At 40.3% G+C, this 144,179-nt stretch overlaps 1 protein-coding gene across 10 annotated transcripts; it reads right to left on the bottom strand.

Moving 5' to 3' along the window:
- Positions 1–67,619: 67,619 nt before the first annotated feature.
- Positions 67,620–135,714, bottom strand: cip2a (cellular inhibitor of PP2A). 10 transcript variants are annotated; one of them, XM_072585363.1, is made up of 22 exons: positions 135,585–135,714; positions 132,825–132,928; positions 121,469–121,616; positions 118,657–118,766; positions 117,790–117,884; positions 113,779–113,875; positions 109,363–109,485; positions 107,181–107,326; positions 105,718–105,793; positions 102,704–102,931; positions 101,471–101,630; positions 98,642–98,783; positions 97,387–97,486; positions 94,023–94,141; positions 82,272–82,452; positions 80,822–80,896; positions 78,321–78,431; positions 77,756–77,952; positions 76,433–76,546; positions 76,206–76,288; positions 72,382–72,521; positions 67,620–68,755 (listed from the first exon to the last, which is right to left on the bottom strand). In XM_072585363.1, the coding sequence occupies exons 2-22, from the start codon at positions 132,924–132,926 to the stop codon at positions 68,585–68,587; spliced, it is 2,718 nt and encodes a 905-aa protein (XP_072441464.1). In that variant the 5' UTR covers positions 132,927–132,928; positions 135,585–135,714; the 3' UTR covers positions 67,620–68,584. The 10 variants fall into 10 exon arrangements, with proteins under 10 accessions (XP_072441464.1, XP_072441465.1, XP_072441466.1 ...); XM_072585364.1 differs by lacking the exon at positions 135,585–135,714 and adding an exon at positions 135,127–135,239; XM_072585365.1 differs by lacking the exon at positions 135,585–135,714 and adding an exon at positions 135,060–135,169.
- Between the last annotated feature and the right edge of the window lie 8,465 nt (positions 135,715–144,179).

Genomic DNA, 144,179 nt, shown 5'->3' with positions numbered 1-144,179 from the left:
AATACTATTTAAATGGAGAAAGATTGCAGAAAGCTATATTACAGAGGGATTTGGGAGTCCTTGTCCATGAACCACATAAATATTTAGCAGGTAATACAGAAGGCAAATGCAACATTAACCTTAACTTCCAAGAAAATAACGTATACAACTAGAGAGCTTTTGCTATATATTATCCAAGGCACCAGTTAGACCCACCTGGAATACTGTTAATCATTTGGGGTCCCTTATCTAAGGAAAGATATACTGACATTGGAGATAGCCCAGAGAAAGTTCATTATGTTGATACCACGTATGGAGAGACTACATTATGAGGAGATATTGAGTAGATTGGGCTTGTACTCATTAGAGTTTGGAAGAATGAGGTGTGACCTTATTGAAACATATAAGATCCTTAGGGAAATAACAGAATAGATGCAGAGAGATTGTTCCAACTTGTGAGAGAATTTAGGACCAGAGGGCGTAATGAGGTGCTGCCCAGTTAAGACAGAAATTATTAGGAATTTCTTCTTACAGAGTGCAATGGATCTTTGCTGAAAATGTGTTGCTGGAAAAGCGCAGCAGGTCAGGCAGCATCCAAGGAACAGGGGAATCGACATTTCGGGCATCAGCCCTTCTTCAGGCTTATGCCCGAAACGTCAATTCCCCTGTTCCTTGGATGCTGCCTGACCTGCTGCGCTTTTCCAGCAACCCATTTTCAGCTCTGATCTCCAGCATCCGCAGTCCTCACTTTCTCCTACAATGGATCTTTGGAATTCTTTGCCACAGAGAGCTGTCAAGTTTGGATCATTAAATAGTTTTGAGGTGCGATGGATAAATTTTTAATCAGTAAGGTAATTGAGGGTTATAAGGAGAAAGAAGGAAAGTGGAGTTGATGATTATGAGATTAGTCATGGTCTCATTGTATGGCTGAGCAGATGGGCTGAATGGTTTACTTCTGCTCCTATGTCGAATGATTTTATGGTGAACTGTCTAGGTCTCTGGTGAGACTGTACTTGGAGTGTTGTGTACAGTTCTGGTACCTTTGCTTAAGGAAGATATATAGAAGGAGTGTTCTAGAGGTCCACCAGCCTGATAGCTAGGATAGTGGGTCAGTCCTATGAGGAAAGATGGGATGAAACTGGAGACCAGAAGAATGATTATAGAAACATACTGACTTCTTATAGGGACAGACAGAGTGGATGGTTCCCTTGGCTGTGGGGGTAAGCAATTTAGAACTGAGATGAGGAGGAATTTCTTCACTTGGAAGGTATTCGCTACCTGGAAGGGCATTAAAGTAAGTTTAAAAGAGACATTGATAGATTTCTAATTACTAACAATGTCGAAGATATGGGTAGATTGTGAGAAAGTGATATGAAGGAAGATGATTAGCCATGATCTAGAATACCAGAGCAGGCTTGAGAAGCTGAATGACTTACTCCTGCTATTACCTTTCTATAAAGTCAGCAAGACGTCCAATTCTATTTACTTCTTTTCAGCAAAAAAGATTCATAATGTCTTTGTATTGACTCAGTTCACTAAACTATAAACTACACCCGGACATACGCAACGTTCATTCCTGATCAGAAATTATACATTGTTAATCATTTTTGTTTCTTAATTTCTTTAGTGAGAAGCAGAAATCTAATAGTCTTCCAAGAACCATCACAGATCAGAGCATTGAAGGGGGACAACATAAAAATAAATTGCTCATACAGTGATACAGTAGAACAATTCCGGATTACGTGGAAGAGAAACAAGAGTACACAATCATTCTGCCATCGCGTGGAAAATACATTTAATTGTTCTTCTATCATACATTGCACAGAACGTGCTAACATTACGATGAATGCTTCAACAAAATCCTCATCTTTAATAATCTACAATCTTCATTTAAACGATTCTGACATTTACTTCTGTCAGGTTGATTTTGAAATCCCACCTCCTTCAAAATCAGCAATTGGGAAAGGTACACGCATTAGAGTACAAGGTGTGTTTTATATCTACAATTCAAAAAATTGTAGTTTTTACCGCAGTTTTATCATTCCTCAGTTTTCAAATGTTTTCTAATTAACCTGTTCAGACATGTTACTGTGCAACTGTTGAGTGGGTGAGGTTTTAACCCTGGTTGCCTGGTTCTGAAAGGAGGAGAAAGTGAGGACTGCAGATGCTGGAGATCAGAGCTGAAAATGTGTTGCTGGAAAAGTGCAGCAGGACAGGCAGCATCCAAGGAACAGGAGAATCGACATTTCGGGCATGAGCCCTTCTTCAGGAATCAGAAGTAGAGAAAGAAACAGAGTTAACGTTTCAAGGTCGACATGACTCTTCTTCAGTGTTTGGAATTCTTTTCTCTGGAAAACAATGGAGACTGAATAATTGACTTTATTCGAGGCTGAATAATTGAGGTTATTATCAGATCAGGTATAATCTTATTGAATGTGGAGAAGAATCAATGTGCCAAATGGCTCCTATTTCTTAAGATTTTCTGGTTCAGAAGTAGAGATTGATTGTAAGGTTTATACATCACCAATAGCAATTGCAGTAACTCCAGTAACAATGTGTGTTTATGTAGCATCTTAAACAGCTCGAGCCATTTCAAAAGAGAACTTCCAAAGCAAATTTTACACATAGTAGGTATTAGGATAGATGAGCAAAAACATGATCAGAGTTTAGCTGTAAAGAAAAGTCTTAAAGGAAGAGAGGCATGTATGGAATTACAGAACTTCAGGCCTTCTTATCTAAAAGGTCAGAAAACAAGTTTGTAGTGTTAAAATCTGGGAATGCAGAAAGAGCCAGAATTAGAGGAACACAGATATCTTGAGTATGGTGGAGATTACATGGATAGAAAGATAAAGTTTTACAGGGATTTGAAAATAGGGCTGAGAATCTTAAAATTAAGAAAATTCTGCACTGGGAGCCAATAGAATTCAAAGGGCATGGGGAATGGGTGAAAGCAACAGGATCTATATTAGAACAACTGACTAAGGGATAAGGCAAAATTTACACAGGGGACAAGGTAAGAGGCTAATCAAGACAAACTTCAAAAAATCTTAAGAAATAGGAGCCATTTGGCACATTGATTCTTCTCCACATTCAATAAGATTATACCTGATCTGATAATAACCTCAATTATTCAGCCTTGAATAAAGTCAATTATTCAGTCTCCATTGTTTTCCAGAGAAAAACATTCCAACACTGAAGAAGAGTCATGTCGACCTTGAAACGTTAACTCTGTTTCTTTCCAAAGATGCTGCCAGACCTGCTGAGTTTCTTCAGCATTCATTGTGTTGATTCCAAACACTAACAGCCTTCTTGAGAGAAGAAATTCCTTTACACCTCCACCTTAATTTGAGACTTCCTTATTTTTAAACTGTACCCTTTAGTCCTTCATTCTCCCTTGACAGGAAACACCCTCCTAGCACATTGGAATATTTAAGCTGATAGGTAACAACTTTTTTTCACAGAATTACATCTAATAGACTCCACAAACAAAAGGAATACGATTAAGCCTTGTGCATTTTATGCATAATCTGGGAGCACAAAGAGCCTAGAGTTCCCCATTACTTTCTCTATAGCTATGACTTAGCCAAAAAAAGTTGATTTGCCAACCAATCTACACGCTTTTCTCTTGTCATAAAGGTTGAAGTATGTCATTCTTGTTTTTGCCCTGATCAGAGCAAGATAAAAAGTTTTGGTGAGATTTCTCTATTTTCAGAAATATTTAACTTTTAACTGTGTAACTAAGTGTACCATCCTCAACTCCTCAGATATTGAAGCAGTCCATGTCCTAATGCATAACATTCAGATTGGGCTGCTAAGAAAGATTTGAGTTGTACAAGTGTCAGGAAATCTCCGACAAGAGAGAATCTAACCATCTTCCCTTATTATTCAATGATATTACCATCACTGAATCCCCTACCATCAACATCCTGGGGGTTATCATTCATCAGAAACTGAACTGGATCAGCCGTATAAAGAATGCAGTGACAAGAGCCAAGAGCATATTGGGTGTGGAGTTGCATGTGGGCCAAACGAAGACAGGATGGCAGTTTTCTTTCCTAAAGAACCAAATGGGTTTTCCTGACAATCAGTAGTTGCAGCATGGTCATTAGACTCTTAATCCTAATCAAATCCCATCATCTGCTATGGTTGGGTTTGAACCCATGTCTCTGAGACATTATCTCTGGATTCATAGTCTAGTGACAATGCCACTAGGGTATTACTGTCCCAAGATGTATGGAAACAGTTCTAGGTGGACTGAAAAATCTCCTTCATTCCCACCCTTTTGCTACTTAGGACGGCACAGTGGTTCAGTAGTTAGCACTGTTGCCGCACTGCACCAGGGACCTAGGTTCAACTCCCACCTCAGGCAACTGTCTGTGTGGAGTTTGGACATTCTCCCCGTGTCTGCGTGGGTTTCCTTCCAGTACTCCAGTTTCCTCCCACAATCCAAAGATGAGCAGGTTAGTTGAATTGGCCATGCTAAATTGCCCACAGTATTCAGGTTTAGGTGTTTTAGTCTGGGTAAATGTAGAGTAGTAAGTGAATGGATCTGGGTAGGTTAGTCGTCAGAGGGTTGCTGTGGACTTGTTGGGCAGAGGGCCAGTTCCACACTGTAGGGATTCTATGGTTCATCTGTCATAGGTCAGTTTCCTTCCGAGCCCAGGACGATCCTGATTGGAGCTATACCATCATTTCTTCATTGACAAATTCCTGGATCTCCTTCTTAACAGCATTATGGGTGTGCCATCAACACCACATGGACTGCTCAAAGCCAGCTTCTCCAGTACAATTAGAGATGGGCAACACATGCTCACCTTGCCAATGGAACCCATCGATCAGCTTGCATTTTATATATCACCAAACAATCATTAAGAAGGTTAAATGGGGATTTGATGGAGGTGGCCAAAAACATGAGGAATCTAGATATGATGGATAGAGAGAAATTGTTTCCATTGGCAAATGGGTCAAGAACAAGATAATATAGATTTAAAATGTTGAGCAAAAAGTCACATAAGGAGTTCTTTTTGGCAGTGTGCCATCAATATTTCATATCCATTGTATGGATGGTGGTGTGGTGGAGACAGGTTTGCCTCTGGCTTTCAAAATGGCATTGTATGAGTGCCAGGAGGGAAAAAAAACTGCAGAACTATGGGAAAAGGATGATGATGTGGGACAAGTCGAATTGTTTTTAGAGGGAACTTGAATGGTTTAATGCACTAAAAGGTCTCCTTCGTTCCCACCTCTTGCTCGTTTCAGGCAGATAGACTGCTTACCAAATTACAAGCTCACCTGAAAATTCTTCCTACTGGGTCTTAAGGCATCAACTGATCCATGATACCAGCCCCTCTGATTTGCAGTTGCTAGCCTTTTATTTATCTGATACACACATAGTTGACAGTTCAAAATTTCTCACTGTGGATCATCAATAAGCCCTTGAAACTATTCAATGCAAACTGACAAGCAGACTGAAGTATAGAGGTCTAATAACATGTTACAATTGACTTTCAGCTCGGCCAACTGTCCAGTTAATTGAAAGGGCTCAGCCTTACCCTAATCAAGGGAGAGAGTTAATCTGCACATCACAGGAATTCTATCCTGATGACATTCAAGTGTCCTGGTTTAAAGATGGACAGCTAATCACCAATGGCATTAAGAATGGGACTCTCCACACTAACAGTGATGGCTCATTCTCCACCACAAGTTTCCTGAATCTTTCTGTATTTGAGCGGAATGAAAGTGGAATATATTCCTGTCAGGTGAACCACCCAACACTGTCTGTATCAACCACTGAAAAGATTTCTGTTTGTAACCAAGGTGAGAAAAATTTTCACTCATTGATTTGTTGGCAAAATCTCTGGACTTTGCAAACTGGCAGCAGTTTGAATTGTGCTTCTAATTTTCTTTTGACTTTTATGACTTGAGTAAAGTTACTACGTGAATGTGGTTCTGGTATCACTCCTTGAATTGTTCTCCACCTATATCAGCCTTCCGCGTCTAAAGATTGCCATTCTCACTGTCCACTTAGACAATTCACTTCCAACTGTACTTTCCAAATGCCACCAAACTAGTCTTTGCTACTTGATTTGCAGCAATATGTCTGCAGCTACTGATTCACTCAATTATACCCTCGCTCCTACCTTTCATATCCTAGTCGCCAACAATTACTTTCCCTCATCTGGAACCTGGTCACTAAAATCAAGCTAAACCTATCAACAGCTCTGTCCCATCTCTCTCTTTTACAAGCCAATGGGGCAAACTTCCACCAAAGTAATTCCCAGTGTGAGTCTTGAAATTGCATCTTTTTTTGAGTTTCCTACCCAACCTTCCTCTGACTGCCTCTGCGTTCATCTTGCAGACAAGATTCCCATCATCCTCTATTCCTCATAAAGTACTGAACACACAGCTTCCTCTCCTGAACCCCACTTCAGCCAATAGTGTTAATAATTCAGTGGTTCAGTGGTTAGCACTGCTGCCTCACAGTGCCAGGGACCCAGGTTCGATTCCAGCGTCAGACTACTGCCTGTGTGGAGTTTGCATATTCTCCCTGTTCTGTATGGATTTCCTCCAGATGCTCCGGTTTCCTCCCAACGGTCCAAAGATGTGCAGGTAAGGCGAATTGGCTGTGCTAAATTGCCAATAGTGTTCAGGGTTGTGAAGGTTAGGCGCATTAGTCAGGGGTAAATAGGGGGAAGGGGTTTGGGTGGGTTACTGTTCGACGGTTCAGTGTGGACTTGTTGGGTTGAAGAGCCTGTTTCCACACTGTATGGATTTTGTGATTCGCCCTCTTAATGTTCTGGCCCATTTTCCAGAAAGTCTCTCTCCACAAACTGAAAGCCCTGAGACCATTAACCTTGCAAATCAGAGCCGCACCATTTCCAGTGAACTGCCTTTTCCTCTGAAAACCTGTTAAGTTGTCAACCTCCTGAATCCATGCCCATTCCCAGCAAACTATGTTTGAAACCCAGAATCATTTATCTGACCCTTAATGCCCTACATCCCCACATTGTCATAGTATCGAAATGCCTCTGATCAGATTCAGAGGATTGACTGCAATAACTACTCCTCACATTTCCACATTATTACCCCTGTCAAGCAAAGCTGATCCTCCAGCTATTTCTTAACTACACCATCTCTTGGCAGCATCATAGGAAAGCAAACTGTTCATTTTCATTAAGCTGATGACACCTGGCTTTGTTCTACCCCCACTTTGCTTGACTCCTCGACTACCACTAAGTTATCAGACAACTTTGTCAACAGTCAATACTATGTGGCATGGATATAGGGATTGATTGGACAACTGATTTGTGATGCAGAGTTACACCAACAGGGCAGGTTCATTCGCTGCACCTTTTCAACCTCACCCCTCACCTGTGGAGTGATGACCCTAAGTTTGAACTACCACCAGTCTGCTCTCTCTAATGGGAGAGTGGCACTGTGGTGACTTTAGCTGTTGGGTATGCCAATTCAACATGCTATAAGAGCTCCTGCTCATGTTGAAGGAGGTTGCCAATATTCTCTTTATCTGTAGGAAACAACAGGGCCTACTTGGTCTAGTATGGTAGATAAAACCATTGTGTGGTCTCATCATAAGCATCTCTTCTAGTTAACAAAATTAGTTTATTGTAGGTTATGTTGATATGACAGACATTGTTACAGAGATTTGGAGGAGGAACTGGTGGAGATCTCACTCCTTCATGATCACAATCCGTTGTGTCTACAAGTTCAAATAACACTGTAGTGGGAGATGCTCATAGCACTCCTCAGTATTAACGTTTTCAGTCCCTTTCAGATTATGTAGAACATTTCTCTTCAAGCTTTTTACTTTTCATGATTAGTTTTTATACATTTGTGTGTATAATTACATTTACCAGTATCCTATTACTACCTCTCAAGGCTCTGAGTTTGCAAATGTTGGTATCTGGAGGTTGCACTATTCTCCCAGAATGCCACATTTTTGGATTTAAAAGATTGATAGTTTGCTGCATTGAAGACCCTTGTCTTAGATTCTCTCCTTGTTCAATTAAAGGTCCTCATGGATTTCACTTATGGAGGAATTTACAGAATCACTGAAATATTATGGCACAAGAGGAGACCATGCAGCCCATCATTCGTGCAGTGGCTCATCAAATTAGCAAAATTACCTACAGCAAATCTCCAGCTTTGTCCCTACACTCTTGCATATGACTTTTGTCCAAACAATCATCTGATACCCTCTTGGCTGACCACATTTAACCTTTCTCCACCATACTTCCAGGCAGTGTATTCCATACCCTAATTTCGCATTGAGTTTAAAGCTTTTCCTCACTTCATTCTTGCTTGCTTTACAGATCAGTTTAGATCTATGGCTTCTTGTTCTTGTTCCTTTTATGAGAGGGTACAATTTCTCCAAATCAAGTCTACCTAGTTCACTCATGACGTTGAAAATCTCCACCATATCTCCTCTTAGCCTTCTCTCCAAGGAGAAAAATTCCAACTTCTTCAATCTATCCTCAAAACTGAAGTTCCTCATTCCTGGAAACATTATTGTAAACCACTTCTGCATTCTTTCCAATGTGTCCCCATCCTTCCTATGTTGTGGCAACACTCCAGCTGAGCCCTAACAAATGCCTTATACAAGTTCAACATTACATTCTACTCTATATCCCTTTTAATAAAGCTGAGGATTCTGGATGCATTATTGACTGCTCTCTTGCCTGTTCTGCCACTTTCTATGATCTGTGCATATATACACCCATGTCCCTGTGCTCCTACAGCCCCTCCTTAGAATTGTCCACACATTTTATGTTGTCTTTCAATGCTTGTCTTACCAAAGTTTAATACCTCACACTTTTTGCATTGAACATCATCTGGCCCTATCCACCCACCATACCAACTTGTCAGTGTCCTTTTGGACCTTCACACTGTCCTCCTCACAGTTTATAATTCTTCCAAGCTGAGTGTCCTCTGCAATATTTGTTATTGTCCTCCACACAGCAAGATCCAGATCTGTAAGCTAATGAAAATTACCTGTTCAATTAATCTTCTATCTGCTTATTTCCTATTATAAATTCCTCAGATGCGCTTTCTACAGAAACTCTTTTTTAACATATTATTATCTTTTATTATCTCATTTTATGTTTCCAGCTATCTTGCCCTCGTACTGGACTTTCCATTATACATTTAGCCAGTCTTTGTTGCTATTTAAACCCCTGACTTGCCACCCACTTGTGTGCAATTATATAAACATTTTTTTGAAGTTTGATACTATCTTTAACCATTTTTTAGATAACCACAGATGGTGGGTTTTACCTGACTGCATGTGGTTAGGAAGTTTCCTCTTGCAGGAGAATGTACAACAAGGGATCACTGTTTCATCTATTTAAGCCAGAGTAAGAAAAATTTTTTTTTGCTCACAGAGGGTCACGGAACTCTCATCCTGAAAAGATGGTGGACAAAGAGTCCTTGATTATTTTTAAGGCAAAGATTCTTCTTAAGCAAGATCTTTGGGTCTTGTCTTGTCAGATCAGTCTTGTCTTATTGAGTTTCAGAGCAGCCTCTTGGGTCTGCGTGTCCTACTTTTGCTCCTAATCGTATGCTTGAATATCTGTAATTCCGTGTCTCAACTTCTGCTTCTCTTGCCTTTTTTTAAAGATTTTCCTTAAAAGTTATCTCTTTGACTCAGCTTTTGCACATCCACTCTAATATCTCCATTTAGTTACATTAGAACAAAATGGGTAAACTCTTAAGTTCTGTTTTACGGTATGTTACTCAACATAGTTTGTAATGCATGTCCTCCATAATTCTCAACAGGTTCTGCCAGTAACAGACGATTGTGGATATTACTAATAGTTAGCGGTTTAATTGCATTGATTGCGTGTGTGGTTGTTGCAGTACTTTGTACACGTTCAATTTCAAGTAAGTGGTCATGGTTCTCAGACTTAACTCTAACCTTATTTTAATCCTAAATTGTTTTGGAATGACGTGCTGTCGCTGGTAATCTGCTCGTCTAGGTCCTGCTGTAGGGTTACCTTCTGTTTTTGATCTCAATTCCCATGGCACTTGCTGAGACCTCTGCTACTTGTACCAAATTCAGTCCATTAAATCTGTTTCTATCACTATAGAGACTACTGAAACCTCTTGAGTATGTCCAGCAGTTCCTGTTTTCATTTCACGTTTCCAACAACTGCCATATTTTGGTCCTGTAAAGTATGACTATCTTCACTTAGTTCTATTCTTATTTGTCTGATCGTAGCCACAGAATCTCTTGCCTTTAAATCCCTTATGACATTGCCCTTTCCTATCTCTGTCCCTTCTTCAATCCACCTTCTTCAACCACTGATCTCACCTTTCCTCTGATCCTAGCCTCTTCATTTTCCCTTCGTTTTCTCACAATTGAAAGTTTTGTCTTCTGCTGCTAAACCCCAATGTTTATAATTTCTTTGATAAAGCCCTCCAATTTACACGTCCTCCTTTAAGGCCCTCGTTATTACTCATTTCCTTGAGTAAAATTTAATGGCCCCTTCTAATACTATTTCGTTTGAACAAGGATTCTTTCTTTTTACATTTCTGGCAAACATCTTGGAGCATTGTAACATTTTAGAGCATTGTTTCAATATTAAAGACGTTTGAATGACTTACTCAGCCACTTCAAAGGGCATTAATTATTCCTACTATCCAAAAGGCCCAGCTTTGTGCTTCAGACATGTTTAAATCAATGCATTTTGAGGTGGGTGAGGCAGCAGTTATATATGAACAAGGAACAAGAATAGGTCACTCAGCCCTTTGAGGCTTCTCCACCATTCAATAAGATTGTGGCTGATCTGAATTTAACCTCAACCGTACATTCTTGGGTATCCCTGATAATCTTTCCCCCCTGCTTGTTAATCAAAAGTCTATCAATTTCTGCCTTTAAAGTGTTTAAAGATTTTGCATCCATTACTTTTTTAGGAAGAGAATTCCAAAGACTCTCAACTATCTGAGAGAAAAATAAATGTCCTCATTTCTGTTTTAAATGAGCACTCCATCATTTTAAAACCATGACCCTATTTCTAAGATTCTCCCACATGTGCTCAGTTGGGTCAATGGACTGAGGAGTAGCAAATAGAGTTTAATTTGGAGAAACATGAGGTATTGCATTTTGGTAAAACAAACATGGGCAGGACTTACACAATTCAAAATAGATCTTGAGTAGTGTTGTAGAACAGAGAGACCTAGAGGTTCAGGTGCGTAATTCTCTGAAATCCACATCACATCTAGACAGGGTGGTTAAGAAAACATTTAGCACACTTGCCTTCGTTGCTCAGACCTTTGATAATAGGAGTTGGGATGTCATGTTTAGGTTGTACAGGGCATTAGTGATGGTTGTTTTGGAATACTGTGTCTAGTTCTGGTCGCCATTTTTTAGGAAAGATATTGTTAAGCTGAAGTGGGGTCAGAAAAGATTTAACAGAAATCTGTCAGACAGGGAGAGTTTGAGTTATAAGGAGTGGCTGGATAGGTTGGGACTTATTTCATCGGAGCATGGAGGTGACCTGATGGAGCTTTATAGGATCATGCAGGGTATAGATAAGGTGTCTTTTCCTAAGGGCGGGGGATTTCAAGATTAGGGACATATTTTAAGGTGAGAGAAGAAAGATTTAAAAAAGACACGAGGAGCACTTTCCTTTACCGCAGAGAGTGGTTTATGTGTGGAATGAACTTCCAGAAGAAGTGGTGGATATGGGTACAGTTACAATGTTTAAAAGACATTTAGATAAGTTCATGAATAAGAAAGGTTTGGAAGGATATGGGCCAAGTGCAGGCAGTTGGGAATAGTTTAGGTTGGGATTATGATAGGCATGGACCGGTAGGATTGAAGGGTCTGTTTCCATGCTTTTTGACTCCATGACTATGACTTTATAAGAGGAGACATGCTTTCAACATCCACTTGGTCAAGTCCTCTCAGGATCTCATCTGTATCAATTCAGTTGTCTCTGATTCTTCTAAACTCCCAAGAATATAGGTCTTGCATGTCTGACCTTTTCCCAAAAGGCAATCTGCTTAGAGGACCATCAGGGATCCTTCTCTAAATGAACAACTCCATGAATTATTCAAAATCTTTATACTTTTTGTAAAGAAAAGCTTGGGGCTTCTTTTAGAGGTTTGACTAACATCTATCCCTCGACCATTATCATTAAAACACAGAATTATCTAGTTGCCATCAGTTGCCTCCTAGCAGAACTTTTTCTTTAATTGTGAGATCTTATGGTGTAGTGGTAGTGTCTGAAAGTGGAAGAAGGTAGAAACATTTCTTCACCTAGAGAGTGGTGAGGCTGTGGAATTCGCTACCATGGAAACAGGTTGAGGCCAAAACATTGTGATTTCAAGAAGGACGTAACTATAGCTCTTATGGTTAAAGGGATCAAGGGATATGGGGAAAGGAAGGATTAGGGTATTGGTCTCAATGATCAACCACAATCATATTGAATAGTGGAGCAGGCTTGTGGGGTGGAATGGCCTTCTCCTTCAGTCTCATGCGAGGACTTGGCCATGAAAGGAGCTTTTATGACCTGGTTCAACAAGTTAACAGTGAGCCTGAGGATCCTTTTTCCACTTTCTCATTAGTGCCCAAAGGGTAAAAGGTTGGTGTGAAGTTATGTTTGAAAAGCAGTTATTTTATTGTGTGTTTACAGCATATCTGAAACTGAATATTTCTTTTTCTATGTTTGCTATTCAGTAAACATTACCATCGACATATTAAATTTGTCCTCCTTCTGTTTTGAAGCAAGCCTTACATATTGCAGTTGACTTTATTTTCCTGTTGCAATCTTCGATTTGTTTTGATTATTAAACTTCTCTAAAAGATTTCCCGTTTGTTTTACTGCAGAAAAAAATGCTTCATCGTCAAAGAAAGCAGACATGCCTGAAAGTGAACCACATGCAAGAGAGCAGCCACCCAATGATGATAATGTTGTTTATTCACTGCTTGGCCAATACCCTTGTGATATATGAACTGACAATGTTTTAAAAGGTTGTCTCTGGCATTAGTCAACAGGTTTCAAGGTTCCTATAGGTTTCTTGTAAGAGTGTTAACAAAGCTGTTCAACCATTTTGTGCAGTTCTACAAATTCCTAAAGGTGATGTCACCTAATAAAACTTCACTAATAGGCTATAGCATTGAGACTCCACAAATATATCAGTGAGGAGGAGAGACAGAGCACAGACCTAAGTCTCCAATTGAGCTGCAATGCTTTAAACCATCAAATTAAAAGTGGCAAAACCTTTCAGTTTTATAAAACAAAATATGTTGATTTAAAACATTGCAGCTCAATTGGAGACTTAGGTCTGTGCTCTGTCTCTCCTCCTCACTGTTATATTTGTGGAGTCTCAAAATTATAGAAATTGAGGAGCTGTCAATCCACTGTCATCCATTCCTCTTGACAATTCTATACATGTCATTGAATCCCATGTACATCTATATCATGTGGAATTACATTAAGCTCTAGACAATTATTACCTGAAAAAGTTTATTGCCATCCACAGTTTTGACCATATTGAATTGCGAATGTGACTGTTGGGGAAGCGCTGTCTGCTGCTGCTTTCCTTCCTGACTGTAGTAGCCCTTCCCCTACTGGAACGGCTGCTATCTGAGTTCTGAGGAAGCGTCACCAGACCCAAAACATTAACTCTGATTTATCCCCACAGATGTTGCCAGACCTGCTGTTTTGGTTTCTGATTTACAGTATCCACGGTTCTTTCGGTTTTTATTTGCTGCTATCTGCTCCTTCCTGCTCACTGGCATAGCCTATTTAATTGCCCCAGTTTCTGTCCTGTATTAGTACATGCAATATCCAGAACAACTCGCCACTCAGAGGATATCCTGGAATTCACTGGCATCTCTTACACAGCCGCCATCTTTAAAAGCCCATTGTGCACCAGGACAGGGACTATCAATTGTGATCTGCCAAGCATGATTGCCGACAATTGCCCCAGACATGACAGACGGGGGGCATTGATGCCCCGCTTTGGAAGTCCTGCTGGATGGGGTCCTTCCTCCTCCCCAGAGTAAACAGTAGAGACCACAACAGCAGGTCATGTCTGAGGTTGCCAGCCAAGTTAAAGCTATCCTAGCTTTGTGGAGGAATTCCCAGCATTGTAGGAAGAAGTTTGATGTCCTTCACCACACAATTAGCATAAATATCAACACCTTCTCTGCAATATCCTACACTCACTCTATTGCTGCTCCCACCTTCCACTACAGCTCATGCACTACCACTTTCACTATTGCCTGCAATATCTTCCTTGCTCATTCTTGCTCACACTAACCCCATGACAGCATGAACTCTGTATGCCCTCTTTGCTGTCTACTTACTCTCTCAGGGCACTTCTCCACCTGCACCGACAGTAATAATTGTAATACCCACTTTCATATCCCCCTAATGTGGAGAGGATCCTGACTCTGACCCACCCAAACAGGGCCATGACTTATATTAGAGGCTGCCCATGACTTACTGTGTCAGGAACCCTTGAGCATAGGCTATCCACCTTGTCTTGACAGAGGCCTGCTAACAATTATAACAAGCTTTATCACTCACAGGGCTATGGATATTTAGAAGTCCCTGCCACAGTCAGTTTTTAGCCTCTGTTATTAAGTATGTTCTAAACTGAGATCAACAAATTCCTACATGCTAAAAACATCAAGACTTACAGAAATAGTGCAGGAAAATTGTTTTAAAGTCAAGATCAGCCATGATTCCACTGAAAGGCAGAGCAGCCTCAAGGGGCCAAAAAGCCGAATCCTGCTCTCACTTCTTATGGTTCTATGTGAGCAGCCTCCATTTAATAGGCAGTGAACATTTGAAAAGAGCAAACTGCCTGGATCATGCAAGTTGCACACAATATTGGCAGGATGCTGTGTTGTGCTCAGAGGCTGTAGATAGTTTAACAGACAGGGATTCAATGCGGGAGTTGAATGAGCCAATATAAAATTCATGCAGAAGAGGTGGAAAGTAAACACAGCATTAGCTCAGTCTTGATCTGCAGGGGTGTAGGCAGGTAGTGATTCAAGCATTTGGCCAAAGTAAATTTCTAACATTTTATGACTATGCAATTAACTAATTATTTTCAAGACATCTATTAGCTCACCCCTTGGCCTTTCTCTTTTCTGAATAGTTAAAATCTTGCAATGCTGTTGAGATCATTAAAGGTGGCACGGTGACTCAGTGATCAGCACTGCTGCCTCATAGTGCCAGGGACCCAGGTTCAATTCTACCCTCAAGTGACTGTCTGTGTGGAGTTTGCACATTCTTCCTGAGTCTGCGTGGGTTCACACTGGGTGCTCCAGTTTCCTCCCACAGCCCAATGATGTGCAAGTTGGACGAATTGGCCTGTTAAATTGACCATAGTGTCCAGGGACGTGCAGGTGAGGTGCAATAGCCATAGGAAATATAGGATAGGGGGATAGTTCTGGGTGGGATGGTCTTTGGAGGGTTGGTGTGGATCTTTTGGGCCAAATGGCCTGTTTCCACACTGTAGGAATTCTATGATCTTTATTGCATCCTCCAGTTCATTTCTTATCTTTTACATTAAATGCCATATACAACCCATACTAATATTATATAACCCACTTTCAATACAGTTCAGCATAACTTCTGTGCTTTTCAGTTTTCGATCCCCCTTGAAATATACTATCTTCAATTCAGACAACTAATTTTAAGTCTTATATCCAGATTAATGAGTTAATGTCAGTCTCTGTACAATGGAGGGAATCACATTAAAAGGTCAAAGATAAGCGTATTTTCTCCAAACTTAAATATAAGGAATAAGACGTACACCGGAAGTCCCCAATTTATGAACATCTGACTTATGAGCGTTGGTACTTACGAATGCAATCCCTACATAACAGTGTCATTATAAAGATCCGATATTTGAATATTTTCTGTATTTCTGAATGGCTCCTTTATCATGTCATACATTGTGTTCTGACTTGCCTAGAAAATGGTCTTGTGAGTTGGCTCAAGAACAGAACCCATTCACAACCCAGGACTGTTTGTAATTGTATATATTTCCCTTGGGTCTCAAGACACATTGATCTAGAAATTCACTGTCTGTGTGCTAACAAGTCTGCTAAACTCCAACAGGGAACATAGACAGATTTTCAACCAATAGTGCACTTGTCACCGTAAAGGGAAGTGATAAAATACTGTTGGGTTTTACTGACAGCTCATATTAATTTTACGCTTTTGCATTTATGAATGAGGAGCCAAATATTGTTTGGGGACTCCAATGTAGGATTGGCTAACCAAAAATCAATGGAAGCAACTATTGTATAAAGTAATGGTTCTGGAAGAGTAAATATTGAGTTGCATTGAATTCCAACCCACCTCGGGCTTTGGGTGGAAAAACAAATAGTCTTCCATAAGATTCTGATGGATACCAAAAACAACACGCTTGGCTTGTGATAGTTGCAATTGTGCTTAAATTTTAAATGTTAATTTTACTGTTTGTTATTTCAATAAACTATACCTTCTTACCGTAAACAAGTGCCTCTTCGTGTTAAGACATATGGCTGTCCATGTTCTATCACTAATTATAGATAGACTCTTGCACTCAGCATAGAAAGTGCTGAGGGTAAGCAGAAGGTGAAACAATAACATTCAGCAGAGATATAAATTGGTTTCCAAATTATAATCACCCATTTTATGTTATCACCCAAAGTAGTAGCAACCATGCCCCATTTAATAAACTAAAGACAAATTAAAAGAGATTTGTTTGTGACATTAAGTTTGAAATGCAATTAACAAATTGAATCCAAAGATTTAAATAAGTGAAAATTTGAAGGTCATTATAATGGGTCAAATCTCATGATGTTTTGGCTAAATACAAGTTGAGTTAATTTTTTTTGGACAGAATCTTGCCATGAGACCCAGTAAGTTTTCTTTCTATTATCTTAACAAACTTACTGAAATAATTGCTGATGCTTGCCCAATGGTGTCGAATTTTCATCCCAGCTTACCATAAGCTGCTCCCAATCAACACAGCACTCAGCAGATATCCACCATAAGACCAACATTTACCAGTGCCACCTTTGAAAGCCCACAATACACCTGGAGAAGTGCTAACATTGGCAGTGGCACTGTTCCTTTGTGGATACTGCAGGGGGAGATCACCGAGAAGGGGAAAGTGCCAATGTGTTTCTCTAACAGGGTCCTGTAAGAGGTGGTGCTACAAAGAGCTGTCCTCTTCCTGGAGAACCATCAGAAGAGACCCATGCCACCCAACACAGCCTGGTCAGTGCCATATCAAGGCTGAAGAGAACAGGACTGCAATATCAAAGAGTGTAATTGATCTTCACTGCTCCTTCAGGGTAGGTGCTGCATCCTGCTTTCTGCTCCCTCACAGTCACTCATCTCAGTGACTGCATCCGCCTCTCACCAGAGCTCATGCTGACATTCCCTTCCATTACATTGAACAGCCTCTCTCATTCACACTCATTGCCCACTTTCTTCTCACACCAATAACCCTGCATCACCTTCAAGTTGTCTCCTCACTGTTGAATAAGAAACAATGGACAGTAAGAAGCAGGTTCCATTTTTTTTCATTTTTGTTAAAGCTAGTTCTGTGACTTTAATTATAGTTCTTTCAACCTGATGTATGACTGGGCTGGCACCATGGTTGTCAGCACTTTGAGCTGCCTGACCTTCCATTATGGCCTGTTAGTGGCTTTCTAGCCATTGCTGCAGCAACCCCTATGACATTCTCTGGTTGCCCTCTTCTCTGCCACTGCATCAAAACATACAGGGTGCATAATATCTGAAGTGAACTGCAAACAGAAGGCTGGTAAAGACCTGGTCAGCATGTTCCATTTGGCCTTCGTTTTTGACTTGGTGGATATGGACCAATAGGGAGGGCACTGTTGTGTGTCAATCACAGCTAGTCTCCACCCACCACACTGTCACCAATCCACTCTATGACATGGTCTCCCCTCCCTGCTATAGCAGCTTTACCCCTTGCCACAAGCACTTGGACTGGGAGCTGCGAGTCATCAGCCTGTATTTGCCCTTTGACCTCCTAATTTCTCCTTGACTCTTCTTCTTGATTTTCCCAATCTCACCATTGACCTTCCCTCAGGCACCATTGATCTCCCCTCTGTCAACCTTGATTTGCATTCACTAGAGATTGAACTCCCCCTGTATGGTCCAGCTCCTTTCCTCTGTCCTTCACTACCCTTCTTAGGGCTGCTATGACCTTACTTCCCTCCTTCCTTGGACAGTCATGCCCCAACTTTACTGGGCAACATCCACCCACTTTTTCTCAAACAGCAATATTCCAACCTCCCTGGATATCCACCATTCCTTGCAACAGCTCAGTCTCTTCTCACTTGGTACAACAAAGTTTCCTTACAAGAAAAGCAACTCTTACTGACTCTAAGTCCATCAAGAAGAGCACTTCACCTTCTGAGTGCCACCTTCAAACAGTCATAATCTGATGGCACAAGTTTCTCATTTTCTGTAGACCTGGTACAAGATGCAATTTAAACTGACAGTCTTGTGTTCCAGTCAGAATGCAAATGTAATAGAATAGGTTCTTGATGTTTATCAACAGAAATCATAATCCTTTAATCCATCACCAAACAGATTGCCAGCTTTTGCTCCATTGTGAGGAAGCTGACATTTTGCCTTATGCATAATGAGGTGTTCAGCCCTTGGTGTTCCACCCTTCATGTTACGAGTTGGCAGATTAGTGAGAGGGATGCATAGTGTTGTGACAGCCCATGTGCTTTTACATTCATGGGATCATAGAGTACAGAAGAGGCCCATTGATCCATCAAGACTGTACCACCAAAGCTCCACTAAATCTACACTAGTCCCAATTTTCAGCACTAAGCTCATAGCTTTGAATGGTATGATATTTCAAATGCTCACCATGTACTTTTCAAAGGTTGTAAGGTTTCCAATTTTACCAATCCAGCCAGTGCATTTCAGACCCCCACCACTCTCTGGGTGAAAAAACATTTTCCTCAAATACCCTCGAAACCTCCTGGGCCTTTCATCTTAAAATTGTAGCCCCTTTGGTTGTGCCCAGGACACTACCTTGAAGAAGATATACAGAGATGTCCTGGAGCTGAGATGACGCACTATCTCAGGAAGATAGTCAACAACAACTATCTTCTTTTGTGCCAGGCATAACTCCAATCACCAGAAGGGGTGATTCCCTTTGATTCCCATTGATTCCAGCTTTTCTAGGGCTCCTTGATGCCACAGTTAATTAAGATATGGAGGTGCTGGTATTGAACTGGGGTGAACAAAGTTAAAAGTCACATGATACCAGCTTATAGTCCAACAGATTTATTTGAAATCACAAGCTTTCCAAGTGTTGGCCCTTCATTCACCTGATGAAGGGGCAGCATCTGAAAATTTGGTGATTTCAAATAAATCTGTTGGCCAATAACCCAGTGTCATGTGACTTCTGACACTTAATTAAATACAGCCTTGGTATCAAGGGAAGTCACTCTCACCTCAACTCTGGAATTCAGCTTTTTTTGTCCATGTTTGAACCAACACTTTAATGAGGACAGGAACTGAATGGCCTTAGTAGAAACACAACTGAGCATCAGTGAGCAGGCTATTGCTGAGCAAGTACTGCTTGATAGCACTATTGATAACACTTTCCATCATTTTACTGATGATCGAGAGTAGACTGACATTGAAATAATTGACCACCGTGGATTTGACCTACTTTTTATGTACAAGAAATAACTGTGCAATTTTGCATATTATTGGGTAACTGCCAATGATGTAGTGGAACAGCTTGATTAGGGACTTGGCAAGTTCTGGAACAGAAGACAGAATACCATTATCAGAATATTTGGGGACGGGGGAGCTGTTGCTGCTGATGGCAGTGTCGGTGATGCAGTATTGTCAATGAACTAAGAACTAATCTGAATAGTCTGGACACATGCATTCACATCCTATCATGGAAGATAATGAAATTTGAGTGCAATTAATACATCTGGAACTAAAATTAATTAAAATTATGACTATAAAATGATTGTCAATTTTCATTAAAAGCATTTGGTTCGCTTTAAGAGGTGGAAAATCTGCTATCCTTATCTGGTCTGACCCACATGTGACTCCAGACCACAGCAATGTGATTTCCTAACTATCCCTCTGAAGTAGCCGAGGAAATCAATCAGAGCATGGGCAATTTACAATAGACAAAAAATGCTGGCCTTTTTTATGATGCCTATATTCTGTAAAAGAATAACAAGAATTATTGTTGGTGCCCACAGGGTTTCCAATATGCAGTGCATATAGCCACTTTTTTATATCATGTGGAGTGAATTAAATTAGCAGAAAACTGATATCTGTCATGTTGGCCACTTCTGGAGGAGGCCAAGGTGGATCGTTCACTTGGCACTTCGACTGAAGGAGTGAATGTTTTTGTCTTATCTTTTGCACTGATGTACTCTGCTCACCCATTGATAACGATGGGGATACTGGTGATGCCTCCTCCTCCACTGAGTTGTTTAATTTTTCACCACCATTCACAACTCGTTGTGGCAGCTCTGCAGAGCTTATGGTTGATCCATTGGTTTGGAATCATTTAGGTCTGTCAATCACTTGCTGCTTCTGCTGTTTGGCATGCGAGTAGTCCTGTTTGGTAGCTTCACCAGGTTGACAGTTCATTTTCAGATATGCCTGGTGCTGCTCCTGACATGCCCTTCTGCCCTCTCCATTGACATGGATTTAATCCCCTGTTTGATGGGTAATGACAGAATGGGGGAAATGTCAATTTGTGAGGTGCAGATTGTGTTTGAATACAGTTCTGTTGCTGCTGATCACACAGAGCACCTCATGGATACCCAGTCTTGAGTTGCTGGACCTGTTCCAAAGTTATCCCATTTAAATCGGGCAACATGGTGGAGTGTATTCTCAATATAAAGATGGGACGTTATCTCCACAAGGGCCATGTGGTGGTTCTTCTTACCAATACTGTTATGAACAGTTGCATCAACATCAGGCAGGTTGGTGAGGATGTGGTGAAGTATGTTTTTTCCTCTTGTTGGTTCCCTCACCACCTGCTGTAGATCCAGTCGAGCAGCTATGTCCTTTAGTACTTGACCAGCTCAGTCAGTAGAGGTGCTGTCATGCCAGACTTGGGGATGGATATTGAAAGATCCCCACTCAGAACAGATTTTACACCCTTGCTACCTTCAGTCCTTCCTCTTTTCTTTAGCTTTTGTAATAGTTTGAATTGAATTAATGAACCATTTCAGAGGGCAGTTAACAGTCAACTGTATTGCTGTGCATTAGAAGTTGCATCTCTTTGTACAAAACTAAAGTTACACGGGATTCAGGGTGGGCTGGCTAGATGGTTATCTTTTGCACTGATCACAGAAACAGAGGGTAGGGGTGGAAGATCAACTAGGAGAAAGTGAGGACTGCAGATGCTGGAGACCAGAGTTGAAAAGTGTGGTGTTGGAAAAGCGCAGCAGGCCAGGCAGCTCTGAGGAGCAGGAGAATCGACGTTTCGGGCATAAGCCCTTCTTCAGGAATGAGGGTGGTGTGCCAAGCGGGCTGAGATAAAAGGTGGGAGGGAGGGGGGGAATTTGGGGGAGGGGCACTGGGAATATGATAGGTGGAAGGAGGTGAGGGTGAGAGTGATAGGCCGGAGAGGGGGTGGGGGCGGAGAGGTTGGGAAGAAGATTGCAGGTCAAGAGGGCAGTGCTGAATCCGGGGGTTGGGACTGAGATAAGGTGGGGGAAGGGGAAATGAGGAAGTTGGAGAAATCTACATTCATCCATGGAGGGTTCCTAGGCGGAAGATGAGGCACTCTTCCTCCAGGTGTCTTGTGGCCAGGGTCTGGCGATGGATGAGGCCAAGGATCTGCATGTCCTTGGCAGAGTGGGAAGGGGAGTTAAAGTGTTAAGCCATGGGGCGGTTGTGTTGGTTGGGCGGGTGTCCCAAAGGTGTTCCCTGAAACGTTCCCTGAAACATGGTGGAAAGGTGTTTTTCAGAATGGAGACTGGTGATGTTCCACAGAGGTCATTCTTAGGTCCTCTGTTGTTTATAGTGTATAAAAAGTACGTGAAGGAAAATGTGGGTGGTCTGATTAATAAGTTTGCAGATAACACAAAGATTGGTGGAGTTGCTGATTGTGCTGAGGATTGTAAGAGGATACAACAGGATATGGCTGGATTGGCGATTTGGGCACAGAAATGGCAGATGGAGTTTAATTCAGACCTATGTGCAGTGATCAAATTTAGGTGTGAACTATATTGTAAATGGCAGAACCCTTAAGAACATTAACATGTACCACAGTTACCTAATACTGGCAACACAGGTAGTCAAGGTGATTAAGATGGCATATGGCATGCTTTATCAGCTGGGGCATGGAGTACAAGAGTTGGAAAACCAGGCTGCAGCTATATTAAACCCTTGTTAGGCTGCATTTGGAATATTGCGTGCAGTTTTGGTCACTACTTTATCAGAAGGATGTGGAAGCTCTGGCGAGAGTGCAGAGAAGGTTCACCAGGACGTTGTCTGGTCTTGAGGACATTGTTATGAGGAAAGGTTAAAAAGCCTGGGATTGTTTTCATTGGAGTGATAGTGGCTGAGAGGAGACCTGATAGAAGTCTACAAAATTATGAGGGGCATAGATGGGGTGGATAGGCAGAGGCTTTTTCCCAGGGCTGAAGTTTCAATTATAAGGGGGCTCAGGTTTAAGGTGAGAGGGGAAGAGTTTAAGGGAGATGTGAAAGGGATGTTTTTCACGCAGAGAGTAGTAGGAGCCCAGAACGCCATGCCAGAAGAGCTGGTGGAAGCAGGCACTTTGGTGACATTTAAGAGACATCTGGATGGTTGCATGAATAGGTAGGGAATAGAGGGATACAGACCAAATAAGGGCAGAAAGTTTGTTTTTCAGTTTAGTTAGGGCATGATGATTGGCACAGGCTTGAAGGGCCGAAGGGCCTGTTCCTTTGCAATATTTCTCTTTTGTTCTCTTTGTTCTTTGTTCATCCAGATTAGGTCAGATTTCTTTCCTGAAATGAGATCAGTTAGCCAGGAGAACGGTCACGACAACAAAAAAAAACTTCTGACTGACACTTACTGATCTGACTTGCCTTCTTCAGAGTTTCAAAATTGAATTCCCATAAATTTCATTTTCAAGTATTATTGGTTATGTCCCACTTGGCCAATCAACAATGTTTTCATGATTACAATAGACTTTTAACAGTAGATGTTTCAGATTCAGTTTCCAATATCTGCCAGATTTAAGATTATAACTCCTGGAGCAATACCTGAATTGTTTCTAGTGACAATAAGATCACGTCACCACCTCTCTTGTGTTTCACACTCAAATAAACTGTTGCTATAGATTTGGAGATGCCAGTGTTGGACTGGGGTGCTCAAAATTAAAAATCACACAACACCAGGTTAAAGTCCAACAGGTTTAATTGGAAGCACACTAGTTTTCGGAAGGCCACTCCTTCATCAGGTAATTGTGAAGGACACAATGTTAAGACATAGAATTTATAGCAAAAGTTTACAGTGTGATGTAACTGAAATTATACATTGAAAAATATCTTGATTGTTTGTTGAGTCTTTCATCTGTTCAAATACCATGATAGCTTCACTTCTTTCATGTGTAAATGACAAAACATATTTTTAAAAGTTGCATTCTCAGGTTAACTGTAACAATTGGTATTAGCTAGACAATATGTTGAAGGTGTTAGCCCCCGTGTTCTCTGTCTGTGTCATAATGTTCAGATTGATTCTAATCTGAAAAGTGAGATAACCAAGTCTTACACGAATATATGCAGTTTTTGAGCAAAGTACAATGTAACTCTGCAAGTACAAATTCACCCCATAAATATATACGTATATGTGTGCATGTGGGTCTTTGTGTCTGTGTGTGTGTGTGTGTGTGTATGTGTGCACGTATGTGTGTGTGCGCGTATGTGTGTATGTCTGACTGTCTGGGTTGGGGGTTTGTGAGTATGAGAGAGAGTATATATGTGTGCGTATGTGAGTGTAGAGTGTCTTAAGTGTCTGTAGAGTGTAGAGTGTCTGTGAGGGGGTGCATGTGTGAGTGTGGGAGTGTGTGTGTCTGTAGGAGTGTGTGTGTGTGTGTCACCCCAGGCACACACATGCACCCGCTCACAGACTTAAGACACTCTACACTCACATACGCACACATATATACTCTCGCTCACACTCACAAACCCCCAACCCAGACACACACAAACACACACACAAAGACTCACATGCACACATATACATATGTATTCATGGGGTGAATTTGTACTTGCAGAGTTACATTGTACTTTGCTCAAAAACTGCATGAATTCATGTAAGACTCGGTTATCTCACTTTTTAGATTAGAATCAATCCGAACATTATGGCACAGACTTTTTAAAAAACTTTTGTGATTTACCCATGAAAGAAGTGAACCTATCATGGTATTCAAACAGATGAAAGACTCAACAAACAAGGTATTTTTCAATGTATAATTTCAGTTGCATCACACTGTAAACTTTTGCTATACATTCGGTGTTTTAGATTTGTGTCTAAATCACACCCACCTGATGAAGGAGCGACGTTCCGAAAGCTAGTGTGCTTCCAATTAAACCTGTTGGACTATAACCTGGTGTTGTGTGATTTTTATCTTTGTTGCTATAGAGGTATGTTATACCTCCCAGTGTGAGTAAAACAGCTGCGTCAACCTGTGCTGTGATGGGCGTGGATTGTTCCAAAGGTGAATTATTTTGTAACTAGTTGCTCTTCAAGTTGGTTTAATGTTAAAGTTTAGTGAGTAATAGAAATGGACTAAAATGTAAAAGAAACTACAGGACAAAGTGGACTGAAAGAAGTCTGGAAAATGTAAGTAAGCTTGTTCTAAACATTACAAAATCTGTAACAAAGTTAAAGTTATGCTGTGACTTGACCTTTAGTGGTGGACTTTGATTTAATATGAAGGTTCATATGACAGCTATACAATTTGATTTAATGATTTTTGTCAAACCTGAAACTGTGCATGTCTGCTGTCGACAGGCACACAATTTCCTGAATTGTCATAGGTATAAGCAAGACTTCCTTTAATTTCGCTGACTGAGAAAAGACTGGGTGAAACCCAGTATGGGTTATGTGAGATGGGCTATGTGGCGTTGTGGCAGAATCAAACGAGAAATCTGTCAAGGTTTAGCTCAATGTCAGGAGTATCTGTGGAGGTGGGGGGTGGGTGTGTGTTTGGGTGGGGTGGTGAGAGGGTGGGGTTTTGGGCTATCCTCAGTCAACAGTACCCTGGCTTCATGTTGAACGGTGGTGGATTGCAGTGAATGATCATACTTGGCATGGGCACCTCATATGTCAAGGGCTGGGTAGAAAGGAGGTCGAGGCACATGTCGGAGGGTTGTCTGCAGATCTGGGGAAATGTGAAGCCTGTAGGATTCACAGAAAAGGCTGCCAGTAAACGCGTCTGGATGGTTGGGGATTCACTGACATCTTGAGGCAGAGTCTATAAGCTACTGACTGAGAAACTTCACTGCCACTTTCCATCATGCTGGAAAACAAAAGTATGTATTACGGATGAAAATGTCTATGATAACACTCAGAGTGTGCAGGGTAAGTAACATGACCCATGAGAGTACTAGCCTGTAGTACCCACTGATGTGAGTGCATTTAAAGGAACGATAATTGCACACAGACCCATGTACTGTGGGTTCCCATTTCCCTAGCCACCTTATGGCATTGCCCCTCGTCTGTGTTTTGCATCTCCCAATCACAAGCATCACTGAACAAGTCATTCACTCCAGCTCTTTTGGACACAGAGGCTGCGAAGGAGTAGAGATGTTGTATGCAGAGGGAGGGCCTAAAAGGGTACTGATCGCTAAAGCCCCTGGGTTATCCCGTGTCTGGGTTGTGCCTGATCTCTGGTTACCCTCCAAGTTCCACTTACCTGGGTCTTTTTCTTCCTTGGAAAGCTGAGGATTTGCCACAGTGAGGTGCTCACCAGTTTGAGCTCCCACACTCTCTAAGCCTAACATTCCCACTGAGGTGTCAGTATCTGAGCTGATAGGAAATACAGGAGGCAGCCTGAATACTTCTCATCCTCAGAGGCTAAAGATGTGACTTCTGGGAGAGCTGGGCATTCCACCACAGTCATGGTAGGCAAGCGGGCTATACCTGAGAGAGACTGATATTGCAGCCGGTGGGTAGCAGTCATGCGCAATAGATGATGCTGACAGTTAAGTTAATGTGAGAGTTGTAGTGGAATAACAAGTAGCCCTTACTCATTTAGCAGAACATGGATGCCTCTGCATCCCCACAGAAGCAGTCCTTGAGCTCTCCAGTGATAGCCAGGTTCTCTCCTCATCAGGGATGCAGAGCCTAATATCCGGCACAACTGCACCCATCGGGGCTTGGGGGCTCTCTCTGCTCTGTGTTGGGCTGTCTTCTCCTAAATAGAAAAGGAGGGATTGAGGGAGACAAAAGTGGATGACACAGCTCTTAGAGATGGTGCAAGTGGGCAAAAGTTGGTGAGGAGTTTTTGAAGGAGTGAATTGGCTGCACAAAGGACGTGAGGGGTTGGTGCTGTGGGGCAGAGATGTGGATTCAGAATAGTTGTACGTTAGTGTGGATTTGGAATACTAGTACATTACTGTGGATCAAGATTTGCCTAATACAAGACAGATAATTAGGATAACAGGGGCATTTTCAGGATTACAACATTTAACCAGTAACATGCCAGAGGGGCCAGTGCTGTGGCCTTAAAAGTGTTAAACTTTATTATGACTCATAAGAGGAAACCAAATGCACTATTGCCAAGTTTGCAAAATGGCACATAATGGAAAGCAAGTGGCGAGGATGTCACAATAGAGCCTCCAGAGGGCTACAGACAGGTTCAGCAAGTAGGCGAGAACTTGGCACACAATAAATAATATTAGCAAATGTGAGATTATGCATTTTGGCAAGAAGAACAGAGGCACTGTCTGTGATTTAAATAACAAAAAGACCGCAGAAAGTTACAAACTAGAGGGATTTATGAATCTTCATGAATAAACCTCAAAAGTGAGCAAACAAGTTCAGAAGGTAATAATGAAGATAAATGGAATATTAGCCTTTATTTCAAAGGCAATCGGATATCAAAGTAGGGCGATGCTGGCTAAACTCTGCAAAGCACTTATCATAATTCAACTGGATTACTTAACCTTACCTAACAAAGGTAGGTACTTTGGGCAGACTGGCTTATAGAAGAGGCTGAGTAGTTTGGGCCTGTACTTGTTGGTATGGGGAAATTAGATGGGACCTTATTGAATATACAAAATTCCTAGGTGAATTGACAGGGTGGATATGAAAAGTGGGATAGTCTAGGTCCAAAGGGCATAGTCTCAGTATAATGTGCGACACAGAGAAAAGGAGGAGTGCACTGATTGTGTGAAATTCTTTACCACAGAGTGCTGTTGAGGCTCAGTCATTACGCCCAAAATGTCGACTCTCCTGGTCCTTGGATGCCGCCTGACCTGTTGTGCTTTTCCAGTACCACCCTTTTTGACTCTGACTTCTCCAACACCTGCAGTCCTCACTTTTTCCTATTCATTAAGTGTATTCAACACAGGGATAGACAGTGGTTTGGTCAGTAATAGGTTGTAGGGAAGAAGCAGGAAAGTGGAGTTGAGGATTGTCAGATCAGCCATGATTTCATTGAATGGTGGAGCAGTCTTAATGGACTTGTGGGATCATGTTGAAACAATGACTGAAATCAGGGATTGGTAAAAATAGCGTCTTTTATTCAGTAACCACAGTAGCACAAGTTTGAGGCGGCAATAGAATCCTGAAATACAGTTTTTATAGTAGCCTGTTTACACAGAGTTCTTACATGTATTAAAATTCCATCATTATGGTGTTGCATTGCTTTATTCATAGTATACAAAGGTTTGAGACCGGAGGTGGGTTGAAGTGTATTGAGTGCTACCTGCTACTTCTAATGGGATTAAGAGTGTCTATATGGTCTCCTTGCAAAATTAAGAGGCGTTTGTCATTTGTCTTTTAAGTTAGTAAAAACACTAGGCCCATATGTTCTAAATAAGTCAGAAATTATACCTATATTTAATGAAAGAATAAAGGATATTAAACTGATTACCGTCGCCTGGTTGTGCGATTTGTTTACTATTTGCCGGTCTGAGTTTCATTCATTCATACAATTTCACATAAGTGCTGTTTTGACAGTTAATTTCTTAAAGGGATAGGACCCAGTTAAAAGGCACAAGTGAGTACTGCAGATGCTGGAGATTAGAGTCGAGAGTGTGGTGCTGGAAAAGCACAGCAGGTCAGGCAGTGTCCAAGGAGCAGGAGAATCGATGGTTCGGGCAAAAGCCCTTCATCAGTCATGAGGCTGTGGGCTGAGGGGGTGGTGAGCCTCATCTCCCTCCCATTTATCTCTCCTGATGAAGGGCTTTTGCCCAAAATGTTGATTCTCTTGCTCCTCAGATGCTGCCTGGCCTGCGTGCTTTTCCAGCACCACACTCTCGACCCCAGTAAAAGGGTACACACTAATTGGGGAAACTGTTTGGTGTTCTGTAATCTATCCAGATCTGAGAGACAGTTTTAGATTAGATTAGATTAGATTACTTACAGTGTGGAAACAGGCCCTTCGGCCCAACAAGTCCACACCGACCCGCCGAAGCGCACCCACCCATACCCCTTCCCCTACATTTACCCCTACATCTAACACTATGGGCAATTTAGCGTGGCCAATTCACCTAACCTGCACATTTTTGGACTGTGGGAGGAAACCGGAGCACCCGGAGGAAACCCACGCAGACACGGGGAGAATGTGCAAACTCCACACAGTCAGTCGCCTGAGGCGGGAATTGAACCCAGGTCTCTGGCGCTGTGAGGCAGCAGTGCTAACCACTGTGCCACCATGCCAAGTGTTCAGTTATCTCCTCCTTTATGGTTGACTCAATAATAAGGGTATCCAATTAGTTTGTTTCCAATCCATTGCTATCTTTTCAGAATTCAGGGAATTTTAGAAAGCCATAAGTACATCCACTATCTTTGCTGCCACCTCCTCTAATACCCTAGGGTGCAGGCGGTTAGATAGCAGGAATTTATCTGCCCTTAATCCCATCAATTTACTTATATACTTTTACATATGTGTGGCATGTCCAACTGTACAGATCATCAAAGTATTTTATTAATAAAGTATATTTTTGAAATTAAAAAAAAATTCTGATGGTTAAGTAAAAGAAATCCCTGACACTCACTTTATAATCCACAAGTAACAATTTATTTATCTAACTCTAACAGTGAACAAATTAACTAAACTATTAACAGACCAAACAATTCCCCTCTAACTATTAACTGTTCCCGAATAATGCAAGATTCTAATGGTATGCTGTTACAATAAATACAAGACCCACTTATATAACAAAACAATAGAATTTAGTCTCTCAAAATAGAATTTAGTCTCTCTTTAAGAGCTGAGAGCTGTTATCTCTTAGCGACGGCTGTTAGGCCTGGGGCTCTGTCCAATTGCCTCCTTCTTATAAACCTATGATGACATATCAATTTCTTACAATAGGATTGGTTCTATGTTGTCAAAACCATCAGATTTAAATTTAATAGGTTTTTGGTAGCTAAGTGCCTGATTTAAATTGTTTGGCTAAATTTCAAACCTGTTGTCTTGATAAAAACTACTGCTTAGCCTTTTGATACAAAATGTTTCAATTCAACTGCTCTCTGTTCCTGCAAACCTTAAAGTGCTGTTCACAGACATCCATTTTTTAAAATCTCTAAGCATAGAAAAAGATACCATCTTAAAAATGCTTTTCCCATTTTACAATTTTATACGCATCAATTTTGCAACATGTTGGTACCATGGAATGTGTGAGAATGATGTACTGACACTTCTGCAAAAATAAGAATGATATTACTGTTCTTTAATTCCATTAGACATGCGAGATAACTAAATCACAGGCAGCAGATGGGTCGAACCAAAATGGCATGTGGTACGGACTGAGCACACCAGTGCTATATGCTGTATTGGGTTGAAATCCTGAATCCCCGTCCTTAATGTCATTGTGGATTTACCTACAGCAAAAGAACAACATCTGTTCAAGGATACAGCTTCTCAAGGGCAACTAGGAGTGGACAATAAATGGCCCAGCCAGTGATGTTCACAACCCATTAGTAAATCAAAAATTGATTGGACCCATCCACACTTAGATTGTGGCTGAGAAATAGGCTTTGCAACTTTGCATTTCTAACCTATAACTGACCTAATTCAGTCCATTTACCTAATTACTTGATGCTCAGGTTAAAAGCTGGATTTATGGAGAGCACACTGGTGATAGGAGCAAGAAATTGTTATGTTGGTGAAAAAAATGAAAGGATGCAAACAATTTAGTGTAAGTAACACAAAAGAAGAAAAGTTCTTGTGTAACATTTGGACAAAGAAATATCTCAAGCTCTGCTAGAGCTGAAAAAGATCTCACCAGTGGCTGCGTACTTCTGTCTGTGAGGAGTGGGAAAATACAATTAGTAGGGTGCCATAGTGGCATGGTGCATAGTTAATAAGGTGAGTTCACAAAAAACTCCATGAAATGCATCAAAACTGACACAGTAGATTTAAGGTAAGATTCAGCCCATAAATGTGCTCAATTTTGTTTTCAGTTCGTCTCGTTCCTTTCTTTTGAATCTTGTCCAACATATCAGACTCCAGACAAGGATCTTCTTCAGAAGCTGCAACTTCCCCAAGACTTTCCTGACACTGATGCTGCACAGTTCATGGCACTGGCACACAACGCTTGTGGAGTTACAGGTGAGTTCACATAAACAACACATCCTTATGAATTAAGGGGTCACATGGGGATTCTGCAATTCCACTTTCAGTTTGCTAATCCTTTCAACATTTCCCCAGTAAGGCAAAAAATAATTATTAAAATATGACACAAATGAGCAGAATGCTTCAAAATTTAAGTTTCAGTCTTTTGAATGAAACTAAATCAAGGGCACATGGGTTGTTCAGGTGGACATAAAAGATTGGATAATCTTTCTATTCAAGTCATTGAGTCTACTTAAGATAGATATAGATAGGTTCTTGATTAGTAAATGGATCAAAGGTAACAAGGAAAAGGCAGGAGAACAGAGTTGAGAAACATATCTGCCATGATCAAATGGTGGAGAAGATTTACTGGATCAAATGACCTAATTCTGCTCCTATAACATGAAGAAGAACAAAGAATTGACTTGGTGTCCTGCGCAAGATTCTTCCTTAAACCATAAACTATTTCCTATTCTCCATTTTATTGATTTTAGAGTCCAGTTTTAAATTCATTTTGGGAGATTACAACTGAAAGACCATACGTCAAAACACTGAACATATCTGCTGCACAACTGGCTTCACTATCTGTCACAGGGTGTTGTCTACTCATAAGTGCTATTAGACCTTATTCTGCTTTCCTGATATTACCCAATAGAGCCAGATCATTCTGAGTGGCAAAGATACCATCAATTGATTGCCATATACACTGCCACTGTTTAAGAAGGGTGGTAAGGATAAGCCAGGGAACTATAGACCAGTGAGCCTGACCTCAGTGGTGGGCAAGTTGTTGGAGGGAATCCTGAGGGACAGGATGTACATGTATTTGGAAAGGCAAGGACTGATTCGGGATAGTCAACATGGCTTTGTGCATGAAATCATGTCTCACAAACTTGATTAAGCTTTTTGAAGAAGTAACAAAGAAGATTGATGAGGGCAGAGCAATAGATGTGATCTATATGGACTTCAGTAAGGCGTTACTACCTAAGTGGAGTTAAGTTAAGTAAAGGGGCAGTACAAAGAGATCTGGGTGTTCTTGTACACCAGTCAATAAAGGCAAGCATGCAGGTACAGCAGGTAGTGAAGAAAGCTAATAGCATGCTGGCCTTCATAACAAGAGGGATTGAGTATAGAAGCAAAGAGGTTCTTCTGCAGCTGTACAGGGCCCTGGTGAGACCATACCTGGAATATTGTATGCAGTTTTGGTCTCCAAATTTGAGGAAAGACATTCTGGCTATTGAGGGAGTGCAGCGTAGGTTCACGAGGTCAATTCCTGGAATGGTGGGATTATCTTACGCTGAAAGATTGGAGCGACTGGGCTTGTATACCCTTGAGTTTAGTAGACTGAGAGGGGATCTGATTGAGATATATAAGCGTATTAAAGGATTGGACACTGTGGAGGCAGGAAACATGTTTCTGCTGATGGGGGAGTGCCGAACGAGAGGACACAGCTTAAAAATACGGGGTAGGCCATTTAGGACAGAGGTGAGGAGAAACTTCTTCACCCAGAGAGTGGTGGCTGTGTGGAATGCTCTGCCCCAGAGGGCAGTGGAGGCCCAGTGTTTGGATTCGTTTAAGAAAGAGTTGGATAGAGCTCTCAAGGATAGTGGAATCAAGGGTTATGGAGATAAGGCAGGAACAGGATACTGATTAAGGATGATCAGCCATGATCATAATGAATGGTAGTGCAGGCTCGAAGGGCAGAATGGCCTACCCCTGCACCTGTTGTTTATTGTCTATTGTCTATTGTTCGACAAGGTTCCCCAAGGAAGATTGATAAGAAAGGTTAGATCTCATGGAATAAAGGGAGAACTAGCCATTTGGATACAGAACTGGCTCAAAAGCCTGTGACCAGTGGAGTGCCACAAGGATCGGTGCTGGGTCCTCTACCTTTTGTCATTTACATAAATGATTTGGATGCGAGCATAAGAGGTACAGTTAGTAAGTTTGCAGATGACACCAAAATTGGAGGTGCAGTGGACAGCGAAGAGGGTAACCTCAGATTACAACAGGATCTGGACCAGATGAGCCAATGGGCTGAGAAGTGGCAGATGGGGTTCAATTCAGATAAATGCAAGGTGCTGCATTTTGAGAAAGCAAATCTTAGCAGGACTTATACACTTAATGGTAAGGTCCTAGGGAGTGTTGCTGAACAAGGGACCTTGGAGTTCAGGTTCATAGCTCCTTGAAAGTGGAGTCGCAGGTAGATAGGATAGTGAAGAAGGTGTTTGGTATGTTTTCCTTTATTGGTCAGAGTATTGAGTACAGGAGTTGGGAGGTCATGTTGTGGCTGTACAGGACATTGGTTAGGCCACTGTTGGAATATTGCATGCAATTCTGGTCTCCTTCCTATTGGAAAGATCTTGTGAAACTTGAAAGGGTTCAGAAAAGATTTACAAGGATGTTGCCAGGGTTGGAGGATCTGAGCTGTAAAGAGAGGCTAAATAGGCTGGGGCTGTTTTCCTTGGAGCATAATTTACAAAATTATGAGGGGCATGGATAGGATAAATAGACAAAGTCTTTTCCCTGGGGTCAGGGAGTCCAGAACTAGAGGGCATAGGTTTAGGTTGAGTGGAGAAAGATATAAAAGAGACCTAAGGGGCAACTTTTTCACGCAGAGGGTGGTACGTGTATGGAATGAGCTGCCAGAGGATGTGGTGGAGGCTGGTACAATTGCAACATTTAAGAGGCATTTGGATGGGTATATGAATAGGAAGGGTTTGGAGGGATATGGGCCGGGTGCTGGCAGGTGGGACTAGATTGGGTTGGGATATCTGGTCGGCATGGACAGGTTGGACCGAAAGGTCTGTTTCCATGCTGTACATCTCTGTGACTCTATGACTCTATCTAAGCCTTCCAATCTCACATTTAACAGACTTTAAAATGAATTTATGGGTTTCTTACTCATCATTAAAGATCACCCAATTGGTTGCTGCTACTGTTTCCTTGACCTTCCTTGTTCATGTCAAATACATCCCACCTCCACAAGGGTCCTGCCAAAACACTAACACAAACCATGCTATATATTTAGCTTCTGATTCATCTGATTTCCTATCTTACAATTATGATTTAACTTTGCTTAAAGAAAGTACATAACCGCTTTGAAATATCCTCAGATCATGAAAGCCATTATTTAAGAGAAAAACCTTTCCCTTTCTTTCATCTCCTTATATCTTCTTTTTCTTTGCTTTTCGTGAACACTCCAAGCTGAGCTGTTCATGAGACTCCTCGCTTGCTTAGTCAACAATGTTTCCAGTAAATTCCTTAACACTAACTTCCACTTTTGGCCCCAGTGATCGGTTCTCTCGCTTCAGTTTCAAAACATCGATCATCAGCCTCCTGCACAATATTCACCTGCAATTATCTTTCTTACTTACATTCTTTCCTTCTCCAAAGATCTGAAACATATCATTACCTTCCATATCTATGCACATCTCTTTCACAAATCTATTTGGATTCTACCAGTCAGGATTTTTGCCCTCTCCCAAAAACAAAATGCCTTAACTTACATCGCAACAGTGATGAAACGTAAACAGTACATGACTGGATATAAATTACAGACAGTGGTCATGAAAATGCTATGAAGATGCAATCCTGTTTCCCTCTCATCATTTGTATCCTCTCTGCGATATTCCCTCCCTTCCCCCTTTTTTTTCCGTCCTTGCTTCCATCAAGAATGACATTTTCATGAATGTTTCAAAATGCGTTATGTTTATTTCATCACACCTGGTGGTTTAGTGGCCAGCCCAGACTGTCAACTTCCTATTTTGATCTAAGTTAAAAATCACACAACACCAGGTTATAGTCCAACAGGTTTAATTGGAAGCACACTAGCTTTCGGAGCGCCAGTCCTTCATCACAACCACCTGATGAAGGAGTTGCTCTCCGAAAGCTAATGTGCTTCCAATTAAACCTGCTGGACTATAACCTGCTGTTGTGTGATTTTTAACTTTGTACACCCCAGTCCAACACCAGCATCTCCAAGTCATATCTTGATCTAAGTCACACATACATTAAACCTGCCCTCCTGACCTTGTTGATTTATTTATGGGATATGGGCATCATTGGTGAGGCCGGCAATTATTACCCTTTCCTATTTGCCCGGAGGACAACTAAGAGTCGATCACATTGCTGTTTTGGTCTGGAGTCACATGTAAGTCAAACCAGGTAATGACAGATAAAATTCATTCTCTAAAGTGAATAGACCCCAATGAATAGATCTGGGCTGATGCCCCAGCTGCTCTTGAGTGTGTTATAACATATCTAAATTCATTGCTTTAAAAAAAGAGAATCCACTCATTCTAGACAATGGAGAAGACGTCTCCTGTGGGGGTCAAGTGCTGGTGATAAACTAATCAACAGTCACTATGTTCTTGAATATTGCACAACTTATGTGCTATGGAAGTATTTTTTCAGTGATCTTTTTCATAATTTGGCTTTTTTTTAACAGTTGAATGATGATTCTTAAGGAATGACCTGACCTGTTCATTGAGAATGAAATAAGATTCTACTTGCAACATTATGTTTGGAAATATACTTAAACACAGCCTATTGAAAACTCAAAGAAGCACAACAATGTTATGTGGAATAGTTTGTTATTATGTTTTTGGAATTTTGCAACTGCAGGCTGTGACTACAGGTGACAAACCTTTTTCTGATATGTTATATTTACATATTGCCTTATGCTATAAAATTACTGAGGGTTCAATTAACTATAAACACATAAAAATAAAGGAGAAATTACTGTAATAAAGTGGAAAATAGCAGAATCTTTTTACAAAATGTATTAAAATTAGAATTATCAGCACTGCTTGATCACAACTGCTTACTGAATATTCACCGAGGGTGGGAAGTGTATGTTTCAAAATCATGGATCCATTGTTCTTTATTTACTAGCACATCTGGAGGGGTGTTAGAATAACAACTCTGATAAAATTCTTTAATAGAGAACTAGATCGTGTTTAAAAAAACAAAGAATATTAAGGTTATGGAAAATGGAATTAGAAGGGTAGATATTAGCATTTTGTCACACCCTTATTTCAAAAGAAAAGAGGCTACACCTTTGTCAAGATTAGTTTTCATTAAATGGAACTGGCAGGCTGTCTATACCAAAAGGGCATCATATGTCGATTTCTTATCATTTCACACTATATCAGGCAAGACAATACGTCCTAAATAGGGTTTAGCAGGGGGGAGATGTAAATGGTTTCAGGGGGCCATGTTATTTTAGGCAATTAATTGAATGATCTCAATTTTAATAACAAAGTAATCCAAGAGCTTTGCACTTTTTTTTCAATATAGATGCAGAGAAATAGAGGAAAGAAGTTTAGGAAAATAATTTTGCAGTAAAGTTAGGAAACCAGAGGTTATCTATGCTTTCCTGGAATAATATAAATCAATTTTACATGCCACAATTCTAGGTTTAGGCATAGAACCTTTGTTATCTTAATCTTTTCCAATAGCCACCCTCTGAATTGTGATGCTCACTGTATATAATTATTGCTGGTGAACATTCACTTCATGGTTAACTGACATGATCTGTTTTTGAAATTTGGATCATAAATTTCAAGCATGTTCTTTTCACCAAAAAAAACCCAAATCTTGTTCTCTTTCCTTTTAGATGGGAGCATCATGGGTATCATTTCCAAGGAAGTCATTTTGCCATGTAAATTTCAACCATCACCTATAGCTGGAGTAGTTCTTCACTGGATGCGCATTTTGCACTCTGGCACCATTGTAATTCACAGCTTTTATCGAGAAAGCGATCAGCTATCGAACCAAGATGAAAACTACAGAGGAAGAACAAAGCTTTTTAAGAATGAGATAATGAGAGGAAATGCATCCCTTCAGCTTTCAAAACTTAACAAGAATGACGAAGGAGAGTACCAATGCTATATCAGTACACCTGGAGGGAAACAAGAAACTGATGTCTTGCTACAAGTGGCTGGTCAGAAATATGTAATTTTCCATTGAAAGTGTCTTCTATGAATTGAGTTGCAATTTGGAACTAACACAATGTGAAAATGTTTAACACTTAACAAGAATTTAAAGAAGTAAATTTAAAGTATAATGTCAAAATTAAACTGTTAAATAATACTTAAAAAGATGGAAATGGGAGAACATCAGTCAACACTATTCAATTAGACCAGCACTGATCCTTACCTCAACTTCATTTGTAAAAGACATAAGAAATAGGAACTGGATATTCTGCTTCATAAACTGACTCCACCATCCACTGAGGTTTTGGCTTATCTTCTACTTTAATACAACTTTCAGTTGCCATCCCTGTACCTCATGACGTTTAATATCCACAATTCTATATTTTCAATGATTGAGCCTCCACAGCCAGTGAGGGAGAAAATTCCAAAGATTCACCATCCTCTGAATGAAAATAATCCTCCACCTCTCAGTCCTAAATGGCCAGCCCATATTCTGAGAGTATGTCCCCTGGTTCCAGACTCCATAGCCAGGGGAAATAGCCTTCCATCACCTACTCTGTCTATCCCTGTAAGAATTTTCTACATTTGAATTAGAATTTCTCGTGCTTCAAACCTGCAGAGAATGTAGGCCCAGTCCATTTAATCTTTCCTCACAGGACAATCCTTCTAATCCAAGATTGAACTGGTTTAACTTCTGTTTCACTCTCTGGCAAGTAGCTAATAAAACCAATATTCACAAAATGACACAATATACCATGGTTTCACCAAGCCCTTTTATATTTGTAGCAAAACAATTTTACTTCTCTACTCAAAGCCTCATGTAATGAAAGGTAACATATTACTTGTCTTGTTAATTGTTCCTGTATTTGCATGGTGACTTTCGGAGACTCGTGAGCAAGGATATCCAAGTGTCTTTAAAGCTCACTCTTCTAGTCTCTTATTATTTAAGAAATATTCTGTCTTTTTTTTTCCCTAATAAAGTAGGATAACTTGCATAGCCTGTAAAGTGGGGCACCAGTTTCCCTTGTCCCTTTCCAGCTGCCTGGCTTGCTGTGCTTTTCCAGCACCACACTCTTGACACCAGTTTCCCTTATCTACCATATTGAGGCAAATATCAGGAACCCATGCAAGACAACTCTTGACCTATGGTACTTGGCTGGTACTCAATGTTCTTTTAAAGATGGTGCTGGCTTCAGGATGTCAGTCCATTGCAGGATATCCTTGTAGCAATGACCTGTTCTAAGTATTGCGAGTGATAGAATGGTGCTAGATTCAGACAAGTGGAGCAACATAGGAGTGGATCATACAGTTAGCAAGGTGCATTTGATACGATGCACCTATTAAACTTGCTAGGCCTTGTGAAGAGAAACAATCCATGAAACTCAAAGAAACTAATACCTAGTTAAAAAAATGTAAGATTGTGGATTTAATTTGCCCAGATATATACGTAAATACACACAAACATGGAGTAACCCATTTGGTTTCTCAAGCCTGCTCTGCTATTTAATAAGATCATAGCTGATCTCATTGTAAGCTCAAATCCACATTCTTACCCCTGATAACCTTTCACCCCTTGCTTACCAAGAATTTATTGATTACTGCCTTAAAAATATTCAAAGGATTTGTTTAGTTTTTTTTCATTATTCCCTTTTATTCTCCTCCCTTATAGTCATAGAACTATATAGCATGGAAACAGACTATTCAGTCCAACTCGTCCATGGGAACCAGTTATCCTAAATTAATCTTGTCCCAATTGCCAGCATTTGGGCCAATATCACTCTAAACCCTTCCTATTCATTTACCCATCCAAATGCCTTTTAAATGTTGTAATTGTACCAGCCTCCATCACTTCTTCTGGCAGCTTATTCTGTAGATGCACCACCCTCTGCATGAAAAAGTTGTTCCTTAGATCTCTTTTAAATCTGACCCCTCTCACCTTAAAATTCTGCCGTCTAGTTTTGGACTCCCATTATACCTTCATATTTCCCTTTGAATAGATTGATGAACCTATTTCTGATTGAACTACTTCGCTCTCACTCTTAATCTAAAATTCCATCATATGAAGTTTACCCTTTTCTAAAGTATCCTTTAGAGCAAGATTATTAATTAACCCTCTGTCATTGCACAACAAACAAACCTGAGATCCATATCTCAAAGTTATCCTCATTTGATATGTGTCATAGTTCAGTTCAGTGCTGATCAAATTGGAAATATCTCAAAAGATATATGCCATTAATACACTTTAATGTGAATGCATAAGTTCCATTTATGGCCATGGCTATGCTGATTTATGGGTCTTACTTTAGGATTCACTGCCTAAGAGACTGATAAGGATCCTGAGAAATTATAAAATAAAAACTTGATAAGAAACGTGAGTGTTAAGGGGTTAGTCTTGTAGGCACCATTTCTCACATTTGTTTTATGGCAGAGAGTGCAAGTTCTTGACATTGAGGCTGGGCAGTAAATGAATTGGAATTAATGGTGAAGCTCAAATAAATCAAATGGTTTTGTCACACCTGAACAGAAAGAATAAAGTTTTAGCTCATTCAAAACTAATCATCCAAACAGAGTAATCTCCCAATTTTTTAGATAAAGGGGCAAGAAGCTTCTATAACTAAGTCTCACCTCAAATTCCATCATTGCAAGGCCTCCTTTTGTTTTACATAAAAACTGGTGTTAACGTTGTTTATTTGAGCTATGGCTGTATTCATTCTTTTAATTTTTTTCTGGAGTTAATCAACATTGTTCCACCAAAGAGGTAGACAAGCTATTGAGTCCTGAGAGGAGAATTAATCTATTGCTCTACAAGCTAAGAAAAAAAGTTAGGAAATCAAATTTCATTTTTAACAAACGGTCAGTATATTTACTAAGGCTGAGCTTTCACAATCCTTTTAAGGTTATAAACTTTAATGCACTGTGAAAGTACAGCACTATCCAGAGTGTTTGCTGTGCAATGGCATTTCCTTGCTTCTGAGACAGAAGTTTAGACTGTGAGTTCCACTCCAAGATTTGATGGCTATGGAAGGTGTGGGTTTTATTTGTCCAAACATATGTGTAAATACACAGAAACGTGGAGTAGGCCATTTGGCCCCTCGAGCCTGCTCTGCCATTTAATAGAATCGTAGCTGATCTGGCTGTAACCTCAAATCCACATTCCTATCCCTGATAACCTTTCAACCCTTGGCAAAAAACAATGACTGCAGATGCTGGAAACCAGATTCTGGATTAGTGGTGCTGGAAAAGCACAGCAGTTCAAGCAGCATCCGAGGAGCAGCATCAGGAATGAAGGGCTTTTGCCCGAAATGTTGATTTTACTGCTCCTCGGATGCTGCCTGAACTGCTGTACCTTTTAACCCTTTGCTTACCAAGAATCTATCTCCCTCCGCATTCAAATTTTTCAAAGTTTCTGCTTGTGCATCTTTTTAGATAGTGAGTTGCAAAGACTTACGACCTTCCAAGAGAAAAATATTTGTCTAATGTTCATCTAATCTGTGTTTTAAATGGGCAGCCCCTTAGTTTCAAATAGTGCCTCCTAATTCTAGATTCTCACATAAAAGAAAGCATTCTATCCACAGCTTCCCTGTCAAGATTTTACGACCTTTTATTTTAATTAGGATGCCTGTGACTCTTTGAAACTCCTGAAGGTACAAGCATAGCCTGCCTAATCTTTCCTCAAAAGATCAGCCACCATTCAGTTATTAATCTGGTACACCTTCCCTCTACTGCTCCAATGTATTTAGATTCTTACTTAAATAAGGGGACCAATATTGTGCAGAGTACTCTAGATATTGCCTCATCAGTACCCTGCCCAACTGAAGCATAATATCCCTAGTTTCATATCAATATCAATCATAATAACTTAGATCATTTGTTATCTTCCCTGATTACTTGCTGTACCTGCATACAAATCTTTTGTGATGCATGTGCTAAGACACCCAGATCTTTGCATCTCAGAGCTTTGTAATTTCTCATCATTGAAGTAATAGATTTCTTTTTTATTCTTCCTGCCAAAATTGAGAATTTTACATTTCCATACATTACAATCCAATTGGTGGATTGTCACTCATTCAATTAACCTACACCTTTTTGTGACCTGCTTATATTTTCTTACAATTTACATTCCATCCAGCTTCCTGTCATTAATAAACTTAATTACCCTCCCTTCATTCAAGTTATTTATATAACTTACAAGTAGTTGAAGTACTGATCCCTCTGGCACACCACTCATTACATCTTACAACTTGAGAAAGACTCATTTATGCATAATCTCTGCTTCTTGTTAACCGCTAATTTTCTATTCGTGCTAATGTATTACTGCCTACACGTTGACCATTTATGTTTCATAACAAACTTTAATGTGACACTTTATCAAATGCCGTCTGGAAATCTAAGTAACATAGGTACACTGGTTCCACTTCGACCATAATACATGTAAATTCTTCATGTAAAGAAAACCAAATAACTAATCAAATGTGATTTCCCTTCCACAAAGCCATGCTGAATGATTATATCTAAGTGCCCTGATATAACTTCTTTAGTGATAGCATCTAATTTTTTTAATGAAAGCTGTTAAGCTAACTGGCCTGTAGTTTCATTCTGACCCCTCCCTATCTGAATAAAGGACTATAAGACATAAAAGTATAGAGGGGTTATTCAGCCCATAATATTTTCTCTGCCATTCAATGATAACGTGGCTGATCTGATAATCCTCATCTACATTTTTCTGCCTGTTCTCCATAAACCTTGATTCCTTTGCTGACTAAAAAATCTGTCTATCCCATCCTTGAATATATTTAACAACAAAACTCCCTACCATTTCTCTTTTGACAGGCAGGTCTCCAAGATCTATGTATAACGTTGATTTCTGAAACCAGAAATCACTGCGTTGACACAGCAGACTGATTAGAGTGTACAGAACCTCAAAGCAGCTGCATGGCCAAAGGACTGCGCAGCTTAAAGTGATCATTGCCTACTCCTCGGATGCTGCCTGGCCTGCTGTGCTTTTCCAGCACCACATTTTTCAACTCTGGTCTCCAGCATCTGCAGTCCTCACTTTCTCCTCATTGCTTAATGACCCAACATCTATAGCCTTCTTCAGTAAAGAATTCTGCACATTCACTACCTTTTGAGAGATGAAAGTCTTCCTCATCTTTGTCCTAACTGGCCACCTCTTGCTTTGAGATTTTGCTATCTGGTCTTAGTCACTGTCACAGTGGGAAACAGCCTCTCAGTATCTAATATATCTTGTCATTATGTTTCAATCATGTTGTCTCTCATTTTTCTAAACTTCAATGTTTACAAGCACAAACTAATCAATTTCTCCTCATACAAACGACCTTCTGTACCTGGCAATCTACTTGCCTTTTTTATTATCTGCTGAACTTAAACTTACTCATTTATGTACAAAGATACTCAAATCCCTCTGAACTACAGCTTTCTGTAGTTTTTTCTATTTGCACAATATTCAGCTCCTCTACTTCTCCTGCCAAATTGCATGACCTTACATTTTCCCACATTGTATTCCATGTGCCAAGGTTTTGCCCACTTACCCTCTGTAGATTCATCCTCACTGCTTGCCTTCCTATCTATTCTTTGTATCTTCGACAAACTTGACAATAGTATATTCACTTTCCTCTTTCAAGTCATTAATATATATTGTAAATAATTATGGGTCCAGCAATGATTTTTGTGGTTTGTCATTAGTTTCAGGGTTGCCATGCTGAAAATGCCACCCCTTATCCCAACTCTTTGTCTTCTACTAGTTAGCCAATCCTCTATCCATGCTAATGTACTACCTTCAACACCCATGGGCACTTTTCTTATTAAGTAGCCTAATGTGTGGTACCTTATCGAATGTCTTTTGGGAATCTAAAAAATATTAAATCTATAGTCTCCCCATAATCTATTCTGATTTTTACCTCCTCAAAGACTTCCAATAGGCATAATAATAGGCTTGATTTTTCCTTCAAGAAGTCCTACTGACTCTGCTTGATTTCTGTTATGATTTAACAAAATGCTTTTGTTATTAAAATCTTTGTGATCAATTCTAATATATTCCCAATAACATATGTTCAACTAGCTGGCCTGTAGCTTCCTGCTTTTGTTTCCTTTCCTTTTCGAATAAGTGTGTTACATTAGCAGTTTTCTAATCTTCCATGAGTTTTCTAGAATCTAAGGTTTCTTGAACAATTACTATCAGTGCATCTACCATCTTTGTAGTTACTTCCTCTAATATCCTAATATGCAAACCATTAGGAGTTTACTGGTCTTTAGCTTCCATAGTATATTTTCTCTTATGACAGTTTTGGAATTTATTTCCTTTCCCTCTCTTGCCACTCAATTATGTAGCAATTTTGGAATGCTGGTAATGTCTTCAACTCCTCTGCCATCTCCTGTTTCACCATTATTATTTCCCCAGCTTTGTTATTTAAGGGATCTATGTTCCTTATCCTCTTGCTTATTCTGTCATGTTGTATGTTTTTTCCTTTCCTTTTTTTTTCATTTCTGTAAGAGGAGCAGTTGTGCAGGGTATTTCTTAAATGGTAAGCATTTCAAAAGTGTAGATACACAAAAGGAACATAGGTGTCTTTATCAATAAGTCACTGAAAACTTATATGGACATGCAGCAAGCAATTTATAAATTGGTAAAAGGCAAATGGTAAATTAACCTTTACTGCTGAAAGATTGCGTACAGAAGTAACAAAGTCTTGCTTGAATTGTATAGAACCTTGTTAGAATTCACCAGAATTACATGTTGCAGCTTCAGTCTCCTTATCATAGGAAAGATATTGCCATATAGAGGGAGTGTGTAGAGAGAGTTTCACCAGACTTGTTCCCAGGATCGTGGGACTGTCCAATGAAGAGAATTGGGGAGATTGGAGTTTTGAAGAATGAGAGGCAATATCACTGAAACCTATTAAATACTTAAAGAGACAGAAGAAAAGATGCAGGTGATTTGTTTCCCCTAGTTAAACTGTTGAGACCCAAAGTACACAATTTCAAAATAGCAAGGAAGCCACTTGGGATTGAAATGAGAAGAATTTTCTTTACACGGAAGATTATGAATTATTTGAAGTCTCTACTCAAGAGAACTGTGGAAGTTCGATCATTGAGTATGTTTAAAGCAGAGATTGAAGGTTTCTAAATGCTATTGACATAAAAGGATATAGAGATAGTGTGAGTAAACGGCATCAAAGTGAATGAGCAGTCATGACCTATTAAATGGTATAGCAGTCTTAATAGAGTTGAATGGCCCATTCTTGCCCCTGTGTTCCTATATTTCTTACCATGGCGATGTGGTGACTCAGTGCAGTCTCACAGCACCAGAAATCTGGGTTTGATTACAGCCCTAGGTGACTGTCTGTGTGGAGTTTTCACAATTCTCCCCATGTCTGCGTGGGTTTCCTCCCACAGTTCACAAATGTACAAGTTATGTGGGTTGGGCATAGTAAATTGCCTTGTTGTGTCCAGGGATGTGTAGATTAGGTATATTAGCCATGGGAAATATGGGAATAGGGTAGGGGGCTGGGTCTAGGTGAGATGGTCTTCAGAGGGTTGGTGCCAACCTGATGAGCCAAACACTATAGGGATTCTAATTTGCACACAGTAATGTCGAGGAAACTTTGTATCATTAGTACATTTGACTGTTAAGCTTTGGTAACCCAATACTTCAAAACAATTTTAAAGGTAAATTGTTTCAACTAGAGTGATGACTCAGACTTGTTCCACAGTGATGAAACTTTGTTTAGAATTGAAGATTTCCAGACACGTATTAAAAACATATTTACTTATATTTAGCAATACTACATATTCTTCCAGAACATAATATAATGAGAAACATTAAAATAAATGTCGGGTAGATTTACTCTCCCTACCCTGTGATTCACCACTTATCAATCTTTCTTTGAAAACCTCCTTGAAATCCATCACTGCTAGCAAACTTTGCAATGCCCCTAACTAGTCTCTTCTTTTCGTTTGGTTTCTGTTATCCATAAATGTTATACAACAGTTACACAAAAATAAGGCCATTCAACCCATTGTATCATGCTGGATCTGCGAAGAACACCTCATCCAGTGCCACTTCCCTGCCTTCTTCCCATAGCCCTGTAAAGACTTTCCCCTTCAGATAACGATCTAATTCATGCTTGAAATCCTTATTTGACCCAACCTCCCTCACGTCCTCAGACAGTGCATTTCATATCTTAATCATTCACTTTGTGAGAAAGGTTTTCTTCCTATCACTCTTGCTTTATTCGTTAGATTAGATTAGATTCCCTACAGTGTGGAAACAGGCCCTTCGGCCCAACAAGTCCACACCGACCCTTCGAAGAGTAACGCACCCAGACCCATTTCCCTCTGACTAATGCACCTAACACTACAGGCAATTTAGCATGACCAATTCACCTAACCTGCACATCTGGGCGGTACAGTGGCACAGTGGTTAGCACTGCTGCCTCACAGCGCCAGAGACCCGGGTTCAATTCCCGCCTCAGGCGACTGACTGTGTGGAGTTTGCACATTCTCCCCGTGTCTGCGTGGGTTTCCTCCGGGTGCTCTGGATTCCTCCCAGGTGAGGTGCAGGTCAGGCGAATTGGCCATGCTAAATTGCCCGTAGTGTTAGGTAAGGGGTAAATGTAGGGGTATGGGTGGGTTGCGCTTCGGCGGGGCAGTGTGGACTTGTTGGGCTGAAGGGCCTGTTTCTACACTGTAAGTAACCTAATCTTTGGACTGTGGGAGGAAACCAGAGCACCCGGAGGAAACCCACCCTGGGAGGATGTGCAAACTCCACACAGACAGTTGCTTGAGGTGGGAATTGAACCCGGATCCCTGGTATTGTGAGGCAGCAGTGCTAACCACTGAGCCACCGTGCTGCCCTAGTTACCTTAAATCTATGCCTTCTGATTCTCAATCCCTCTACTAACTGGTACAACTTCTCTGTATCTACTCTGTTAAGACTCATCATGATTTCAATAACTCTAACAAATGTCCTCTCCATCTTCTTTTCTCCCAAGGGAACTGCGCTAACATCTCCATTTTTTTCTATGTAACTTAACTTCCTCATCCCTGCCTCCATTCCTGGGAATTTTTCTCTATACAGTTTAATGACTTACATCCTTCCTAAGTATGATGTAACAAGCTGGACTCCAATTGAGACTACCTGAGCATTTAATACAAATCTAAAATAACTTGTTTGCTTTTCTATTCAATGCCACCATGGATAACGCCCAGGGTACTGCATGCATTATTAACCATACTCTCAATCTCTCCTGTCACCTTTAATGATTTGATTCACCTCCATTCCTCTGCTTCTTTAGAATTGTGCCTTTTATTTAATGCTGTCTCTTTTCACTCTTCCTCCCAAACGGAATCACTTCACCCTTCTCTGTAATAAATTTCATCTGTCACTTATCTGTCCATTCCAATAGCCCATCTACACTACCCACCTCAGAGATCACAATATTTCCAACGATTGTATCATCTGAAAATTTTGAAGTTATGCCCTAGATGTCAAGGCATGGTTTATTAATACATATCAGGAACAGCTGGGGTCCTATGGGGAACACCACTATAAATATTTCCTGTGTCTAAAAACAAGTGATCACCACTAAACTTTGTTTCCTGTCAGTCAGCCAATTTTAAATCCATGTTGCCATGAGCTCTTCCATTCCTTGAGTTCTAACGTTGCTCACAGGCCTGTTGTTCTTGCACTTTATGAAATGACTTGGAAGATATTTTGTTTTTGCAAGTTAATATAGTACTTTATATCAATTTTGCATACAATTATTTATTTGTACAGAAATACTTTCACAGAACTGGGGGTATTTTAACTTTGTGATACAATTTATAGTGTGCGATAATGAATCAGCAGAGCATTTTACATTTGTCCAGATTTTCACTCCCATTACTATATATGATGAATGGTAATAAATGTACATTAAGCTGTATTAATATGGAATCAATTAATTACTATTTCTTTTCAGCTCATTGGAAGAGTGTAACATTAGAAAACCCAAATATGCTATCCAATGCAACCAATGTAACCTATATTGCCTGTTCTTCATTGGGTGGTTATCCAAAACCATTAGTAACATGGCAAGATAATAACGAGAATGACTTAACTCAAGATGCAAGTTTGGAAGTGGCTACTGATCCAGATGGTCTTTTCAGTGTTCAGAGCATGTTGAAGATTAATCAAACATCAGACATAACCTACAAATGTAATATCACGAATGAACGAATGCAGCTGTCATGGACTGCAACCTGGAAAATGAAAGGTAACAATTGTTAAATAATCCTTAAAAATACTCACAAATATTATTTTGCACACATATACAATATTACAGAATTGTGGTAATATTTGAATTGGATAAACGTTGATGGTTAAATAGCACCTACAATTGCATTATTTTCTGTGGTTCATACTTTTCTTTTTGTCACCATAAGTGAAGATGCTGCTATACTTTTCTTTCTATATGCTTGGGGTAAAGTTTGAAGAACCTTCCTGTTGTTCTTTGCATTATGTTATCCATGAATATCAAGTCAGTTCATGGAGATGTAACAAAGTGATTTTAGTTTGCTCAAATCAAGTTAAAATGATACTTTAAATGGAGAGTAAGGCATTAAAGTATTTAATTTTATTTCAAAGACAAGCATCTGGGAAGGAGACCGAGAGAAGCAACACTCTGTATTTTACTATTATAAAGTATACAGTGTGAAGAAAGAGTTGCAATTACTTAGCCATGCTGACATCCAGATTCCTGGTAGCATAAGGCTGATAAGGATGACCAACTGAGTTAACGGTAAAGGGGACTAACAAAGCCTTAGTTTAAAAGCAGACCAATCCAAGATGCAAATCCTTTCACTTTGGAGAAATGGTGGATTGAATAACAGTGGAAAAACCTTAACTAACCGTGAACAATCATCCTCTGAGTTGCGCCATCTATATACTTAATTTCAGACTGTTACACAATAAGAAACTGAGATCCATGGTTCATGACTTTAGTCCCATCCCTTTGTGCTTCATCAACAATTCTAGTTGCGTGTCAGATAGGAACAAAGCCAAATATACGGGTAGCAACTTTATCATTCCTTGCCCAATGGAAAACCAATAAGATCATCTGGACATAGATTCAAGCCAACAATACTCTCCATTGACGGATGAGATGTAAAATATGGTTGATACTTGATTCAATCAGTTTTCCAACAGGAGATCTAGACTAAAATTGTCCAACTGGAACGTGAAAGCATTTGTCACACTTAAAGTGCCATAAAATGCCTAGTCTCTTCACAGATGTTGAATATTTACTGTGTCATTTCAGTGTTTTCTGCTATTTTTATTAGGTTTGTAACACTAGTAGTGTCGTTTTTTTAAGTAGTAAATAAATACTACAGCTGGTCTATGCACTTTAATACTTCAACTCTTGTTACCTTGTCTAAGCTGCATCCTGAACTTTGAGGTGTCAAAGAATATAAAGTGGCTGGAATACCTGTGTAATGTCTTCACTTCCTCTTGTCATTGTTGTCTTAGCACTTCCTGTAATCCTCTCCACACCATGCAGATATAGAAATAAATGGTATGTCCTCCAATTCTCCAATGGATTCACATCCTACAGCAAGACGTAATACTATGAACATTGATACAGAGGATTCTCATATTCCCTACATTGCTATCAAACATTTTAATGCATCTTCAAAGGATTAACGTATCTTTAAGTTCCTGGAAGCCTTTAAGGCCCACAGCAGTAAATTTACTTCCTAACATGATTTGAGCATGCTCCAGCATGCTCCACACAACGAACACAAACGACATCTAAATTGTCAAAAGCCAAACATACCAGCTTTGTTTGAGTCAGACGTAGTGCACTTTGCATGGGTAAGATCAGCCATTTTGCCACATTTAGAATTTATCCCTCCTTTCTTTGTTTCCTGAATGTTTTACAACAAGGTGTGACCTTGAGGCGACAGTGGTGCAGTGACGATGTGATTGATGCTAATAATCCTGAGGCCAGGTAAATGTTCTGGGACACAGGTTCAATATCACCATGGTAGTTGGTGGAATTTAAATTTAATCAATCAATCTGGAATTGAAAGCCAGTTCTTAGGAATGTAGACGATGAAACTATAATCACTTGCTATTGCTATAATCAAATAGTTCCCAATAGGGAAGAAAATCTGGCATCCTTATCTGGTCTTACCTAACTGACTCCAGATGCACAGCAATGTGGTTGACTTTGAAATGACACAGCAAGTCACTCAGTTCAAGTGCAATTAAGAATAGGCAACAAATGCTGACCTTGTTAGTGCTGCCCAGATCCCATGAAAGAATACATTTAAAAAAAGATGTTAGGAACTGTTGCCCATATACCTTGGCCCACTCTCTGTTGGAATCACAGAGACACAAGAGTTGCAGCCTTTAATGGAAGGCTTCCGGATTTATCACTAAGGGAACCAATTACTGTTGCTGGAACTGTGCTATTTCCTTGTTACCTTTTCCCTTCTAACTTGTAAATTGTTTTCTATACCACTTGTTTGAGTTTTTTTACAGTACAGTATGCAGATACAAGACTGCAACTCTTGCATCACTGTAATTGCATCTGCAATGTGCAGGAAAGTGCTGCCCTAATGTTATGGCACAATTATTCATAACCATTACATAACAAATTCTTCAATTTTTGGAGTATACAAAATGGTAAGATGTAAAATGACATTATGTTTGTTTTTTAAGGCAGATTGAACAGCACCGAGAGTGAAACCATTGTAATTACTTGTGATGATTTCATCAATGATGATCAAAATGTCATAATTAAATGGAGATTTAGAAAAACAGAAACATCTCCTTCGTTAAAGATTTGTGAGTCAACGCAGCGATATGGCAATGTACATACAAATTGTTTGACAACCCAATCTGGAATGTCAAACATTCAGAAACTTTCATCCCTTGAACTGCAAAATGTAACTCCACATAATGAGGGAGAATATACCTGTGAAATCAGCACCAAAGATACAATGAAAGTATTCACCTACATTCTAAGAATAGGTAAGCTATCAATGTTTTATGTTACAGATCAAATTATATTATAATATTTGATTCAATTAACTCACCTGTGTTTTGTAATATGCATGCTTCATGTTAAAAAAAATGCAATTTCTTATTGCTTCTTTTAGTATTCTGAATCATAGTACAGGCAGTTGTTAGCCACAGAGTTGGACACTCCTGGAACTGTGTTGAGATTACTAACTTATTTTGAATTTACTAAATTCATTTTGAATATGAGCATTACAAGTGTCAGATTGAGAAAGTCTTCTTCTTATGTCTGTGCTACATTTGAACCCAATTCCCTCCTAAAAAGGATGGAAGGCCAAAGTAAACATTCTTGCCTTTCAGATATTTAAGTTGTCACTGTACCTAGTGTTGTTGAGTGATTTGAAGAAGAGGAAATGGAAGAGGTGTAATTTCTTGGATCTTTACAAGGAACCAGACTGAATGGGTTTTTTTCAAGATTGGAAAAACACAGCAGGTCAGGCAGCATCTGAGGAGCAGAAAAATCAATGTTTCAGGCAAAAGCCCTTCATCACTCCTCTAATCCCCAACATCTATAGTACCCACTTCTGCCTGAATGGATTTTTTGCTTGTTTGTATGAAATGAATATAATTGTTAGAATCATTTTTGCTAATATTTGGTTTCCAAGCCTTCATTATTACTTGCCTCCATCTTATGATATTTATATAATCCTGAATTAGGTTTGAATTATATGACAAATATATCTGATTATTGCTCAGTAGAGAAGCATGTGTTAAATGTCGCCATCTCTTGTTTTCACCTTTTGCTAATTAGGACAAATGTAAGGATGCCAAACTTTAAACAATCATAACAGTTTATATTACAACTGAGAAGGGTGCTGATTAGTTGTCAAATAATTTCTGATTGGGCAAAGCATTACATTGAGAAAGGGTCAAAGAACTGTAGGTCTCCCAATCCTCCTGGCAATTCATAAAAGGTGCAAGGCCTTCGAGACCAGTCACCAACTCACAGTATCTGAATCTCCATCTTGGACTTGTCTCTGATTGTTCACTTCCTGTCTAAATCTATTTGTAATGAGAGCTGTCACATTCCTAGTAAGAGATAAATGAACTGGGAAGCAGAGCTATTTCATTCTCTCCTGAGCAACCTCCAAACTGAATATTAAGTCCCCAAAGTATATATAGAGGAAAGAGAAAAAAGAAGCAGCATTGACAGATGTTGGGTCAAAAGTAAAAGGAAACCTCCAATCTGACTTCCATTGGAGAGAAAGTAGTGCTTTGTATATCGTTACATATTAAATTTACAGCTAGTGCCTTGGCAGATTCTTTAAACATGATTTTCTTACAATTTTAGCTCATGTAATATTGGATCACAATACCAGACAAACAGGCCAAACAACATCTACTGCCAGACGCTATTATAATGTAAAATATAATTATTGGACAGGAAGCAAAACCAAAAAAAAATTAAACTAGATACAATGAAAATGAAACAATATATTCAGACAGACGAAAGAATGGAGTGATATCTTCAATTTAATTTGTGGGGAAATTCTACAGAAAAAATGATTTAAACATGATAGTTGGTAACAAGATCCCTTTCTTTTACATGTATATTTCTTAAAGCGAGTGAGAACAAAATTAAGATCAATTTTCAGAAGGCTGGGATGCACATCCATTATTGCAACAATGAACAAACTTTCATCCCTTACAAATAACTTCCAATGGACTTTACAGTGCAGACTTCATGATTCAATAATAACAAACATTTAACAAAAAAAATGAAAAACTCCCACTTCAAATGGCAACAAGTGCCAAACTAAAGAAGAAGTGACAAGACGTTTGGTCTAAATTGAGGATTTTAAGAAAGGCCTGAAAGAATAAGTGGACAATCAATAAAGAGAAGGATTTAAGAAATTCCAGAAATTTGTTTCTAATGGAATGGGAGATGGAGATGAACAAGGGGCCAGTATCAGAGGAACGAGGAAGATGGAAGGAATTTTACAAGGCTGCAAGATATTATAGAGATACTGAAACATGAGGGTGAATGTAAGGACATAGGAACTCAGGGCAGGAGTGGCCCGTCAAACTTGCTCCACTATTCAATAAGATTATGGCTGGTCTTTTCATGGCCTCAGCTCCACTTATCTGCCCTTTCACCCTAACCCTTAATTCCTTTATTGTTTTAAAAAAACTATCTTAGCTTTAGAAAGATTTACTGAAATAGTTACAACTACTTCACTAGTCAGGGGATTCCACAGATTCACAACCCTTTGGGTGAAGAAGTTCCTTCTCAATTCAGTCCTAAATCTGCTCCACTTAATTTTGAGGCTATGCCTTCTTGTCCCAGTTTCATCTGCCAGTGGAAACACCCTCTCAACATCTATCTTATCTATTCCCTTCTTAATTTGATATGTTTTGATAAGAATCCCCCCCATATTCTTCTAAATTCCAATGAATATAATCTCAGTCTCCTCAGTCTCTCCTCATAAGCCAACCTTCTCAACTCTGGAATCAATCTAGTGAACCTCCTCTGCACTCCCTCTAGTGCCAGTACATCCTTTCTCAAGTAAGGAGACCAAAACAGTGTGCAGTTCTCCAGGTGTGGCCTCACCATCATGCTATGCAGTTGTGGCATAACTTGCCTGATTTTAAACTCAATCTCTTTAGTAATAAAGGACTATAGGCATCTTTATCTAATGTGCATTCTGGCAGCGTGATTGGCTTATAACTTCACTGAGGAATTAAGGGACGGTATTTTCGAGAATACATACCTCTGTTTGCAATAGCATGATTCCAATGGCGATCGTTTCATGTGCTTCATTCTGCGCATGCTCCAATGTCAGTGCTGATCTTTGTGCTGTTCTGCACATGCACTGAAGTCAGCTGCCGACAGAGCAGCTTTCTGAGAGAGTTACATTGAAATGTACACATGTGAAAGGTACACTCCTCCTAGATTATCTCTTTCTATAAAATCGTTGAGGGGCATAGTGACAAGAATGTTAGCAAGAAGCATCTTGGCGATAAAGTTGCAGATGCTAATCACAAAAGAAAGGCTGGAATACTGGAAGAGAGGCTAGCTGTTATAAAGAGTTTTGAACGTAAGGAGAGAATATATAATATAGCTCGCTTAACAGGAATGACGGAGTTTACCTTATGCACCATGATGACCCTCTGTCCCTGCATTAACACTATTTTTAAATGTACTGTATTAAATTTACTTTTATTTCATTGATAAATATGAATTAAATCTTCATTAAGGATGTGCCACACTTTGTGTTAGACTTTTGGGTGATTTTTGAGCTATTGTGAGCATTTTTGTTTGCCGGTCCGTCCCAACCCCATATGTCCCATTATTTATATTAAGTGATTTTCTATTAAGCAAGGTTTCGCTGGAACGCAACCATGGCATTATGGGAGAACTACCTGTAGAAAGAACATGCACACTCACCGTCTCTGTTTCAACTCACAGAGTTGACAGTTTTGACTGGCTCATTTCTCAGGGCAATAACTTGATTAAAGTTTAAATCTGACTGGTTCAAAATTTAAACAAAGCAAGTTCATTGTCATTAATTGGTTCATACTGCATGGCAACATCTCTATAAATCAGAGACCATGTGTCAAACAATCAGCACTCTCCTCTCACAAATATTAATGTTGGTTCTTTCCTTTAATTAGTATTCTTGTGAAATGTCCTGATGAGTATAAGCTGAAAAGTTTTGACACAATATCAAAGCACTTGCCTTTCGATGCAATGTATTGGTTACTCAGTTAGTGCATTATCTTTTTCAAGTTGATGCTTATTCTGAGGGTAAAGCAGAAAGAATGATGGAGACATGGCACTTGTTATCAGGATGTAGCATGTCTCACTGTGTGGAGGAGTGTGTGCTGTTCACATCTGCAGGCTATGCCATGACTGGTTCTTCTCAGAGTGGAGAAATTGCTTTGTTTCTTATGTTCCCTATTTTAGTCATTTCCAGCAAATGGCACGCGTTCAGTGCTAATGGAATGTTGATCTCTGTGGCTGCCTTCCTAAAAAACGTGAAAACAGATGCAACAAGACCAAGGCCACCGACAAGCCCAGGAGCAGAAGCAGGTCCCAATGGAGGGTGAGGGGCGCCCCACTCAGGGACAGGTCACAGTCAAAGGGACTCTCAATATGTAGAGTGCCAAAGAGAAGGTCCCAAGTTTCTCAATTCATTTCCTTGGGATGAACAAAACGCAGCGTCAATGCAGGCTCCCTCTGTCCTAGAACACTGTGATGGAATGATGCCAGATGATGGAGCGGGACAAGTGCTATAGAAATAAAAGATCATCCCCTCATTGTGACTGTGAAGGTGGCAGCTGCATTAAACCTTCTGGGAGCAACAGGTAGCTGTGTAGAATCTCTCAGTCATGTTCCCACAAATATATCAGGACAGGCACCAATATCATCTGTGCAAGGTACATTTTGTTGTCCATTGCTAAGGTCAGTGCTGCAGCCCAGGCAGTAGGATTTGGGAACAGACCTGCTTCCCTCCAGGTGCAGGGTGCCATTGACTATTCGCACATGACACTGAGAGGGCCATATCACAACACTGTGAAATTTATCAACAGGAAGGGTAACCATCCCATTGAGGTTCTGGTGACTCTGTGACTACCATCACCATTTCCTGGAGATGTACCATCCTGGCAGCTGCTATATCTCCTACATCATGGAGCACTCTCAGGGGCCTGTGGCACTTAGGTATCCAGCAGCCTTACAAGGCAGGTTACTGGGGAACAAGAGATACTCACTGTGATCATTGCTTTTGACAGCATTGTATGGCCCCCAAATGAAGAAAAGCACAGAGAAAATGTTATCCATGGTTTGACCAGGGCAATGGTGGAGCAGACAATAGGGGCTGCTAAAGATGTGGTTCTGCTACTTGGACTAGTCTGGGCAAAGGGTCCTTTGTGATAGTCCAAAAAGATTGTCTCACACCTCCTGGTGTGCAGTGCTCCATGCGATTGAATGATTTGGAACTGAGAGTATGGGAGCAGTCTTCTTCGGTGAAGGATAAGGAAACTGGGGAGGAGGAAGCTCTCCTTGTGCATGACAGAGCTAAGTTGTTTCAGGCACTACAAGACAGACAGGGCCTGACTATCACTCAGTTTCAGTAAATGAAAGCTGGATGCAGCAGACCATCATGGAATTTGTTAGTCATCAACTCCATTTGGTTTCCATTGTGGCGATGACCAGCAGCCTCCGTTCATTTTGTTTATGTTCGCTTTTGCAAATTAAAGATCGCTTTGGATTTGTTCAACTGGTTTCTGTATGTGATGTTCTCCCGTTGGACAATGACAAGATGTGGGTGGACAATGGGTGCTGATGGCAGGGTAACGGTGACTGAGCGTAGATAAAGGCAATGAAAACAAAATGGCCTGCTGGTCAAATTACACCAGGATGAGAGAATGGGATCTTATGGGTGAGGGAAACTTGTTTTATTCACTCACGGGATGTGGGCATTAGTGGATAATTCAGCATTAATTGCTCATACCTAACTGCCCGTCACTGTCGGTCTGGAGTTACTTGTAGACCGGACCAGATGAGGATTGTAGTTTCCTTTCCTAAAGGAGGTTTCCTCAACAATTAACAGTGGTTTCATAGTCATCATTAGACACTTAATCCCAAATTCTTTTACAATGAGTTCAAACTTCACCATCTGTCATGTCAGGATTTGAATCCGGGTCCCCAAAACCCTTATCTGAGTTTCTGAATTAGTAGTCCAGTGGTAATACCACTAGCCATCGCTTCCCTTTGAGTAGCATGGCTTTGTAGCTGCTGTGATATTACTTGCCAGTGAGGGGCAAGGCATGATGGCCAATGCCTGTCTGGGTACACAGCAGCCTTTTAAGAATGGTATAGTGTCAAAGATGCTGGACTTGCAGCAGATATCCGCTGCTGCAGTTGGTTGAATTGGGCTAGAATTAGGTGAGCAGGGCAACACTAGGCCAGGGTAGACAGTTAATGAGGTGACTTTAATAAGATACAGTAAGACATCTCACTGGACCCTAACGACAGAAACCCTGTGAGACTGGACGAATTTGACATTTAGCCAAAAAAAGTAAGACCTCAAATTTGGTTGTTGATTTGAATTATTATTATCGTATGAACAAAGGTACAGTGAAAAGTACTGTTTTGTGTGCTAATCCGACCAATCATACTTTCCATAAATACATCAGGGTAACAGAACAGAATGCAGAATATAGTGTTAGAGCTGCAGAGACGGTGCACAGAAAGGTCAACTCTAATATATAAGGGGTCCATTCATAAGTGTGATAATAACAGATAAGGCGCTGTTCTTAAATCTATGGGTGCTATTTTCAAATGTTTGTATCTTTTGCCCAATATAATGAGGGTGGGAGGGGTTTTTGATTATGTTGGTTGCTTTCCGAGGCAGCGGGAAATGTAGATGGAGTCAATAGAAGGAAGGCTGGTTTTCATGATGGATTTGGCTGTGTTCACAACTCTCTGGACTAGTTTTTCAGTCCTGGGCACAACAATTGCCATATCAAGCTGTGATGCATCTGGATAGATGCTTTCTATGGTGCATTTATAAAAATTGATAAAAATCATTGTGGACGTGCCAAATTTCCTTCAGCTTCTAAGGAAATAAAGATGTTGATGTGCTGCTTTGACTGTAGCATTGACATGGATTGATTAGAATAAACCATTGATGATATTTACTTGTAGGAACTTGAAGCTCTCGACTACCTCCACCTCAGCATCACTGATACAGTCACAGGTGCGTCTTACACTCCACTTCCTGAAGTCGATAGGCGAAAGTGAGGACTGCAGATGCTAGAGATTAGAGTCAAGATTAAAGTGGTGCTCGAAATGCTCAGCAAGTCAGGCAGCATCCAAGGAACAGGAAAACCGACGTTTCGGGCAGGAGTTTCCTAATGAAGGGCTCCTGTCCGAAACATCGATTTTCCTGCTCCTCGGATGCTGCCTGATCTGCTGAGCATTTCCAGCACCACTCTAATCTTGTCTCTTTCTTGAAGTCAATGTCTAGCTCCTTCATTTTGCTGACGTTGAGGAGAAATTCTTGCCTCTCCACCATACTATTAAGTTGTCCATTTCTTTCTTGTACTCTGTCTCATAGTTCCAAGTTAGAATGGGTGAGTTATTTGGAGTGGAAGCTGCAGCTTATGGTGTTCCCATGCATCTGCTGACCATGTCCTTCTCAGTAGTTGAGGTTGCAGATTTGGAAAGTGCTATTGATGCAGCCTAGGTGAATTGCCTCTTGTAGGTGGTAGGCAATTGTGGTGAATGGGTGACTCTTGAGCAGGTTGCTTTGTCCTAGGTAGTATTGAGCTTCCTGAGTGTTGTTGGAGCTGGACACATGCAAGCAAGTAAACTGTATTGCTTTGTAGATGGTAGGCAAGCACTGGGGGGACGAGCAGGGGCATGAACTGCCCCAGAATTCTTAGCCTGTGATCTGCTTTTGTCACCAAATACTTGCATTGTCGGACCAGTTCATCCCCTCAGGATGTTAAAAGTGGCACTTGTGTAGCATGAATGTTCCTTGCCACTTATCATCCAAAATCTGTGATGTTGTTCAGGTCCATGTGCAGACTGCTTGAGTATCTGTGGAATTGATAATGGTGCTGAACATTGTGCAATCATCAGTGATCATCTCAACTTCTATGTTATGATAAAGTGAATGTTATTGAGAAAGGATCTGGCTGGGCCTAAGACACAACCATGAGTAATTCCTGCAGTAATGTCCTGAGACTGCGATGGTCAATTTGCAACCACAGTTTTCTTTTGACTTGGGTTGATTCCAGCTAGGGGAGAATCCCATTGATTCTAGTTTTCTACCACTCTTTCATACCGCACTGAGTCAAATGCTGTCTTGATGCCAAGGGCAGACACTCTCACCTCATCTCTGGAATTCATCTCTTTAGACCATGTTTGGACCAAAGCTGTTCTGAGGTCATGAATTGTGGCCCTGCTGGAACCCACACTGAGCATGAGTGGGCAGGTTGTTGCTGGTCAAGTGCTGCTTGATAGCACTGTCAATGACCCCTTCCTTCACTTTGGTGATAATTGAGAGTAAACTGAATTGGCTGGACTGACATCTGTGATGATAGGGACTTGAGGAGAAAGCTGAGATAGATCTTCCATTTGGCACGTCTAACTGAGGATGCATGCAAGCTTTATCTTTAGCACTGATGTTGCTGGGCTTCCCTATCCATTGATGGTGGGGATATTTTTTGGAGTTGCCTCCTCTTCCAGTTAATTGTTTAATTGTCCACCAATATTCACAATTGAATGTGACAGTACTTCAGAGCTTAGATTTTATCTTTATACTTTAAATTTAGTTTTGAACATGGTGTCATAGTAAGGTTGTCCATATTTAAGACTGAAAATATTTAATCCTCAATCTGGACTCTAAAGAGTTAACATATTCTTAAACCAATGAAATATATAGGGATGAAATTTGTCATACAGGCAATAAAGAAACTTCTTTTAAAAAAAACTGTATTTAGCTCAGTAAAACATTCCGAGGTGATTCACAGGAACAATATAAGAAAATTTAATAACATGTTCATATGTAACCATTATTCTTATATTTTTGACTCAAATATAGCATTCATCAAGAATTTTTAAAATTGAAAAGTATAACCTTTTGATCAGCTCCCTCTGATGGACACATATACAATCACATAGTGATGTTATAAATACTCTTTTTAGTGTTCAGTAAACCATGAGATACATACAGATAAGGCCAGATATCCTAGTGAGAATATTTTGACAACTAAATTCCTGCCCTATATTTTCACAAAGTACTTTATCGCGCATTTTATTATATGCTGTCAATTTGCAGGAATCCATTATAAACAACATCTTGTTGATGTTAAGGTCCATGTGTTATGTAATTATATAATCAGATAAATATTGTATAATTAAAGGTTTATAATTAATGATAATGATATCAATCTTCTATTCTATGTATTGATTGCTAAATACAGGGGCATTTGAAGAATATTCTGATCTTTGCCCTAAAAGAGCTTTTTACTCAATTGTTACGTCGTTATTCTAGTTTTATTCTCACTATTCAGTTTGAAATTATTTTCCAGAATTTTTTTTAATATCATTTCATGTATTAAGATCATCTCTCAGTCAATTGTGTTAGAGACATTGTTTCTATTGATTCTGATAACAAATACTGCCATCTGGATTAATAGCAAGGAAAGGGAGATCAGCAGTCTTGAAATCACCCTCAAACTCTTGTTTGCATTGTTTTAGTATTTGAATGTTCCTCACAGGACAGAACTGATCACAGTACTCAAAGATGTACTTTACACAAGTATTACTTCCCATGGTTATTTGGTCTAACATTTTACCAACTTTATTGACATTTTATTCTTTATTTGGGATATGGATGTCGCTGCCAAGACCAGTATCTGTTGTCCATCTCTAATTGCTCTTAAACAGTGTGGATTATTAGGCTATCAAAGGGCAATTAAAAGCCAACCATATCATTGTGGATCAGGAGGCACATTTAGGCCAAACCAAATAAGGACCACAGATTTCCTTTCCTAAAGGGTATTAACAAACTAGATAGGTTTTTACAACAATCAACAGTAGTTCAGTTGCACCATCATTAGCTTTCAATGCAGATTTCATTTTCATTAACTTAATTTAAATTCCATCAGCTGCCACAACATGTTTTGAACCCATAAGCCCAGAGCATAAGCCCAAGGTCTAGATTATTACGCCAGTGACATTTCCACCACACAGCAATATTAGTGGTGGGATATGTTAACCCTTCTTTAGTTACTTCAATATCATTAATGCAATGATCACCTCACCCAATTTAGTTTCCATTTTCATTATACTTCCAACATTTGCAGTTGAATTTTTATTTAAATTCTCTGTTTATGTTTATGTTTAGTTTTAAATTTACAAATATATTTTATGCGTGAATTATATGAAGTTTGATAAGGTTCACTTTGTTCAAATTTCAGACCCAGGAACTCAAAATGAAATTCCAAGAAATCGGCAACGTATTGGATTGGTACCAGCTGCAGGAATAGTTGGGTTTATCATCCTCTTAATGATTTTTCTGATTGTTGCATTTAAAAACTGAAACTGAAATGAAAAGGAAAGACCAAGAAACCAACATTGTATAGGAATATCTGCTGCTGTAACTGCACTGAGCTGAATGATTGTTACTTGTGGTTAAAATCATCTACATAATTTTGTCAGTACTATGAAGGTAACACCTTTTTAAACCATGGTATGGTAGTGTAGGAAAATACCTGCCACCCTACCTACCCATAGTAGACCCACACAGAACATAGGAAAGCAAATGTGGCCAAATTTTAGCTGAAGCTCCCAGAATGCCTCAGCAGTGACCAAACAAGCTGACAAGTGAAAGCAGACAGCACTCGCAGACAAGGGAATACACTTCCCAAACACACTAACAATACCAGGTCAACACAGCTGTTCCAAAACCCCGAGGGCAGTCTCATAACACAGCAATACCAAAGCCAGACAAAGAACAGGTCAGACAGAGAGGCACCACCAAGCAACTCATTCCCAGGACAGAAACAATGGAAGCACCTTACTGGTTCAAAAGAGACATTCTTGTCTCCCTGCAAAGAGAACTCCTGATCCTATCAAGAACCCATTGATACTGTCAGGATGTTACATTGTATCGACAATCAGATCATTCTTCCGATTTCCAAATACATTGCATCTTTCCCCATTTTAATTAAACTTATTGTACAAGATTCCTATAAAACCTGGCTTCATCCTCAGCTCAAGGAAGAGAACCCTTGATCTACTTGTACTGTCAGTTCTGTGTCAGACTAGTCAATTTCTCTTCCAGCAATATCAAGTGTAATAAACAGCTTGTCAATTTCACCCAATCTTGTTTGCTTTATTGGGCTAATTTCTCCAAGATAGTCACACAAATGCAGTTGAACCATGAATGTAAGTCTTTAGTGGACTTAACTTGTTAAATCTACTTGTTATTTGACACTAAGATGGTGCCATTATAAATACTTTTTATTGTACTTCTGTATTAGAGTACAAGTGACAAAAAAGCATATTCTATTCTATTCTACACCCAATAATCTTACATCTATTTGGTAATCAAGAATCTGTCTACCTTAGTCTTAAAAATATTTATAGATTTTGCATCCATGCCTTTTGAGGAAGGGACTTTTTCAGACTTAATCTTCTGAGAATAATTTGTTTTCTTCATCTCAATCTTAAATTGGTACCTCTTTTTTTTAAAAACTATGCCTCCTGCTCCTAGATTCACCCACAAGAGGAAGCATCCTTTCAACATCTACCTGGTCAGCATTTTATATGTTTCAATTAGGCCACCTCTGATTCTTCTAAACTCCAGAGGGTACAGGATTATCCTGTGCAACTTCTTTTCAATTTGCTCATTCCAATATTGGTCTAGTAAACTTTTTCTTAACTACTTCTAACACACGAACAGTTAATACAATGTTCAATACTGTATACAGTACTCCAGATACAGTCTCACCAATATCTTATGTAACTGAAGCATAACCTCCCTGCTCTTGCATTCAATTTTCTTCACACTAAAACATAACAATCTATTACTGGAAACAAAATATGATGAAGATCACAGCAGGTCAGGCAGCATCCATGGAGGATTAGTGGTGCTGGAAAAGCACAGCAGTTCAGGCAGCATCCAACGAGCAGCGAAATCGATGTTTCGGGCAAAAGCCCTTCAGGAATAAAGGCAGTGAGCCTAAAGCGTGGAGAGATAAGCTAGAGGAGGGTGGGGTGGGGAGAGAGAGAGAGCAAGCTAATGTTTTGAGCCCAGGTGGCTCTTCATTAGCTCTGACATCTTCACACTTTTCCACTAGATTTGCGAGATCGTTGCCCACTTACTTAATTTATCTACATCCCTTTATAGGTTTCTATGTCATCTTCACAATCAATAAATTGGTTAAACAATTTCCCTTTGGTTAAATCATGTTGCCTCTGTCAAATTAGCATGAACTTATCCAAGTGCTACATTATAATGTCTTTAGTAATAGTGTTTAATGTTTGCCCTGTGTCAGATGTTAAACTAATTAGTCTGTAGTTTCCTGCTTCCTGCTCCCTCCTTTTTGAATAAAGGTGTTGCATTAGGTATTTTCTGCTCTAAAGGAACCTTCTCCAAATCAAATGAGCTTTGGAAAATTAAATCCAATGAATCAACTTTCTCACTAATGTGGGATATAGGTAAAGTAGTGTTACTTCTGCAATCATAATTACTTATGCAAGGTAAATGCACTCACACCAGCGTACAATTGTTTCAGCCAAGATCTGAGTCAACAAGAATGAAAACTATGTGGAGGAAATATATAATTGTTTTTGTATTAGCTAAAATGTGCATACAAGAATGAAACGTGCCTGCAAACAATGGTAGATTTTACGGACAAATAGATAAGGTGCTGTGAGGATGTAGGTTAAGCCAGATATGCTTGTACAAGCAGTAGTTGTAAGCATCTGAGTCCCACTTCTGCAAAAACACAAAAACAAACCACAATTAAAAGGTCAAAAGGATCAATATGGTTGGGGAAAGGGAGGAAATGTCACAGGTGGGGGAAGTAGATAGTAGTGAAGAAGGATATACCTAACAATGGACCACAGCAGGATGTGGTGAAAAGGCCAAGTAAAACTTGTACTTTGTTATGCACAAGGCCGGATAAGGCAAGAGATAAACAATAGTAATGGGCACCGGGTTTGGAGTAGTGAATCCTATATAAGATATGTACTTACTAAACTCTGCATGCCCTATTCCAGGCACCACACTTGCAAGCATACAGTAAACGTACTGATTGTTTCAGACCTTGTCTCGGACTGAAATTATTGAAGTGAGTGAGCTTCGTTTCTCACATTGTTTTATTGCATTATCATTTTCTTGTATTATAAATTATCTTTTGCAATTTAAATAAATGCAGAGATTGTTTTGCCCTGAAACATAGGTCCACTACCTCTTCATTTCACACATCCCCTAAAAAGTCCAGAACCAGGGGTCAGGGATCGATTTAAACTGCTTAAAGATCAGAAAAAAATTGAACACAAAATCAGAGCCCGACACACTCTAAGAATAAGCTTCTGCCTTGAATTGGTGACCATGTTTTTTAAAAGAAATTTAACAGTGGCCTCTAGTTCTTGATTCTCCCACAAGAAAACATTATTCCCATACCCACCCTGTCAAGTTCCCCCAGGACTTAATAGACAAAAGTTTTTCCCTGGGGAGTCCAGAACCAGAGGGGAAAGGTTTAGGGTGAGAGGGGAAAGATATAAAAGTGATCTAAGGGGCGACTTTTTCACACAGAGGGTGGTACGTGTATGGAATGAGCTGCCAGAGGATGTGGTAGAGGCTGGTACAATTGCAACATTTAAGAGGCATTTGGATGGGTATATGAATAGGAAGGGTTTGGAACAATATGGGCCGGGTACTGGCAGGTGGGATTAAATTGGGTTGGGATATCTGGTCGTCATGGACAGGTTGGACCGAAGGGTCTGTTTCCGTGCTGTACATCTCTATGACTTTGATATTTTAGGAGAAAGACAGGACTGCAGATGCTGGAGATCAGAGTGAAAAAGTGTGGTGCTGGAAAAGCACAGCTGGTCAGGCTGCATGCAAGGAGCAGGAGCCTTTGTCAACTTCAAATGTATTATGACATTTCTAGAGCAGTGGGACTTGAACACAAGCTTTCTAGCCCAGTGGGGACATTACCATTGTGCCATAAGAGTCCTGACCCATCACTTTTCAATTAAATAAACTCACTTGTGAATTTGCATTCATCAGATGAAAACCCAGCTGTACATACTGATATCAGAGTATCGATTCTGATGATATAATGAGAACGGAGACAATCAAAGAACAAAGAAAATTTACAGCCCAGGAACAGGCCCTTCGGCCCTTCGATCCAAATGCACTGTCAAAACCTGTCGGTCAATTCCTAAGCATCTGTATCCTTCTGCTCCCCACCTACTTATGTATCTGTCCAGACGCTTCTTAAATGAATCTACTGTGCCTGCCTCTACCACCTCTGCTGACAACACATTTCAAACGCCCACCACCCTCTGTGTGAAGTATTTGCCTTGTGTATCCCCCTTAAACTCTCCATCTCTCACTTTGAAAGCATAACCTCTCGTTACTGAATCCTTCATCCTGGGAAAAAGCTTGTCTCCACCCACCCTGTCTATGCCCTTCATGATTTTGTAAACCTCAATCAGGTCTCCCCTCGATCTCCTTTTTTCTAGTGAAAATAAACCTAACCTACTCAACCTCTCTTCATAGCTAGCACCTTCCATACCAGGCAACATCCTGGCGAACCTTCTCTGCCCACTCTCCAAAGCATCCACATTCTTTTGGTAATGTGGTGATCAGAACTGTACACAATATCCCAAATGCGGCCGAACCAATGTCTTGTACAATTTTAACATGACTTGCCAGCTCTTATACTCAATACCCCGTCCAATGAAGGCAAGCATACTATATGCTTTCTTGACCACTCTATCCACCTGTGTAGCATCTTCAGGGTACAATGGACCTGCACTCCCAGATCTCTCTGCCCATCAACTTTCCCCGAGGCTCTTCCATTCATTGTATAAATTCACTCGAGAATTAGACTTGCCTAATTGATTCACCTCATATTTGTCTGGATTGAAAGCCATCTGCCACTTTTCCACCCAATCTCTCCGGTCTATCTATATTCTCCTGTATTCTCTGACAGTCCCTCATGCTTTCTGCTACTCCACCAATCTTTGTGTCATCAGCAAACTTGCTGACCATGCAACAGTGCCCTCTTCTAGATCATTTATGTATATTACAAACAACAGTGGCCCCAATACTGATCCATGTGGAACACCACTGGTCACCTTTCCCCATTTCAAGAAACTCCCTTCAACTACTACTCTCTGTCTCCTGTTGCTGTTATTTATCCACCTAGCTAGGACACTGCACACTATGTGACTTCAATTTCTCCATTAGTCTACAATGAGGAACCTTATCAAATGCCTTACTAAAGTCCATGTATACGACATCAACAGCCTTTCCTTCATCTAACAACTTGGTCACTTCCTCAAAGAACTCTATCAAGTTGGTAAGGTACGATCTCCCCAGCATAAAACCATGTTGCCTATCACTGATAGGGTCTATTTATATTTAGAAAAGAATGAGCTTATCTCTCAGTACCCTCTACAGCAACTTCCCCACCACCGATGGCAGGCTCACTGGTCTGTAGTTACCTGGAATATCCCTACTACCCTTCTTGTGCAGGGGGACAATATGAGCTACCTTCCAGTCCTCCGGCACCTCACCTGTGTTTAAGGATGCCACAAAGATATCTGTTAGGGCCCCAGCTATTTCCTCTCTCGCCTCCCTCAGCAACCTAGGATAGATCCCATCCGGTCCTGGGGATTTGTCCACCTTAATGACCTCCAGCCTACCCAATACATCTTCCCTACTTATGCCAATGTGATCCAGACTAATCAAACTTCTATCTCTAATCTCAAGATTTATCATGTTCCTCTCCTCAGTGAACACTGATGCAAAGTAATCATTCAGAATCTCATCCATTCTCTCAGGTTTGGCACACAGCCTTCCTTCATTATCTTTTAGTGGACCAATCCTTTCTCTAGTTACTCACTTGCTTCTTACATAAGAATAAAATGCCTTGCAATTTTCCTTAATTCTGCTATTAAAGCTATTTCATGACCCCTTTTTGCCCACTTGATTCCTTGTTTAAGACTTGTCCTACTCTTCTGATATTCCTCCAGGGCCCGTTCTGTTCTTAGCTGCCTAGACCTTATGTACACTTCCCTTTTTCTCTTGGCTTGTCGTACAATTCCTCCTGTGATCCAGAGTTCACGAATCTTGACCTTCCTATCCTTTGCCTTCAACAGGGCATGCCTATCCTGCACTACCGTTAACCTATCTTTGAAAGCCTCCCACATCTCAAATGTGGACTTCCCTTCAAATAGTCGTGTCCAATCCACATTTCCCAGCTCCTGCCTAATTTTGATATAATTGGCTTTGGTCCAGTTTAGTACTCTTCCCTGAGGACCACTCTCTTTTTTATCTACTGGTATTCTAAAACCTCCAGAATTGTGGTCACTATTCCCAAAGAAATCCCCCACCACAACTTCTACCATTTGTCCTGGCTAGTTCCCCAGTATCAGATCCAATAGGGCCCCTTCCCATGTCAGACTATTGACATACTGCTCTAGAAAACTCTCCTGGACACTTCGTACAAATTCTACTCCATCCAGACCTCTGGCGCTAAGTGTATCCCAGTCAATGCTGGGAAAATTAAAATCTCCCATCACCATTACCCTATTACCTCTACATCTATTCATAATTTGTTTACCTATTTGTTCTTCTACCTCACTGTTGGGAGGTCTGTAATACAGCCCCAACAATGTAACTGCACCATTCTTATTTCTCAGCTCCACCCATAATGCCTCACTACCCAAGACTGCCAGTGTCCTCCTTTAGCACAGCTGCGATCGTCCCTGACCAGCAATGTAACTCCGCCCCCTCTTTTACTTCCCTCCTGGTCCTGTCTGAAGCGTCTATATCATGGCAATCATCATGCCCTTCTTTCAACCAAGTCTCTGTGATGGCAATAATGTCATACTCCCAGGCACCAATCCAAGCCTTAAGTTCATCTGCTTTACACACTATACTCCTTGCATTAAAGTAGATGCATTTTAGGCCACCAGTTCTTTTGCGCTCACCTGCTCTCTGCCTATTCTTCCCTTTATTAATGTTACCTTCATAATTCTTAGTCTCCACCATGCTGCCTACTTGCTTTCTCTTCTGGTTCTCAGTCCCCTGCCACCCTAAAAAGAGTAAGGTATTGTGGTACAGTAGATTAGATTACTTACAATGTGGAAACAGGCCCTTTGGCCCAACAAGTCCGCATCAACTCACCGATACGTAACCCACCCAGACCCATTCCCCTACATTTACCCCTTCACCTAACACTAGAGGCAATTTAGCATGGCTAATTCACCTAACCTGCACATTTTTTGGACTGTTGGAGGAAACTGGAGCACCCGGAGGAAACCCACGCAGACACGGGGAGAATGTGCAAACTCCACACAGAGTCGCCTGAGGCGGGAATTGAACCTGGGTCTCTGGCGCTGTGAGGCAGCAGTGCTAACCACTGTGTCACCCATAAATGTCCCATCTCTGGGCCAGAGGCCTGGGTTCATATCATATGGATCATAACATACCAGAAATTCTCATTTTTAAAACAAAAATCTATGCTTTTAAAAGATCTTTGATCATTGGAGGAATACACCTCTGAGACCTCCAAAAAAATCATGCTGCTTGCCTGAAGGCTGTATGGGAAATAAAAAGAAGGAATGAGTACTGGAAAGACAAGTTATGTATAAAACACAATCTGACATTTCTTCGAAATGAACATGACCAAATGCTATATGAAATGTGGATAGTTTTATACTTAAGTGTCACCAGGTAGCTGGGAATTCTTTACCTCACTACTTCAATGGGCATGCAGTCAAAACTATTAAACTCCAATGCCTCCTCTCTTCTGTTGTGCCAAGGTGCAAAATAGCTTGAATGCCATCCTTGCTTCTTCTGCTCTTATTTCCCACAATGACGGAAGATTGTAGTTAAGTGACTACAGTGGCATGCATACAGCTGCAGGTTGGTATTTCAGAGAAAGGTGCAAAATTGCATAGGGATGATTGAGGGTGGAAGTAATGGATGGCCAGATGGGAATTTCAGAAAGTGCAGTCAATAAATGCATCAATTGCAATGACAATGCATTAGAACAATACACTACAGCTTTTCCTGGATCAGTCTTCTAAGGAAGAAAAAGAATTCCAACACTGAAGTTTGGTATGAATGGTAGTTTGCATTTAATTTCAAGTACATTTTTATTTTTTAAAAAATGTTACTTTCTCTGTGGGGAAAGGAAGAAAACTAAAGATTAACACAATTATATGGCTGTACACAACCACTGAAAAGGAGACAGTACATCTAAAAATGACAGGTTCATGACAGCACCAAAATTCATTACAAAAACGAGCAGGAATCAAACAGGTGATAGAAATGTGCAAGTCCAATTATTTTATGTACTTTTAGTAAAATAATGTTGGTTATTTTAATACAAAATAAGTAAGGTAATTTTTCTTAAATTCAAAGCAGTGCTTTCCCAATTTAATCAAGGAAATTTATAAAAACATTGAAAAACATAAAATTTCCATATATTTGCATCATGCACAGACTGCTAAATAGTACAATTAAGATATTCTTAGCAATTAGGATAAAATGGATTGCTTCTGGAATAATATAGCATTTGGCATCAGAATCCAGGACAGTACACTGAAAAACTAATTCAAGCCTGGTATTAATATAACTGGAGAAATCTAGCATAAATTTGCCCAAATATGAAACAGATAATTTCCGATTCTAAGTCATATCTAACCAAAAGAAACAGTAGAAGCCAAATAGTACAAATTTTGTCTTGAACTATTTACACAGTTAGTCAGATTATGACCAGAGGCGGACATAGTAATGCAGTCAAAAATACAGTTTAGAATCTTCACATCATATTTAAAGACTGCAATTTCCTGGTTTGCCAAGTCCTTATTACAATTGTGCTTAAAACAGTACAATTCAAAAAAAGTAGCAACTTGAAATGCTCAAATCTGAAGCAAACCCTTTTTAAATACAAATGGTTACAAATTCTTTCTTAAAAGTAAATTACAATTTTAATCCCATAGGGTGAATATTAAATGCATCAGATACAAGGACTTCAAGCAAACATTAGCCATTTCTCTCAGCATTAAAAATGAGAAGAAACATAGCTAGAGACTGAGATTTACTGTATTTGATTGTACTTTGCTACTGCTCAGACTATGAATCATTGCTATCATTTGAGAGTGCTTGTTGAGTTCATCCTGCTGAGCTTGGATAAGGGCTTCTTTTTGTTGCAGTTGTGTTTCTACCTGGGATTTCTGCACTTCTAGAGTTGACAACTGCAGGGCGAGACACAAAGTTAACATTTATTATAATAGACAGATCTGTAGAAGACAGTTTATTAATGTGAAACAAAACTAACTGGTGGAGGTGGGAATGGTGAACGATAACAGAAAATAGTTTCAAATAAATAGAAATTGTTAAGCTCAAAAGTACCTTTACATCAAACTCTTGCATTCAATTTCATTAAACTGAACAACTTTAATACTTTCAACAAGTCCCTTATTTAGACTTTGGGCATATCAGCACCCAAAGTGCAAGTTGAGCTCAGAATTACACTAGTTTCTAGAAGCAATTTTTGTTTATTTAACTGTCCGTTCATGTTCATTTGCACGTTACCAAATGTAAAATCTGCCATGAACCAGACAACATTTTGGAATTTTGTTTGGTAAGAAATGTGTCAAGGATTTTTTTTAAATGTATTGTAGTAACCTGTTGCAGTTTTATTATCACAGCCAAAAATGGGTTGACAACAGAAATTTCTTTAAAGAGAGTCTGGTCCAACAGATATGACTATAAATAAAAAAAAGATTATTCAGGAGTTTCACTGGTGCATTTCACTGGTGCACAGGAGACTTTCTTAGTTAAACACTGCTTTTCGTATTTGAAAGCTATGACCAGCCTTGTAAATGAAAATAGAAATAAAAAAAATTTAAGAGTCTGCCCTAAGGCCCAAAGAAGAAATGGACAGAAACTATCAATAATGATTACTTTTATCTGCTACATGGCTTTGTGAACTAGGGAAACTCTATACGTATTGGAATTCCAGTCATAAAGTTCGACATAAAATATTTTTCAGCCCATCAAATCTACACTCATCAAAAGCAAGTACATAACTATATTAATCCCATCTCATTCCTTAGCCTGGAATGCCTTGGCATTGCAAGTGTACATCTAAATATTTCTTAAATGTTATGAGAATTGCTACTTTTACAGCCTTTGCAGGCAATGAGTTCCCAGTTCCCACCACCCTCTTCATGGGGAAAAAAAAAGACATCTCCTTCCATCTCTTCTAAACCTTCTGCCCGATTCCTTAAATTTATTCCTTCAATCATCAATCCCTCCACCAAGAGGGAATGTTTTCTCCCGTCTACCATTTTTGCTTCTAATTTCATAAATCTCAATCATGCCACACCGCAGCCTCCTCTGCTCCAAGGAAAACAAGCACAGTCTGTCCAATCTTTCTTCACAATAAAAATCTCCAATCCACGCAACATATGGGGAGGCAATGGACTAGTGGTACTTTTGCCAGACGTTAACCCAGAGAACCGGATAATATTCTTGGACCCAGGTTCAAATCCCTCTGTGGCAGATGGTGGAATTTGAATTCAATAAAAATCTGGAATCAAGAGTCTAATAATGACCATGAGTTGATTGTCAGAAAAATACATCTGGTTCACTAACTTCTTTTGGGGAAGGAAACTGCCATCCTTATCTGGTCTGGCCTACATATAACTCCAGAGCCACAGTAATATGGTTGATTCTTAACTGCCCTCTGGGCAATTTGGCATGGGCAATAAATGCTGGCCTAGCAGCAACACCCTCATACTGGGATGAAATAAAGAAAAAACAATCCTGGTAAATCTTCTCTGCACCCTTTTCAATGCAATCACTATAATGCAGATCCCAGAACTACACACAATATTCTAGCTGTAGCCTAATCAACATTTTATATAGTCCCAGCATCTCTGCTCTTAAACTTCATGCCTCAGCAAATGCATTTGAAATTTTGCATGTTTGTTCAATTGCACTGGGGGAAAAAAAATGTAACTCAGCAGAAATTCCAAACCAATAAATGTATTCAAATTAGTCAGGAGTTTCAGAATATTACTACAAACTGAAAACAGAATAAAACATTGCGCAATATCTTGTAGTGTTTTGGTTTTAAAGTATGTTCAATAGAGAATGCTTGACTATATGCAAAATGTTAGAAATGTATTTTTTTCAGAAAGCTAAATAGTAATTAAGTGAAATCAATTCCAGCCGTCAACTAAAAATGAATTTCTGGTGCGATTTAAAACAGAAAGCACTGGAAAAACTCAGCAGGTGTGGCAATATCGAGGGAGAAAAGGAGTTCGCTTCTGAGTTGAAAAAAAACTCTTCTAATGTGAGTGGTTAGTTCATTTTGTAGAAAGTATCTCACCTCTTGACTCCCAATTTGCCATCTATAAGGCACTAGTCAGGAGGGTGATGGAATCAACTCAAGAATGTGGCAGCATGGAGACTCATTGATTAGCACTGCTGCCTCAAAGCGCCAGGGACCCAGGTTTGATTCTACCCTCAGGTGACTGTGTGTGGAGTGTGCACATACTCTGTGCCTGTATGGGTTTCCTCCAGGTGCTCAGTTTTTCTCCACAGTCCAAAGATGCATCGGTTAGGCAGATTAGCCATGATAAACTGCCCATAGAGTCCAGAGATATGCAGGCTAGGTGGATTAACCATGAGAAATGTGAGGTGACAGGGACAGAGTAGAGGGGTGGGTCTGGGTGGGATGCTCTTCAGAGGGTCAGTGTAGACATGATGGACTAATTGACCAGTTTCCACACTAAGGATTCTAAGATTCTACATGCAGTTTAGGTGGATTGGCCATGCTAAAAAGTTCCCATAGTGTGCAAGTTAAGTGAATTAGCCATAGGAAATTCAGTGTTAGGGTGGGGTGGGGTTTCTGAATGGGATTCTCCTTGGAGGGTTGGTATTGATTCAACGGACTGAATGGCCTGCTTTCACACTGTAGAGATTCTATGAAGAAGCTCAAGACCATCTTAGACAAAGTAACCTTCTTGACTGACACTCTATACACAAGCTTCAAGACCCATTCCTTCCGACACAGATGCATAGTGACAGCAGTGGAGACCATATAAAACATGCACTGTAGAAACTTCCCCAAAGTTTCTGTTGTCATCTTCCAAACCTGCAAACTATCATGTAGAAGGAAGGGCATTCAAACATCATCATCTGCCATTTCTCAAGTCACATAATACTTTTAGGACACATCCTTTAAAGGGGATTTCTCAATTTCATTCAACCATTATTAAATCTGTTAAGTATGAGGGTTAATTTACATAAAATTAGGGTATGTGCTCAAACTTGGAAAGGGACAGCTATCCAAAAAAAGTGAAACAGAACTTATCAAATTATTCCAGCTGTGTTCAAGGCAGTGGTTAGGATATGTTCTCCTCTTTTTGGATATACCACTGTTCAAAGCAGCCATTTTGCATCCCAAATTAGATTTCAGTTACAAAGCAGTAAAAAAGCTTGATATTCTCTCAGGTTAGACTCTGCTATACTGGCCTCACCTGCAAATGGAGATGTATCCCCTGTGATCAGAAGTTTACTTTCACTATCAAATAGTCAGACACCATTGGAATAACTCAGTCCTCTCCAGAATCATACAATGACTCTAAATTAGTTACGATGTGGAGATGCCAGTGTTGAACTGGGGTGGACAAAGTCAGAAGTCCACTTCATCTGACAAAGGAGCAGCACTTTCAAATAAATTTGTTGAACTATAACTTGGGGTCGTGTGACTTTTGACTATGTCCAAACCAGTTATCATGATCATTACATGCAATTCTCTAGTCTTCTGAAAGGCAGACTGAATAACTATTCTAAAGACATCAATTACCTTAATACTGAGCTCTTTCCTGGCTACCTCTGTCTTGCTAAGCTCCTTTTGGAGAACGCCAATAGCTTCTTCTAGATTCTCTTTTTCCTTCTCCGATATCTTTGTTTTTTCTTGCTGTGCCTTGAGCTTTTGTTCCAAACCTGCCAATCATTATAGGAAAAATGATTTAGTGGTTTGAAATTAATATGCAGAGTGCAAATATTATAATCAATTGCGCTCTTTTGTACTTGATGCCATTCGCCCACTGTGAAGCAGTTTCGCCTGTAACAAGGTGCTGAATTAACCCAGTGCTTGAGATTTTCCAATCCATCAGGATGCATATTGAAGAAATTATTAAATGGAACCTTGTATTTGAACTGCTCTTTAATGCTGTTTTCTTTCCTAAAGCTATGCATTCATAAATGGTTGTTTCTTAATTCAATATTAGTATCCAAATACTATTCTATCCTCTGGTCCACTCAGTCTCTCCATGAACAATTTCTCCAATTACCCAGCAGCATTAGGGTTCTATCTAGTTAAATCAAATAGACTACAGCAATTGAAGGTGCCAACTCATCACCACCTCTCAAGGTTAACTAGGGACTGGCAACAAATGCTAGCCCAGCCAACAATGCCCACATCCCACGAATGAATAAGAAAAGCTATTCTTGGATGTTAGTCAGAATTATTTAAGCTAGCATTGAATCATGCAACTATGTCCATAGCCATCCAGACTTGCCAATGTGCTAAATTGTGCTCAATGTGGACTTGTAAAACAAGTGTATAAACATATATCCATATATCTAGCCCCAAAACACGCTTATGCTCGCCAGGAAACGAGACAGAAAAGAGTCTCTCTCCACAGATTGGCATTGTAAAGAAAAAACCCGGGCCAGTGGCTATTCTTGAAGGCAAAAGGATAAAGTGCAGGATGTTCCAAATTTTGTGGGTCTGAGCGTTTGGTACCTGTTGTCAAATCACTAGTCATAAATGGTCAACTCTAAAGGCACACAGCAATAGCTTGCTCAGGAGGGATAATCTTGAGATGCTCTTTAAATGGCCCATTCAAAAGATTGAATAGGTTTCATCTAATGTAAAGGGTTTTCTTTTCAATAATGAAAGAGATTGGCTGGGTAGGATATTGTTTTGAGTCGTAGAGATGTGCAGCTTGAAAACAGACCCTTCGGTCCAACTCGCCCATTCCGACCAAATATTCCAACCCAATCTAGTCCCACCTACCAGCACACGACCCATATGCCTCCAAACCTTTCCTGTTCATATACCCATCCAGATGCCTTTTAAATGCTGCAATTGTACTAGCCTCCACCACTTTCTCTGGCAGCTCATTCCATACAAATACCACCCTCTGCGTGAAAACATTGCCCTTAGGTCTCTTTTATATCTTTCTTCTCTCACCCGAAACCTATGCCCTCTAGTTCTGCACTCCCCCACCCCAGGGAAAAGATCTTGTCTATTGACCCCATCCATGCCCCTCATGATTTTATAAACCTCTATTAGATCAACCGTCAGCCTCTGATGCTCTAGGGAAAACAGCCCCAGCCTATTCAACCTCTCCCTATAGCTCAAATCCTCCAACCCTGGCAAGATCCTTATAAAATGGGAGAGGGGATAAGGAGTAAATGCTATTGAAGCTGGAGCCCAAAGAGAGACAAAAACAGTTGGATAGACAAAGCAGTGGATAATCATCAGACTAGAAGAATAACTGTTAATGGAGACTATTGTTAGTTAAAAATGGATTGAGCATGATTGCAGATCACGTGAGAACAAGAGAGATGGAACGGATAGGTGGGAAGGGAGACTGGCAGTTAGGACAGGTCATGAGGACAGTACTGAGTTGGAAGGATGGAACTGGGGGAAGGGAAATGAAGAAACTGGTGAAGTCCGCATTGATGCCCTGGGGTTGAAGTATTCAGAGGCAGAAGATGAGGCGTTCTTCCTCCAGGCGTCAGGTGGTGAGGGAGTGGCAGTGGAAGAGGTTCAGGACCTGCATGTCCTCGGAGGGGAAGTTAAAACGTTGGGCCACGGGATGGTGGGGTAGATTGGTGCAGGTGTCCGAGAAATGTTCCCTGAAGCGCTCTGCAAGGAGGCGTCCAGTTTCCCCAATGTAGAGGAGACTGCATCGGGAGCAACGGATACAATAAATTACATTGGTGGATGTGCAGGTGAAACTTTGATGGATGTGGAAGGCTCCTTTGGGGCCTTGGATGGAGGTGAGGGAGGTGGTGTGGGCGCAGGTTTTGCAATTCCTGTGGTGGCAGAGGAGAGTGGGTTGTTGGGGGGGGGGGGGAGGGGGGGGGGGGCGTGGACCTGATCAGGTAGTCATGGAGGGAACGGTCTTTGTGGAAAGCGATGGGGAGGGAAATATATCTTGGGTAGTGGGGTCAGTTTGGAGGTGGTGGAAATGTCAGCGGATGATGTGGTTAATGCGAAGGTTGGTAGGGTGGGAAGTGAGGACCAGGGGTGTTCTGTTCTTGTTACGGTTATAGGGGTGGGGGTTTGAGGGCGGAGGAGCGGGATGTGCATGAGATGCGTTGGAGGGCATCTTCAACCATGTGGGAAGGGAAATTGCAATCCCTAAAGAAGGAGGCCATCTGGTGTGTTCTGTGGTGGAACTGGTCCGCCTGGGAGTGGATACAGTGAAGGCGGAGGAATTGGGAATACAGGACGGAATTTTTGCAGGAGGTATAATCCAGGTAGCTGTGGGAGTCAGTGGGTTTGTAAAAAATGTCAGTGTCAAGTCAGTCATCATTGATGGAAATGGAGAGGTCCAGGAAGGGGAGGGAGGTGTCAAAGATGGTCCAGGTGAATTTAAGGTTGGGGTGGAATGTGTTGGTGAAGTTGATGAATTGCTCAACCTCTTTGCGGGAGCACAAGGTGGAGGTGAAGCAGTCATCAATGTAGAGGAGGAAGACGTGGGGAGTGGTGCCGATGTAACTACAGAAGATGGACTGTTCTACGTAGCCGACAAAGAGAGAGGCATAGTTGGGGTCCATACGGGTGCTCAAGGTTACCCTTTTACACTGATTTGACATTTCCTCCACCACCAGAGGTATGTTTCCCTCCCCACCCCTTTCCGCAAAGACCGTTCCTTCCTCTACACTGGGGAGACCAAATGCCTTCTCGCAGAGCACTTCAGAGAACATCTCCGGGACACCCATACCAATTAACCCAACCACCCCTAGGCCAAACATTGCAACTCCCCCTCTCACTCTGCTGAGGACATGCAGGTCCTGAGCACCCCCCCACTGCCACTCCCTCACCACACGATGCCCAGAGGTAGGAAGCCTCATTTTCCACCCTGGGACCCATCAACCCCATGGCATCAATGTGGGCTTCACCAGTTTCCTCATTTCCCCTCCCCCCACCTTACCTCAGTCCCAATCTTCCAGCTCAGCACTGTCCTCAAGACCTGTCCCACCTGTCAATCTTCTTTCCCACCTATCCGCTCCACCCTCCACTCCGACCTACGACCTTCACCCCACCTTCATCCACCGATTGCACTCTCAGCTACCTTCTCCCCAGCCCCACCCTCCCACCCATTTATCTCTCTACCCACGAGGCTCCCAGCCTCATTCCTGATGAAGAGCTTTTGCCCGAAAAGTCAATTTTCCTGCTCCTCAGATGCTGCCTGACCTGCTATGCTTTTTCAGCACCACTCTAATCTTGACTCTGATCTCCAGCATCTACAGTACCCACTTCTGCCTAACTACATCATAAATGAGGCTAATTACATTGTACTCCTGAGATCAGCCACTTCAAGCATATTTGCACAATTCAATGAAGAGAGAGAACACTATTAATAACAGATGTACCAAAAGACGTACCCAATAATTTAGCATCCTTTTCCTTTAACTGAAAGCACAAATCATTTTTCTGTGCTTCCATCTCTGCCAACTGAGCAAGGCATCTAAGATTCAAAAAAATGAAATGACAAGTTGTTTTGTGGTTTTCCTAATTAAAAAAAACACTTGATAAATGCATGACTTAAAGCCATTGTTACTGAATTCAGAACTGTAAGTACATTTAATCAAAGGTAAGAATGCGGACTTACCCATCATTCTGTTGTTTAAGGGTATCAATGTGTTTTTTGAGCAATTCACTTTGTTTACTTAAGGAATTGTGTTCAGTCTGTAGTTCTTCAAGTTGCCTTTCGACTGTCTCAAGACTAAAATGAAATTTATGTAAACATACAAATCTGGAACTGGATTTATGGAACATATTTTCAAGAAGTTATTCAGTGAAAAATACACCTTGTTATGTATAATTAGACTACTGAAGTGTATTTATTTTTATTTGTTTATGGGATGTGGACTATGTCAGCTCAGCCAGCATTTATTGGAGATCCCTAATTTCCTACAAAAGGAGATGTGGTTCAACTGGCCTCTTGAACTGCTACAATCCTTGGGGCATAAAAACACCCAAAGTGCTACCATGAAGACATTTGCAGGATTTTGATATAGTGAAAGAATGGTGATATAATTGCAAGTTGGGATGGTGTGGGGCCTGGAGTGGACCTTGCAGGTGGTGGTGCTCCCATGCACCTATTGCCTTTCACCTACTAGGTGGTAAAGGTCATGGGATTAGTAGGTGCTATCAAAGGAAATTTGGTGAGTTGCAGCACACATTGAATGGTATACACAGGCGCCACTGAATCAATGGTGAAGGAAATGCTGTTGGAGCTGCACCCATCCATGTAAATAAGGGGTATTCATCATACACCTGACTTGAGCCTCGTAGATGGAGCCGAGTTACACACCACAGAATTTCAGTTGTTGCACTCAGGATATATATAGCTGATTCAATTCAGCTTCTGTTCAATCATAAGCTACAGGACATTTAAAGTCGAGGGGTTCAGTGATTGTAATGCCACTGAAAATTATAGGGAGATGGCTTGGGGTTTTCTCCTGTTGCAGATAGTCATTGTATTACATTTGAGTGGTAAGAATCAGTTATGAGCGGTTAACAGTCAAAGCCAGGATGTTGTCCAGGTCTTGCTGCATTTGGACACAAACAGCTTCAGTACCTGAGGAGTCGCAAGGGTGCTGAATCTTATATGATCATCAGCAACATCGCCAGTTCTGACCTCATGATGGAGAGAGGTCCTTGATGCAGCTGGACCTGGGACATTACTCTGAAGAACCCTTGTATTAAATTCCTGGACTCTATGACTTTCGTTAAGTACAATAAAACTCATTTGTGCTAATGTTTTGTGCTACCATAAAAGAGTAGATTAATTGTTGTCTATGAACATGGATGCTACTGCTGTAATTCATTTCACAGAATTATTACATTGCAAATCATTTAGCTTATTACGTCTACACCGAAGGCAGCTAAGGATTACTGCACAAAACTATCAGAAATCACTAAACCTTACTTTTGAGCAAGACCTTTAGAGGTAACCTTTAAGGACTCATGCTCTTCAGAAATAGCCTGCAATTTACAATTATGCTGATAAAGTTCTTCAATATCAGCCTTGGCACGGTCGGATTCCAACAGTTGGGTCTTCAGTATTCCATCAAGTTCTTCATTTTTTCTCTCTGCATCCATTAGAAGTGAAGCTAACTGTCGTGCCTACAACAATAAAAACCTAATAACTCATGATATGTAATAATTCAGACTAAATATCAAATTGATGAGCTATAAAATATTTACAAAAATATTTAATGATTGATCGTTGTTGTTCATTTCCATAGATTAAAAGAACTTCAGACGTTAGAGATTTCTATAGTACTAACATATCCTATTTGATTACCTTTTTACTTTCCATTTCATAGATATTGGCATAGCTAAACCACCAATCTGTGCCTTACCTCGCTATACTTCATAAATCCATAAAACTAGAAAAGTTGCAAGCTCGAGAATTAGTCTACTTTTACAATGAACAAACCCGAATTGTGCAATTTAAGAGAACAGATGAGAAAAAGCTGAATTCAAAATACCTCTGCTTCTGCATGGGCTCTCTGACAGCGGTACTGGGCGATCAAACGATCCGCCTGTGCTAGGGCCAAAGCCTTGGCTTCCAATAAGTCCTGTAAACGGTTTTCTTTGGACTAAGCAAAATAAAAGCTTGATCTTAAATTATATTCATGCTAAACATTTTTTTCCTGAAATGTGTTTCAATATTAACAAAGTCTGCAGTGTTCTAAAATCTGTAAATCAAATGCATATATGCACTCTGTTGACATGCCCAATCACAGTGAAGGGAGGAATGCAAATGAATAAATAATGGGACAGCCATTTCGACATGAACGTTATCACCTTAGTAATGTTATAGAAACAGGAGACACAAGTGGCCTTTGATGCATCCTCCAATCTCCACGTGCAAGCAACACAAAAGAAAAAAAATAAATTACAGATAAACTGTGGGCAACCATGTTCAAAATTATCCCCCAAAATAAGTATGTTGCACTATAACGGGGAATAGAAAAATGGCAACTTATTTAAACCTATATTTAGATCATTCTTCATGGTTTAGGGCACTATAACACCCCAAAAGTAACAGATAAACAAGGTGCTAATGGGAGAATTGACCTTCTAACAGTCTCATAAGCAGGAGAGAATTGAACAAAGACCTTTTCAGGAAAATGAAAAAAGGAAATGGCTTCCCTGCTATTTCATATCTTTCAACGGTCAGTTTCAAATAGGAAAGAAGCGGTCTCACTTCAAAAAAAGATACATTTTGAGCCATTTCACCCATAAACCAGAAAAAAACAAATTGAGATATTACATAATGGTGGAAAAACCTCACAATTTTGGGCTTGTGTGAAGTGGATTGACTAATATTAGAATTAGAATCCCTACAATGTGGAAACAGGCTATTCGGCCCAACAAGTCCACACCGACCCTCTGAACAATAAACCACCCAGACCTATTCCCCTACTCTATATCTACCACTGACTAATGCACCTAACCTACACAATGGGCAATTTAACATGGCCTATTCACCTAACCTGCACATATTTGGACTGCGGGAAGAAACCAGAGCACCTGAAGGAAACCCACGCAGACACTGGGAAAATGTGCAAACGCCACACAATCACCTGAGGTTGGAAACGAACTAGAGTCCCTGGAGCTGAGAGACAACATTGCTAACACTGAGCCACCGTGCTGGCCTCATTATCTATTTAACCATTCAGCCAACTGATTTAAGTTGGTTGTTGAACTGTAAATAGCTCAAGTAAAGCTGTTTCATCAATGTTCCTCAATAACAGAAAGTAATTTTTTTCCCCGAATGTTCCTTCTCTACCCTTAGCTAGACTGCACTAGTACCTTATTTTCAACCAAAAGCATTCTTATGAAGTTTACCTCCAATTAATGTTCTAAATTTATAACCTTTCAGCCTTTTTTATCTGCACAATCCTTCATATTCCCAGTTTTTTGCTGCGGCAACTGTAAATTTTATGTTTTGTAGAGACCTTCTCTTAAGCTTAATTGGCTGACTGGAAGGGCAGGTTGGGTGGGATAGATTTAATTGAGGTTCACCATCCATTTCCACTGACAGTAGTACACATTTAGAATAAATTTTTAAACATATTTACTGTCACATTTTAAAAATATCAACTGAAAATATACATGTCTAAGTGCATTTGTTGTCATTGCACTGCCCCAATGAGCTTTGAGTGTAAATTGATAACTGATTCAGAAACACAGGTGATTTAGTGGAGGAATAAAAGTAACACAAAAAAAGGGTTCTTGTGGCAGTAGTAGTGCCCCTATCTCTGGATCAGAAGGCCTTTGTTCAACTCCCACCTGCTTATGAGAGACTGTTAGAAGGTCTATTCTCCCATTAGCATCTTGTTTATCTGTTACTTTTGGGGTGTTAAAGTTCCCTAAACTATGAAGATTAATGTAAATATTGGTTTAAGTAAGTTGCCATTTCTGTGATCCCCATTATCAATTCCCCAGTTGCATCCTGCAAGAGGCCCACACTTAGCTACTTTCTTTTTATATACCAGTAGCTCTTGTTATTAGTCTTTATATTTCTTAACAATTAATTCCACTATAATTTGTTTTTAACTCACTTAAATCATTTATTTTTTCATCTGCTGTTGGTTCTTAATCCCCTGGCAATACACTTGCTTTGTGGGCCTTAGTATTTGAGTGATGATAGATTATTAGGCTGATTTCAAAAATGTTACATTATACAATAAAAGGACACTACTTCAGTCTTGAAGTGCTAAAAATAAGCCGCTAATGTTATCTGCTACTACAGTGCAACTGCTGCATCAAACTAAACAATAATTCAACAATCCCTTCACAATCTGGATTTCTGTTGTCAGAAAACATCCTGCAAAAGAAACTGCACAAATAAGAGAAAGTTTTAAAATATCCTCAGATCTTTAGAAGTTGTTTTCTAACTTTTAAAATAAAGCCTCATTGTGCAATACATGATTTCTATTTCTGTAACATGTAGCATTACCAACTTTTAATTGTTACTTACAGCGAGAGATGAAAGTTTCTGTTCATACACATCCATCACATCTGACAGTCTCACATCCTTAACTTGTTCCTTCACCTTTATTCAGCCAAATAAAAAACAAATTATTTCAGGATTTTTGGCTCAGCCATTAAAAAACCAAACCTGTTTATAAATATTCATAGTTTACATAAAACAACTGACAACAAAACTTCAATTATAAGAGAGTTCTGATGAAGAGTGACCAGACTTGAAACTTTATTTCTGGTTTGTCAATCAGATGTTGCTGAGTTTCACCAACAATTTCTGTTTTTGGTATTACATTATAACCACATGGCAGATAAGTTTAGTAATTACGCTATGAGGCCAGTTTTCAATACGACAAACTTTGCTTTAACTAGCACATTAGATAAACTGGCAAAATTATGCACCTCAGATACCATGAAGTTTATTGTATTAATTTGTCCAATTATGATAGTTCTTTTATATTTATTTACTCCACCATTCACCTGTTGTTCAATTGGAAGACCACACAAAGATCAACAATTAATTCAATTTCGAGTCAATATCTCCCCAAATATGTGAGCTGCCAGGATGTCAGAGTAAATCAGTCGAGGGTGTAAATAAGAAGGCCCTCTTCCGATAGGTTTTTTAATAATGCAGCTTTGCTTTAAATTTGTGACCTATACTGTAAATAAAGTATAACAGTAAAGTGTATACACCTTGTATTATGTTTTTATTATTTAGTGTGTGATTTTAGTGGTTATGTGAATGTATTGATTATCTGGAATATATGATCAATTGGCACACTCCTGCTCCCAAGGGTGCCAGTTAATAAAAGGTTTACTGTATATACAATTCAAGAAACACTATTAAAACATTTTCAATTTTTCCACACAATTCTGACACTCAAGAGGCTCCATCTAGGATAAAGCAGCCCATTTGACTAACATCCCAACATCATTTTGAATATTTACTCCACCATCACACAACATGGCTCTATTTACAAGATATCATTTACAAAATACACTGTTGTGTACTTGTTTTCTAACAGCACCTGCCCATCTGGCAACTTCTACCAACTAGAAGGGCAAAGACAGCAGATATACAGGAACACTATATCCGCCACGTCACAACTCATCATGACCCAGAAAGATATCAATGTTCTTTCTTGATCAGAGGGTCAAAATCATGGCGTTCCTTTCCTATTTCCACATAGGTGCATCAGTTCAAGATGGCAGTTACTCACTTCTTCTCAAGAAGATTTACGAGCAAGTAATAAATACTGATCTTGCAGTGATATCCATATCCCATGACTAAACAGAAAGATTACATGAGATACATCATGGCTCAACAGGATTTCCAACTCCCTCTAATAAAGAGTTAGCATCAACTAGATTTCAGCACAATATTAAAAAGGTAAATGATAACATTGACAAATACGTTATATGTCCAATGAACATGCAATACAAACCTCCACTCCTAATTGCAATTTATCAATTAATTCATGAATATTAGATCTGGCAACATTGGTTGTACTTGAACATTTTGATCCGACAAAGCTTGCTGAATGCTGATGGACTGGAACTTTTTTCATTACATGGTCAGTGTTCTGCTGTTTATAAGCATTATTGGCAGCAATGCTTTCTCCAAGCCTAAAAAGAACAAAGCAGCATGAATGCAAAATGTCTTCTCACTCTTTACTATATTCAGGACAGCACATACTCCAACAGAATGAGAATGCAAGAAATTTTACATTTTTATAGCAGTTACAAAATTTATAGGATTTGCAACATAAAAGTTTCAACACTCAAAATCTTAAGACCATAAGACATAAGAGTGAGTGGAAGTAAGGCCATTTGACCCATCGAGTCCACTCCACCATTCAATCATGGCTGATGGGTATTTCAACTCCACTTACTCGCATTCTCCCCGTAGCCCTTAATTCCTTGTGACATCAAGGATTTAATCAATCTCTGCCTTGAAGATATTTAGCGTCCCGGCCTTCACTGCACTCCGCGGCAATGAATTCCACAGGCCCACCACTCTCTGGCTGAAGAAATGTCTCCGCATTTCTGTTCTGAATTTACCCCCTCTAATTCTAAGGCTGTGTCCACAGGTCCTAGTCTCCTTGCCTAACGGAAACAATTTCCTAGCGTCCACCCTTTCCAAGCCATGTATTATCTTGTAAGTTTCTATTAGATCTCCCCTTAATCTTCTAAATTCCAATGAATACAATCCCAGGATCCTCAGCCGTTCCTCGTATGTTAGACCTACCATTCCAGGGATCATCTGTTTGAATCTCCGCTGGACACGCTCCAGTGCCAGTATGTCTTTCCTGAGGTGTGGGGACCAAAACTGGACACAGTACTCCAAATGGGGCCTAACCAGAGCTTTATAAAGTCTCAGTAGCACAACGGTGCTTTTATATTCCAACCCTCTTTTGAGATAAGTGACAACATTGCATTCACTTTCTTAATCACTGACTCAACCTGCATGTTTACCTTTAGAGAATCCTCGACTAGCACTCTCGGATCCCTTTGTACTTTGGCTTTATGAATTTTCTCAGTTTAGAAAGTAGTCCATGCTTGTATTCTTTTTTCCAAAGTGCAAGACCTCGCATTTGCTCACATTGAATTCCATCAGCCATTTCCTAGACCACTCTCCCAAACTGTCTAGATCCTTCTACAGCCTCCCCACTTCCTCAGTACTACCTGCCTATCAGCAAACTTCACTAGAATGCCCCCAGTCCCTTCATCCAGATCATTAATATATAACGTGAACAGCTGCGGGACACCGCTTGTCACTGGCTGCCATTCTGAAAAAGAACCTTTTATCCCAACTCTCTGCCTTCTGTCAGACAGCCAATCCTCAATCCATACCAGTAGCTCACCTCGAACACTATGGGCCCTCACCTTGCTCAGCAGCCTCCCGTGTGGCACCTTATCAAAGGCCTTTTGGAAGTCTAGATAGACCGTATCCACGGGATTTCCCTGGTCTAACCTACTTGTCACCTCTTCAAAAAATTCCAACAGGTTTGTCAGGCACGACCTCCCCTTACTAAATCCATGTTGACTTGTTCTAATCCGACCCTGCTCTTCCAAGAATTTAGAAACCTCATCCTTAATGATGGATTCTAGAATTTTACCTACAACCAAGGTTAGGCTAATTGGCCTATAATTTTCCATCTTTTGTCTTGATCCGTTCTCGAACAAGGGGGTTACAACAGCGATCTTCCAATTATCCGGGACTTTCCCCAACTCCAGTGACTTTTGAAAGATCTCAACCAACGCCTCCGCTATTTCCTCAGCCACCTCCCTCAGAACTCTAGGACGTAGCCCATCAGGGCCAGGAGATTTATCAATTTTAAGACCTTTTAGTTTTTCTAGCACTTTCTCTTTTGTAATGGCAACCATACTCAACTCAGCCCCCGACTCTCTTTAATTGTTGGGATATTACTCATGTCTTCCACGGTGAAGACTGACACAAAGTACTTATTAAGTTCCCCCGCTATTTCCTTATCTCCCATCACTAGGCTTCCAGCATCAGTTTGAAGTGGCCCAATGTCTACTTTTGCCTACTCTTACAACAGTTTTAAACTTAAATCAAAATTTACTGGGAAAGAAATTAAATTTGATGTTACTCATCTTGTAACAGCTTTTGCATTCTATTTTAAGATCATTTATTAATGGCACTTAAGCACCCAAATCATTTATTTCAGTTAAACCACAAAAGCCATAAACCCTAAAGCTCTTCCTACACCTCAACCTAGTTCAATAGATGGTACTGTGAATGATTACACTGCAGGATTCATTAAACATCCATTGCATTTTGCAACACAGTGCAGACTTCTGAACTAAAATACATTTTTTGTGCATTAAAAGACAAAGCAAAATTTTGTTTCTATTTAGGCTCCTGAGCCCGACCAACCACAGCCACCTTCCAGTTGACAAAATGCCAGCAACCTGAAATATTAACTCACTTTTCCCCTCCACAGATGCTTTCAGATCTGAATATTTCAAGCAGTCTTTTAACTTCTAATTTCCAGCTTCTGAAATACTATTGTGTCCTAGCCCTTAATGCCTAAGGGGATCAAGGGTTAGGGAACAGTGGGAAGAAGATAGTTGACTCAAAGTGCCACATCCAAAGGTTATTGAACAAAGTAAAAACTCATGGTATATGGGATAAATATTGACATAGAAGATGGTTCAGCTAACAGGACAGGAATCATAATGGCTTCTGTAGGTTGAGAGGATACAATAATTGGTATTGTACAGGGATCATTTCCAGGACCTTAACAGATTGCCTCCATCTCTCAAGTTACTTGTGTAGTTGTCAAATTTGCTGATGACAAAAGATAGGAAAGGAAATCATGAAGAGAACATAAAGTAGTTAATAAAAGTTAGAGATAGAATCAAGTGAGTGGGCAAAAGTGAGTAGAATGAGGAAAAATGTGCAATTTTCCATTTTGGCAGCAAAAATAAACATCTAATCGCAATGTCATAGAGATGTATAGCATGGAAACAGACCCTTCAGTCCAACCCATCCGTGCCGACCAGATATCCCAACCCAATCTAGTCCCACCTGCCAGCACCTGGCCCATATCCCTCCAAACCCTTCCTATTCATATATCCATTCAAATGCCTCTTAAATGTTGCAATTGTACCAGCCTCCACCACATCCTCTGGCAGCTCATTCCATATACGTACCACCCTCTGCGTGAAAAAGTTGCTCCTTCGGTCTCTTTTATATCTTTCCCATCTCACCCTAAACCTATGCCCTCTAGTTCTGGACTCCCTGACCCCAGGGAAAAGACTTTGTCTATTTACCCTATCCATGCCCCTCATAATTTTGTAAACCTCAATAAGGTCACCCCTCAGCCTCCGACGCTCCAGGGAAAACAGCCCCAACCTGTTCAGCCTCTCCCTGTAGCTCAGATCCTCCAACCCTGGCAACATCCTTGTAAGCCTTTTCTGAGCCCTTTCAAGTTTCACAACATCTTTCCGATAGCAAGGAGACCAGAATTGCACGCAATGTTCAAACAGTGGCCTAACCAATGTCCAGTACAGAAGAATCTGGGTGCCCTAGTGCATAAATTACAAGGGGCTGGTAAGAAGGCACAACAAGCATTAAGATAGATAATGGAAGGTTATCATTTATTACTAGGAGAACAAAATGAAGCAGGTTATACTTCAGTTATACTGGGTATTAGCACAACCACATCTGTAGTAATGTGCAGTATTGGTCACATTATTTAAGGAAGTAACTGCATGGGAAACAATTCAAAGAAGGTTTGTCAATACATGGAATAAACAGGTTGATCCATAAGAAAAGGCTGAATAGGCCGGCCTTACATCCACTCATCTTTAGTGGAGTTAGAGGTGACTTGACCTGATTGAACTATATAAAAGCTCAAAAAGTCTTGACAGGATGAATATGGGAAGAACATTTTCTCTTACAAAAGGATCTAGAAGTAGGGATCACTGTTAAGGGATTATCCATCTAAAATAGAGGGAAGGCAAAAGTGTCCCTGAAAAAGGTGTTGAAAACAAAGTCTTTGAATAGTTTTAAGGCAGAAGTGCATAGATTTTTAGTAAGCAAGAGGGAACAGTTATCAGAGGTAATTGGAAATGCAAATTTGAGATTACAGTTAGATTAGCCACTATCTGATAATGACAAAAATAAAGGCCCAAGGTACAGAATGACCTACTCCTGCTCCTCGTTTGTATATCAAATGCCTTTCCTGTCACTAGCAGCACCAAGGAAGGTCACGTATTGGGTCCAGCTGCATTTGCTGTCTACTTCTCAGCCATATATGCTTCACATTGTTAGGAAGGAGAGATCACATTTCAAGTGAAACATAGTCTAAGTAAATACTTCAGGGATTTTGGAGGCAGCATTGAAATTTGGTGCAGAGGACAAGAGGTGCTTTTTCTTTTTTTTTATTAGCTCAGTTTGCAAGGTTTTTTTTAAAAACAGGATGAACTGAAGCTGAGGACTGGGGGCAGAGCACAAATCAAAGAGTAACATCACAGAAAAACTGTTTCATTGATTAGTAATAGCTGCTAATTTGACTACTGGGATAGGTTACTTTCAGATTGTGTGCAAATTGCTGAAATATTTACACAGATTACAAACCAAAAGAAAGATCAGTAAGAATTTTTAAAACAATAAATTAAGAAATAAGTAAATGAAATAGGCCAAGCAATTTATTGTACCTGCATGATGTGGGAAGCAGTGGACCACACTGTAGTTCATAGTAATTACATTTGTAAAAGAAATTTCCTGTTTGAGGAAATCTAGACTCAGATTTGATGAGCTGGAGCCTGAGCTTCGAATACTGCAACACAGTTTGGGGAAGAGTTATGTGGACATTGTTGTTCAGGAGGCAGTCAAACGCCTTTGGTTGACCACCTCAAGTTTGGTCAGTGCTCAACAACAGGAGGATGTGACTGCAAGCGACTCAGATAGAAGTTTCCAGCAGGTAGTGCTTGTCTAACAGGTTTGTGATTCTTGCTTTTTCTGCAGACGAGAGTGGAGGCTATAGAGAGGATGAGCAAACTTACCATAGCACCATGATAAAGGGAACTGTTCAAGAAGGGGGAAGAAAAGAAAAAAGTAGTTGTGATCAGGATAAACTATTCAAGGGAATAACACTTTTTTGTAGTCAGGTTTGAGAGTCCCAAAGGCTGTGCTGCCTACCTGGTGCTTGGGCTGCAGAAGGACTTGGGAATGGAAAGGAAATATCCAGTTGTCGTGGTGCATGTAGGTACCAATATATAGATAGAAAGAGGAAAGAGGTTTTGCTGAGGGAATATGAACTTAGGGCTAAATTACACACAGAACTAAAAAGGTAACAATCTCAGTAATGAAAATGGTCCCATAGTCATTATAGAAACATGATTACAAGGAAATCAAAGCTGGGAACTTAACATTCAAGGATATTTAACCTTTCAATAAGACAGGAGGGATGGAAAAGGCGATGGCATAGCACTGCTGACAACAGATGAAATGAGGACAGCTGTGACAGATGATCTGGGCTTGGATGATAAAGTCCACTTGGGGAAGAGGTTAAAAAACAACTAAAAAGATAACATTACTTCTACCAATGTTTAGACCACAAACACTAACCACCCTGTGGAAAAAGCTACAAAATTAACAAATAATTGGGAGCATGTAAAAAGAATAAAACAATAATTATGGGAGACTTTAATTTTCATGTTGATTGGGTTAGTCACATTGGAAAGAATAGCTGCAACAACAAATTCATAAAGCGCATTCCGAGAGAAATGTGAGATGGAGCCAACCAGGGAGCATGATCTGGTAACAGGTAACAAGGAAGGTTTGATAAATGATCAGAGTAAAAGTGGTGATCATAACATGACTAATTTAACATTCAGCCTGAAAGTGAGAAACCGGAGTTGGAACCAACTGTGTAAGTTAAATAAAGGGAATTACAATGAAATTAGGATAGAGGTAGCTAAAGAAAACTGTACAGACAGATTAACAGGAATGGCAGTAAGCGTTTAAGAAAGTAGTTCATGACACTCACAACTAGTCCTCCTTACTGGGATGTATTTTTGCTGAGAAAGGGATAAACCAATTATTGCCAACCAAGGACGTTAAAGACAGTATTAAGTTGAAAGAAAAAGCATTAAGGACGCAAAAGTCAATGATAGCCCTACAGACTGGCAGTAACAAATGTAATAAAGGCAGAAAATAAACTACTAGGACAAAGTAGTGATGAATATAAAAACTAACAATTGTTAACTATGTAAAAAGAGAGACGTCAAAGCAAACATAGGCCCCTTAGAAAATTATTCTAGGAGATAGTTCTGGGGAACAAGGAAATAAATGGTAGAGGAGTTAAAAAGATATTTCAAACATTCCATTAATACGAAAGAATACCAGAGAAATTCAGTAGCAAAGTTAGACAACTAAAGGGGCTCAAGGTCCCAGTGGTTTACATCCTAGGATCCTAAAAGAGATAGTGGATCCATTGGTTGCAATTTTTCAAAAATCTTTGGATTCTGGAGAAGTACTAGAACATCGGAAAACTGCTAATGTGATGTCTCTATTTGAAAAGGGAGGAACTTTAGATGAATTAGTTTAACATCTATTGTTGGATAAGTATTAAAATCAATTTTTAAGGTAATAACATGACATTTGAAAAATCACAATCTAATCAAGCAGAGCCAGGCCTGGCTTTATGAAAAAGGAAATAGTGTCGGACTATTAGTGTTTTTCAAGGAAGTCTCAAACAGAGTGGACAGATGGGAACCAATCAATGTGTTGCATTTGGACCTGCAAAAGGAGCTTGTCAAAGTACCTTGAAATAACTCCACGAAGGCCAGTGTCCTGTCAACAAGTTACCCTTTATTTACATACGCATAAATACAGGACACTGACTCAGCTAGCTTGGAGCCGGCTCCTAGAGTGAGCAGAAAACCTGACATGGTCTTTTTATTTTACAAAAAGTGAACAGAACCTCTGGCACTTTTTTCTTTTTTCGGTCTCCCTTTTTTATTCTTTCCCCCACACTACTGCCTAACAGCAGTAGTGCTTATTTCTACCCAGCACCACGTCATGCGTGTGTAGGTGTAGGACACAGTGAAGAACAACAAGTACGTATATCTTTATTTATATTCCATCACCAGAAAGAAAGGAAACACCAAAGTGGCCAGTGACAATCAATGCGACAGGCTGTTTGTGCGTCAGCCAGGACTCCCTGATTGGGGCTGTTAACCTGGTCCAATCAGGAAACTCATATTCTATGATAACCACCTGGCTGACCTCATTCAAATCACTGCATCCCTCCTCCTATAAGTTTTGGGATGTAGGCCTGTTCTTTTTCCCTGTAGCTTTTCCGGAGGTGTTTTCACAAGTCTGGTTCCTCTGACTCTGCCTCAGATACTGGTAGTATGTGCCGGACTGTAGGCTGCTTCTTGGCCAAAGCTTATTTTCAAGCAGTAACAGTGTCATGGTTGCGATATCTGTCATGTCCAACTTGTCCTCAGAGGTTTCTGCGACACTAGGTAGAGGGTTAGAACCCACAGTTTATGACAGCCTTCCTGGTTGTTCTGAGGGGTCAGGTATATTTTGGTCCTGCCCCGTTTGAGGGGTTGTTGCTTTCACGTGGTCCACATGCTTGCTCAGGACCGCCTCTTATCTAAACTTTGCACATCATGAGACCCGACCTCACATCAGCCATACTTTTCCTATGCAGGGCCATTCTTATGGTGTCACCACCAAATTTCACTCCCTTAACAGAACTGCCTCTCTTGCTTAGAAATGTCTTGTGTCTGACATTAGTTTTCCTGTTGCCGTTGCACCCTCCCCCCCACAGATCTTTGATGCTCAGGTTTAGTCAGGTGCTGATTCTTCTCCCCATTAGCATCACTGTGGGACAGGTCCTTGTAGTTGCATTAGGACTGGTCCTATAATCAAAAAGGAACTGGGAGAGTTTGGATATTGAGTGATGCTGTAGGCTGTTCCTTTAAGCTTGCCTTTAAAGTTTGGACTGCTCTTTCTGCCAGACCAATGGACAATGGATGGCATGGAATTGTCCTTACAGGCTAACTGCCATGCAACTTCAAAAAAACTCAATTTCTTGCTGATAACTGATGGTCCGTTATCTGTGATCAACACTTCCAGAATTAGAGTGGTGCTGGAAAAGCACAGCCGGTCAGGCAGTATCTGTGAAGCAGGAAAATCGACGTTTCGGACAAAAGCCCTTTATCAGAACTCTACACTGCCAAAGCAAGACGCCAACTCCAGAAGTCTGTGTATTACAAAAGATGCTCGCAATGTTTCAATTGTTGTAATGAACTCTATGCAGGTCAAACCACTTTAAATGGGTGTCCATAATGACTAAGAGGACTGGCATAGTCAATGAGTCGTACAGATGTATAGCATGGAAACAGACCCTTCGGTCTAACTCATCCGTGCTAACCAGGTATCGTAAATTAATCTAGCATTTGCCAGCACTTGGTCCATATCCCCTCTAAACCTTTCCTATTCAAGTTCCCATCCAGATGCCTTTTAAAGTGTTCTAATTGTATCAGCATCCATCATTTCCTCTGGCAGCTCATTCCATACACACACACACCATCTTTTGCGTAAAAAGGCTGCCCCTTAGGTCCACTTTAAATCTTTCCCCTCTCACCCTAAACCTATGCTTTCCAATTCTGGATTGCCCCAGTGGCGTTTAACAGAGTCCAGCGTTTAACAGACATTCCCACGAATATTGGGGAGCTACTGGTGGCAATTTTTGTCCTTGTCGGCACTCTAGCTACTGCCCAACCGAAACGGCTACGTCAGCATCCAAACCTGCCACCAGACATAATATCCTGCCAATAGCTTTAGTTTGGAAACCCCCAATGACCCTGGTGCAGTACAGACAGTATCTGGCAATGAACTTTGCTCAGGACAATCACTCTTGTTCCCCATAATTTGCCAACCTCTATGGTGATCTGGTATCTCGATGTGTGTCCAGAAAGTTCAAAAACCAAATGGACTCTTCTAGTGGCTGCGCCATTGATGGTGTATCCGCCAATGGAAGGCAGTTCAAGGCATCTGTATTTGCCATTTGGCTCCTGAACAGTATTCCAATTTGTAATTTTACACACTCCGAACAAAAGCACACCTCTTGATTAGATCAGATATTATGGGTAGCACAGCCCAAACTTCTGTAAGTAGCCCTAGCAGGTGGGGAATTTGGGGTCCGTTATGATTTCAAATTAACGTCTGTAAAAGGCATTGATGGAACTTTCTTACCAAAGAGGACAGTCAAACCTTCCTTCCCTCACTGTCTAATTCCAAGTGAAGATATGCCCAAAGTCTGGGAAGCGTATACCATCATGCATCCTTCTCTGCTGGGCCACAAGTAAACCAACACTGCCCCAATACCTTCCAGGGAAGCATTTCATGTCAGCACCACATCTCTCTTGGGATCATAGTGCACAAACACCTTCGATGACAATAGCTGTTTCTTCACTTCTCTAAATGCTACATCTTGGCTACAATTTAATTTCCATGATGAACTCTTTTTCAAAAACAAATGTGAGGGTGCCTGGATGGAAGCCAAGTTACATATGAACCCAAGAGAAGACCTAAGCTCTGATATAGACGTGGGAGCTGGGGCCCGTTTGATTGCCCTCACTTTATCTTTCATTGGGCATAACACAATCCTGTTGACTCTGTAACCTAGATAGGTCACTTGGGGTGCCTAGAACACACATTTTACCCTCCTCAGGCATACACCTCCTTGAAGAAATCTTTAAGCACTCTGGCCAAGTTCTTTAAATGCATTGGACTTTCTACTTATTGGCACATCATCCAGAAAAATGGCAGTGGTAGGCCTTTTAAAATGTTCTCCATCGTCCACTGGAAAATGGCACAGGCTGATGACACCTAAAAGGCAGTCTTGCATACTGGTACACACCCATATGGATATTAATTGTAGAATACTTTTGGGAATCCTCATCTAATCACAACCACAGATACATACGGCTCACGTGCAACTTCATGAGTTCCAGTCAGAGTTCTCTTACTCAATTCAGGCCTAGTGAGATGCTTTTGCTGTAGAGAGTTCACATGCCAGCAGCAACAACAATGGCTGGCCAGCCTAGATCCTCGAGAAAAGGCAAGCAGTTTGGACGAGGCTTGGTTTTGTTTTGGGGCTTTGCTGTAGGCGGGTCTAGAATCCCTTTGTTCAGGATATGTCCTGAGTGAGGCTATGCAATGCCTATCTAAACCCTTTCTACTCATTTACCCATCCAGATGCCTTTTCAATGTTGCAATTGTACCAACCTCCACTACTTTGTCTGGCAGCTCATTAGAAGTTCTGCTGAATTGCTCTGATGTTGGATTCTTATTCAATTTTCTCTCTTTCAGGTTTTTAGATTAGATTAGATGACTGACAGTGTGGAAACAGGCCCTTCGGCCCAACAAGTCCACACCGCCCCGCCGAAGCACAACCCACCCCTACCCCTACATCTACCCCTTACCTAACACTATGGGCAATTTAGCATGGCCAATTCACCTGACCTGCACATCTTTGTGACTGTGGGAGGAAACCTGAGCACCTGGAGGAAACCCACGCAGACACGGGGAGAATGTGCAAACTCCACACAGTCAGTCGCCTGAGGCGGGAATTGAACCCGGGTCTCTGGCGCTGTGAGGCAGCAGTGCTAACCACTGTGCCGCCCATAATGTTTCTGGTGTGACATTATGGATCCTCTACATTCTTTCATCCAACACTTCTGCAGTCCTCAAGTAAGTAGCCTCCTTTATCAGAGTTATCTTAGTTAGCACTGAACAAAACTGTCTGTTTGAAACATCCTGTATGACAATGAATCCGTTCACTTCTGCAGACAGTCTTAATTGCCTATTTGTCTTGAGGCAGCAGGTTATCAAACACAGCAGTACATATTCAATTCAGGATTCAACAAACTCAATTTGCAAATGCTCAAAGTTTGCACAAAGGTTACTGAATGGGTATTGAGTGAACTCTGATTTGTCAATGAATGTGTTCCTATTGCTGTTTATTGATCATTTGACCCTAGCTTCAAACAATGTGGTCTGACAATAAGTCTGAAGAGTGGAGTTCTTGTAAAGATCCATCCACGACCACATACTTCGACTCCAGTCACCAGTAACAACAGACTCTTCCATTCAATATAGAACTTTGCTATCTTGGAAGCATCCTCTCCAATAATATCATTACGGTTGATGAAATCCACCATCGCCTGGTAAACTCTCAAGCTCAGCATTTGACAGGGCTCATTCACACACTATGGAAAGAGCACGAGTTTGTCTCAGAACAAAGTGTTGCATACCCGACATTGAGAATTTACTCATCAGAGCTCACTTGGGACAAGGTCAATGCCTAAATCCACTCCTCTGACATGTGACTTCATACACAGTATTTGCAATCAGCTGCAAAAATTGACTTTTGGCTTAACATCACACAAGATGATATCAGACAAGACTGAAATTGTTATTTTACCCTTACTTTCTGAACACTTATCCTTCAGTGTCAGGGGCCTCCACACCTGAACTTCTTCATAGGCCAATCCAGTGCCCAACATTTTAGCTGCAGCAAAGTCCACTACAATGCAAGTGAATTCTACAATTTAAATTTTTATCGACTTGCATTGGGTACCAAACTGATAGTGCATGGTCATGGCGATCACACTACCCGAACAACACTTGTAACACTTACATTATAGCAGGAAAATCAGGCAAAGATGCTGCCTCAAACAGGATCTTTAATGCAAGTTGTACTTGCTCTCGGTCTTCAGATGTCAAAGCAAATGACAAAGCTGAAGCAAGTCGTTGATCCTGGAAAAGAATTTTTAAAATTGCATAACCATAAAATTTATGTATAGTTGCTAAACTTTACAGTTTTCTCCTTTTCCTCTTGAACAGGCAAAAACAAGGTGGCAAAAATTCAAGATTATGAAAACTACACATCATGAATAATTTACAAAAAGTATTTCTTTACAAAAGTGGGGTAGTCAGCATGTACAAGAATTATCACAGCAGATGGCTAACTAGGAAAACAGAGTTTCAAAATTAAAATAGGAAAGATCCAGATCTGTAACTAGATTAATGCTGGAAATAATTCATAGATCAGAACATTAAAGCACAGGAGGTAGTCATTCAGCCCATCACCATGTCTGTGCCTGCTTTCGGAATGTGAAATTAATCTCGTGCCATTTCCTCACCATGTCCTTCTGACCCTACATATTCTTGATTTTCAGATAACAAACTAAGGGCCTTTTGAATACTCCAATTTAAGATGCTTCTACCAATCTCAGACAGTGTATTCAGACCATAATCAAATGTTGCTTTAGATTACTTTCTTTCTTTTTACTCAGAGGAAAGAGTTTCTCTCCAAATACTCTAACAGTATCCTCATGTCTTTGACTAGCTCCTCTCAGCTTCTCTCCAAGGAAACAAAACCCGATTTCTCCAAATCCTAACTCAAACAGAAACAAACCACCTCTGAATAATTCTTATGAATCTTTCTGCATTGTCTTCAAATATTTCCTGAAGTGTGACACCCAAAGCTGGATACAATACTCTAGCTGAAGCCAAACTCTCACATTATCTAAGTTCAATATACCTTTCTTCCCCTTGTGCAGTACGCTACATTAATAAAGCCTCAGTTAAGTAATGATTTCTTAACACTCTCAAACCTGCAGTGCCACCTTCAATGACTTACACATGTACACAAAGGTGTCTCAGCTCCTGCACACCATTTAGAGTTGGACCCTTCATTTTATATCATCGCTCCATGCTTTTTCTACCAAAATAAATCATGTCACATTTCTCCAAATTAAATTTCATCTGCCACTTTGCCTGCAATTCAACCTGGACTTTTGAAGTTCCACACTATCAGCTTTCACAAGTTTCATACAATCTGTAAATTGTGACCACTTCACCAGGATCTAGATCATTGATACTCAAGAGGATCAAGTGTCTCAACACTGACACCTGATCTTCACTACAAAAAAATTTCTCCTGGCCCAAAAACCTTGTTAAATTAACAAAAAAACCTCTCAGAAAAGAAGTGGCCAACTAGTTCAGCAACCTAAGGCTTCTTTTGTTTTAAACGTGTTGCTATGAAATACATTTGTGTGTCATGGCAGTCTTGAAGTAGTATGTAGCATTACACAAAAAACTGCTCTATTTAGAGTCATAGAAACAGACCCTTCCATCCAATTTGTCCATGCTGACCAGATACCCTAAATTAATCGAGTCCCATTTGCCAGCATGACCCATAAAGGTCTAATTCCTTCCAATTCTTATAATCATCCAGATGCCTTTTAAATGTTGTAATTGTACCAGCCGCCATCACATCCTCTGGCAGCTCATTTCATGCCACACACCACCCAGAGTGAAAAAGTTGCTTCTTTGGTCTCTTTTACAGCTTTGCCCTCTCACCCAAAACCTATGCCCTCTCATTTTGAACTCCTTTACCCTGGGTGGGGGTGGGGGTGGGGGTGGGGGGGGAGGTGGGGGAAGAGACCTTGGTTATTCACCACCCATGTCCCTCATGATTTTATAAATCTCTGAATTAATCCCTCAGATTCCGACATTCCAGGGAAATTAGTCCCAGCCTATTCAGTCTCTGCCTATAGCTCAATCGTGGCAACATCTTTATAAATCTTTTCTGCACTCTGTTAAGTTTAATATTTTTGTTATATTAAGGAGATCAGAACTGAACACAATTTCAAAAAATGCCTGACTAATTTCCTGTACAGCTGCAACAGGACATCCCAACTCCTACACTAAATGCACTGACCACTAAAGGCAAGCCTACCAACCACTTTCTTCACTACCCTGTCTCTACCTCCAAGGACCTACAAACCAGCAGCCTAAAGTCTCTGTTCAGCAGCACTCATCAGAATCCTACGATTAACTTTATAATTCCTGTCCTGATTTTGCTTACCAAAATGCAAAGCTCACATTTATCTAAATTAAACTCCATCTGCTACACCTGAGCTCATCTGATCAAGGTCTCGTTGCACACTGAGATAACCTTCTTCACTGTCCACTATACCACCAATTTGGGTGCCATCTGCAAGCTTACTAACCAATCCTCCTATACAGAGGAACCTCGATTATCCAATACCAATTATCCAAAAACTGGACTAGCTGAAGGAGATCTCAAGGTCCTGATGGAAATACATCTTTGATGCAATGTTTCTAACAGTCTTCGCATCTTTTGTTTAGTGATTAAACAGGCACCGTCTCCAAATAACTGATTGCCCACCCTCTCTCTCTCCCCACACTTTCCCTGGAGTTCGACACAGGGGTATACCCTAAACCTCCCTTCCCACCCCCTTTCCCAGATAATCTGACCAACGTTGTCCTGTACAGGGCAGAGGTGGAACCTATCAAAAAGGTGCAATAAACAGTTGTGTGTATGTGTGTACGTGCGGGTGTGCGTACATGTGTCTGTGCACGCTATTTGGAGACTTACCCCACAAAGGCACCTGCAGCAGCAGTCTTGTTGTTGGTGTCCAGTCCAGCTGCCCCAGAGAGGGGGCAGGGGGATGGGGGCAGAGTTGGCCTGTGTCGGGGGTGGGGGGGGGGGGGGGGGGGGGGGGGGGGAGTGCAGTATTGGACGGGGATGGGGGCGGGCACGGGGTGAGGTTGGGCAGGCAGGGGGCGGGGTTGGAGGGGGCAGTCGGGGTTGGATAGGGTTGGGCAGTGTTGGACAGTGTTGAGGACGGCGTTGGGGGTGGGGGCTCACACGCTGTGTGCTTCTGCAGTTTCCTGAACAGGGAACAGACTTCAAAACCTCCGAGCCCCAGAGGAAAGGCATTTAAGTCGATTAACAGAATAATCAATTATCCGAACGAAATACTGCCTGCCCATCTCGTTCGGATAATCGAGGTTCCCCTGTACTCACATTCAAATCATTCATATAAATAACAAAAAGCCTATGGAATCAGCAATGATTCTTGAGGCACACTGCTAGTCATCTGTAAACATTGCTCAAGACTTATACTTAATAAAGTGAAGGTATTGAATGTAAAAGCAGAAAGTTTTAAAAAATCTTTTAACATTTTTACCTGCAGAATCTTATAAAAGCTGGCTTCCATGTTTGGTACCAACTGCTTCAGTCTGTTCATAAGGCTAAGAGTCTTCAAGACAATATCTGCACCTATTTTACTGTCAAGGTAGACCAGGAGGAGGAAAACAAGCATGTTTAAAAAAAAAGTCCATTTTTAACCTACTTCTAGACTTGTATAACGTCAATTTACATTCCCAGTAAACAAAGGAGTATTCGATGAACCTTCATGTGTAGTTCTTCTACCTATTAACAACAAATTCACTCTTTGGCAAGTCATATCTCTATAATCTGAAGATCCTTTTTTTAAAAATAAAAAGCAGATGACAAGATTAATTACTCTACTAACCTTTGGCTATTCAAAAAAAATGCTCTTTGTGAATGAGAACAGTACAAGACAAGGTGGCCAATCAGCCATCATGCCTGTGCTAGCTCCTTGGTAGAGCCATTCAATTAATCCTACATCACTGGTTTCTCTACAGTCCTACAACGGTTTTTCGAATCAAGCATTAGCTAATTTTGAATTTGAAACTAACTAACTACAGAATGGTTCTATCAGCTTTCCAAGCTACTCCATTCCAGCACAAAGTGAAAAGTCACTTTAAGTCTGTGCCTTCTGGCTACTCGCTCCTCTACAACTAGAAAACAGCTTTCTGAGTAGGCTTTCAACAGGGAATATTGAACATTTAGCACTAGACAATTCAACACTACACATCACTACTCAGGAGATGTATAAAATGCCACAGCAAGTGAAACAGGATTATATAATGGGAAAGATAGAGCTGCAAAAGATTGTTGAAAGTTTGTGGTAAAGCCATTTAATTTAAGATTTTAAATTCAATATAGTTAATCAATAAATCCTTCCATTTACAAATGCAGCGCCAATTCCTCTTATACTTTCTGAACATTTGTATTTAATAAATGATACATGAACAGCAATGTAGAAATTGGATTATCTTTCCTTGTTGAGCAATGTCAAATTTTCATAGGACTAACAAGTCTCACTCCAACCACTCCTATAATTTTGCTTAATTAGTGCCAGTTAGTAAAATAGCTGTTGTATTTAGCTTAAAGCCACTATTCATAAGGAGAAATTATTTCTGGCTGTATCTAAAATGATTTAGAAATATCTCCACATTAAGCACTGTACATCTTTACAAGTTTTTATTTAAAATAGCTATTGTATTTCATATTTTGACATATTGGTCACATTTTAGCAAAAAAAAAAGCCTCTGCAAGACATTCCTACTACTTACCATAGTTCTACATCTGCAACATTGGTCCTGTAACCGATTTCCATCCTATTGTACATGAACTGATATTCCAGAATGGAGACACAGTTTCTGGCTGTGAGAACCTTAGCAACCTGCAACTTCACTGTATCATCTCCGCACAGCAGTAAGATATAATTAAGGAAAAGGACAAATGTTTAGTTTTCTTCTTCCTCATTGAATGTTTTATATGACCAATTGTGAAGACTATTGAGTTGAAAAATGTGGTGCTGGAAAAACACAGCAGGCCAGGCAGCATCCAAGGAGCAGGAGAAAGCCCGAAACATCGATTCTCCTGCTCCTCGGATGCTGCCTGGCCTGCTGTTTTTCCAGCACCACATTTTTCAACTCTGGTACTCCAGCATCTGCAGTCCTCACTTTCTCCCAATTGTGAAGTCTGTGACTGGTTCTCAAGTCATTTTGTTCTGCAGTCAGGCAAAAGTACAAAAACGACCCAAAAAATATCTACGTTTTAGAATCAAGAAATTATGCTGTTATTCAACCTTAAATTAACTTGATTACTTTTCATACATGATGCTTTATGAGCACTTAAAATTCTGAAGGAACTGCTTTCAATATACGTAACTCACGAGAATATTCATGCTTAATTATAAAACAAAACCCACACAGGCACAATATGTTAACTGATACAAAGGTCAAGGAACATGTTCAAAGTGTGCACCATTAATTATAATATAATTGATGAGATGAAAATATCTACACATCAAATTTGTGACAATGCTATGGCTTTTAAGAGGTTACTTTATCCTTTTTTTTGAAGGAAGGTCTTAAGGCAGAGGTTCTGAGCAGTCCATTACAAGTACTAGAGTAAACAGTTTAAGAGGCATTAGGGCATTTAAAAAAAAAAACTTGGGAATAGAAACAACCTGAATGGGTGGCGTCAAGCTCTAGCAGAACCAGGAATTTTAGTTATTGCAGCAGCTTTTGTTCTTGGGGTCTCAGCAGAGTTAAAAGGCAGTGAAGCTCTCCCAGCTGCTGCACTGAGTTTTCTCTCGATGTTCTGCCCCCGGAGCTGCTGGAATTGCATGTGAAACATTTCTATTTTCTGAATTTGCGTTTTGCCAGGGGTGCATTTATGGGATGCTACAGTGTTGGAACAGTTATTGTTTAGTAGCAAAATAATCTATTATTCTGTTAAATTTTCCAATAGAGTTAGGTTATCCCAAGTTACTTTTCTTCTGTAGTATTTTAATTATAGTGTTTAAATAAATAGCGTTTTGCTTAACAGAGTAGTTTGACCCATCAAGTTGCATCTGGAACACAGTAACTCACATTTATCATTAAAATAAAACAGAGTTAGGGTACAGGCTACCTTCTTAACATATTTTGAGGTCATCACCACAGAACACTCCAGATAGCCTCCTTCTTTAGAGACCGCAATTTCCCATCCCACGTGGTTAAAGATGCCCTCCAACGCATCTCATCCACATCCAGCACCTCTGCCCTCAGACCCCACCCCTCCAACCGTAACAAGGACAGAACGCCCCTGGTGCTCACCTTCCACCCTACCAAACTTCGCATAAACCAAATCATCCGCTGAGATTTCCGCCACCTCCAAAAAGACCCCACCACCAGAGATATATTTCCCTCCCCACCCCTTTCCGCCTTCCGCAAAGACCGTTCCCTCCGTGACTACCTGGTCAGGTCCACGCCCCCCTACAACCCACCCTCCCATCCTGGTACCTTCCCCTGCCACCACAGGAACTGCAAAACCTGCGCCCACACCTCCTCCCTCACCTCTATCCAAGGCCCTAAAGGAGCCTTCCACATCCAAAGTTTTACCTGCACATCCACTAATATCATTTATTGTATCCGTTGCTCCCGATGCGGTCTCCTCTACATTGGGGAGACTGGGCACCTCCTAGCAGAGCGCTTTACACAACATCTCCGGGACACCCGCACCAATCAACCATACCACCCTGTGACCCAACATTTCAACGCCCCCCTCCCACTCTGCCGAGGACTTGGAGGTCCTGGGCCTCCTTCACTGCCGCTCCCTCACCACCAGACGCCTGGAGGAAGAACGCCTCATCTTCCGCATCGGAACACTTCAACCCCAGGGCATCAATGTGGACTTCAACAGTTTCCTCATTTCCCCTTCCCCCACTTCACCCTAGTTCCAAACTTCCAGCTCAGCACTGTCCCCATGACTTGTCGTACCTGCCTACCTTCTTTTCCACCTATCCACTCCACCCTCCCCCCAGCCCATCACCTTCATCCCCTCCCCCACTCACCTATTGTACTCTATGCTACTTTCTCCCCACCCCCACCCTCCTCTAGCTTAGCTCTCCATGCTTCAGGCTCTCTGCCTTTATTCCTGATGAAGGGCTTTTGCCCAAAACGTCGATTTTACTGCTCCTCGGTTGCTGCCTGAACTGCTGTGCTCTTCCAGCACCACTAATCCAGAATCTGGTTTCCAGCATCTGCAGTCATTATTTTTATCTATTTTGAGGTCATGTCTGGTCCAGAGCACTGACTAATTTGTTGCTTTCTAGTTGAACATAGTTTAATACATACACATATGATTATTTATTTGAATTAGTTCAATGTTCACATCTTTTCAGGACTCACAGTATGCAAGTAAATTTACTTGTAAAGAGGAACTGAAAAGAATGAATATTATTTATCAGGAATTGATGAAAATCTCAATGTTGAAATTTCTCAGACTGAAAACCACTCAATGTACATTTAATCAATAAGGGCAAATTTCAATGACCAGAAATGAATGAAACAAATTGAGAGAGACTTTAAGTGTTTACACTTTAAATAACTGTTTTATCAAGAAAAGGATATCTGATAGAACATCAAGAATTCTTGCAATTCTATCATAATATTTTTTTGTTAATGTGTCCTCCTGAGCATGATTCGGTGTCTGTAATTGCTCCTCAATGACGGGGAAAAGCAGCTCCATAAATGGTGCAACTGTAGTCCAAAGCGTGCAATCCATCATTTCCTATAGTGTTCCAGACAATAAGATTATTCACTGAATTAAACTAAGCTTGGGATAAATTTTCATAAAAATGTTCATCATTCCAGAGTCATTTTGGAATGTAAAGGAAGTCTAGTTTATTTTCGCTGCTTTCAACTGTTTAATTGAAAATATCGAAACATAATCCCCATTACATCACACCCCAAAATAAGTGCAAGGAGGTCATTTGCTCCTTTGACACCAAGACTAAAATCATAATGTTTAACTGTACCTGCTGAAATTTCCTTTTCCAGTCAAGTAAAACTTGACCAAGAGGTTTTAAAAAAAAAAGCCCAAAAGCAGTGGGGCAGGTGCAACATGAAAAGAATTATAGTGATAAACGTTAGAATCAAATTTAAATAATTAAATAGCTAGAGTAAATTTGCAGGGAAATCACTGAATGGTGAAACCAGGGGCTTTAATGAACCAAATATTTATTAGGATAATGTTTGACTAATGGGAAAAGTGAAGAAAGAATTTCAAAAAAGTGCTCAGGAGAACTTCCTTGATCAGTACGTTAGTGGACTATGAGGGAAGGAGGCATTGCTAGATATGGTGCTAAGGATAGTACACAGCTGTAGGACAAGTGGAGCAGGTATGTTTGGTCATTCTTTGCTTGCTTCTAAAGATTTCTCAATCTTCTGGTCAACCTTTCACCTTCATCGAAATGTATGTCTTTTCTTCCCGTATGATTCCATCCTTAGCCAACAGTTCACAGTTCTCAGTCATTTTTAATGGAATATATACTTGCTTAGAATTATGAAATATCTACCATCCAACACAATGTATACTTTGCTGGTCATTGGCCATCATAAGTATATTTTAAATAGCTCTACCTCCCCCCTTTAACCGTATACAGAGGAATCTCAGTTATCCGAAGGACATGGGCGGGGAGTATTTTGTTTAGATAATTGAATTCCACATAATCGAATACCAGATAACATAATTTGGCCAAGCATTGGTACTTTATGATCTTGCCGGATAATCTGATATTTAGATAATCAAATCCCGAACAATTGAGGCTCTTCTGTATTCAGGTGTATTCAAAGATTCTGTACCTCAAACAACTCCTTCAGTAAAACTAGAGCCAGCAATGAACATCTCTCAGGGTTCTGCAGTGGTTGACTTGACCAATGGATAAGAGTAACAATTGGTTCAGACGGTTTAATGTGCGACGTGAGGCTTGCTACCGTAACTCTTTGTTCAGAAGAAGTTTCAAACATTGCATGACACAATATTCGCTTAAGGCTGCTCACTGAACAGAAGGCAAGTAGCAATTCAAGAATCTGAGGGAGAGAAAATTGGCATGAAGTTATACCTTTTTATAAGAGAAGGTTCTTAAGGTTCAAGATGATATTGAATCATTATACCACTAATTTAAATTTAGCTTCCATTTCTTTGCATTCAGCTGTGCACTCTTAGATACATATCCCTGAAGACCAAATATGGTCTGGCTGCATTGTATTACAGTCACTCTTTAAATTGATTGCCTATTGTAGAGAAGGGTCGAGAGTGTGGTGGTGGAAAAGCAGAGCAGGTAGATAGATGGAGATGGGGTAATGGTGATAGGTCAGAGAGGAGAGTGAAACGGATAGGTGGGAAGAAAGATGGACAGGTCATGAGGGCGATGCCAAGTTGGAAGGGTGGAACTGGGGTAAGGTGGGGATAGGGGGTTTCCTTATTTCCCCTCCCCTCACCTTACCCTGAGATCCTTCATTTTTCCTCCCCCACCTTATCCCAGTACCAATCTTCCAACTCAGCATCGCCGTCATGACCTGTCCACTTTCCTTCCCACCTAACCGCTCCACCATCCTCTCCGATCTATCGCCTTCACCCCCACCTCCATCTACCTATTGCACTCTCAGTTACCTTTCCCCCAGCTCCCCACCCACCTCCCCCACTTATCTCTCCACCCCCTCGGCTCATAGCCTCATTCCTGATGAAGGGTTTTTGCCCAAAACATCAATTCTCCTGCTCCTCGGATGCTGCCTGACCGGCTGTGGTTTTCCAGCATCATACTCTCAACTGATCTCCAGCATCTGCAGTCCTCACTTTCACCTGTTGTAGAAAAAGCCCAAGTCGTCCAGACTACATAACAGACTGTGTAGTTACTTGAAATTGCACCTTGTTGAAGTATCAAATTGGATCCACTAATTTAATAAAATTAATAATTGTGAAAGTTCTGAATACAGAAAGAATAAAGAGAGAAAGCTTTGATATATCAAATTCACAAACTTAAAATTAAGCTTATTGTATGTATAAACTCAGAATGTGACAAATTTTTATAGGTAACAGTAAAGTAGTTTACTTTGAATCAGAGACAAACAAATCAGAATAGCGAATAGTTTTCCTTCAACAGTGGACCCTTGGTCAGATCCCATCTGGAGAATAGGATACAAAGCATTAAGCTGTAATCAGAATTCGGCAATTAGGTGTGAAATCATAGAGCATCTTTTCTTAGCAATGGATGATAGAAATCGAACTCGCTCCCCAAAATACTGAAGATGCTGGTTCACTTAAAATTTTCAAAACTAAACTTGTTGGATATCATGAAAAAACTCCTACACCCAATGGCCCATTTCTAGATCTTAACTTGCCGGTAACAGTAACTCGAGTGATTTGCATGCAAAATAGAGAAAAGTAGAAGGCATACAAGCTTTTACAAGTACAGAAATAATGGCAAATGGGCAAGATTTTAAAAAGTGCAAAAGATTAAGCTATAATGATTAATATAATTGCAAAATGACAAGCAGGATCATTGTCATGCTGTAACATTTTTTTCATACACATCAAGATGTCTCAAAGCATATATTAAGGGGCCAGTGATCATTAAAGATATGGGATGTGTAAAATGGGGTGAAGGCAAAAGAAAAAGCCCAATAGAAGAGCAAGTGCCTTAGAATAGATTTACTGCAAGCCAGGAAACAAGTTGAAAAGCAGGATGATTTGGTAGGAAAGGGTAGGTGTGCAATGGTTAAATGAGTAGCATCAATGATGGTGCAAAGGAAGCCAAAAGATACAAAATACCCTGGCTTCAAAGGAATTAAAGATTGCCATGGTAGAATGTGATGGGTTTGATACTTCAAAGAGAAAATCAGGACAGTCAAATTACATGAGCACGGAAAGCAAATAAAATTTTGAAAGAATGGAGGCTTCAAAATGCAAATAAGCTCACAGCCTGCAGTATTCTGAGTAAGATGCAAGTGACGTAGTCGTGTTAGAGAAATTGAAAAGAGATAGAATACCTTCAGCACTGCAAAAGTACAATGAGGGGTGAAAACAAGAACACGAAATGATAAAAGTTATTGTATACATTACTGCCTTCAAGTCAGGACAAACTTTTAAAATTTAAGCAATTATGTCGATTACAAAATAATTCTTTATATTCATTCACATGACCTGGGCATCACTGAACAGATCAGGATTTATTGTCCATCCCTTACTGCCCAGAGGGTCTGGAGTCACATAGGCCAGACCAAGTAAGGATGGCAGTTTCCTTCCTTAAAAGGACATTCGTGAACCAGATGGATTTTCCCAACAATCAGCAAGAGTTTCAGTCATCATTTGACTAATTCCAGATATTTATTGAATTCAAATTCCAACATCTGTCAATGCAGGATTTGAAACAGTAGCCCCAGGACAATACCAAATCTCTGGATTAACAGTTTAACAGTAATACCATTAGGCCATCACCTCCCAATAATTATATGTTATCTAAAATATATTATTAGAAGTACAGGATGACCCTCCATATCCACAGAATCATTTTTCGCGGATTCACTTACCTGCGGCTTACCACGGCCGGAACATATTATAGGGAATGTTCCAGCACCAGGGACCAGGTGGCTGCCGGGAACATATGTTTCCCATTTAAATAAATGGGTTTGCTCCCATCTGCGGTAAGTCCTGGAATGTAACCCCCACAGGTACAGGGGTCTACTATAAATGTATTAGATGCATATCCTGAACAATAATAATAAATACCAAATTTCAAAACATTTTTCTAAATTAAATAAAAATTAGAACATTTATTCTTACATTTGTGATATATTGAAAATTAAACAGCTCATACCTTGGCTGCTGAATCAGAATCCTTATCACGCAAAAGACCTAGTACTTGACACAGGCATGATTTAAAATGCTCATACCTAATAAGGAAAGAGAAAAAAAATTACTCTGTAAAAAGATGGCTTTATCCTTCATCAATTAAACTCTTAGCTGGTAAAACAATTACAAGAGGAAGACTGTCAGTTATTTGGAGTTCGAGAGAACAAAATTCACTCCTTTGTCAATCTAACTGCTCTTCTCTCTCTCTTTGGGCTCTATCTCCAACTACCAATTACCCCTTACCCCCACCCTACCTTCTGAATGTAAACCTATATTTTCCTAGCTACCATCAGTTCTGAAGAAGGGTCTCAACCAAAAACATTATCTCTGAATTCTCTCAACAGATGCTGCTAGACTTGCTGAGCTTTTCCAGCAATTCCAGTTTTTATTTCTGGTATTATCACTTGATTGTTAATCATTTGGTGGAATTTGAATTCAATAAAAATGTAATGATAACAATGAATCCATTGTCAATTTTCAGGAAAACCCAGGTAGATTAATGTCCTTTAAGGAAGGAATCTACCACCTTTACATGGTCTGGCCTAGGTGGTGTCTCCAGACCCACAGCAATGTGATTGATTCTTAACTGCTCTCTGGGCAATTAGGGATGGCCAACAAATACTGACCCAGCCAGCAATGCCCTCAATGAATAAAAAAAAAACTGAATCTCAGTTTTTAGGTTCAAGAGTTGGGCATGCTATCATTGTGCAAGGTTGTTGAAGCTGCTTAATAGTTTTAACTTAATCAAATATAATCTCCACTCTTGATAAGTTTCCACAATTGCAGTCAAATACAAATAACAAACTCATATTGATATAACATTTTCCACATCCCTAGGCCATCAGTCAATTGATTACTTTTGAAGAATGTGCAACATTGAGAAATCTGACAGTCAATTTTAGGAGCAAATTTATATGAACAGTAGAATGAGAAATGACTAATGAAGCTATATTGGAAGGATAAACATTAGTCAGAATACTAAGCGAGACTGCATCACTTCCTTGAACAATAAAAATCTTTTACATTCACGTGAAAAAGCTGACAGAGCCTCTTTATAACATGCAATTTGTAAAATATCACAGCTGACGAAAGCTGTACTCTATCAGTTACACACAGAATATCCTGGTATATGCTCTCAATTCTGGAGTGAGATTCAATTTAAAACGGATTGCGAGGTAACTGAAAAGTCCATCAGTACACTCCTTAGATTTTCCTTTTTTCCCCACAATTGTCTCAAATCTTTTAAAAATGTAATGCAGATCAAAATAACTAAATGTCAAAACGTCTAATTTAGAGTTAAAATATTAGATTCATAGCTAATAATTTAGTAAAATTGTGGAACTGTACTATTGTCATGTGGCATTAGTTGCTTGCTGATTAGATGTTCACAAATGCAATGTTCATATAATGCCAGCATAGACACACTACCTTTGGAGGAAATCTGCAATCTTAGGATTCTTGAGGAGATCCATCAAAAGATCAACAGTATATTTTCTAGTTAATGTTCCATCTCCATTCACTAGAATATTAAATATAAGCTGAAAGGTCTGGTGGATGTTCTTGGCATGAAACAACTACATTAAAAAAAGAATATAGAAAACAATAAGTGAATGGATATGCTGACATTTCATTCTATTAACCAACATACCTACAATAATTTGAATAGATTACTCTGCTTCTTAACATGTAACAGTTCCCCAAGAACACTTGAGAAAGTTGTATTGCTGACTGTCAGGAGGTACATATGGATCTCCGAGATGTTTTAAAACTGTGCCTCCTCACCTATTAACTACATGCTCATGACGCACAAATATCCAACAATACAACTGGGTCTTGATTTTTGATTAAAATTGCTCACTCACTACTGCTCCACCAGACCCCCACCAATTTTAGTCTCCTTCCTCACATTTACAAGCTGAAACTACACTACTTGCAATTTTCAAGACATCTCTGATCCGGATCTGAGCTTATGGCCCATTTTCTCCATAATTGCCTGTTGCCAAGTCCATTGTTGCTGAAATCAAATCAAAATTGTAATTTCTCCAGACTGGGCTAAATGATTTCCTGGTTGACCTCCTAATTTCTACCCTCCACAAACTTTAAGTTTGCCTAAACTCTACTGCTGATATGGTATCTCATACCAAATGATCTCCTTGTCATAACTCCCAGCTCACCAAGAGCAGGATTTTCAAATTTCATTTCTTTCAAATCTCTCCGTGTCCTTGCCTCCTCCATATCTCTAATATCCACCAGTTGTACAACCCTCTAGGAACTCTGGTCTGAATACTCTAGTTCACACTAACCCCAACCTACTCCAACATTAGCTGTTATGTCTTCAGCCACCTAAGTCTTAAACTGTGGAAACACTTCCCTAAGATTATCTGCCCCTTTATTCCATTTTAAGTCATGCTTCTTAAAACCTTTGAATCTCAGGTTTCTTTTCTTTATGATCTTCTTCTAATTACTTTCTTGTGAAGTATCGTGAAAAATTCTATTACCTTTAAGCACAATAAAATGAACACTTGCATCTTCCTCATGTTATTTGTGCCATTATACTTTAAGCTTATGCAATCCAAACTGAGATATATGAAGGATCCAAATTTGCATTTTTTTGTGGTTTAGAGGAAACTTCAATTGAATAAAAACAAAGCTCTTCAGTTGTGGATTTTCAGAAGTCTTTGCTGAAATTAGATGTGTAAGACACTTGGCCCTGAAGAAGGCAGATAGCTTAGACAGTTAAAAATAAAAGGTTACTTGGTAGAAAAAAAAAGGTTAAGCTTGAAACGTCCTGACCTAAGTGGTTCTTTTCAACCCTGAAGAGGCCACTTGATGCTAAAAGCATCTAAGCTCAGTTGAAGAGGCTAATAGATTCTTATGTATACGAATAGGAAGGTTTTAGAGGGATACGTGCCAAATGCTGGCAAATTGGATTAGATCAGATTGGGATGTCTGGTCAGCATGAACGACTTGAACCAAAATGCCTGTTTCCATGCTGTATTACTATGGCAATTGAAGCATGTCAAATTAAGCATTATAGATGTCTCTCTCTCTCTCTCTCTCTCTCGCGTGAGATGACTATAAAGACAGGCTGTTGACATTTATATCCTTTGGCTTATCAAATAAAACTTTTAGATAGAAGAGTGAAAGGAGACCTTATTGATACAAAGAACTTTTAGGGGGTAGATACACAGTTTGTTTCTCCCATAAGGAGAGGTTAGGATCAATGGGCATAATCTCAGGCTCAGACAGAGATGAGGAGGACTTTTTCTTTCCGCCTCAAAAAGAGTAACAAATTCGTGGAATCTTTACTGCAGTGGGCTTTCAAGGCTTGGTCATTAAGTATTTTCAAAGCTGAGATGCAGAGGTTTCTACGTGTTAAGGGAATTAGTGGTTATAATGATGTGCAGGAAAGGAAAGCTGACTATTACCATATCAGCTATGATCTTATTGAATGGCCTAGTCCTATATCTTATGGTCTTAAAAGATGAAAATATGCTTCAGCAAACAGGAAGAGTCTAATATTTTTCACGGATTGGTCCATAAAATGTTAAGCAATGAAATGTATCACAGCATAAAGAACAAAATTAATGGAAGATATTTCAGGTCTTACCTTTTCTCCAACTTCTTCGTTGAGAGTTAGGCTTGCCAATATAGAAAGTGCAAAAACCACCACTGTCAAACTACTATGAGCTAAGAATTTAATTAGAGACCTATAAAATCCTTTTAAGTGGCTCTGTGGAAATAACACAAAAGTGAGAACAAATGAATATTTAATCAACTGCTTCTCAAATACCTTCTTTTAACAATTAGGTTAAATTTGTTTTTCCTGATTATGAAATCCCAATAAATGGAAACAATTCATTCCTTATGCTCGGTCCAGAGCTCTCAAGATTATAAGTATCTCCAAATCTCCAAACAACTTTCATTTCTACAATCCAAGTCCCTAATTTCTAAACAATTCTCATTAGCCTATTTCACACTCTCTACAATGCCTTCACATCTTCCCAGAGTGCCAGGCCTAGAGCTGAAAGCAATACCCTTTTAAAATGAAGCAGAATAGAATAGTGGACAAAAATACGTTCCTCCCTGATGCTCTCAATGCATTTTATGCTAATTTTGAACAGAAGGCCAGTGAAACAATGTCCACTTGTCCCGACAGTCTCGGATGCACCTGTTCCCTCAGTCACCGCTACAGACATCAGATCGGCTTTTTTCTTTGAGTGAACCCACAGTGAGCAACTGGCTGCAATGGAGTCCCCAGCTGTGCGCTCACATCCTGCGCATACCAACTGGAAAAAGTATTCGCTGGCACCGTTAACCTCTCTTTCCTATGATCTGAAGTTCCCACCTGCTTCAAGACGACCACTATCATCACAGTGTCGAAGAAAACTCATGCAACATGCCTCAATAACATAATTACAAAGTGCTTTGAGAAGTTAGCCATGGCTCAAATCAACTCTAGCATCTGGGCCGGCCTTGATCCCTTGCAACTTGCCTACCATGGCAACAGGTCCATGGCAGACACCTTGTCCCTGACCTTACGCTCACTCCTGGAACAGCTGGATAACAAGGATACCCACATCAGGCTCCTAGTAATTGACTGCAGCTCCCCCTTCAACACTATAATTCCAACCAAACTAATCTCCAAACTTCAAGACATAGGTCAATTCTCCTAGATCAGGGGTGGGAAACCTGCGGCCTTAAGGCCACATGCCGCCTTCTAGGCCAGTGTGTATGTCCTTTTGAATGAATCCAAATTTTGCAGAACAAATCTTTTAATTTTTTATTAATTTTTTTTCATCCTTTATTATTTTTATTTTAACCTTAAAATGAATGGTATTTTAAATATCAGAGAGTAAAAGAAAATTCAACAAAATATTCCTCACAGACTGTGAATTTTGAAGAATATATAATTGAATTTTCTGGGATGCGGCCTTTTTAGATTACAACTAACATAATGCGGCCTTCCAACATGAAAAGGTTCCCCACCTCTGTCCGAGATGCTCGATTTCCTGACCCACAGACCCTAATCAGTGAGCACAGGCAATAGCTCCTCTTCCACAACTATCTTCAACATCACTGCTCCACGAGGCTGCGTACTCAACCCCTTACTATATTCCCTGAACACTCATGAGAGTGTGGTCAAATTTTGACCAAACTCCATCTAAAGGTTCACTGATGACAATACTATTCCGGATGCATCATGGCTTGGTGTGGCAACTGCTCTGCCCAGGACCATAAGAAACTACAAAGTTGTGAACACAGTCCAGTCCATCACGCATGCCAACCCTTCCATCCATTGACTCCAAAAAGGGAGAAAAAACGTTCAACAGACAATGGAGTGGATAAAGGTCAGCCAGGAAGAATGAAAATCTGTTAATGGAGATTATTAGGGGCTGACATCACTCACCCTTTTCTAGCATACATAGCAACCTTTTCCTAGCTACAATCAGTTCTGAAGAAGGATCACTGGACGTGAAATATTAACTCTGCTTTCTCTCCACAGAAGCTGCCAGACCTGCTGAGATTTTCGCTTAATTTCTGCTTTTGAAACAAAAGAATATTTAAACTCTGAAGAATGCAAGCAACCAGGTTTTCATAAGTTGCACTTAAGGTCATAGTGGAAAATGTTCAAACAAGACTACACCTATCAGAGGACAGAAGACACTACATAAACATGATGCAAAGCAGTGAAAGCAGACAGAGTCGTCAGTCAATGCTAGGATTTTAGCCTGAAAGAACAGGAAGCAGTGACAAAAGTTGTTTAATTATCTTATGCAAGAAATGAGAGACAGTGAATTTATCAAGTGCCATGTCCATTGATCCAAGAGTATAAACTACTACTCAAATTACTGCAATCCCACCAGCAAGCGTCAAACCTAATAACTCACAAACATTTGGCTATATTGCAAACCTTGTACTCTCATCTCAAAAATGGCATTCATTGCAAATAGGATGACAATATTCACATCCTTTACTAATGCACATCACTTGCCTTTACAAAAAAAATGGGAGTGCAGCCAGAAGCTGCAGGCATTAATCAGAGAGGACACAACTCCATGCTGTTCATGGAGGATACAGTGACCCTTATTATTGAAAATGCCAAAGCAGAAATAGTGGCTAGCTGTATAAGCAGCTGAAAACAACAACATTCTCATGTCTGATGTTTCTTCCTAAATCTCACTTTCTCCTCATCCCATCATTTTGTCTGATACATAAACTGTAGATAGCATAATGAACCTGTGACTTCCCTCCTTTTCTCTTACCACAAGATTATTTTTGCGCCTTTATGTTTTTCAGATAATAAAGAAATGCAACCTGGCCAGACTGTTGAAGATGACCAACAAACAAAGTAATAAGGAAGGCACCCTGTTATTTAAGTTCACATTTCTAGCCATCAGCTCAAATACTGACAACATGGCGGGATAGGGAATTGGAGTAGAGGTTACCAATGCTATCAAATAGCCTTCCTTGCGTTTTACTTCATGGCTCAAATCCTGTTGGGCATAGAGGACTGATACAAAATAAAGACGACATGACTGAAACAAAAAGGTACTGTGCATTGACTTGCATGATGCAAAGTTAAACTACTGGAGAAACTCAGCAGGTCTGGCAGCACTCTAGCTTGCATTTCTAGAGTGCCTTTCAAGACAACAGGCAGCCAAAAAAATTACATTTTGAATTGCAATCATGCTTGAACGATGGAAGAAGTGTCCTCTAACTGATTAAGACAATTAAGTTAGATGTTCTGACCAATTTATATTGGGCTGTTTCGAATGGACAGTATTGGGAGCAAACACGTAAAAAGCAAGTGACAAAATGAATATTTTATAAAATGATTGAATGTTGTATTGCACAGCATGTATTGTACTCAGGTTTTGACTTGGTGTTGCAATAAGGGGAAGATGCTGGCAAAAAGTGATGTCACTGGACAAGTAATTCAGATGCCCAGGTTAATGCTCTAAATGCTTTCAGGACATCGATTCAAATCCTACCATTGCAGCTGGTGGAATTTAAATTCAATTAATGGATCTGCACTATTCTCCTGTTGCTGCCTCCAATCAGACAAACTGGCCACTGGTTATATTGTTTGTCATTTGAAGTCTAATCTAAGACAGCCAAAACACCATCCATCCTGATGATAGAATAAAGCTTTGAAGAGTAGCAAGTAAAACAAAATTGCCATACAAAGACAGCTATGCAATAGTGGTAAAACTAACTGGACTAGTAGTCCAGAGGCTTAGGTTAATGATCTGGGACAATGATTCAAATGCCACCTCATCAGCAGGTGGAATTTAAATACAATTAAATCTGGAATAAAGAGTTAACAATTTTTGTAAAACCCCATGTTGTTCAGTGAAGGATATTTGCCATCCTTATCCAGTCTGAGCTAAATGTGACTGTAGACCCACACCAATGTGGTTGACACTTAACTATCTAGCAGGTCATTCTGTTCAAGGGCTAGAAATGGGTAACTAATCCTGGCCTTGCTGAAATATTCTCTTCTCACAACAAAGTTTTTAGTGATTCAAAAAGTTTAAAAAAAAACAAACAAACAAACAAACATTCTCTCAATTCTTTCATTTGAGATTGTTAAATTCATCAGGAAAGTTTTATCTCTGAGCAGACTCGAAGGTGGAACTTACTGCAATTATTTTAGTTTAGTACACAGACACACAACCAATTTTCCAAATACTGGTGATCAGTGAAAAAGAGAGATTTTATTCCATTGATTTGTTCTCATTTTTAACAGGCTACGCTTACATAAGGGAGGAATAAATAAGTTGTTAAATCCAATGCACAAGTAGTTAATTATTATTAGCAACATTATATTAAGCTAAAGGGTTATGCAATCATATTAGTTTGCTTTTCTGGACTTTGATTAAAGTGCTCAAATTTGAATTCAACACATTTTCTGAAAAGGTTTTTCAAGTTTCAAAACTGCAGTCCCAAAGCTGCTCAATTTGACACTGTACCTATAACCAAAACTAAAAATTTAGATTGAAGGAATAAATAAAGTTCTCACCAAAGATTTTACATGGGCTTGAACAGAAAGGTTGTGACGACACAGGTTTGCCATCAGTCCGAGACATGGCATAGTTAGCTGATCTTCTGGGGCTTGGCTACATTAAAAAGAATTGACATTAAATTAGCTCTTCTATAATTATTCCACTGAAGACAGCAAGATGTCATTTTAAAGTGAAAAAATGCTTAATACCAAGCTTGCAAATAAAAATGGATTGGTCATTCTCCTAAAAATAACTAACAAATTAGAGCTGGTAGACACGGGGCTATAAAGCACCTGGTCTGCTTAAGTGCATTCCAACAGCCTTAGATAAACAGAATTGAATTTTAATCCATCGGATAGAGAGGGAGTAGTAAGCTATTCAGCCCATTGAGGCTGCTCTTCCATTCAGTAAAATCATAGTTTGTTTGATAACCTTCAGCTTCACTCTCTTGCTTTATCCACATAACGCTATTCCTTTATTAAAAATTGGACCATCTCAACCTTGAATACATTTAATAACTCAGCCTTGACAGCCCTCTGCAGTAAGGAATGCCTCAAATTCATTATCCTCAAAGAAGAAATTCCTCTTTACCTCTCGTAATTCCCTTATTCAGAAAGATTTTAAATTTCAGTGCACACATGCCCAACCTACTCAATCTCTTTTAACGCAACCTCTTTATACGTGGTAGCAGACTAGTGAACCTTCTCTTGACTGCCCCCAATGTCCGTAAGACAATGTGACATAGGAGCATAATTATTCAATTTGGCCCATTGAATTTCCTCTGCTATTTGATCATGACTGATGTTTCTCAACCTCTTTTTCCTACCTTCTTCACATAACCTCAATCCCCTTACTAATCAAGAACATATCTCGGTCCTTAATATATTCAATGACTTGGCCTCCACAGCCTTCTGTGGCAATGAGTTCTACAGATTCACCACCCTCTGGCTGAAGAAATTCCTCCTCAGCTCAATTCTAAAGGGTCATCCCTTCACTCAGGTTCTAATCTCTCCGACTAGTAGAAATACATTCTTCACTTTCATGCTATCTCAGTACTAAGCAAGTTTTCATGAGATTCCCCAACACTATCTGTTCCTCCAATTACATTCTTAATAATTTGCAAACTTAGAAACAATGCATTCAGTTCCTTCATCCAGATCATTATTGCATAAAAGTGAATAGTTGCAGTCCCAAACTGACCACTTACAGAACGCCACTCGTCACCAGCTGCCATCCTGAAAAGGACTCCTTCATCACCACTCTCTACTTTCTGCCAGTCAGCCAATCCTCTATCCATGCCAGTACCTAGCTCCTAACACCATGGGCTCTTATTTAGCAGCTTCCTTTTGCACCTTACCAAAGGCCTTCCAGAAATGTTCAGTTTCTTCATTTCTTTATTTCCATTAGTACGTCTTCAGCCTCATTCTTAAGGATTCAATATCCACTCTTAGCTTCTTTATAACTATAATCTCTTGAAATCTTGTTTTATGTACTGGTTAGCTTACTCTCATATTTCATCTTCGCCTCCTCTACTGCTTATTTTTAAGTGGTCCTCTACTTTTAAAAGGCTTTCACTCAGCTTCACCAATAGTATATCTCGCTTTACATAAGGAGCTCAACTTTGTACCCCAACTTTGATGTGACTAGTGCCTTGTACAGTTTAAGTAAAGCCCCCCTACTTTTCTATTATCCCTTTGAACCTTCCATTCGCCTTCCCAATTATCTGCTGAACTTGGACACTAGCATTTTTGTGATTCATGTACAAGAACTCCCAAATTGCTCTTTCTCAATTTAAATAATAGCTCACTCTGCAAGCTTTCCTGTCAAAGTCCATAACCTTACATTTTTCAACATTATATTTAATTTGTTAAGTTTTTGCTCACTCACTTAGCCTGCCTGCGTCCCTCTGCAGACACTGTATCATCCTTACTGCTTACCATCATACATATTTCTGCTTCATCTGCAAACTTCACTACTGAACATTCACTTTCCTTATCCAAGTCAGTTATAATAGTTGTCACTCCGACACTGATCCCTAGTCAGAGGCTGCATCCTGAAAATACTCCTTTCCCAATTACCTATTCTCTATTTGTTAGCCAATTTGTTATCCATGATTTTAAAATGAAATCCAACACAATGGTTTCTTACCGTGTTAAGAAGCCTAATATGTGGCTACTTGCAAACTGACTAGCACTTAAAAAAATGTTGAGAACTCTCTCAAGTTAAAATCTTCAACCAATTGATAGCATAATATGGTCGTTTATTACTACTTGTTGAAAACTGTGAAATTAGATGTATTAGGCTTTATGTACAATTTGTTCTAACATGAAAAAGTTATCCATTTGAAATTTAATGTCCCAAACTTAACAAGACAACTAAATTGAGACATATGTGTTTACAAACACTTCCCTGAATAAGCAGAAATTGAGAGGCCTGAAAACAGTCAAAACAACTGTAGCTCCCATGATGCTTAGTATATCTAAGTAGCAGGTAATAGCCACAAGAAGATATACATCAGCTTTCTCGATTGGGTAATTATAGCTTGGCTATATTTAGCTGTTACTGAAGTTGAAAGGGATCACTGTGTTGCTATGAGCTTGATTATCTAGTGCCAGAAATTACAACATTCTCTCCTTTTAGTCAGCAGTACAATTTCCTTACAATACAAAAATTACAAAATGAACCAACATCTAATTCCCTGAATCTTAGATAATACAGCCCATCATATTCACTTCCTATTCTTGTTTGTAACCATTTCTATTTACAATTATTACCCTTAACAGGTTCCTTGAAGAAATGTAAACTCAAATAAGATACAATACATCCTTATTTCTTTGGTTTAAAAAAAAGATGAAAACTTAGCATTTCACGTCTCAAATGTCACAAAACTAAACAGGAATGTTAGGTGCATGTGGCATTATAGTAGAGGAGACAAACCACTGAGTTCTGAATAAACTAAAATGTTGTGGTGTGAATCAGATATGTGTGCGAAAATCTTTGCTGGTATCAACTGCAAAAGTGAAGACATGGATTCAGCAGCCATAAATATGCACAAGTGTTGGCAGACAACACTATGGTGGTGAAAATGCCATGTTGGTGATGGTCTGAACGTTAAGCAAGAAAGTAACACTGAATTCAACTTGACAGAGCATCAGAGGAGAGGCATGAAAGTACTGGTGAAATAACAAAATCTCTGCCTTATTTTTCGCTGACATTAGGTGAAAGGAAATTTTGACTCGTCCAAATATTGATTGACAATCAGAAGGTCATCCAAAGGTCGCCTTATAGCAGAAAACAGGTGGTTTTGGCAATGGATGCACACAGAAGCTTACCCATTGTTTGATCCTTAGCAACTTCAGTGACACAAACTATAAATAATGAATAGAAGAGAATAAAGTCCTGAAACCGCTGAACAAATGGGAGGTGACAGTGACTGTGGGATGTGAAATTGTTAGTATACAAGCACATATTTTCATGGAACAATAGCCTACTTTCTTGTACAGAAAAGGTAGTAGAGAACGTGAAAAGTTAAGGAATATAAATACAACATAAGAGTTTCAGCAACGTTGACCAGATTAGTCTTTGCACCTTAAGTTGATTGGAATTTCAACTGGAGGAATTTAAACACAGGTTGGCAAAAAGTCTTTTCATGTATTTGCATCACTGAAACATATTTAAAGATGTTGGAGCAATGTTCTCAGCTGGTAGTAAGCAGTTTAGTGGAGATTTAAGAAAGTTTGACAACTATTTACTTGGATAAGGTGGAAACATTATGATAGGAAAGATTATTGGTCGAAAGATTATTGGTGTGCATATACTGTTTGATTTGTTGAAGCGAAGGATACTGAAAAGCCAGGTAGTTTGAAGGGGTCCATAATAGGAAGCAATTGGAAATGGTCACCAATAAGTAAGACATGATGGGGACGACGATAAGTAAAAACTTCAATACCATGGGAATATTAAACCTGCTTGTTATGAGAGTTGCTCTATTCAGGTTGTTAATACTAAGACAATAGTTATAAACTTACACTTGTTTCATGAGGAAAGCAATCAATACATCAACATTTGCACTACAATGAAAAACTCTGGTATTGTACGTCATTTTCTGTAGAAGCTGCAGGCTCTGTCAAAAGAGGTCAAATAATTTATTAAAATTCAAAACCGCAATCAATACGGATATTGAAAAAGTAAAAAAATCTTTGGTGCTCAAATTTTCATGAATTATTTTCAAGAGCAAAAATAAACTGTCATCGAGCTGTATTAGTAAAGGCTTAAATATATTTATGTGACACTATTTTTCAGCAAATTCTTCACACCAAATAAAATAACTTCATCACAAGCAAAGTAAAACATCAACAGGCCAGGATTGAAAAAAATCCTCACTATTGTGCTTTACACGACTTGACAGATTAAGGATTAAAAATTTAAATTTAATGTTAAACGGAGTCGGAGCTGTTGTGTAATGCTTAAGTATCAAAAACAGTAGGGCAGGCAGTATCTGAGGATGCCTATCTTGAAGAAGTTCTCCTCCTCTCTCTATTTGATTTTTCCTGCTCCTCGGATGTTGCCTGACCTGCTGTGCGTTTCCAGCACCATTCTAATCTTGACTCTAATATCCAGCATCTGCAGTATCCTCTATTCCTGATGAAGGACTTTTGCCCAAAAAGTCGATTTTCCTACTCCTCTGATGCTGCCTGAACTGCTGTGCTTTTCCAGCGCCACTCTAATCTTGCATCTGCAGCATCCACTTCTGCCTATCAAAAAGGGCATTCAACAAGATGATTTGAGTCTGAAATCAAAAAGGGCATAAAAATATTCCCCCAAATTTCTAATAATTAAACATCTTTCCTCTCTGAATCCCATGCAACTAGAAAAAGTGGACTGTTGATTCATACCTGTAATACAACCTGCTCATTTGGAGTCGTACTGTAATGCTGAACTACTGTTGCAAGTGCACTGATAAGATTGTATGTGTGTAAAACCTCTCTGCTTTCACTGTCTGACGCTGCAAAAACAAAAGGGAAACATTGAAAAACCGGTACTGATGACAGTTGCAACAATATGAAATATTTCCATGTTGAAATTTCAAAGTGCAATACAATGACTGTGTAGTATTAAATTTCCAAATGCTTTATATTGCAAGGAGTCATCACACTCACAAGAATGATCACGATTTAAATTCTCATCTTAGGTTGATGCCAAGGTGAAGTCAGACACTTCCATATAATGGATTAGATTGAAAGAAATACAAGTAAATCATTAAACATTCCTTTCAGATGAAACAGAGTCTTGGACAATGAGAATGAAGATGAGATGGAAAATAAAATCTCCTGTGATTGTATGGGAAGGTGCAGTGGTGGTGGTGATGCTTAGGGATGATAGAAAAGTGATCCAGGGTGTCACAGAAAGAACACAGAGGCTAAGATGTGTCTGATGGGGCATCATACTGGAAGTGGCAGGAGAATGAATAATGAAGTAATGAAGCTAGTGAAATTGAAAAGTGAGGACAAAGAAAACTATATCATAGTTCTGGGAGTGTGGGGAAGGGAAGAATACATATGCACCTTTGTGTCAACCACAAGTGGGGTTGGGGGAAGCTAATTGTAAAAGGAAGACAGATACATCAATAGCACCATTGAAGATAGGATTATCAGAACACAGACTGGGAAACTGAAACATTGGAATGTAATCCATACAGAAAGCAACGGTGAGGAAATGTAGTTGAAATATCTGTGGATATTCGTAGTCTTGGAATGAAATTTATATAACCTATTGCAGGAAATGAAGACAGCTAAGTCAAGTAAGAGTCAGAGACAGAATAGGTGAATGGGGAGAGAATGATGAAAAATGGAACCAAAACAATGAATGGTCCTCATTCCAGGTGAGCACAGTAAGTAACACTGATACAGTGTGCGATGTAACAAAAAAAGTGTTGTGGGAACACGCACACTCAGTCGTTCTGAAACGATAAATATTCCATAGACCCCAATAATGTAATACACAGCCTATGCCCTGTTAGATACCCATAGCCACAACCTCTGTTTGGAGGGAGACAAAAGAAAGAAGAAATAGTTTAGCAGGTGAACATGCTCAGCCAAGAGGAAAAGGTGTTGCGGTGGTGATGGTAAAGGACTAGGATTATTTGTGATTCCATCTAAGGTAGAAGCAAAGAGCTCTCACACCACTCCAGTGGAGGATGGAGGTGTAGAAGAATTGGATGTCCTTAATGAAGAGGCAGCATTTGGGGCGGCACGGTGACTCAGTGGTTAGCACTGCTGCCTTGCTGTAACGGGGAACTGGGTTTGATTCCAGCCTTGGGCGACTGACTGTGTAGAGTTTGCACATTCTCCTCGTGTCTGCGTGGGTTTCTTCTGGGTGCTCCAGTTTCCTCCCACAATCCAAAGATGTGCAGGTTAGGTGAATTGGTCATGCTAAATTACCCATAGTGTTCAGGGATGCGCATTGTAGGTGTATTTGTCTGGGGTAAATATAGAGTTAGGGGGATGGGTCTGGGTGGGTTACTCTTCAGAGTGTCAGTGCAGACTTGATGGGCCAAAGGGCCTGTTTCCACAATGTAGGGATTCTATGATTTAAGGCTACAAACCTGGAAGTTGTTGAAAGGACATACAGTGATAGATGAATAACCAACATAAGTGGGAAGAAATCTCAAAGGAATGTTTAGGGTCTTGGATAGTGTGGATGAAAAAGATGAGATGGAAAACAAAAGTGTTATATCTTCTGTGATTGTATGGAAAGGTGAAATGATGGTGGTGGGAGTTTGCAGTGATAGAGAAGTGATCCAGGGTGGCCCAGAAAGAATGCAGAGACTAAGACATGTTTGATGGTGGTATCATGCTGGAAGTGGCAGGGAATGAACAATGGAGTAATGAAGTCCCATCAGAATAGGAGGACTAATTCTCTTCAACAAGTACATAAACTAACAAGTTATTTTCAAAACTATTCAGAGCAGCTCCTGCAAGAAAAAGTTCTAAAACAACTTTGTGCGTTCCACTAGTTATTTTATACTTATTACTATTTGCACTGGTTTTCAAGTATTTTGGTGTTTAATATAATTTTTTTCAGCTTCTGAACTAATGCTTTAAATCTTTGCAATTTTACCCTTCTATTTCCTTCACACTGTCAATTTTATTTTGCTCATGGTCAATCACATTACTCCATGTACGTCTCACCATTTGGAGAAATGTTTCCACCTTGCAAACCATTAATACAAACTATTTTCTAAACTTGACTTTTTCAAAAGTGACAGAATTTGTATTATATACCTGTTCAACACAATAGCCCAAAATCAGTGATTTAATTCCTGAGGACTTATTTTTATTTTATGAGGCAGACAACAATGGAGACTGTGTCACTGAATACATTCAAAGTCAAGTTAGAACCAGAGAAGCACGTATTGAGGGTGCAGACAGGAATGTGAAGTTAAAGTCAAAATCAGATCTATCAAGATCTTGAATAGTGTAGCAGTTCCAGGGGCCAAATGGCCTTCTGTTCCTACTTCTTGTTTTAAGCACAATCAGTTTCTCTCTTACTTTTTACACACAGTTGTATTTATACATGTAATTATTCAAATGCTGATATTACAGTATTAAGTCTATAAGAATGCCACATTATATTTTTATCTTCCCAAACATAAATAGTTGTAATTGACCAGGGTATTCAAGTTAATCAAGCAAAATAAAATCATACCCAATTGTGTTAGCAATCCAATAATCTTTAGAGTCAGTGTCACTTTTACATTTGGATCACCAACAAGTTCCACAAGGCTATTCAGACATTCACTTGGCAAACTTTGATTTGTTGCAAATATCATTACTGCTTTTGTCCCACAGATTACCTACAAAGACAAAACAAATTCATAATTGAACTCCCAAGACACATATGAATTAGAAATAAATATTGTCAAGAACCGTATGTTGAATATACATGACAGCACTTCATATTTGTTTGTCTAGAAGCTTCTAAATCAGTTGCCATTTTCAGAATCACAGAAGGCGGCCATTTGGCATATCATGTCTGCACCAGCTTTCTGAATAAGCAGGAGTCATTCCTTTTTCCTGTAATCTTATGCATTATCTAAGCAATCATCCAATGTTCACTTGAATGCCTCAACTGAATCTGCCTCCAACTCACTTCCAGGTGCAGTACAAATCAGAGCTGTGAGGATAATGTTTCTCTTATGTTGTATTTATTTCACCAAATTACCTTAAAACTGAGCCCTCTCTTGATTCTTTTATAAGTAAGAACAGTTTTTCCATCTCTACTCTGCCCAGGCCATTCAGGATTTTGCAAATCATTATTAAACATCTATTTAACAGATACTAAACATCCCCATAGCCTTCTCTTCTCCAAGGAAAACAGGCCTAGCTTTTCCAATCTTTTCATTTGATTTTACTGTCACATGTACTCAAGTATAATGTCGCCATACTTGCCACCATATTGGGTACAAATACCTAGATACAGAATCTTAAGGTTAAAAGAAAGAACAAAGTTAAACATTGCTGTAACTATATTATAATGCAAAGCATAAAAAATAAGGTTAAAAGTTACACATCGCAGACATTCTTAAATTTAAGTAGAAAATAAAGCTAAAAGTTCAAACATTACAGTCTTTCTTAAGTTCTTAGCCACGGGGGAAATCACTTCGAGACCGGAAGTCTACGCTGAGGCAACGCAAGGCTGAGAAACCACCAAGCTGGGCCAAGTGCTGCCCTTCCCAACTGGTATCCTGATATCTGAAGTTTCTTATCCTTTCACATAAACAGCTTTTGCACTCTTCAAAACATTTACAACCTTCAAGTGAACTGTACACAAAATTCCAATTGAGGTCTAACTATTGTCTTGGGCAGAATTTTTATAACTTCCTTTTCAATGTACTCTATTTCCTATTGATAAATTTTAAGATACTGGATTTTTTTTAACCGTGCTTTCCACTTATCCTGCCACCTTTAAAGGACTTATGCACAAATACATCCAGGTATCTTTGCTGCTGGAAACCCTTTAGGATAGTACCCTTTACTTTCTATTGGCTCTTCAGTGTTTTTAAGTTATAATCTTCCACTGTTCTATCTTTCATTGAGGAATACAGAGGAACTTCAATTATTTGAAAGATACAGGTGGGGAGTATTTTATTGAGTTAATTGAATGCTGGATTACATAGTTTAGTCAAGCATCAGGACCTTGCGATCTTGCCGGATTATCCGAAATTTGTATAATCCAATACCGGATAATCAAGGTTCTTCTGTATATGCAAATGACAGCATGTTAAACTGCAATTAAAACATCAGGATTTAGACATCCTTAAGACTGGAATGTTAGTGATCATTTGAAGAGTAAGAATACGCAATAATGCAACAATAACTTTAAGACAATTATCATGCACTTCCGTGACAATGTTACAGTTGAAAGATATTATTTTATCAGAAGGAATCCTGAGCCATGTAGGACACGATGAGTACTACTACCAGAATCAAATGAAAACAAAATCAAATCCCTGTTGTACCAAATGGATACTCTGGATATTTTGCTAGCATTTGACTCCATTATCCTGTGACAACCATAAATGATGGGTCTCAATTCCATATAAATCCTTAATGCATATATCAACTTTTACCCCTCACAGGACATAATATAAAGCGTGCAAAATGTGAAATGTGCATTTGCTGTCAGATAACTGTGCGACTCAGTTCCTCAAACTAGACAGCTACAAGTCCAATTTGTATAGCCTTGAGTGTTGCCTAAAATATGGGCAAAATCCAAAAATAAGAAAAAAAAACCAGTTATTAGCCTACCATTTTACCTAACTGAGGTGAAGGAGGAATGTGGGGGAGAAGGGGAGTAAGAGGGAGATTAGTGGAAGAGGTTGAGAAAGGGTGGGGTGGAAAGAGTGGAAAGAGTGGAGAAAGGAAACAAGGGCAGCAATGAGAGCAAGTTAACCAAAATAATCAAATGAACCAACCTTTTAGCTTCAAATGCATTCTAAAGGCAATTAATTGCTAGTATGATGTTACAATCAATCTTCAATGACATTCCGAGAGAATGCTTTGGAAATGTCAGTGTTGGACTGCGGTGTACAAAGTTAAAAATCACACAACACCAGATTATAGTCCATCAGGCTTACTTGGAAGCACTAGCTGTCAGAGCGCTGCTCCTTCATCAGGTTGTTGTGGATCTTATAGGAGATCATTGTACACATTGGTACCAACAATATAGAAAGGGAAAAGGATGAGATTCTGAAGGAAGAATATAGAAAGTTAGGCAGGAATTTAAAAAAAAAATCCTCGAGGGTAGTAATATCTGGATTACTCCCAGTGAGAAAGTCTATAGCCTTAAAACTGGTCCTTAAACATTTAGACTAAAATGTAATGTTGAATTATAGAACAAATTTACTGCACACTAGAAAATAGACAGGCAGGGAGGGTAAGGCAATTAAGGAATATTTGTCTTAACATCAATGAATCTATATAAACAGGACACCAGGTGATAACATTCCCTGCTGTTCCTTTGGTGAAATTAATAACAGTGTTTGATTCTGACCTTGAAACAAAACTCGGTATCAATTAACTTTGCACCCAAATTATTGTCCTTCACTGTTATCTGTCTAGTTCAGAACATGCAGTGCTTTTGTTAACTTTTTGTACAAAGGAAGTCTGTTCATGACAGTACAGCTCTTATAAACTTTGGTATAAAGGTAGCCTGTTTGTGATAGTACAAGAGAGTAGCTTGCTAGGGCTCTTAAAGGAAGAGTGATATCCTACTGTCCTGGGTTATTAGAATCCCGTTAGCCTGGCTTATAGGCATCAGTATTAGGTTATAACAGTGATGCTATTAGTAAATAAAGGGGATGACTAAAATTAAACTAATCTGTCTGTAAGTGTTTTTTTTATTCCAGACTACCAATAATGCAATCTCCAAGACGAACGAAGAGAGGCTTTCAGATTGAATTCACAAGGGGTTCCCTGGTCTGTCCCAAATCTGTACTTTATCAACGTTTCCGTGCTGTACATCTCTATGACTCTATGTTCTTTTCAAAGAGGAGTACTACAGTGACAGTGATGACAGGTGTAAATTCAGTGTTGGGGTGGCAAAGACTTTGAGGGAGACTGATGTAACACAATACGTAGAGAAATCAAATAAATCTCAAAGAATGACTTGTGATAGTAAGGTCAAAGAGTCATGAGATGATCAGCACGGAAACAGAGCCTTCAGCCCAACTTGTCATGCCAACCAGATATCCTGACCTAATCCAGTCCTATTTGCCAGCACTTCGCCCATATCCCTCTTAATCCTTCCTATTCATGCACCAATCCAGATGTCTTTCAGGTCGTTGACTAGTCCCCTTTTTGCAACATTTGTAAACATTTTCGTGGTTTCTCCTTCTAGGTCTACACAAAATGAGATTAACAGCGAGCTTCTATACTATGATTATACTTAGTCTGCCAATGTGGACAGTTTTATGCGGTGGAAGCCACCGTTTGAGAAGTTTTTCTGGTAAAAACAGGAAGACACTATCTCATGCTAAGTACTGCAAACTAGTCAAAACAAAAGAATCAAGACAAAGGAATTTCAATCAGCCTACAACTGCTAGTATAAACAGTACCAATGCAACCTAATAACGGCCATGGTTCAAAGTTTGACAGAAGATTTGTAGCTCGGGTGCTCGTTGCTGTGGTTCTATTCGCCGAGCAGGGAATTTGTATTGCAGACGTTTCGTCCCCAGTCTAGGTGACATCCTCAGTGCTTGGGAGCCTCCTGTGAAGTGCTTCTGTGATCTTTCCTCCGGCATTTATAGTGATTTGTATCTGCCGCTTCCGGTTGTCAGTTCCAGCTGTCCATTGCAGTGGCTGGTATATTGGGTCCAGGTCGATGGGCTTATTGATTGAATCTGTGGATGAATGCCATGCCTCTAGGAATTCCCGGGCTGTTCTCTGTTGGCTTGTCCTATAATAGTAGTGTTGTCCCAGTCAAATTCATGTTGCTTGTCATCTGCATGTGTGGCTACTAAGGATAGCTGGTCGTGTCGTTTCGTGGCTAGTTGGTGTTCATGGATGCGGATCGTTCGCTGTCTTCCTGTTTGTCTTATGTAGTGGTGTTTTGTGCAGTCCTTGCATGGGATTTTGTACACTACATTGGTTTTGCTCATGCTGGGTATCGGGTCTTTCATCCTGGTAAGTTGTTGTCTGAGAGTGGCTGTTGGTTTGTGTGCTGTTATGAGTCCTAGTGGTCATAGTAGTCTGACTGTCAGTTCGGAAATGCTCTTGATGTATGGTAGTGTGGCTAGTCCTTTGGGTTGCGGCATGTCCTTGTTCCGTTGTCTTTCCCTTAGATATCTGTTGATGAAATTGTGTGGGTATCCCTTTTTGGCGAATACACTGTATAGGTGTTCTTCTTCCTCTTTTTGCAGTTCTGGCGTACTGCAGTGTGTTGTGGCCCTTTTGAATCATGTCTTGATGCAACTTCTTGTGCGTGTGTTGGGGTGGTTGCTTTCGTAGTTCAGGACTTGATCTGTGTGAGTGGCCTTCTGGTATACCTTTGTGGTGAATTCTCAGTTCGGTGTTCTCTGTACCATCATGTCTAGGAATGGGAGTTGGTTGTCCTTTTCTTCCTCTCTAGTGAATCGGATTCCTGTGAGTGTGGCGTTGATGATCCGGTGTGTGTTCTCTATTTCTGTGTTTTAATGATTACAAAGGTGTCATCCACATATCTGACCCCGAGTTTGGGTTGAATTTGCGGTAAGACTGTTTGTTCTAACCTTTGCATTACCGCTTCTGCTGAGTCCAGAGATGGGTGAGCCCATGGGTGTGCCGTTGATTTGTTCATTTTTTTGTTTGTTGAATGTGAAGTGTGTTGTGAGGCACAGGTCCAGTAGTTTGAGTATGCCGTCTTTGTTGATAGGTTCAATGTCCTGTATGTCCAGCAGGTTGGCTATTGTTTCTCTGGCTAGGGTTTTGTCGATAGAGGTGAATGAGACCATGGTTTCTTCCTTGTCTACGTGTATATTTCTGAGAACACACAGCAGATCATCAATGCCACACTCACAGGAATCCGATTCACTAGAGAGGAAGAAAAGGACAACCAACTCCCATTCCTAGACGTGATGGTACAGAGAACACCGAACGGAGAATTCACCACAAAGGTATACCAGAAGGCCACACACACAGATCAAGTCCTGAACTATGAAAGCAACCACCCCAACACACACAAAAGAAGTTGCATCAAGACACTATTCAAAAGGGCAAGGAGAAAGTGAGGACTGCAGATGCTGGAGATCAGAGCTGAAATGTGTTGCTGGAAAAAGCACAGCAGGTCAGGCAGCATCCAAGGAGCAGGAGAATCGACGTTTCGGGCATGAGCCCGAAGATGATGAGCCCTTCCTGAAGAAGGGCTCATGTCCGAGACGTCGATTCTCCTGCTCCTTGGATGTTACCTGACCTGCTGTGCTTTTCCAGCAACACATTTTCAGCACTATTCAAAAGGGCCACAACACACTGCAGTACACCAGAACTACAAAAAGAGGAAGAAGAACACCTATACAATGTACTCGCGCAATTTCATCAACAGATGCCCAAGGGAAAGACAACGGAACGAGGACATGCTGCAACCCAAAGGACTAGCCACACTTCCATACATCAAGAGCATTTCCGAACTGACAGCCAGACTACTGCGACCACTAGGGCTCATAACAGCACACAAACCAACAGTCACTCTCAGACAACAACTCACCAGGGCGAAGGACCCGATACCCAGCATGAGCAAAACCAATGTAGTGTACAAAATCCCATGCAAGGACTGCACAAAACACTACATAGGACAAACGGGAAGACAGCTAACAATCCACATCCATGAACACCAACAAGCCACGAAACGACACGACCAGCTATCCTTAGTAGCCACACACTCAGATGACAAGCAACATGAGTTCGACTGGGACAACACTATTATTATAGGACAAGCCAAACAGAGAACAGCCAGGGAATTCCTAGAGGCATGGCACTCATCCACAGATTCTATCAACAAACATCGACCTGGACCCAATATACCAGCCACTGCAGCGGACAGCCGGAACTGACAACTGGAAGCGGCAGATACAAATTACTATAAATGCCGGAGGCAACATCACAGAAGCGCTTCACAGGAGGCTCCCAAGCACTGAGGATGTCACCTAGACAGGGGACGAAACGTCTGCAACACAAATTCCCAGCTCGGCGAACAGAACCACAACAATGGCCATGGTGTTGCCTTACCTGCTCTTCACAAACAATTTAGAGACAGATCCATACAACCATCTTCCATTTATTACTAATGTGCGTTGCATTAGTATTTCCTCTCATGTTTGATACTTAATAGATTCACATTTTAGTTAATGGAGGAAAGCTTGGTTAAATTGGATTTACTTAAAACATAGGTTCATGTTATCTAGAAAAATAAGTTATCTATAAGGGAAGGAATTCTTTTTAAATCAACCTTGCTGCAACCAGTTTAGCAGCTGGGTGAATAAAGAAGGGGGGCCAGTTCTTCCCTCATCAACTGGGAGCTTAACAGTTTGGGATATCCTGTCTGTAACTGTAAGGAATTAAGGAAAACCCACCTTGGGTCTGATTAGATTAGATTATATAGTGTGGAAACAGGCCCTTCGGCCCAACAAGCCCACACCGACCCGCCGAAGCGCAACCCACCCAGACCCATTCCCCTACATTTATCCCTTCACCTAACACTACGGGCAATTTAGCATGGCCAATTCACCTAACCTGCACATTTTTGGTCTGTGGGAGGAAACCCACGCAGACACGGGGAGAACATGCAAACTCCACACAGTCAGTCGCCTGAGGCGGGAATTGAACCCAGGTTTCTGGTGCTGTGAGGCAGCAGTGCTAACCACTGTGCCACCTACCGTGTCTAGTCATAACAATGCCATACTAAATATTATTATAGGAAATAAAAGAGCATAGTGCATGGGGTAACATATTGGCATAGACAGAAGATTGATTGGCCTGCAGAAAACAGAATGAAAACTGGGCTCTTGTCTGTTTGGCAGGATGTGATGAAGTGAGTCCTTCAGGGGACTATATTAGGTTTTCAACTTTTTCCAATTTACATCAATGACTCAGATGAGGGAGTGAAAGCATGGTAGTTAAATTCACAGATGGCATAAAGATGGGTAGGAGAGTATATTGTGAAAATGCCATAGGTTGCAGACAAATAGGTTGAGTGGGCAGAAAACTGGCAGACGGACTGTCACGTGGGAAAATGTGAAATTGTTCATGCTGGCAGAAACATTAAAAAAGTAGATTAGTTTTAAATTCTAAGTTGCAGGAGGGTCCAAGTGTTCTCCAAACGTTACTCTGCAGGTACATTAATACGAAAGGCTAATGGGATGATATCCTTTATTAGGAGAGGAATTACAGAAGGATATTATGCTTCAGTTGTACCGAACATTAGAGAGCAGAACTGAAATACAGCATGCAGTTTTTGTCTCCTTAAGACACAATCCAAATGTATTGGAGATAGTCAAAAAAAAACTTAACATGATTGTTACAGAGAACGGGTAGGATATCTTATGAGGATAAATTGGACAGGCTGGATACATTCCTACCGATGTTTAGAGGAGTAAGGAGTCACTTGATCAAGTTTTTAAAGATCCTAAATGATCTTATAGAGTCATTCAGCATGGAAACAGACCTTTCACTCGAACTAATCCATGTTCCCAAACTAAACTTGGCCTACTTGACTGCATTTGACCCATATCCCTCCAAATTCTTCCTATTCATGTACTTACCAAAATTTTTTTTTAAACATTCTAACAGGACCAGTATTCAACTCTGCAGTTCATTCCACTCTGTAAAAATCTTTCTCTTCTCACCTTAAAAATATGCTCCCTAGTTTTGAACTCCGCAACCTTAGGGAAAAGGCCTTTGCTTTTCACCTTGTCTGGGCCCCTCATGATTTTATAAGATCATCTCTCAGCATTCTATGCACAATGAAAGGGGTGCCTGGCCTATTTGGCCTATTTCGATAACTCAAACCCTCCAATACCAGAAACATCCTGGTAAATCTTTTCTGAACCCTCTCCAGTTTTAAATTATTCTTCCTATAACAGGGTGACCAGAACTGCACACAATAATCCAAGATAAGCCTCACCAAGGTCCGATACAACCTCAACATGATGTCCCAACTCCTATTTTCAAAGATCTGAGCAGAAGATGAAAATGACGAGTGTGGGAATAGGGGACACAAAATTAGGGGCTATTATTTAGGACCGAAATGAGGAGATATTTTCTGTTTCAGAGTCATAGAGATGTACAGCATGGAAACAGACCCTTTGTTCCAACCCGTCCATGCCGACAAGACATCCCAACCCAATCTAGTCCCAGCTGCCAGCATCCGGCCCATATCCCTCCAAACCCTTCCTATTCATATACCCATCCAAATGCCTCTTAAATGTTGCAATTGTACCAGCCTCCACTACATCCTCTGGCAGCTCATTCCATACACGTACCACCCACTGCGTGAAAAAATTGCCCCTTAGGTCTCTTTTATATCTTTCTCCTCTCACCCTAAACCTATGCCCTCTAGTTCTGGACTCCCCGAACCCAGTGAAAAGACTCTTTATCCTATCCATGCCCCTCATAATTTTGTAAACCTCTATAAGGTCACCACTCAGTCTCCGACGCTCCAGGGAAAACAGCCCCAGCCTGTTCAGCCTCTCTCTGTAGCTCAAATCCTCCAACCCAGGCAACATCCTTGTAAATCTTTTCTGAACCCTTTCAAGTTTCACAACATCGTTCCGATAGGAAGGAGACCAGAATTGTACACAATATTTCAACAGTGGCCTAACCAATGTCCTGTACAACCGCAACATGACCTCCTGACTCCTGTACTCAATACTCTGACCAATAAAATAAAGCATACCAAATGCCTTCTGCACTATCCTATCTACCTGCGATTCCACTTTCAAGGAGTGATGAACCTGCACTCCAAGGTCTCGTCGTTCAGCAACACTCTCTAGGACCTTACCATTAAGTGTATAAATCCTGCTAAGATTTGCTTTCTCAAAATGCAGCACCTTACATTTATCTGAATTAAATTCCATCTGCCACTTCTCAGCCTATTGGCTCATCTGGTCCAGATCCTGTTGGAATCTGAGGTTACCCTCTTCGCTGTCCACTACACCTCCAATTTTGGTGTCATCTGCAAACTTACTAACTGTACCTCTTATGCTCGCATCCAAATCATTTATGTAAATGACAAAAAGTAGAGGGCCCAGCACTGATCCTTGTGGCACTCCACTGGTCACAGGCCTCCAGTCTGAAAAACAACCCTCCACCACCACCTTTGAGCCAGTTCTGTATCCAAATGGCTAGTTCTCCCTGTATTCCATGAGATCTAACTTTACTAATCAGTCTCCCATGGGGAACCTTGTCGAACGTCTTACTGAAGTCCATATAGATCACATCGACTGCTCTGCCCTCATCAATCTTCTTTGTTACTTCTTCAAAAAACTCAATCAAGTTTGTGAGACATGATTTCCCACGCACAAAGTCATGTTGACTATCTCGAATCAGTCCTTGCCTTTCCAAATACATGTACATCCTGTCGCTGAGGATTCCCTCCAACAACTTGCCCACCACAGAGGTCAGGCTCACCAGTCTATAGTTCCCTGGCTTGTCTTTACCACCCTTCCTAAACAGTGGCATAACGTTTGCCAACCTCCAGTCTTCCGGCACCTCACCTGTGACTATCGATGATACAAATATCTCAGCAAGAGGCCAAGCAATCCCTTCTCTAACTTTCCACAGAGTTCTCAGGTACACCTGATCAGGCCCTGGGGATTTATCCACTTTTAATCGTTTCAAGACATCCAGCACTTCCTCCTCTGTAATCTGGACATTTTGCAAGATGTCACCCTCTATTTCCCTACAGTCTATATCTTCCATATCCTTTTCCACAGTAAATACTGATGCAAAGTACTCATTTAGTATCTCCCCCATTTCCTGTGGCTCCACACAAAGGCTACCTTGCTGATCTTTGAGGGGCCTATTCTCTCCCTAGTTACCCTTTTGTCCTTAATATATTTGTAAAAATCCTTTGGATTCTCCTTAATTCTATTTGCCAAAGCTACTTCATGTCCACGTTTTGCCCTCCTGATTTCCCTCTTAAGTATACTCATACTTTCTTTATACTCTAAGGATTCACTTGATCTATCCTGTCTATACCTGACATATGCTTCCTTCTTTTTCATAACCAAACCCTCAGTTTCTTTAGTCATCTAGCATTCCCTATACCTACCAGCCTTCCCTTTCACCCTGACAGGAATATATTTTCTCCGGATTCTCGTTATCTCATTTCTGAAGGCTTCCCATTTTCCAGCCATCCCTTTACCTGCGAACATCTGCCTCCAATCAGCTTTTGAAAGTTCTTGCCTAATACTGTCAAAATTGGCCTTTCTTCAATTTAAGACTTCAACTTTTAGATCTGGTCTATCCTTTTCCATCACTATTTTAAAACAAATAGAATTATGGTCGCTGGGCCCAAAGTGCTCCCCCACTGATACCTCAGTCGCCTTATTTCCCAAGAGTAGGTCAAGTTTTGCACCTTCTCTAGTAGGTACATCCACATACTGAATCAGAAAATTGTCTTGTACACACTTAAGAAATTCCTCTCCATCTAAACCTTTAACACTATGGCAGTCCCAGTCGATGGTTGGAAAGTTAAAATCCCCTAACATGACTTCCCAACGTTGGAACTCGGTCCCAAGGTAGTGGAAGTGCAGTCATTGAATATTTTGAGGTAGAGGTAGACAGATTTTCATTAAACAAGGGAATCAGAGGTTATCAGAGCAGATGGGAATGTCAAATTCACCAAACAGTTCAGCCACGCTTTTACTGAAAGGTGGAGCATGGTTGAGGGACTGAATGGCTCATTGCTACTCTTGTTTTGTATATTTGAAGGTGATCACACACACACGTATATAAAATAACACACACATCTCATGTCTATACAGAACATTAGTTAAATTTTTCTTCCACGCATAAAATGTTGTACTTACACCTAATTGTCTTTCTAGTTGCAAAACATTATTTTCAGTTCTCGCATTTTTGTACTGGGTAATAGCCAGTAACAAAGATTTCATGGAAGAAGTTGGTTCCATTTCTAGGTAACAAGAAAAGGGAATTTAACAGACATACTTCACAATTTTAGTGGCGATAATATCAAAATCTCTAATCACTATTTGTTTTCATCACTATGTAAACATACATTATAGCAACAAATCTCAAAACAACATTAAAGCACAGGAGGCCATTCAGCAAATTTAGTCCTGCTGGCTCTCTTCAGAGAAATTAAATGAGTTCCTTTCCTTTCATGGCATCACCCTGTAACTTTATTAGCCTCAGAGGCCCATTTTAGAATTATTTATCCCAACTTCCAACACCTTCTTGGTCATTACCATTTAGAGTAAGAAAAAGTTTTTTTCTTCCATGCTCGCTGCATCTCCTGCTCTAAACTTAAACCCACCTCCCCTTGTTCTAATGCCATCAAGTAATGGAAATAGCTTTCATTCACCTCACTTAAACTGGTCATAATCTTACACACCTATCAAATTAACTCAAACTCCTCTGCTCCAAGGAAAATAAACCCTGCTTTTTCAACATAATATTGTTGTAATTTTCTTTTATTCGTGACTGCATTTTAGGAAATTTCTATACACACTTCCAAGCGTGGTAACCAAATCTGGACGTTAATCTGGAGTTCCGGCCTATCCCTGCTTCTGCACTAATATCACCATTTGTGAAGCTTAAGATTATGAGTGTTTTAACAGTTTTGCAGAAAATCAAATAGTTCAGTTTAAAATTATTCTGATGTATGAATGTCAGAGAAAAATAAAAGGACATTAAAACCATTATCATTTAAAATGACAGACATGAGCCAGATAAAATCCTGCACGTTGAAAGAATATCTTCTTTGATATCATTCAATTACACTAATTACCAAAAACGAGCATCACAGTGGCATTGAAAAATCTACTTCAAAGCAATCAAGATAATATATTAAGACAGCTGAAATAATCCATTAGGAGAACAATATGATCAGAGCGCAGTTAATAATTCTTAACAAAAGGGGATCTATCAATGAAGAGTAGCAAAATACAAATCCTAATAGTCATTGTACACTATGACAGCAAGGTTTGATGTTGCTGTTGTCGTAGTGTACAATGACTATTAGGATCATTGAGAAATGAACATGAATACGTTATTTAAAACAAAACAAAGAACAGCAGATACTGGAAATTCAATAAAAGCAGAAATTGGAGAAACTCAGCAAGTTTGGCAGCACCTGTGGTATAACCCTCCTCCAGAATCTTACTCCGTTATTGTTTATGTCTATTTTCCTTTTGAAGTAGAACGTATGCAGCCATCTTTTTGACAACATTATGATGTAAATTACAATACTGGATTATGATGGAATGCAATTTAATTTTAGCTTGTCACAATTTTTGCAGGCACTCTGAACAGCAAAATCACTTTAAATTGTGCTTAAACCAGAATGTGATATAACATAGTTGCTGTAACTTTGCTATTCGAAAAAAAATATGATTTTGGCATTTTGTCCTGGAGTTTATAGAATCATAGAGCACAGAACCAGACCCTTCAGTCCAACCAATCTATGCCAAACATATTACCAAATTAGTCATACTTGCCTGTTCCTGACCTATATCCCTTCAAACCTTTCCTATTAATGTATCTACGTCTTTTAAACATCATAACTGTACTCACATCCACCACTTCTTCAGGAAGCCCATCCCAAACATGGACCACCCTATGTCAAAAATTTGCATTGCATCTTTTTAAAATCTCTCTCCTCTCACCTTAAAGACATGCCCCCTAGTCTTGAAATCCCCCATCCTATGTAAAAGACAACTACCATTACCTCTATCCATACTTCTCACTATTTTACAAACTTTTATCAGATCACCTCTCAACCCCCTATGGAATTAAACAGCCCATTTGCCTGCTTGTTTTATTCAGTTTGAATTTTGATCTTTGTCACTTTATTGATATGTCACATTATCAAACACTCAATTGTACTATCTACCCTCTCAACGTGCCTCCATCTGGAAGGTGAACTCATAGGAACCAGTCCCCTGCATAAATCTATATTTTTAGATCTATATTAATTCTCCCTATCCCTTCAGGCAATATATCCTCTCAAATGTTTCTTTGTTAAGTTCCATCTGGCCACTCTATTAGCTAATTCATGTTGTTCTGCCAGAGTTGACCGTCACCATCCACATTGCCTGTCACGATTCCAAGTTTGGTCCGGCCGGTAAATTTTAAAACTTTACTCCGTACTCCAATGTCCAAGTCATCTCCTGAAAATGCAGCACGTGACTAGAAGGGAGGGGATGGAACAGGAGAACGGGAGCACTGTCCCGCGACCAGGTCCTGGTAACGGTCACACCCCGCGCTCCAAGTTTAAAATCACCGGCACCTTCCATTGCCAAACAGGGGGGCTGGGCGAGATCGGGGATGGCAGTAAACCCTCAAAATGCCAGTACACAAACAAAACTGCCACAGCTATTTACACAGCAGATCTAATAAATAATAAATGCACTTGTTGGTACGAACAAAAAGTTCGTAAACATTGTGTTTCCAAACTCATCACCTCCAACCCTCCTCGAGCCTGGCAGTTTAGAATATTCCAACGGTTTGACTTTTCACCCGCAGCGATCCGACAGGCTCTACAACCGCAAGTGCGAGCATTGCTATGATCACCATTCCACGTTAAAATGGGTAAGTGACTCTCTAACCTTTAAGAATGTTTTTGTTTTCACACGAGACGCTGTAAGAATAAATTTGTGTGGTGACGAATCGATGTCGCTCGCCTACGTTACAAATCGCACCATGTTGCTGCCTTCTCGGGCTGAACGCATGCGCAGTCGCTCGCCTTCTTTGTGTTGTGGTCAGGGCTCTGATGTCACAGTCCAGAGATTCCACCCCTGAGACTAGGGATAAAAGCAAATTACTGCGGATGCTAGAATCTGAAACCAAAAGAGAAAATGCTGGAAAATCTCAGCAGGTCTGGCAGCATCTGTAAGGAGAGAAAAGACCTGACGTTTCGAGTCTAACTGACCCTTTGTCAAAGCTGAGAGTAGGGAATTCTCTGGCAGCTTAACAACTACAACGGATTTCTACAGCACCTTTAAAGTAATGAAACATACTCGCAGAACCAATGAGACAAAGCAAACCCGTTCGGGGATATTGGGTCATCTTGTCAAAACTTAAGTCAAGGAAATATGTTTTCGCTAAAGGTTTGGGAACGGAATTCAGAGTTTAGAGCCCAAACCGCGACCACTAATGATGCAGCACATAAAAGTGAGTAGCTCAGAGGCCAGAGTCATTTGAACACAGGTATATTGAGGTGGTATGAAGTTTTAGGAGTGCAAGGGATCGGTGAGGCTACGGTGGGAATGCAATTTTGAAATCAAGATTAATTGACCATACGCCACTGTAGGTCAGCAAGTACAGAGATGACGGGGAAATGGGATTTGCAAGGATAACAGCTTTTTGGATGACCTTAAATACACGCATTGTCAAACATGCGAGGCAAGCCAGAAGTGTGTCGTAATCGTTAAGGCTGATGGAAATAAAGAATAGTGAGGATTTTCTGCGGCAGATGAACCGAGATAACCGAAATGATTTGGAGATGCCGGTGTTGGACTGGGGTGTACAAAGTTAAAAATCACACAAAACCAGGTTATTGTCCAACAGGTTTAATTGGAAGCACTAGCTTTCCGAGTGCTGCTCCTTCATCAGGTGGTTGTGGAGTATAAGATTGTAAGACACAGAATGTATAGCAAAAGTTTACAGTGTGATGTAACTGAAATTATACATTGAAAAATGCCTTAATTGTTTGTTAAGTCTCTCATCTGTTGGAATGACCATGATAGTTTCACTTTTTCACATGTAAATCACAAAACTTTTTAAAAAGTTACATTCTCAGGTTAACTGCAACAATTGGTGTCAGCCAAATAAGATGTTGAAGGTGTTAGCCCCCTGTGTTCTGTTGTCTGTGCCATAATGTTTAGACTGATTATAATCTAAAAAATGAGTTAACTGAGTACAATGAGTTTACATTGTACTTTGCTCAAAAAATGCATGAATCCATGTAAGACTCTATTAACTCATTTTTAGATTAAATCAGTCTAAACATGATGGTGTTGTGTGTTTTTAACAAGATAACTGAAGTTGGTGATGTTACAGAGGTGGATTATGCAGACTTAGTTATGACATTCATATGAAGTCAAAAGTTCATTTCGGCATCAATGTGACAGAAAACTTGAGAACTGCATAACTTAATCACGACTGCTTTCAGGGCAATGAGAGAGCAGGTAGCCAGGGGATGGAGTTTGGACCAAGATCTGAAAACAGGTGGAGATAGGAAGCTGTCAGGTAGAACCTGGAAAGAGAACAGACAAGATTGCTATGTTTTGAATGGCATCTCTTAATTCCTTAGGTATAGCTGAAGTGATTCTGTACTCAAATCAAATCTCTGGGAAAAATCAAATAAGGAACCTTATCCCTTTTGGATTACAAGATACACAAGGATTACAATTGTCCCATATTTTTCAACTGAGAGATTCTGTCTATCCTGACAAACACTTCCATGGATTCACTGGAAGGAGTTTTCCCAGCGAAGGGGAGATAGTTTTGACTCACTGCAAGGAGCTATCACCTAAAATTGGTGCCAGGTTTGTATTCAAACATTACCCGCCTTCTTCATGTTTCACCTAGATGAACTTGAGGGTGGGTGGAAAATTTGCTGGTGAGCAAGAAAATATTACAGAATTTTTTAAAAAATTGTTTTGACCACCATTTTGGATTTTTCAGCAACTGAACCTGTTTCCAGACCTAACAACAATTCTCCAAGGTCACAGATGCAAGTAAACAGCAGGAGGAGCTTCTTCAGTGAAATTCACAAGCTGAGAAGGTTTTGAAAATTTGCGCTGAAGAGCTCCAACCACTGCCACCTGAGAGGCTGCTGTTCAAAGCGCTTCTTATCTCAGAGACTCCTATTACTGCTTGGCAGATGATTTTTAGTTTCTTGGAAGGCGCTTCATCTCTCTAATACATAATTCATCTTCAGCAGCACTTCCCTGCCGCCAATCTTCACCACAGCACATAACCATCTAATGCAGGTGTATCTGGCAACGTTCATAAAGGCCAACAACAGAAGTTCACCATTAACTTCTCCAGCAATGCCAGCTTCCTCTGCAAAAGGCAGAGGTATGGATGTTAGCCACCTGATGATGAAGTGGTGCTTCGAAAGCTAGTGCTTCCAAGTAAACCTGTTGGACTATAACCTGGTGTTGTGGGACCTAACTGGTAAGTGGCGAGACCTCAAACATAAGGTCCCTATGAGTGGAAAATCAGTTCCATTAACCCAAGTTAGCACCAATGCTCCAGGAAGTTCAGGCTGTCACAGTAGATATGATGACATTTACACTCTGCTTTCTAGTGGACTAGTTTTGCAAACATTTCCAGTGATAGATAAGGTGCTTTTCACTGGACTGCCGAACCTTTACTCTAATATCTGTGTCTTGTCAAGTCTGCGAGGAGGAGTGTGATCATTCATAATGATTTGTGTGGAGAGGAGAATATGACACTATTTGTCAAGGGTGACTGTGAGGCATGGTTGAAAGAAGACAATAGGTTGACAGTAAGTGTAAACGTTGGTTGCCTAAATGGGCACATGGAGAAAGAGGAATGAAGTCAGTTGCAATGTCGTCCTGTTTCCCTATCCCTGTATCAGTCAAAGCAAACACTCAGAGACAGAGTATGTATTCTGAGTCCTGGAGGGAGAGGGAACGGTCACCCATGTCACAGAGACATGAGTTCTTGGTCTTCTCTTGAATAGCAGATTCTTAAGGAATTATATAGTCACTTACAGAGACCAGCCTCTAAATAAGGCAACAGCTATATTGATTGGGTGACCATTACAACTAGTGAGTGTCAACAGTAAAGATTAAGCCATCTGGCAGTAATACAATGAATGTTCATAGCCTTGTTAACTAGCTTCACGTAATGAATGCTTTTCACCTTGTTAACTGACTTTACATAATGAATGCTTTTTCATCTTGTTCAATGGCTTTACATAAAGAATGAAGTAAAAACAATGACTGCCGATGCTGAAAACCAAATACTGGATTAGTGGTGCTGGAAGAGCACAGCAGTTCAGGCAGCATCCAACGAGCAGCGAAATCGACGTTTCGGGCAAAAGCCCTTCATCAGGAATAAAGGCAGTGAGCCTGAAGCGTGGAGAGATAAGCTAGAGGAGGGTGGGGGTGGGGAGAGAGTAGCATAGAGTACAATGGGTGAGTGGGGGAGGAGATGAAGGTGATAGGTCAAGGAGGAGAGGGTGGAGTGGATAGGTGGAAAAGAAGATAGGCAGGTCGGACAAGTCCGGACAAGTCAAGGAGACAGTTACTGAGCTGGAAGTTTGAAACTAGGATGAGGTGGGGGAAGGGGAAATGAGGAAGCTGTTGAAGTCCACATTGATGCCCTGGGGTTGAAGTGTTCCGAGGCGGAAGATGAGGCGTTCTTCCTCCAGGCGTCTGGTGGTGAGGGAGCGGCAGTGAAGGAGGCCCACGACCTCCATGTCCTCGGCAGAGTGGGAGGGGGAGTTGAAATGTTGGGCCACGGGGCGGTTTGGTTGATTGGTGCGGGTGTCTTGGAGATGTTCCCTAAAGCGCTCTGCTAGGAGGCGCCCAGTCTCCCCAATGTAGAGGAGACCACGTCGGGAGCAACGGATACAATAAATGATATTGGTGGATGTGCAGGTGAAACTTTGATGGATGTGGAAGGCTCCTTTAGGGCCTTGGATAGAGGTGAGGGAGGAGGTGTGGGCACAGGTTTTACAGTTCCTGCGGTGGCAGGGGAAAGTGCCAGAATGGGAGGGTGGGTCGTAGGGGGGTTGGACCTGACCAGGTAGTCATGGAGGGAACGGTCTTTGCGGAAGGCGGAAAGGGGTGGGGAGGGAAATATATCCCTGGTGGTGGGGTCTTTTTGGAGGTGGCGGAAATGTCGGCGGATGATTTGGTTGATGCGAAGGTTTGTAGGGTGGAAGGTGAGCACCAGGGGCGTTCTGTCCTTGTTACGGTTAGAGGGGTGGGGTCTGAGGGCGGAGGTGCGGGATGTGGACGAGATGCGTTGGAGGGCATCTTTAACCACGTGGGAAGGGAAATTGTGGTCTCGAAAGAAGGAGGCCATCTGGTGTGTCCTATGGTGGAACTGGTCCTCCTGGGAGCAGATACGGCGGAGGCAGAGAAATTGGGAATACGGGATGGCATTTTTGCAAGAGATAGGGTGGGAAGAGGTGTAATCCAGGTAGCTATGGGAGTTGGTGGCTTTGTAAAAAATGTCAGTGTCAAGTCGGTCGTCACTAATGGAGATGGAGAGGTCCAGGAAGGGGAGCGAGGTGTCAGAGATAGTCCAGGTAAATTTAAGGTCAGGGTGGAATGTGTTTGTGAAGTTGATGAATTGCTCAACCTCCTCGCGGGAGCACGAGGTGGCGCCAGTGCAGTCATCAATGTAGCGGAGGAAGAGGTGGGGAGTGGTGCCGGTGTAATTACGGAAGATCAACTGTTCTATATAGCCAACAAAGAGACAGGCATAGCTGGGGCCCATACGTGTGCCCATGGCTATGCCTTTGGTCTGGAGGAAGTGGGAGGATTCAAAGGAGAAATTGTTAAGGGTGAGGACCAGTTCGGCCAAACGAATGAGAGTGTCAGTGGAAGGGTACTGTTGGGGACGTCTGGAGAGGAAAAAACGGAGGGCTTGGAGGCCCTGGTCATGGCGGATGGAGGTGTAGAGGGATTGGATATCCATGGTGAAGATAAGGCGTTGGGGGCTGGGGAAACGGAAGTCTTGGACGAGGTGGAGGGCGTGGGTGGTGTCTCGAACAACCTAAAATTTAACTCTTTCCCTACCTGGTGTGTTAACCTACCAAGTGCTGTACCGATGGATATGCTGTACAGATGAATGTTTTGTAAGTCAACAGTGTAGGTTTTGGCATTGGTAAATGTTAAGCAACTGAGGGAAAATAATGGTGTAACATCAGGTAAGCAATCCAGAGCTTAATACTAATGTTCTGGGGACGTGAGATTGAATCCCAACACGGAAGATGTTGAAATTTTAATTCAATGAAAATCCAGAATTAAGAAGTGGTCTAATGGAACCTTTGTTTAAATCTTTTAGGGGTCTAAACAATGTGAACTGTGGCAAGATTTGTGGCAAAACAGCATGATGAACCCAGGACGGCCTATCTAGTGCATCTTGCTCCATCTTTAATACTTTTGACAAGCAGTATGATGAGAGTTTCTTGATTTTTAAATCTTATCTATTCATCCTGTTCAGAAATGTTATTATACACCGCTGCACAGGTGCAACCATAATCTAGATCTCTGAATCCAGGGATAGGTTCACTACCACTGCACCACTGATTTCCCCATGATGAGTTTCTTTCTTAGTTGTCAATTAAAGGGAATTATTGCTTATTAAGCACCTTGTTAATGACACAACTTGTCTCATTAATATTTAGTTTCCTATTTTACCAAACATGACTAGCAAACTCGACATCAAGAAGCTAGACATTCTGACTCAAACGTGAACTCCACAGATGCTGATGAAATTTTCCAGCAATTCCTATTTTTGTTTCAGACCTTCAGTATCTACAGTTCTTTGATTTATTATAGACATCAAGAACTCTTGTCATGGAAATTAGAGCAGATACTTGCGAATTTCAGTTCATGCTTATTCCAAAAGATCTCCATGCTTGACACAGGACATCAACAACCCAGGACACACTTCATGGGCATCAGTCACATAGAGTCATACAGCAGGGAATCAAACCTTTCAGCCTAACTCGTCTGTGCTGACTGTAGAGTTATAGAGTCATAGAGATGTATAGCACAAAAACAGACCCTTTGGTCCAACACGTCCATGCAAACCAGATATCCTAAACTAATCTAGTCCCATTTGTCAGCATTTTACCCATATCACTCTAAACTCTTCCTATTCACATACCCATCCCGATGCCTTTAAAATGTTGTATTTGTCCCAGCCTCCACCACTTCCTCTGGCAGCTCATTCCATACAAGCACCGCTTGTGTGAAAACGTTGCCCTCAGGTACCTTTCAAATTTTCCCATCTCACCCTAAACCTATGCCCTCAACTTCTCCCCACCCCAGGGAAAAGACCATATCTATTTATCCTATCCATGCCCTTCATGATTTTATAAACCATCTCTAAGGTCACAACACATCCTCAGCCTATTCAGCCACTCCCTATAGCTCAAGCTGTCCAAACCTGGTAACATCCTTGTCAATCTTTTCTGAACCCTTTCAGGTTTCACAACATCCTTCCTTTAGGAGGGACACCAGGACTGCACACAATATTCTAAAAGTGGCCGAACTAATGTCCTGTATAGCTGCAAAATGACCCACCAACTCCTAAATTCAATGCTCTGACCATTAAAGGAAAGCATACCAACTGTCTTCCTCATTATTCTATTTACCTGCGACTCACTTTCAAGGAACTATGAACCTGCTCTCCCCAGAACCTTACCATTAAGTAGGTGAAAGTGAGGACTGCAGATGCTGGAGATCAGAGTCTAAATTAGAGTAGTGCTGGAAAAGCACAGCAGGTCAGGTGCTGCCTGACCTGCTGTACTTTTCCAGCACAACTCTAATTTAGACCCTTACCATTAAGTGTATAAGTCCTGCCTTTCCAAAATGCAGCACCTCACATTTATCTAAATTAAGCTCCTAAACTGACTCGTCCCATTTATGAACATTTGGCCCATTTCTGTCTAAACTCTTTTTATTCATGTACCCACCCAGAACTCTTTTAAATGTTGTAGTTGTACCTGCTTTCACCACCTCCTCTAGCAGCTCACATCCACAGACATTGGAGCCAACCTGTTTGAACCTTGGGACATCTCCGATCCACCTACAGAATATTTCTACACTTCAGAGTCGAAGAATGTGGTGCTGGAAAAGTACAGCCGGTCAGGCAGCATCCGAGGAGCAGAAGCATTGGCACTTCAGGCATATGCCTTTCATCAGGAATGTGGCTTGTGGGCCAAGGGGGCTGAGAGATAAATGGGAGGGGGGTGGGGTTGGGTGGAAGATAGCTCAAAATGTGATAGGTAGATGAAGGTCGGGGAAAGTGATAGATCGGAGAGGAGGGTGGAGCAGATATGTGGGAAGGAAGATGGACAGGTAGGACCGTTCAAGAGGGCAGTGCTGAGTTTGAAGGTTGGGACTGGGATAAAGCAGGGGAGGGGAATTGGGGAAACTAGTGAAATCCATATCGATCCGGTCTGGTTGGGGAGGTCCCAAGGTGGAAGATGGGGTGTTCTTCATCCAGGCATCGAGTGGTTATGGTTTGGTGATGGAGAAGGCCCAGGACCTGAATGTCTTTGGTGGGGTGGGATGAGGAGTTAAAGTGTTCAGCCACAGGGCAGTGGGGTTAGCCAGTGCAGTTGTCCCAGAGATGTCCTCTGAAATGATCTGCAAGTTGGCATCCTGTCTACCCAATGTAGAGGAGACCACATCACAGTAGATAACGTGTGTAAGTACAGGTAAATTTCTGTTGGATGTGGAAGGACCCTTGGGGGCCTTGGATGGAGATGAGCAGAGAGATGTGGGTGCAGCTTTTGCACTTCTTGCATTGGCAGGGGAAGGTGCCAAGAGGGGATGGTAGGTTGGTGGGTGGAGTGTGGACCTGACGAGGTAGTCACGGAGGGAATGGTCACTCTGAAACGCAGATGGGGTGGGAAGGGAAATATATCTCTGGTGATGGGGTCTGTTTGTAGGTGCAGAAATGGTGGAGGATGATGTGGTGTATCTGGAGGTGGTCACTAGAAATGGACATGATTTGGAGATGCCGAAATGGAGGTGGAGAGGTCCAGGAAAGGAAGGGGGGAGGTCTTTGAGAAGGGCTTATGCCTGAAACATAAATTATCCTGCTCCTCTGATGCTCCCTGACCAGCTGCGCTTTTCCAGCACTACATTCTTTGATTCTGATCTCCAGCATGTGCAGAACCCACTTTTTCCTATTTCTACACTTTAGTCCTTAACCTCAAGTGAACCAGCAACCATCATTGTAATGCTAGCCCAAGGACACTATGTTCTCAGGGACATGTACGCAGTTCATAGACTGGACCAGGTTGCACTCAGAGCTCTTTGCTTGTTGCCAAAGTGCTCACTTTCCCTGAGACTGTCTGGATCTCACATCATCACTGCCTTTGTGCACTTTGCCCCCTCAGCTAGATCTATCTGTCTCATGTTACTTCTGTCTTGCTATGTTGATTAACACATAAACAAAGGCAGGAAAATGCTGTG

Source organism: Chiloscyllium punctatum, chromosome 15, assembly GCF_047496795.1.
Source record: "Chiloscyllium punctatum isolate Juve2018m chromosome 15, sChiPun1.3, whole genome shotgun sequence".
Lineage (NCBI taxonomy): Eukaryota > Metazoa > Chordata > Chondrichthyes > Orectolobiformes > Hemiscylliidae > Chiloscyllium > Chiloscyllium punctatum.
Note: the sequence above shows the minus strand (reverse complement) of the source record. Positions and strands in the feature narration are given on the sequence as shown.

What these genes read in the sequence shown, in the direction of transcription:
- cip2a (XM_072585363.1), bottom strand. Translation starts at nt 132,926, where the DNA reads ATGGAACCAACTTCTTCCATGAAATCTTTGTTACTGGCTATTACCCAG. An exon ending in ACGAAGAAGTTGGAGAAAAG is followed by an intron (nt 107,327 to 109,362) that starts GTAAGACCTGAA and finishes TTTTTAATGTAG; the next exon opens with TTGTTTCATGCCAAGAACAT. An exon ending in ATTGCAGATTTCCTCCAAAG is followed by an intron (nt 105,794 to 107,180) that starts GTAGTGTGTCTA and finishes TTTCCTTATTAG; the next exon opens with GTATGAGCATTTTAAATCAT.